General features: G+C 41.2%; 3 protein-coding genes across 7 annotated transcripts; 2 read left to right on the forward strand and 1 right to left on the reverse strand.

Annotated features, from left to right (window-relative positions):
* The first annotated feature begins 10,592 nt into the window (after positions 1-10,592).
* SLC7A6 (solute carrier family 7 member 6) lies at positions 10,593-72,977 on the forward strand. 3 transcript variants are annotated; one of them, XM_032230410.1, is made up of 11 exons: positions 10,593-10,675; positions 25,745-25,843; positions 31,602-32,172; positions 40,789-40,914; positions 50,163-50,307; positions 56,024-56,147; positions 64,215-64,318; positions 65,022-65,118; positions 66,197-66,346; positions 68,344-68,527; positions 71,067-72,977. In XM_032230410.1, exons 3-11 carry the CDS (start codon positions 31,644-31,646, stop codon positions 71,156-71,158), a joined length of 1,551 nt encoding a protein of 516 aa, XP_032086301.1. In that variant the 5' UTR covers positions 10,593-10,675; positions 25,745-25,843; positions 31,602-31,643; the 3' UTR covers positions 71,159-72,977. The 3 variants fall into 3 exon arrangements, with proteins under 3 accessions (XP_032086301.1, XP_032086300.1, XP_032086302.1); XM_032230409.1 differs by lacking the exon at positions 10,593-10,675 and adding an exon at positions 11,994-12,192; XM_032230411.1 differs by lacking the exon at positions 10,593-10,675 and adding an exon at positions 11,994-12,192 and having other exon boundaries at positions 25,745-25,818.
* On the reverse strand, positions 70,765-85,539 carry SLC7A6OS (solute carrier family 7 member 6 opposite strand). Of its 3 annotated transcripts, XR_004256464.1 has the most exons (7): positions 83,056-83,609; positions 80,489-80,842; positions 77,342-77,542; positions 76,650-76,764; positions 75,058-75,417; positions 73,378-73,517; positions 70,765-71,123 (listed from the first exon to the last, which is right to left on the reverse strand). XR_004256464.1 is itself a non-coding variant. In XM_032230413.1 (6 exons), exons 2-6 carry the CDS (start codon positions 83,344-83,346, stop codon positions 75,287-75,289), a joined length of 1,092 nt encoding a protein of 363 aa, XP_032086304.1. In that variant the 5' UTR covers positions 83,347-83,489; positions 85,467-85,539; the 3' UTR covers positions 74,768-75,286. The 3 variants fall into 3 exon arrangements, 2 of the variants coding, with proteins under 2 accessions (XP_032086304.1, XP_032086305.1); XM_032230413.1 differs by lacking the exons at positions 70,765-71,123; positions 73,378-73,517 and adding an exon at positions 85,467-85,539 and having other exon boundaries at positions 74,768-75,417; positions 83,056-83,489; XM_032230414.1 differs by lacking the exons at positions 70,765-71,123; positions 73,378-73,517 and having other exon boundaries at positions 74,768-75,417; positions 76,656-76,764; positions 83,056-83,571.
* PRMT7 (protein arginine methyltransferase 7) lies at positions 85,523-120,403 on the forward strand. Its single transcript, XM_032230408.1, has 18 exons — positions 85,523-85,604; positions 87,749-87,922; positions 90,259-90,295; positions 90,693-90,842; positions 95,477-95,585; positions 99,530-99,642; positions 101,332-101,573; positions 102,922-103,102; positions 103,540-103,667; positions 104,231-104,375; positions 105,916-105,999; positions 107,897-107,944; positions 108,309-108,398; positions 108,963-109,124; positions 109,801-109,875; positions 114,412-114,572; positions 119,162-119,258; positions 120,162-120,403. Exons 2-18 carry the CDS (start codon positions 87,759-87,761, stop codon positions 120,321-120,323), a joined length of 2,148 nt encoding a protein of 715 aa, XP_032086299.1. The 5' UTR covers positions 85,523-85,604; positions 87,749-87,758; the 3' UTR covers positions 120,324-120,403.
* The last annotated feature ends 23,776 nt before the right edge of the window (positions 120,404-144,179 follow it).

Genomic DNA, 144,179 nt, shown 5'->3' on the forward strand with positions numbered 1-144,179 from the left:
GTGTTCCAGCATAACTCCGGAATCCTGGGACACTGAAATGAAAACGACTGAATTATATCTATATATCAAGTCACAGTACTTTTGACTGTGATAGTGTGCATTTTAGATTCAAGTTCTGTTAAGATACAGCCTGTTGTGCCTTAAAATGACTTCTACTGTACAGCACGGTGGAGTTGCCACGGTAACGGCTTCGCAGTACTCCACAAGGAGTACTAATACAGGATTGGGATAAATACATACCCAGGCTATGCTGGGTTATCAGCTAGTTTCAAATAATTTTAAAAATATTTTAGTTTTGACATCGACATTTCATTTTGTCCTTTTGCATCCTTTCCAGGTTCCACTTATTCTATACCTGTGCATTTACTTTTTCTTGCCTATGTGAAGGGAGCTTACTTTTCTCATCACTGAATTGCATTGTTTCTCCAGCTTCGCTAGCACGAGTTTTGAAATTTGGAATTCATCATTGTAGATGACTGTGGTTTGAGTGCCTGGTCTATTTTACCTCAGACAAGGTGATGGCGTGTACTTTCTTTGCAATGTGTTTATGCATAGACTATGCAAAATGCATAGAGTATGAAGTCAATGCATTTTGTGAGTTCCAGCTTCAGAGCAAGTTAAATATGGTAGCAGTGATTCCCAGAACATCTCTGAGCTTGGAGACTGAGAGATACATCTTCTCGGTCGTGATAATTGTTGGGTTTTTGAGGACAAGATTGAGGAGGAGGAAAAGGCCATTCTTTTCAGAAGAATTGGATCTTTACAAAACCCAAAATATAGAACCTTCTCTTATCTAGAGTAATTGTGGATTTATGGGGAAACTAACAAAGCTACTCTTTTGTAATTTATATCCTATGGGATGGCATAAGAAAATTGATTTTAAAAGTTCAGGGGTTCACTTTTAAAGCTACTGTTTTGGTGTGGGTTAAGAAGACATAAATAACATTATCTCCAGCCCAAAGCAAACATATTTTTCCATTTCTCCATTTCCTTTCCCCTCCTCTGAAGTCGGTGCAACATGATACAAAGTTCATATCAGGATACAGTTGTTGTTGTTTTTTAAAATATTTCTTCCAACTCTTAAATTGGAAACCTCTTAATATGCTTACTTAGGTGAAGAGGATTTTTTTTCTTTTTCTTTGCAAACAATTGCCTTGCCAGTTTGCATTTATATCTCGAGCAAGATAAGAATGTTTGTTAAAAGACCTCATTTGAAATTCTTTTGACCTCTTCTTGAAATACAGTTATAGTTGCTCCAGCTTTTAAGAAGAGATTGGACAACTATTGGTCTGAAATGGTATGGGATCTCCTGCTTCAGCAAGAAAAAATGGTTGAAAAGTAATCAAAGAGAGAAACAACCTGGAATTAAGGAGAAACTTTCTAACAGTGAGGACAATTAACCAGTGCCACCAGAGGTTGTAGCTGCTCCATCACTGGAGGCTTTTAAGAAGAGACTGGGCTACCACTTGTCTGAAATGGTATAGGATCTCCAGCTTGGGGTTGGTCTAGAGGACCTCCAAGATCCTTTCCAGCTCCATTCTGATTGATATTTAGGACTCAACATCTCCTAGGTTTTCTTGATTGAGCAGGGGGCTGGACTAGAAGATCTCCAAGGTTCCTTCCAGACTTCTCTTCTCTTCTCTTCTACTCTAGTCTAGTCTAGTCTAGTCCAGTGTTTTTCAACCACTGTGCCGCGGCACACTAGTGTGCCGTGACATAGTGTAAGGTGTGCCGTGGGAAAAACACCTGCCAGGTGTTTTTGCCTCGGGACATCTCTGTGTGTGTCCCGAAAGTTGCTTTCGGGACACAGGGATGCCTCTATTAAGTCCCTGCGGCCCCACGTTTACTTTAAAAACGCAGGGACAGCCGGGAGGTAGCGCACGCAGGGACATCACTGACGTCCCATGCGTGCGCCCATAGCAACAATCGCGGAGGATTCAAGAGAATTACTTTATATATAGTCAATATAGGCACAGAGTTAAAATTTTTTAACATTTTCTAATGGTGGTGTGCCTCGTGATTTTTTTCATGAAAAAAGTGTGCCTTTGCACAAAAAAGGTTGAAAAACACTGGTCTAGTCTACTCTACTCTTAAGTGGGTTGGATTAGAAGACCTCCAAGGTACCTTCCAACTCTGTTATACTCTTATTCCATTTTGTGGGGGGAAATATTCAATCCCTTGTAGATTTTCTTTTTTAAATTTCTCTGTCACGGGCCATGATCAGAACTTTCTTAGTTTTGGGTGATGTATAAAAGCAGTCTATGAACCAACAGCTAGTTGCTATTAGACGCTGGTTTCCCTTAAATACGTCAACATATGACGTGCAAATTCAGTCCATCCAGTTCACAAGATCATTAAGGCCCATTAATTAAACAATCGGGGCATGCATATCTCTTTTGCTTCTTTTATTATACTAACATTCTCTCTAAGTAGATTCTACAAAAATGTCATTTCCTATTCAATTCCCCCCGCGCCGTCAAATAGTTGTTGGTGCCCATCCAGTTGGAAACTATTATAAAACTACATCTAAATCATTGGGAATGTATCACTCCAGAGATTTGAAATGGAAAAGATTTTGGAGAATATTGAATCTTGTGAACTGTAGCTATTATTGAAGGAAAAGTTTTAATATTCAATAAGATCAGGTGGGTTATTAGAGACTCTGGAAAGTCAACTTTTTTTAATTTAAGAAGATCTTTTCTGAGATTTAAATTTTGTTGGATGGATAGGTTTTTTTTATTCATTTCAGCTGTCTAAGCACATATAAATATTTGTACATGCATTCTGCTTGGATTCACTCTTCTTGCTGCTGAGCCATAATGTTTGTTCATTCTGTATTGAAGAAACCCATCAGCTGTATTTAGACACCAGAGTTAGTAAACTGCAATGATTCGGTGTACTGAATATATTAAGCCACTGTTTCTTAAAATATGGTCCAAGTCCCTCTGGGAATAACTGGAGAACTTCTCAGGGGTCTTCAAAATCAAAAAGATTTCCAGCCTATTAATAATACAAGATAAAAATCCCACCAAACAACCCTGAGATGTGACAGCAATTTTAATTTTCAATATGGTAAATACTGATATGCAAACAAAAGCTGTTTTGAGATCCTCAATATTTTTTTTAAAAAAGGAAGCAGTCCTGGGTGATTTTTTTTTTAAAGAAAAATGCATTAAAGCAGGGATGTCAAACTCAATTTCATTGAGGGACGCATCAGGGTTGTGTTTGAACTTGGGTGGGGTGGGCGTGGCCAGCTTTACATCACTCCTATCGGAGGCACCTGTGGTGGCCCAAGCACTTTGCCAGAGAAAATGTTCTTCCGAACTCTGTTTTCTCCCGACAGCGTCCTGCAACCCTCTGCCAGCAAAAGTGGAGCTCAGAAGGGCCACGTGTGCCCCCCCAACTCCAGGCACCACGGGCCACTCCTTTACTTTTTTCCAGGATGGCCCCATGGGCCAGATCTAAGCACCCCGTGAGCCAGATCCGGCCTCCAGGCCTAAAGTGACACCCCTGCATTTAAGCAATAGTGTATTACTTCAATACTAACCCAACGATAAACCATGTAGCAGGTTAGTAGTCTAGGTCCATGATGGCAAACCTATGGCATGCATGCCACAGGTGGTACACGGAGCCATATTTGCTGGTACGCGAGCCATCAGGTCCTGTGCACCAGCATGTGCCGGCCAGTTGATTTTCGGCCTTCTGGAGGTCTGGGGGTGGCCGTTTTCAGCCTCCCCAGGCTTCAGGAAAACCACCAGAGCCTGGAGATGGTGAAAAATGGCCTCAATGGACGAACCAGAAGTTCAGAAACAATTAGTTTCCAGCTTCCAGAGAGCCTCCATGGGACTCGGGGAGGCCATTTTCATTCTCCCCAGGCTTCAGGAAAACCACCAGAGCCTGGAGATGGTGAAAAATGGCCTCAATGGGCGAACCAGAAGTTCAGAAACAATTAGTTTCCAGCTTCCGGAGAGCCTCCATGGGACTCAGGGAGGCCATTTTCATTCTCCCCAGGCTTCAGGAAAACCACCAGAGCCTGGAGATGGTGAAAAATGGCCTCAATGGGCGAACCAGAAGTTCAGAAACAATTAGTTTCCAGCTTCCGGAGAGCCTCCATGGGACTCAGGGAGGCCATTTTCATTCTCCCCAGGCTTCAGGAAAGCCTCCAGAGCCTGGAGAGGGCGAAAACTCCCCCCTGGGTGGGGAGTGTGTGTGTCATGCCCACATGTGCGAGGCGGGGGTTTTGTGCCCATGCGCAGGTGGGCGGGTCCCATTGAATTGTGGGCACACACTTGCAATAGCACACAATTTTGGCACGCCTTTACAAAAAGGTTCGCCGTCATTAGACTAGGTGAAGCCAACACAACTAAATCGCTTTGTGAAAATAACCTTGGAATGAAAATGCAGGCAGTTCTCAACTTACCATTTAGTGACTAGTTACAACAGCGCTGAAAAAAGCGGCTTGCAACGAGTCCTCACCCTTATGTCTGTTGCAGCATTCCCCCTGGTGGCTTAATCAAGATTTGAGTGCTTGGCAACTGGCCTTATCTATGACGGTTGCAGCATCCCAAGGTCATTTGATGGCTATTTATGACCTTCCCAGGATGCAGGATGCATTTCACAATTGCGTAATTGACTTGATGCCCTCCCCCCCAAAAAAGTTTTGTCAAACCGGGCATGATTCGCTGAACGACTGCCTTACTTAGTGACAGGGATTCTGGGCCCAGTTTGTGGTCTTAAATCAAGGATTACCTTGCACAGGAGGTGAACGTGGAGTCAGCGTGAATCATGCTCTTTTTTTAAAGCATTGTTTCCCTGTCTTCAGGTATTTTTAGCAACTAAAACCGGTTTTAGGTATGGATTGATCTCATCATTTTCTTTCTTTGCTTTGCTCTCTTCCGTGTGACAAATATTTGCCAGGTTCATTCCTTTCTCCAACTTGGAGCCCTTCTGGAGGTTGTTTTCTCTGCCTGTGACTGTTATTGCTTCTTTTCTTTGGCCCTGACTCTTCGTATCTTTGGCCCTTCCTAAACATCCAAAGCTGGACATAATGTTCTAGATGAGATCTGACCGGTGACATTTCTTATTCATTTCAACATATGCCTTGATCAGGCTCCGTGCAAGTACAGTATTTTGTGTTCTTTTTGATCCCTTGGTATATTCATTCGTAGTCACTTTGTGCTTCGTAGGCGAGCCAATTTTAAGGATAATATGTAGATAAGCCACAAATGCTTGCTTTCACATCCTGTGCTAAGGTACCAACTATGGCTTACAAAGGCTGGGTTTAGAATAGAATAGAGCTGGAAGGGACCTTGGAGGTCTTCTAGTCCAGCCCCCTGCTCAAGCAGGAGACCCTATACCATCTCGGACAAGTGACTGCCCAGTCTCTTCTTAAAAGCCTCCAGTGATGAAGCACCTACAATTTCTGGAGGCAAGCTGTTCCACTAGTTAATTGTTCTCATTGTAAGGAGATTTCTCCTTAATTCCAGGTTGCTTCTTTCCATGATTAGTTTCTGTCCATTGCTTCTTAGCTTGCCTTCTGGTGCTTTGGAAAATAGGTGGACTCCCTCTTCTTTGTATAAAAGAACTAGGGGTGACATGATAGCAGAGTTCCAATATTTGAGGGGCTGCCACCAAGAAGAGGGGGTCCACTATTCTCCAAAGCACCAGAAGTCAGATCAAGAAGTAATGGATGGAAACTAATCAAGGAGAGAACCAACTGAGAAATTAGGAGGCATTTCCTGAGCAAACAGTTAATCAGTGGAATGCTTAGACGTTGCTCCATCACTGGAGGTTTTCAAGAAGAGACTGAACGGTATGGGAGTCTCCTGCTTGTGCAGGGGGTTGGACTAGAAGACCTCCAAGGTCCCTTCCAACTCTGTTGTTCTGTTTGGTTATAAAGTAGCTGAGCTGGAGGCCATCCCATCTGCAGCAAAGAATGTCTTCCTATTGTGAGAAGAGTTGTTTTTATCCCAGTGTGCAATGTTTCTTTTATCTAAGATTTCGAGAGTTCACAGCAGGGTCTAAAATAAAGGCGTCTCATTGAGAATGATTTAATACACAGACTTCTTAGGCAATTAAGCCAAACAAAGATCCCATCACATTCAATTTAGCCGACGTCTGGAAGCAAAAATTAAACAGCAAAGGAAAACAACAATATTGCGAATGCCAAGGAAGGACCAATGGTTATCAAAAGTCCTCCTCCCAATATTGCTGCAGTATTCAGGGCTATTAATTGCTCCCCAAAATACATCACACAGAGGAATTCAAAGGAATGTAAGCATCCAAGAGGGAAAATAACAGAACAACAAGTTGGAAGGGACCTTGGAGGTCTTCTAGTTCAACCCCCTGCTCAAGCAGGAGACTCTAGACTACTTCAGACAAATGGTTGTCAAGTCCCTACTTAAAAGCCCCTGGTGTTGGAGCATCACAACTTCTGAAGTCAAGCTGTTCCATGGGTTGGTTGTTCTTACTATCCGGAAATATCTCCTTAGTTCTCAGTTGCTTCTCTCTGTTCTGTTTTCAGCCATCGTTTCATCTCTTGCCTTCTGGTGCTTTGGGAAATAGGTGAATCTCCTCTTTTTTGTGGCAACCCCTCAGATATTGGAACATTGCTATCATGTCACCCCATAGTTCTTTTCACCTTTGGTCTTAAAGGTAAAGGTTCTCCTTGCACATAGGTGCTAGTTGTTCCTGACTCTAGGGGGTGGTGCTCATCTCATTTCAAAGCCGAAGAGCCAGCGCTGCCCGAAGACGTCTCCGTGGTCATGTGGCCGGCATGACTAAATGCCGAAGGTGCACGAAACGCTGTTGCCTTCCCACCAAAGGTGGTTCCTATTTTTCTACTTCATTTTTTACGTGCGTTCTAACTGCTAGATTGGCAGAAGTTGGGACAAGTAATGGGAGCTCCCTCTGTTACGTGGCGCTAGGGATTCAAACCACTGAACTGCCAACCTTTCTGATCGACAAGCTCAGCGTCTTAGCCACTGAGCCACCCTGTCCCCCCTTCACTAGACTAGACATACCCAATTTCTGCAAACCTTCATATGTTTTAGCCTTCAGCCCGCCAATCATCTTTTTCGCCTTTCTCTGCACTCTTGCCAGCATCATGATGGATAGGAAATTAAAAATAAAATACTTTGAGCATGCTGGGAAATTGTGAGCTGCACATGTGGAGGGTGTAATGAGAGAACGATTGTAGCATGGATGTTTTTTCCTTATGCAGAGGCTCTATGGCTTGATAAAATGCATGGATGGAGGTGGGCTTCTTTGCCAAGCAATAAGAATTCCCTCATTTTTTACTTCACCACAGAGAAAACAAGGAGAGCAGATCCAGAAATTACGGAGGGAAGACTTTATTAATTGTGGCTCAAAAGTCATTTGGCAGAATTCCAAGAGGATACAAGAGGAGAAAGGGGGAAAAATTAGAAAGTCCTTTAGGCAAAAAATATTTCAAATGCAAATATGAATGAAACTGGAAGCTTTTCTTTTCGGTATGATTGGCAAGACAATTTTATAACAATTTGGAGTGATATCTGTTTGCATGGTGATAGCTGTGGGGATTGTACTTGAAAAGAAAAAGGGATGCCGACTGGATTTTAAAATTGACAATTAGCAGAGATGAGAAAATTAAATGCTTTGATTAGAGATAATGGACTAGACAGCTTTATAAGATATTGGAAACCATTTGTGGACTTTCTGCAAGGTAAATACAATAACAGATGGTTAACAGAGGGATTTGAATATTAGTGTAATGTTTAGCTCAACCTGCTCAATTACATATAGTTGTTAGTTGCGAAGTCGTGTCTGACTCGTGTCCCCATGGACAACGTTCCTCCAGGCCTTCCTGTCCTCTACCATCCTCTCGAGTCCATTTAAGCTCATGGCGGCTGCTTCAGTGACTCCATCCAACCACCTCCTTCTCTGTCGTCCCCTTCTTCTTTTGCCCTCAATCTTTCCCAGCATTAGGCTTTTCTCCAGGGAGTCTTTCAGTGAGGAAATTCAATTTCTTTTACTACCAGTTTGGTGAGCATGGCAGGGGAAGGGTACTGGAAAACCCCTATTCCCACCCTACTCTGGGGCCATTATATTTGAGGGATACAAAATATTAGTCCTTGATGGTTTAGAAAAAATAGAATATAATTCTTTATTGGCCAAGTGTATTTGGACACACAAGGAATTTGTCTTTGGTGCATATGTTCTCATTGTACATAAAGAGAAATAAAATAGAATACATTCATCAAGAATCATAAGATACAACACAGTGATAGTCATAGGTTACTAATAAGCAATCAAATTATACTTGGAAACAAATAAAACAATATAAATGTTAAAAATACAAGCAACATGGTTATAGTCATAAGTGGGAGGAGATAGGTACTAGGAAGGATGAGAAGAATAATAGTAATACAGTCTTAATAAATAATTTGACAGTGTTGTGGGAATTAATTGTTAAGCAGAGTAATGGCATTCAGAAAAAAAACTGTACTTGTGTCTTGTTGTTCTGGTGTGCTGTGCCCTATGGCGTCCTTTTGAGTGTAGGAGTTGAAACAATTTATGTCCAGGATGTGAGGGGTCTGTAGATATTTTCACAGCCCTCTTTTTGACTCGTGCAGCGGACAGGTCCTCAATGGAAGGCAGGATGGCACCCATTGTTTTTTCTGTAGTTCTCTGAAGTCTGTTGGGTTGCAGAGCCAAACCAGACAGATATGGTGGTGCAGATGACATGAAGGCGATATTACAAATGACCCTGGAGGAATATTTCTCTCTCAACGAATCAGAATATATTTTATTTTCTGCATTGATAAGATTGTGGAATTCTGTTGCTGAGATCTGAGATCGAGCAACAAGAATTCAGGTACATAATTAAGAACATGAAACTATAGAAACATACATTAAAATGAAACATACCCCTAATGACAACATAGCAAGATCTGTAGATAGCAGATTAAATAACATGAATACTTTAGAATTTTATTTTTCCAAATTGCCTATTCTTATTTATGGTATAGGAAGGATAAATACAACAGCATTAGATGTATTGTAGTAAGGGCTATAAATAGTTAATCTCCTAATAAAAATAAAAATAATACCGTATATACTCGAGTATAGGCCGACCCGAATATAAGCCGAGGCACCTAATTTTACCACAAAAAACTGGAAAAGTTATTGACTCGAGTATAAGCCTAGGGTGGGAAATGCAGCAGCTACCGGTAAATTTCAAAAATAAAAATAGATACCAATAATGTTTTTGAATATTTATTTCAAAGAAAAACAGTAAACTAGCGGTGTATTCAATGAAATACTTCACTCACCTCATGATGCTGATGTCCCGCTGTGATGATGATGTCCCGTGCAGCTGCGGGAGCGATGTCCCGCCTCCTATGACACACGGCACAGTGATTCCTATCATTGGATCACTGTACCAGAGGAGGTGGGACATCGCTATGTGGCTGCTTGCCATAACAAGGAGGAGGTGGGACATCGTTGCAGAGCGGCAGGAGGGGGAGGAAGGGGAATCGTAAGACAGCCCTGCATTACATTAGAACGTGAGGAGGGGGGATGGTGCGGTGCGCGCTGCGCGGCAAACTGACACAGAGGGAGGGGAAACTCACAGGGGCACTGGGCCATTCACGAGTGTCACACAGCGGCATGGCCCCGCCCCTTTTTCTCCTCCATTTCGGGCAAATTTTTCACTGACTCGAGTATAAGCCGAGGCGGCTTTTTTCAGCCCAAAAAGTGGGCTGAAAAACTAGGCTTATACTCGAGTATATACAGTAATTGCACTGATGAAATTGGCTATCTTCCTAGATATTCCAGGATTTGTGTCAGCTAAGAGAATTTAAGTGAAGGGTGTCCAATTTTGGCAATTTTAAGACCTGTGAACTTCAATTCCCAGAATTTCCTTAGCCAACAATACTGAATGGGGAATTTGGGGAGCTGACGTCCACAGGTGCATGGGGAATTCCACATGCTGGATGGGGAATTTCTAGGAATTGAAGTCCACAGGTCTTAAAGTTGCCAAGGTTGGACTTAATGTTTGCTCCTGATCAGTTATAACACTTTAACTACCAAGTCTTTATCAAACCAGAAAGTGTGGCATCTGTTTCGTCTAAATTCTGAGATTCTTTCATTCTTTTCATTATCTCCTTAAATCTAACTACTTCCTCAACAGGGATTCAATGGAACAATCAAGTGTTTATTGCCTTGTTTTAAACCATCCTAGCTTGGAGTGATTTCCACTGACTGTATTTACTGCTACCCAGCATTGCAATTCTATCTGTTTTCTTCCCAGTTCCTTCCGACTGTCAAATGTCATGGAGGAGTCTGTGAAGTTAGCTGATTAATCCATGCTGGTTTGCTTTGTTGGTCAATGAGTAACTACACTGGTTCAGAAAGAGATGCCCCTTTGAAGGTGTCTAGCATCTAAGGCAGAAAGCAAACACAGAGCGGTAATCCTCACCAACAGACATACGACTAAAGGAGGAAGAAGGCCCATTACAAAATGTGACATGCAGTATTATGTAGCAAAGAGGGAATCATTCACCAGCTTAAGTTAATATTAATAGAAAATGGCTGGACCTGATGACCACAGTCACTCGTGGTCTGCTCCCTTCAATGACTGCTTGAAAATGTCAGTTAATTCCAGTAGCTATTACAACAGGTTGATTCCTTCCAGGTAAGTAGCATTTACTGCTTTGAGTGTTTTTCTGAGCAAGGATTTGTCCTAAGAGTCTATGTGGCCAGTGACATCAATACAATACAATACAATAGCAGAGTTGGAAGGGACCTTGGAGATCTTCCAGTCCAACCCCCTGCCTAGGCAGGAAACCCTACACCATTTCAGACATCATCATTGGAGGCTTCCCTCCAAAGCCTTTAAGAAAAAAAGAGAGGAGGTGACCATGAAAGGCAGTCCTCGATTTACATCCAGAATTGGGTGCAGAATTTCCATTGCTAGGCAAGCCACATTTACAAGGCTTTTTTACACATTTTATGACCATTGCAGCATTACATGACCAAAATTCGAATGCTTGGCAACTGACTCACATTTCTTTTGAGACTTTCTTGATCAGCAAAGTCAAGAGGCCTTTAAGGGGTGCGCATAAGCGCACCAGCATGCCTACCATCCCTGTCCTAATATTCCTTTTTTTATTCGTATCCATTTTATGTATCCAAAATCATGTTTATACTTATATCTGTTATCTAATTCATGCTGGATGAATAAATACATAAAAATGAAAGGAGGTTTATTATACCATTATTATAAACCCTTATTATAAATTAATGTTTATTGCCTAAACCAACCCCAAGGATGCATTTGCCTGGAATCCATCTATTCAGTATGGGACTTCTGGTATAATTGGCTAGAGGAAAGAGGAAAAAAAAATAGGAAAGTAATAAAGGGAAGAAAAAAAGAGCAAGAAACTACAAAATAAATACAAAACCACAGGATTAACAAGAGGATTGATTGTAGATTAAACATAGTACGGTAAAAGGAAATATAAGAAAATTGAATGTATATAAAAAGATGTAATGTATAGAAGGATTGTAATGTATTGAATTAGTGGAGGGAAAAAAAAGATGTAAAACTTATATAGATATAGACATATTGGATATATATGTACAGAGAAGAGAAACACAATGGATATATAAAAGATGTAGAAGTGCTGCAGAGATGACATAAATGTGTAAATAAAATAAAATAAAAAATAAAATAAACAAATAAATAAAACAATAAAATAAAATAATGAAATAAAATAATAAAATAATAAAAAATAAAATAAAATAAAATATCCCTTCCCTCCCGCTGCTGCCAGAAGGGTCTGAAGCCCGTCGGAGGCTTCAGCGCCCCACGCGGCTACAGTCCTCCATTCCCGGTCAGACGACTCGCGATCAGCGTCCGGCGGAGACAAAGCGCTTCCCCGCCGCAAGGAGGGACGGGGGCGGGGCTCAAGGGACACGCCCCTACAGGGGCGGAGTCAGCGGGTGTCCAGCTGCGGAGGGGGAAAAAAAGAAGCCAGCGGGCCTGGCCAGGCTGTTTTGCCGCCCGGAGTCGGTGGCGGCAGGTCGGAGGCGGATTAGCCGGCCGGCCGTCCTTGGAGGGCGGCTGGCTGGCTGGAGGGAGAAAGGAAGGAGCAGACGCCGCCGGAGCATCATCATCATCATCCCCCGGGAGGGGAGGGAACCGGCCAGGTGGGTGAATGGATGGCTAGATGGATGGATTCCGGGCTAAGGGTTGGCTTGGCCAACAAACCTAGCTTGCTTCTTTAAGCCCCGAATGATGGTTTCTGCCGCAGCCGGGTGCAACGCAGTTGCCTGCGCTTTGCAAAGAGACAACAGCCAAGGAGCCCTCGCGGCTCGCCTTCCTCGCTCCCAACCGGGCGGCTCAGCTCCGTCCCTGGCTCCAGAGAGGGGTGAGCCGGCCCGGCCTTGGGCAGGACGAGGGGCGAGCGGCCGGATGATTTGGGGGTCCGCTAAGCCAGCAGCCGGCGGTGGGCGGAACGCGGGGTGGTCTCTTGGGGCAAGGAGGGGCCTCCGGGGGTCGCCGGTCCTGCTGGAAGGGGATTCCAGCTTCTGCCTTTTGGGGGCTCTTCAGACAGTTGAAGCCCCCTCCCCCAGGTCTCTTTGAGTTGGGGATAGGGGTGCAAGAGAACCCTGACTGATTTTGGGGGTCCCCGCAGTCCAGAGCATCGCCTTGCAAAGGGGGAGCAGGTAAGGACTGCCCTGATTTTTCTCCCTCTCTCCGGAGGCCAAATTTTTTTTGCCTTCTCTTCCTGCTGGGATGCGGTGCTTATTTTTTTCTTTTTGCACCACAATGCCCATCCTCCCCTGCCCAGGCTCAGACTTCGCTCTTCCCCCTCCCCTTCACCTTGGAGAGGAAGGCTTGAGAGGTTTTTGAAGAGGTCCTCTCTTCTTGTTGAGGGAACGGCGTCCCGGCGTCCCTTGTTGTTTGTGATGGGGAAAAAACAAAGTTTGGGGATTTATTTTTTCCCCTCCCCAGACTGCCCTTTGAAATCATCTCTTGTGTTTTGATGGCTGTGACTTTTCATTTTGGAAAGGTGGTTTTATGGCTGTCTTAGGGCTGGGTTTTTTTGTTTTTTTTAAATTGTGCATTGCTTTGGCAACCTTATAAGTCGGTAGAAAATATTAGTAATAAATAAAAAGCTCTGAGAGAGTAGAAAGACAGGGTTATAGAATGGTCAGCCTTCGACTTTTAGTAGCTTTGTTTCCAGCTGAGGACTTGCCTTATAAAGGTAAAGGTAAAGGTTCCCCTTGCACATAAATGCTAGTCGTTCCTGACTCTAGGGGGCGGTGCTCATCTCCATTTCAAAGCCGAAGAGTCAGCGCTGTCCGAAGACGTCTCTGTAGTCATGTGGCCGGCATGACTAAATGCCAAAGGCGCACGGAACGCTGTTACTTTCCCACCAAAGGTGGTTCCTATTTTTCTACTTGCATTTTTTACATGCTTTCAAACTGCTAGGTTGGCAGAAGCTGGGACAAGTAATGGGAGCTCACTCTGTTACGCGGTGCTAGGGATTCAAAACACCGAACTGCCGACTTTTCTGATCAACAAGCTGAGGGTCTTAGCCACTGAGCCACTATCTCCCTTGAACTTGCGTTATACCTTTGACTATTTCCAGTGGATATGGGAAAAGTCTTTTGGGTGGGATGTGAAGTGGAAATTGATTCTCTTAGAGCAGTTTAGTCAAAACTGCTTGACACTTAGGAGTGTCAAACTTGATTTCATTGAGGGCCACATCAGGGTTGTGTTTGTCCTTGGGTGAGTGGGGTTGGCATGGCCAGGGTGGGCGTGATCAGCTCGATGTCACTCATGTTGGGGGTGCCAGTTGTGGCCTGAGCACTGCCAGTGAAAACAGGCTCCTAAGCTCCGTTTCCGGCTGCCACGTCCTCCTGCAACCCTCTGCCAGCGAAAACGGAGCTCAGGAGGGCTGCATGTGGCCATTTTCACCAGCAGGGACATGTGGGACAGTCCTTCGCTGTTCCAGGGAGGTCCCATAGGCCAGATCTAAGCCCCCCGTGGGCTGGATCTGACCCCTGGGCCTTGAGTTTGACACCCCTGGTCTAGTGGTTATAGCACCAGGCTATAAACCAGGATGTTGTGCGTTCTAGTCTTCCAGTATTTGACGAGCTGCCCCACAGAGAGGAAGGCGTTGACCTATTCTCTAAGGCACCAGAAGGCAGGAGAAGAAGTAATGGCTGGAAGATCATTAATGAGAGATCCAATCTAGAACTAAGGAGAAATTTCCTGATGGTGAGACAATTAATCCATGGAACAGCTTGCCTTCAGAAGTTGTGGATGCTCCAACACTCACAAGAAGAAGACTAGACACCCATTTGTCTTGAATGGTCTAGGATCTCCTGCTTGAGCAGGGGTTGGACTAGAAGACCTCTTAGGTCCTTTCCAACCCTCTTGGGCTAGTCATTCTCTCAGCCTTAGGAAGATGGTTACGGCAAAGTGCTTCTGAACTCTTGCCAAGAACTGGCAGTTGCCAGGAATTAACAATGACTCAAAGCCTCTAAAAAGTTGCCTTTTACTAAATCAGCATTTCAATCTCTCTTGCTTGGCTGTGTCATGCTTTGGGGAATGGCAGATGAGAATTTTCTCAGCTATTTAAAGGTCCTGGTATCCTTCATTTGCAAAATGTCTAGACCAGGTTTTTTTTTTGGGGGGGGAGGGTGTTTTAGAGACCTTGGCAGCTTTAAAATGGAAGGATGTCAACTCCCAGAATCCCCCTGCCAGCGTGAGTGGAACGGAAATTCTGGGCATTGAGGTCTACACCCCTCTTAATCAAGGCTAAGAATCACTGGCCTAAGTCGTGGTTTGCATCACCAGACTTGTTAACATAAAACCCAACTGGTTGGGTTCACACATAACCTATTAAAACAAACCTTGCTCAGAGTTTATTTATTTATGAAATATTTGGGCATATATATCTGCCCAACTCATTCCCAATGCCTCTGGACGGCTTTCAATTAATAAATGCCTTATTAAGCATCGTTAAGAATCACCTTATTAATTATTAATGGTTCAGCACACAGGCAGATGTTCAGATTTTTTTTTTATCCACCTCTCAAGTGCTTCCCAAGGAGTTGGGATAGGCAGATGTTGATTTGGTATGGTGTTGGAGGTAGTGTTGGGAGAGGTAAGCTAGGGGTGTCAAACTCATCACGGTGTCGTCACGTGACATATCAGGAATTTCGCTAACCTGGGCATGGGCCGGGAATTTGACAGCCCGGTTGTAAGCTGTTCTGAATAAAGCTTAGCTTTTTGCAATAATATGAAGGGAATTCTGGGAGTTGAAGTCCGCACTTCGACTTTATCAGTCTTTGAGATTTAAACCTTGCCAAGTTTGAGAAGCACGGATGGTCTCAAGTCTTTCTCGCTCTTTTCAGAACAAGTATAGCATTGCTGGGTGCCCGTAGGTGCCCTTTTCAATTCAGCTGCATGAATTTGTCGGGAATTCTGGGAGTTGAAGTTCCATAGCCCTTAAAGCTGCTAAGTTTAAGATTGGTCTAGATTGGCTGTAGCTAATGCTGATCTTAGTCTCTTTGTAACTGAGTTTTAGAACAGTGGCCCGATGGCTCAGTGGCTAAGACTCTGAATTTGTTGATCAGAAGGTCGGCAGTTCAGCGGTTCGAATCCCTAGCGCTGCATAATGGACGGAGCTCCTGTTACTTGTCCCAGCTTCTGACAGCCTAGCTGTTTGAAAGCATGTAAAAATGCTAGTAGAAAAAATAGGGACCACTTTGGTGGGAAGGTAATAGAACTCTGTGCCCCTTCGCCGTTTAGTCATGTCGGCCACATGACCATGGAGACGTCTTCGGACAGCACTGGCTCTTCGGCTTTGAAATGGAGATGAGCACTGCCCCCTAGAGTCGGGAACAAGCACCGCCCCCTAGAGTCAGGAACAACTAGCACATATGTGCAAGAGTAACCTTTACCTTTAATGCTTATATTAGTCTCTTTGTAACTAACTTTTAGAACAGGTTAACCAAGCTTGCTGAGGAAAAAGATGATTTGGATCCGATGGGATGTGTTTTGAGTTCTTGGAAGAGGAAGCTGTGTGTGTGATGTCATAATCGCTCTTAATGCAGGTAGTTCTCGACTTATGACCCCAATAGAGCCCAAAATGTCTGTCTTTAAGTGAAAGATTTGTTGTGAGTTTTGCCCCATTTTACGACTTTTCTTGCCAAAGTTAAACCAATCACTGCAGCCGCTAAGTTAGTGTTTCTCAACCTTGTCAACTTGAAGATGTCTGGACTTCAACTCCCAGAATTCCCCAGCCAGCGAATGCTATATGAGTTAGTCATTCGGTTGTTAAGTGAACCTGGCTTCCTCCTTGACTTTGCTTGTTAGGAGGTCGCAAAAGGGGATCACGTAACCCCCGGGACGCTGCAACCATCGTAAGTATGAAGCAGTTGCCAAGCATCTGAATTTCGATCATCTGATCGCGGGGGATACTGCAACCGTCATAAGTGTGAAAAACGATCATAAGCTTTTTTTTCAATGCTGTCGTCACTTTGAATGGTCATTAAATGAACTGAGGCCCTGTTTCTTTAAACCTCACCTAGGATCCTTATTTTCAGGTTTTGCTCCTGTTATCTCTTAACTCTCTCCTGGCCTATTTTTCTTTTAAATATTTTTTTAAAAAAGGAATATGAGAATTCCTGTAATTCTGGTCCTTTGCAAAAAGTTATATGGATTGGTAGAGGACGAAGGCTAAGTAATCAGCTGAGCTCTGGTTACTTAAAAGACAAACATTTCCTTAAAAAAGCAAATACTTTCTTACCCTCCAGCATTTCCTTTTGCATGACTGGTATAAAAAAAGAAGGAACAATGCGGTGTTAACTTATTTGTCTGGAACTGCTGTTTGTTATTGTTAACAAAGCCATTTTTTTTTTAAAACAAGCAGTCAAAAACAATTTTTTTTAAGCTACGCCCAGAAAAAGAGCTTTAAGTTGTTTCCAATTTGTTGCAAAATTTCTGGGAAACTGAAGAACTGAAGTTTATAGAATGCACTTAAAATTAAACACCGTGTATAGGTAATTTTTGATTTACCACAGTTCAGTTAGTTGACTGTTCTGACGTTATGACGGCACTGAAAACTGTGACTTATGACTGTTTTTCATAGTTACGACCTTTGCTGCATCCCCGTGATCATGTGATCAAAATTCAGATGCTAGGCAACAGGTTCATAGCTATGAACTTTTTCTGTGTGCTGGGGTCTCGTGATCCCCTTTTGCGACCTTCTGACAAGCAAAGTCAGTGGGGGAAACCGGATTCACTTAACAACCAGGCTACTGACTTATTAATTGCAGTGATTCACAACAACTGAGGTGAGAAAATGGGGCCAAACTCATTTAACAAATGACTCAAGTGAACAACAGAAATTTCGGGCTCCATCATGGTCGTAACTCAAGGACTATCTTGGTTGTAATAAAGGAAAGATAAACAGTGAACTAGCAACTGACTTCGTTGTTGTTGTTAGTTGCGAAGTCGTGTCCGACCCATCGTGACCCCATGGACAATGTTCCTCCAGGCTTTCCTGTCTTCTACCATCCTCTGGAGTTCATTCAAGCTCATGCCGACTGCTTTGGTGACTCCATCCAGCCACCTCCTTCTCTGCCATCTCCTTCTTTTTTTGCCCTCCATCGTTCCCAGCATGAGGCTCTTCTCCAGTGAGTCCTTCCTTCTCATTAGGTGGCCAAAGGACTTGAGTTTCCTCTTCAGGATCTGGCCCTCTAAAGAGCAGTCAGAGTTGATCTCCTCTAGGACTGACCAGTTGGATCGCCTTGCAGTCCAAGGGACTCACAACTGACTTCATCAGGGCTTAAAAACCAGATCCTCCGCCTCTCCCCCGATTAGGTTAAGAACCGATTTGATTCTTGAAGCAACTGCCAGCCTGAGATGCTACAGGTTGTCCCAGCACAACAAACCGACATTTAATGGCCATTCAAAATTACAATGGACCTCCCAGAAATACTTACGAACAGTTTTTCAAGTTCCCACAGACACCTCCCCGCCCTTTCCAGTTGTGTGATCACATTTTGGGACCTTGTAAACCAGCTTCACATTCATCATGGCTGTTTGAAGCATCCCATGGTCCCGTGACCACAATTTTAAGTGGTGGGTTTTTTTTTTGTTTTTTTTTTGGCTGCTTTCTGGCATTTTACTGCCATTGTCCAGCAAAACAAAAAACAAGAACAAATGCCCATTGGGTATAAAGGATTCCCTTAATGACCGCTGCAGTCACTTAACAATTGCCACAGTCACTCAACATCCACGGTAAAAAGATCATTAAATTGGGTACACTCGCAGGGTGACCCGTTTAATGATCACGACTTGCAACCATTACTCTGGGCTGAAATATGGTTGTACGTCAAGGACTTCTTTTAACATTGGTTACTGCCCTGCTTCCTAACCACAGGACCCCTTTTTAAAATAAGGGATAGTTCTCATTTTATGGTTGGGATGGAGTTGTGTCATGTTGTGTTCCAGGGGAGGGAAACCCCCATAAGATTTTATGAATGTTGATTGAAGTTGAGTCCTAAATATCAATCAGAACAGAGCTGGAAGGGACCTTGGTGGTCTTCTAGTCCAGCCCCCTGTTCTGGCAAGAGACCCTATATCATTTCAGACAATGGATTGTCCAGTCTCTTCTTAAAAACCTCCAGCGATGGAGCACCCACAACTTCTAAAGGCAACTTCTCTTCCACTTCATTGTCCTCACTGTTAGGAAATTTCTCCTTAATTCCAGGTTGCTTAATTTCCATCCATTGTTTCTTGTCCTGTCTTCTGGTACTTTGGAAAATAAGTTGACTTCCTCTTCTTTGTGGCAGCCCCTCAAATACTGGAATAATGCTATCATATCATATCATATCATATCATATCATAAAACATTGCATCTGGTGTAATAAACAAGCCATTTTCTCTTGTATTCCCCAATAATTTTCTTTTCCGTAAAATAATTTCCTCTTCCCTAGGCCTTTCTACTTAAGTGGAACTATTGTGAGGTTTTGCAAAGTTCTCTTACTAGTGTTGGAAGAAATATCCATTTGGGTTCCGTTGCAAGTGGGGAGAAAGATGCTGGAAACATGGAGGCTGGAAAGATAGTTTTAATGGTGGACAGGATCGCGTGCCTTGAAGATCTTGGGTGAAGAAAAAAAAAGGAGAGAGATGCTGAGAGTGCTTGGGTTTTATACCCTCTCTCGGTTTTTGAATTTGTGCTTGTATTCTGATTGGTTGTCAGACTCCTATGGGGCCATGCAGTGTGCTTGATACTGAGTCCCAGGCTTGGTTGACTCTTGCTGAGTGATGATGTAATGAAAGGGCTTTGGGATTCCTATTATGGCTCTGCCTGAAGGAGGTAGATCTTTGTTATGTACCCTATTTCTCCTAAAATAAGACCCTCTGGATAATAAGCTCAATCGGACTTTTGAGTACATGTGCTAAAATAAGACCTCCTCTGAAAATAAGCCCTCCCCTAAAATAATCCCTCCCCTGAAAATAAGCCCTCCCTGAAAATAAGCCCTCTCGGAAAATATTGCAACACAGCAGCAGCCATGAAGTGACCATGCTCACCGCCTCCTTCACCTCAAAAATAATAAGACCTCCCCGAAAATAAGGCCAAACACTTATTTGAGGGGGGGAATAAGACCCTGTCTTATTTTTGAGGAAACACGGTAGAATAGACTGGCTCAGGCCTTAATGGCCCATTGAAAAAGGTGGAGGTGAGTTTCTGCCTCCCTTTTAGGGGAAATATTCTGTCCTTTTTATATTTCCTAAAAAGATCTCATTTTCCAAGGAGAGGGGTGAGTGCTAACTTCTGACACCAGGGACAGGAGATCTATGTGTATTGTGCAAGAGCCACAGGTGTCCTGTCCTATTCAATCTAGCTCTTCACACACTTGGTTCCTTGGCACTCACAAATCCCGTCTGATCTATCCGTGATGAGGATTGTCTTGATACGGCGGTACCAAGCTTGCCGGCGTGGTTTTGCACATCAACAGTTATGATTGGCTTCGGGGGGAGGAGCCTGCCGCCGTCGGGAGCTCAACGAAGCTCCTGTCAGGATTCTGGTTCGTATATCTTATAAGATCTATAGATATCTCCCCTTTCTGGCAGAAAGGGGCAGGGAGAAGGTCAGTCGTTAGGATCTCTTTGTAATTCATAGCTTTTTTTTGCTGTGAATGGAGAAGAGGTTCAACATTAGCTGAGCCTTTACTCCGGCCAGTTTTCCGCGCTGCCTTTTTTGCAGCCCCAGGCAGATTGCCCCCCCCCCCCAGGACAAAGCTAAGCTATTTAAAAGTCAATCCGGGCGGGGACCATTCCTGAGGAATTTCTTCTATTACTATCTAAAATACCAGCTTCAATTTCGCAAAAGGCTCCCTTTCTTTTTTAGCTGCGTCACAAGATGGCGATCTCGTAGCTTTTGTGTTTGATGTGACGTACTTAGTCAGCCCTACCCTCCTGAAGGCTTCTCCGTACTAATTGCTAAAAGATTAACTGAGGGGAGCAGAGACTTTGATTTTTGGCTCGCTTGATTGCTTGTCTTTTATTTTTACTCTGGAATGGCTCCCAAATCTAAACAGAAGCGCTTCCTTAATAACATATTTCCAAAAACTGCTATGAAGCCGCTACCCTTGCCTCCTACACCCTCCACGGGAGATTTGTTAACACAAGAATTTCTTCTCAAAACGCTTAATGATTTCAGACAGGAAATTAATCAACTGATATCGGATTTATATGATCAATTTGATGCTAAAATTGCTCAGGCAAAGAAGGATATGATCGGAGTAATGACAGACATGACAGATTATATTGCTGAAACGGAGGACAAATTGGAACTTTTGGAAGAAACTAATCTTAATTTGATATCCAAAATTCAAACGTTACAACAGGAAATTGAAAATGCTCAAAAACAACTTGTCATGATAAATTATAATAAGACTGCCTTTGCAATAAGAGTTAGAGGATTGCGTGAAAACCAACAGGAGAATTTGAAACAGATCTTCTTTGAGGCTTTCAGCCGCTTGGTGGGAAGTCCGGGATTTAACTTTGATTGGCAGATTCAAAGAATTTACCGCCAGAATTCGTGGGTAGCAAAACAGCGACAGCTTCCGAGGGACATAATTATATACTTTACCACAAGGGAATCCAGAAATGAGATAATACAGAGGCTTTACAGCAAGAGGTTGAGAATTGATGGACAGGACTTGATTGTTTTTAAAGAGATACCATCTCAAATATTAAGAACAAGGAGAGAGTACGCTTTCTTAACCGAAGAACTCAGAAATTCTCAGATTCCATACAAATGGGAAGTCCCAGCTGGTATTACAGTTACATTTGGCAACCAAAAACACCGCATTAATTCTGTCTGTGAAGCCCGAGAATTTTACTACGAGACCCTGAAGGCGGGACTTCCTGATTCATCCGGACCTGGAGAGAGACAAGGAGAAGGAGAAGACAAACAGCGAGACACGTGGCTACAAGGCGGAGGGTGTTGCTTTCCTCTTCCGGAAGGGCAGAAGACTAAAGAATAAAGACTTAGCGATGTTCTTAAAGCTTTATGATTTCCGTCTGGGATAAAATGGAAAAGTTGTATATCGATGATGAGACATGGAGACTGAAAGAAGCGTTGCTGATTGTGGACACATATTGTATATAAGATTTGTCTGAACTCTAACTCAAATTGCGCATGAATTATTTTCCTAGGCGAGGAGAGCGGAGATTGCGATCTTTTTGAGTTGTGGTCTGGGACGAACGGAGTTGGGAGGCGCGTGGGAGAGGGAAGGGTAGCGAAAGCTTAATTAGATTACCTGGGGCTAGAATGCAAGCTGATGTTTGTTTGAGTTGCTATTTCAATATAAGGTCAAGAAAGATTGGTCGGAGAGTCTTCAGGAAAGTGGAGTAAATATGGGAGGAGCAATGGATGCGGATAAAATATATATGTGGATATGGATAAAGGCAGGGTGGAAGGTAAAAAAATTTACATGTGGAGGTGGGTAAGGATAGAAAGGGAGGTGTTGGAAATGAAAAATGAAAGAAGTACTTGAGTTTAATGGTTTTATAGAAAGGTTTGGATATTCGGATAAAAAAGAGATAAATTAAAGGTCTGAATAGATAGACAAAGCAATGAGACTTTTAGTTGGGGAATCCTAATTGATCAACTTACCTGGCTCTAATACAGTTTGAAACCCTGCAAGTAGTAAAATAACCGAAATTTGGAATGAGCTACATTGTTTAAGATTTACAGATAATGGGAAGCTGTGTTAACGTAGTGGGTTTATTGACCCTTCTTGTTTCTCCTTTCTTTTTGTGTGTGTGTGTGTGTTTTTTTATTTTGTATTTTTTACTATTCTCTTTTTTTTTCTTTGGCTTTACTTTTATTTTATTTTTTTAATTTTAAAGTTAGCTGGCCTTATTATACTCAAATGCTTGTTAAAGAATTATGCCGGGTATGGGACCTGCGAAGCCGTAAGGGGGTTAGGGAGGGGGGATTATAGGGGGGAGGGGGGAGGGTGGAATTACAGTTTCAATTCTTAGAACAATAAGAATTCACTTGTATACTGCGGCTCGTTTTTCTTTTTTCTTTTTCTCCTTTTTTTTTTTTTTTTAAAAAAAAACAAACAAACTGAAATGTATGGATACACCAAAGCGAGGAGAAGAGGGAAAGAGGAGGGAGAAGTAAAGAGGGAGTGAGAGGGAATGTAAGGAGGGTGAGATGGAGGGAGGGGGAGATGTCTGAGGGGGAAGGGAAGTAGAAGAGGGGAATGCTGGAGGGGTGAAATGAAAGTTGGAGGGGGAGAAGAGAGGGTGTATGGGGGAATGAAGTGTCATGTTGGGTTTTTTTTTTCTCTTTTTTTTTACGCACAGTATATAAGTGATTGTATAAAATGAAAATGAAAATGAAATAAATAAAATGTATTTAAAAAAAAAAAAACAGTTATGATTCATGCAGTGGACTTAGCCAGCTGTATTCCAAAATTACGACCAAGTAAATCCCAGCTTAGCATGATATTTTGGCAAGCAGTTGCCTCCCTGGAGATTAAGTGAGAGTTGATTATTTCCTACTGTTTAAGAAAAGGGCCAAACCGCAATGGGATCCCAACCAATAGCTGCCCAATTGCTTGTCCAGAAAAATAAAAATAATAACTTCTGTTGTTGCTAACTGTGTAGGTATTGTTGACACTTTGGGACATGATTTGGGGATCTCTAGATGTGTTGGATTAAAACAGTGTCATCCTTCCTAACCTCTTTGCCCAGTGGAAGTTTTACACCAGGGTCGCCAAACTTGACAACTTTAAGATTTGTGGAATTCAATTCCCAAAATTGGGAGCTGGACTGGCTGAGGAATTCTGGGAGCTGAATTCCACAAGTCTGACAAGTTTGGAGATTGCTTTTTCACACCGAGACATCCCCAGATCAAAGTAGGCAATGATAGAGTTTGCTACACCATGACCACTGCAAAATCTGCTTGCACTAAAATAAACTGATTTTTGTTTATTGTATCCATACACAGCATTTGCTGAATATGAGTTATTCTCTCTGTTGGCATCTTTGAACCTAACAGTATCTCCTCTGTGTTTTTGACAAATCGTGCTTTAGGGCTCAATTATGCTTGACTGCATCTGCAGACATTAAACTGTAAACTATGTTTACAAGATACAGCATTTATGTAATACAAAAAAGCCGGAGATTTTGTGGTTTGTGATTTATGGGATGTGTATGACTTCAGTCAACAATGTTATGAAGCTAAATTCAGGATTGCTTTCGCTCTCTTTTTAAACTTAAGTAGAAGGCTGACCCATTTCCAAGAAACTCAAGATGCTATAAATGGAATATTGTGTTTTTCTTGTAGTTTTACTTATATAATAACACTGTGTAGGTTAAGACGAGGGACACGGTGGCTCGGTGGCTCAGATGCTGAGCTTGTCGATCAGAAAGGTCGGCAGTTTGGGGGTTTGAATCCCTAGCGCTGCATAACAGAGTTCCTGTTACATGTCCCAACTTCTGCCAACCTAGCAGTTCGAAAGCATGTAAAAATGCGAGTAGAAAAATAGGAACCACCTTTAGTGGGAAGATAACAACGTTCCGTCCGCCTTCGGCATTTAGTCATGCAGGTCACATGACCACGGAAATGTCTTCAGACAGCGCTGGCTCTTTGGCTTTGAAACGGAGTTTGAGCAGCGCCCCCTAGAGTCAGGAACAAGCGCCACCCCCTAGAGTCAGGAACAACTAGCACATATGTGCAAGGGGAACCTTTACCCTTTAGGTAAAGGCGGAGAGTGAACTGCTTGTTCAAAATCATGTGATCAGTTTCACTGCAAGGTGCAGGCAGTGGAAAAGTTCTCAAGAAAAAGGCTGGCATTAAATAATTGATGTACAATACATGAAGTTCCACTGAGATAGGTTGGTGCTTCTGGGAATGGACGGGGAGTCCCAAGTGTTCTGAGAAATCAGCCTTAAAATATTCCTGTAAAGAAAAAAAACACGTTTGAGCACTGAATAGTTTTGGCTTAGGCTTGAAGTTTTGCAAAACACAAAATATTTGGCTATAAAACAGTGAAAACCCTTGGAAAAACACGGACAACATAAATTTTAGATTTGCTGAGTGATCATTCAGGATAAAGCTGTATTTGAAAATAGTTCTGACTTCTTCTATGTTTAATAATCTAATGATTCTTTCAATCAGTATGATTATTTGGCTCCCAAAGGAAGTACAGATTTTAATATAGATATTTGTCTTCCCTCCCCCAGTTTCTGAGCCTTGGATGCTGTAGGTTTACTCCTACAGCCATTAAAAGACCTCATGGCTAAAGTCTGAAAAATAAGAAGGAAGCCAGAAGTAAAAGAAACTGTAACAAGAAACAGATGGATTGTCAATTACTATTACTTAGTATTGGGGAGTGGGTTATTTATTTATATTCAGCAGAGGGTTTAACCCCTATTATTACTGCTATATTTTAAACAAGCTTAATTAAATTGTTCCTAGTGAAGACGTTTTTTGCTATTTAATAACAGAATAACAGAGTTGGAAGGGAGCTTGGAGGTCTTCTAGTCCAGCCCTCTGCCCAAGCAGGAAACCCTACACCAGTGATGGGTAACCTTTTTGGTGCTAAGTGCCCAAAGTGTGTGTGCGTGTGTGCATGCCCCAATCCCCAAAATGCAGTGCGATCACCCCCTCCGCACATGCGCCCTGGCCTCTCCATGCCTTTTTTTGGTTTTCAGGTTGGTGTGGGTGGCAAAAATGGAGGAGAAAGGTAGGGAGCACTGGCGGGGGGGGGGACATCTCTGGAGATCGGGGAAGGCCTCGCCCACTACACATGTGCGGGAGAGACCTGAAGACCAGCTGGCCGGCGGGAGGCATGCATGGTAGAACTGGGCTGGGGCAACGGCCGGAGTGCCCGCAGAGAGGGCACTGTGTGCCACAGCCCTATACCATTCCCTATACCATCCCCTCCTCCGTGCCTTGCGTTTTGGGCTACATTTGGAGTATAAGACACACCCAAATTTTTCACCCTCTTTTAGAAAAAGTGTGTCTCATACTCCAAAAAATACGGTAAATAGTAAAGTTTGAAGTGCCAACTGGGCTAAAGGTAAAGATAAATACACCCTTGGGGTTAAGTTTGTGACTGCATGCCTGGATTTATGCAAGTTCCTTGGCAGCATGGGAGGCATGAGCTATTGTTTTTAACTTTGATTTCCTTGTTTACTCTTTAGGCTGAGCTTACCTGCTCCTGTTCCTGTTCAAACCTGGCACTGCTTAGCTTTGCAACACAACTAAACTCACCCAGGTATTGTTTCCTGTTGGAGACCTAGGTAAACCTCTTGCTCTAATGAACTTGTTTTTGTTGCAATAGAAATATCCATGGCCACCACCCCATGGTGACAGGTTATCAATCTGCAGAATTTATTGTGTTTGTAGACAGCAGAGCTTTGGTTGTCTGGAATGTAGCAAGAAGGAAAATAACAAGGTAGGTATTCTTGCCCTGACTATTTACTGTAGAGTCCTTGGTGCTCTCTGAGCTTTGTCGATTGCTTGCAGACATTTTATGACCCAACTAGGGAACGTCATCAGTGCAAATGAGTGGAAGTAGAGGACTGTGAAAATATTTACCGACCCCTCGCATCAAGGACATAAATTGTTTCAATTCCTACCCTCAAAACGATGCTATAAAGCACTGTACCCCAGAACAACTAGACACAAGAACAGTTTCCCTCCTGAAAGCTATCACTCTGCTAAACAAATAATTCCCTCAACACTGTCAAACTATTTACCAAGTCTGCATTACTATTACTATTAATCTTCTCATCGTTCCTGTCTCTTCCCACTTATGACTGTATGACTGTAACTTTCCTGCTTGTACCCTTAGGATTTATATTGGTTGTTTCCTAGTATGATTTGATGCTTATTTGTACCCTATGACTATCATTAAGTGTTGTACCTTATGATTCTTGAAGAATGTATCTTGTCTTTTTATATACACTGAGAGCATAGGCACCAAAGATGCACAAATTTCTTGTGTGTCAAGTCACACTTGGCCAATAAAGGATTCTATTCTATTCTATTCTATTCTATTCTATTCTATTCTATTCTATAGAATGTATCTTGTCTTTTTATATACGCTGAAAGCATAGGCACCAAAGATGCACAAATTCCTTGTGTGTCCAGTCACATTTGGCCAATAAAGGATTCTATTCTGTTCTATTCTATTCTGTTCTATTCTATTCTATTCTATTCTATTTCTCAATGTATGACTGTAATTGAACCTAGAATTACAGTTGTAGGTTGTGCTGGTTATTAAACAGTTTATCTTTTGACCGACCCAATTTTACAACATTTTTTTTTTGCAGCAATTGTTAAGTAAATCAAGTGAGCCCATTGCCCATAATGGGTGTTTCTGCCAGAAAGAGGAAGTAAATGCCATTTTCCAGCAAAAAATAAATAAATAAATCATAAATTGCAGTCCTATGATTGCTGGACTCTGCACACAGTTTTAAATGTGAACCAGTTTCTGAGTCCTCAAAAAGCAATTACACAGCTGTGTGGGCATTGTTGGAACTTCAAATCTGGGTCATATAAGAATCTTTTTTCCGGTCCGTTGTAACTTTGAATTGTTACTAACCAACCGGTCACAAGTCAAGGACTTATCAACCCTGCCAGTGTTGGTGGGTGTATGGTTTTCTCCTTCTCTTTATTTAATGTAGCCTGAAATGAATAGAGATTGCAAAAGAACTTACGTTTTAGTCAGGGCTGTCAAACTGCAAAGGAACATTCTTAAAATCTGTGAAATATAATTAAATAGGTTGTTCGATATGCTTTTTTTCCCCTGCTGCCTTTTGCTACTCCACAACATAGCAACTGTGCAGATATGACCAGATAAATTAATTCCTCCCCTGTTGTTTTGTGCATGCATGCTACTAAATGTTTTTTTTTCTTAAATGACAATATTGGCAATGACATCCCCCCCCCTTCCCGGAGATGATGACTAAGTCAGAAGGAGTTATGTAGTTGCTACTGTTAACATGATGTTCATAGGTTTTTTACGTCCCATTAATGTCTGTTCTGATTAGCAATGACTTTACATGTTGCTGGGTTATAAATCTTGACATTCATTAACAAAGCATCTCTGAATGAAACTAGTACAGGAATTAAATTCAAATAGCAGCTTTCTAACTAACTAACTAACTAACTAACTAATTAACTAACTAACTAACATCAGCTGTGGTCTTGGCCAAGTCTTACCTTGAAGCAAGCTTTTGCTTAATATACACGTTACTCTACTAAAACAATTTATTCAGTTCAATCATGTCCAATTCTCAGAGACTACCTGGAAAAATCCCTGCAGTTTTCTTGGCAAGGCTTTTCAGAAGTGATTTGTCATTGCCTTCTTCCTAGGGCTGAGAGAAAGTGACTGGCTCAAGGTCACCCAGCTGGCTTTGTGCTGTGGGAATCCTCCCCCCGCCCCCCAAGAATGAAATACTTTGGGAAATATTAAAAATAGTCAGGATAAAATGTTTCCCCTAAAGGAGAAATGAAAAAAAAATTGTTAAGGGAGGCAGCAACCAGCCCCGGTTTCCCTGCCCCAAGCAGAAACTGAGGAGGCCAGTTTTCAAAAATGCAGATTTGGTAATCCATTCAGAAAGACTGGGTCAAACAGAAACTCCAGACAAGTAACACAATTAGGCAAAGGAAAGGTTAACAAGATTAGTTCAGACAAACACCTAGGATTTGCATTTCCTCCTTTTCTATAAAGCCAGCTATGATCCCAACTTATCCCCTACATGACCCACATAGGAATCCAGAAGGTATAAAAACCCACCCACGCTAAACTCCATTTTGTGAGCGGCACCAAACCACAAACCTTGGTGGTTCTATTCATCAATAAATAGACCTTTCTTTCCAATCAGCTTTCAGCCTCTATTTTGTTTCCAGCACCTTTCTCCGAGCTTGGAACTGAACCAGATGGATTTTCCTTCTAACAGTTCCTTAGGTGGGACTAGAACTCACAGTCTCCCAGTTTCTAGTCAGATATCTTCACTTCCATACTAAAGCTGGCTCTTCTACTAAGATGGACTATGACTTCTTGTAATTATATTATTTTTCTAATACAAAATTGTACTTATTTTTCCAAAACGTAAACGCTCACAAAATACAGTAATACATCATTAATATATAGGGGTCAGACCCTGAGTAACACCTAAGGATTTTTGGAAATATTCCCAAATCCATCCGCTTATCAACATACATTCCAAAGAAACAACATGCATACATAAGATCCATTCAATCTGCTGGAGATTATCTATGGAGGTTTTCAGTCATCCAGGTCATGGTTGTCCCAAAGGTGCTTTTTCAAGAGGCAAGTGGACTTTCTGGTTTTTTTTTCTTTCTTTGAAGATGTTTAGCTTCTGATCCAAGAAGCTTCTTCAGCTCTGACTGGATGGTGTGGAATGGAAGAGCTGAAGACGTTTCTTGGATCAGAAGCAATACTGAGGTACTAATACCACTCTATAAAGCCTTATTAAGACCACACCTAGAGTACTGCATCCAGGTTTGGTCACCACACTATAAAAAAGATATTGAGACTCTAGAAAAAGTTTAGAGAAGAGCAACCAGGATAATTAGGAGACTGGGGGCTAAAACATATGAAGAACGGTTACAGAAACTGGGCATGGCTAATCTAGTGAAGAGAAGGGCCAGGGAAGACATGATAGCAATGTTCCAATATTTGTGGGGCTGCCACAGAGAGGAAGAGGTCAAGCTATTTTCCAAAGCACCTGAAGACCGGACAAGGAATAATGGATGAAAACTGACCAAGGAGAGATTCAACCTAGGAATAAGGAGACATTTTCTGACAGTGAGAACGATCAACCAGTGGAACAGAAGTTGCCTTCGGAAGTTGTGGGAGCTTCATCACTGGAGGCTTTCAAGAAGAAAATGGACTGGCATTTGTCAGAAATAGTGTAGGGTCTCCTGCTTAGGTGAGGGGTTGGACTAGATGACCTACAAAGTCGCTTCCAACTCTTGTTAATCTATTTCTATTTCTAAAGAAGAACTAAAAAGTCCAGGTGCAAAGTCTTTGAAAAGCACCTTTGGGTCAACCATGACCTGGATGACCGAGAATCTCCATAGATACTCTCCACCACCATAATTTTAAGTCAAAAACTTTATTTCAGTCCTTACTGGAAACTATAGATGAACACACACACATGTGAGGTTCCTAGCTTACTTGCCCATGCTTCTTAACTATGTCATATTAGAGCTTTATAGCTCTATCTCTGCACTAGCTGAGTTCGCACATTATACAAAGTCATAATGGGATAAGTGAGCCCATTGCTTGCAGAACTGTTTGTATGAACACAGCTGATCATGCCTTACTTCACAAACTGGGGCTTTCAACTTGTTTAGTGTGATAAGAGACCCTATTCTGCATGCCTTGTAATAAGCTTGGATCCTGACATCAAGTAATCTCTGTGTAGAGACGATCCATTTTAATTCTGGACGCCTCCATGCCAACCAGATTCTCAGAATGTTCTACACTATAAGTGGGAAATCAAAGGAAAAGTTATTAACATGTATTTAAATCAGAGCTCACTAGCCAGATCCCACTCATGTATTTATTATTAACTTTAATCCAGGAATAGATCTATTGAAATGTTTTTTTTTTTCCCAGCAGAGAAATCTTTAAGTACCACCTTCATAAAAACTCATAAAAATTGAACAGCTTTAAGGCTCCCTTAACATTTATGTATCTTTTAGATAAAAGGTAAAGGTTCCCCTCGTACATATGTGCTAGTCGTTCCTGACTCTAGGGGCCGGTGCTCATGTCCGTTTCAAAGCCAAAGAGACAGCGCTGTCCAAAGAAGTCTCCGTGGTAATGTGGCCGGCATGACTAAATGCCAAAGGCACACGGAATGCTGTTACCTTCCCACCAAAGGTGGTTCCTATTTTTCTACTTGCATTTTTACATGTTTTCGAACGGCTAGGTTAGCAGAAGCTGGGACAAGTAACGGGAACTCAGTCCTTTACGTGACGCTAGGGATTTGAACCACTGACAAGCTCAGCATCTTAGCCACTGAGCCACCGCATTCCCTATGTAGCTTTTAGACATCTTGAAAATTGATGCAACCTTTGGTGTGAAGATTTCCTAAATAACTACAAGAGTTAATGCACACAATAATTATTCCATTTTGTTCCATTTCTTACGTTTAAAATATCATAGGAAAAATTAGTGACCCTCTAATTCAATATTTGTTAACTTTGGCAGCTTTAAGATGTATAGTTTTCAACTCCCTGAATGAGTTATGCTAACTGGAAAATTCTGGGAGTTGAAATCCACATGAGAAACATGGCTGTCAATACTTCATTGGAATACTTGGCCAATGTTTTAGTCACAGCTGAATTTCACCTTTAGGAACCTGTGGGCTGAAAGGAGGAGTCAAGCAGGGAATTAGCCTTGACTCCTTGCGCAGCCATGAGAGATGACTTCAGCTCTGCCACCCCCAAGATCCATGAACATTTATCTGCTTACTCCCTGGAGAAGGAAAGCGGTCTTGGGAGATTCTTATAGTACAGGAAGAGGTCAATAAAGTTGCTGATTCAAGCTATTCCCGAGAGGCTCTAGTTCAGGAGTGTTAAACTTAAGGCCTGTGGGCCAAATCTAGCCTGCAGGGTGCTTAGATCTGGCTCACCCTGGTAACAGTGAGGGAGTGGCCCATGGTGCCTCTGCCAGTGAAAATGGGCTCCCGAGCTCCGTTTCCAGCTGCAACAGCCTCCTGCAACAGTATGCCAGCAAAAATGGACTCCTGAGCTCTGTTTCCTGCTGCAACGGCCTCCTGCAACCCTCTGCCAGCAAAAATAGAGCTCGGGAGGGCCCATTTTTGCTGATAGAGCACTTGGGCTGCCACAGGAGCCCCCGAAAGGAGTGACATCAAGCAGGCCACACCCACTCTGCCCCCCTGAGGTCAAACACAACCCTGGTGGCATCCTCAGTGAAATCAAGTTTGACACCTCTGCTCTAGTTGCTCGAACTTGACATCGTATCCCTTCTTAATCCTGCTTTCTTTTTGACTTTAGTTGGGTATCGGCATTGGCAGAGGGCACCTTGTGAATGTCACCATGGAGAAGAAGGAGAACTTTCCAGCTCTTAATTCCCTGAACGAGTACCAGCCGATTGGGACAGCGGATAAAATTAACCAGAGTGGCAACACTCAAAGGAATGGTGGAAACCAAAGAACCATGCAACTGAAAAAGGAAATCTCTCTCCTTAACGGCATCTGCCTTATTGTAGGGAATATGATTGGGTCCGGGATATTTGTTTCTCCCAAAGGAGTGCTGAACTATAGTTTGTCCTATGGATTATCCCTAGTCATCTGGGCCCTGGGAGGCATGTTCTCCGTGATCGGAGCGCTCTGCTACGCTGAACTGGGCACCACGATCACCAAGTCGGGAGCCAGTTATGCATATATCTTGGAGGCCTTTGGAGGCTTCATTGCCTTTATACGTCTGTGGACATCGCTGTTGATCATTGAGCCCACCAGCCAGGCCATCATCGCAATAACCTTCGCCAACTATATCGTGCAGCCAGTCTTCCCTTCTTGTCAGCCTCCGTACATTGCTTGTCGTCTTATCGCTGCGGCTTGTGTATGTGAGTATTCCCCACAGGTCTTCGGGCCTGAATTTGCTTCCTCCAGAGGTGGGGGTAGGTGGGAAAGGAGGGCCAGAAGCAGTGGTGGGTTCCTAACGAGTTTACTACCGGTTCACTGAGATGGCATTTTGCACGCACGCTGCTCATTTCCCTCACTTGTATGCCCACTGCGCATTACGCAGTTGACTGAAAACTGTTCTCCACATGCACAGAAACATGCCGGCGACGTTAGAAGAGACCAGGGAACCGGTTCAGGGGCGTGGCAGGCCTGGGTTGCTGCTGGTTCCAGCGACCCAGGCCGCCATATCACTCCCAGTTCAGCTGAACCAGTCCAAACCGCTGGTCAGAAGTGGACCTGCTGTGTTGTGGTCTGCCGTGCCTTTAAAAATGGGATTTGCTTAGATAGTGCAAAAGCAGAGTTCAAATGGTGGCGATACAAGAGATACCCTTCTTTTTGCGCAGAAAAAGGTGAAAAGCTAGTGTGCACTATGGGTCTAGTGAACTGAGGGACAAGTCAATCCTTCAGAAGCTTAAGGTGGCATCCATAGCGGCCCCTGACCTTCTGGAGTAAACTCAAACCAGGGTCAACCAGAAAGTTCCAAGATTGATTATGGACTTCAACTTGGGCCTCCTAAGTGCTTGTCCAATGCCTTGAACCAACACACCAACGTTGCCTCTCTAAGATTCAGTTGTTATGGCTTGAAAAGACCAATTTAACATGAATTCTGTTTTGTTTTTCTGGAGAAGCATGCTCACAGATAGCTGTCTACACAGTGTAAATGCACAGATAGTCCTTGGCTTATGACCGTAATTGAAACCAACATTTCTGTTGCTAAGCGAGATATTAGTTAAGTGAATTTCACCCCATTTTACGATCTTTCTGGCCACAGCTGCTAAGTGAATAACTGCCGTTGTTAAGCTAGTCACACGGTTGTTAAGTGAATCTGACTTTCCCATTGATTTTGTTTGTCAGAAGGTTTCACAAAAGGAGATCACGTGATTGTGGGACACTGCAATGGTCATAAATATGATGTCAGGCTTCCCAAAATAGCATCCAAAAGTAAATCAGAGTCCAAGGCAAAGTATTGCTCAAAGTTCCAATTTATGAAGAGAGCCATATTGGCACATCTGGGAAAACCCGAATCTGAAAGCTTCCCGGTTTTCCCCACCCAGTTGAAAGTTCAAGATCTTGCCCCCACACCCACAAGTCCATCACATGGTCCAATCTCCCACTGCCATGCTTGCAGGTGCACCCATCCAGTTCCGGTCAGGTACAGAGGTGCCAAGACAAAGGATGACCTTGGCTTTCTAGAAAGAATGTTGTTATGGCTACATAGTATGTGACTCCTCACAATCCCCTTTCCCATTTTCATAGTAGAATAATAGAAAGTGTGGCAGGCCAAAGATCCAAAATGAACCAGTTGTCAAGTGACCAAACTTTGATCATGTGACCATGGGATGCTGCCATGGTCATAAGTATGGAAAAAAATCAGTGCTGTTGTAACTTCAAACAGTCACTAAAGAAAGGTTGTAAATTGAGGACTTTCTTGTGTAACAGTGTATGGCTTAATAGAGGATTTTGGAGCACAGAAGATAAATGGACACTCTGGGTGTTTTGTTTGAGAATGCCTTGATGTTTCCACTTTCTATCCATCCTTGGAAAAGATGCAGGACGAAAAGGTGTCACAGACATGGAATTGCACACTCCAAAGCTTCAAGATTAAAAAGAAGGCATCATGGAGCCCTAGTCCATTTCCTGTTGTTACAAACTTGACGGAACACAGGATAATCGGAAGTAGCCAAAGGCTACATATCCAGACTGATAAGATTCATCTGGTGGCCATCCAATAGAAGCCTTTCTCTGCGACAGTATTTCTCAACCTTAGCTACTTGGAAATGTGTGAACTTCAAATACCAGAGGGTTACGATAAAGGGACCACATATTTAGTTTTACGTATACTGATGGCACCAAGGAGTATTTGCCAAATACTGGAAAAATGAAAACACTCTGCCAGATGAAGTAATTCTGAAAATTTTAGAATGTGCTGAAACAGATAGGTTTACTTTTCAAATTAAGGATAAAGAAGATTCAGAATATTACCTGACATGGAACAGTTTCTGTGAGTGGCTAGAGACAATGGGTAGGAATTAGAGGAAAAAAAGATTATGAATGTTTGTATTAAAATAGAGATGGTTTTCAACTATAAATATGATAATCTATAAAATGTAAATAGGCCAAGATATAAGAAAACCTAGTTTAAACTATTTGGTTATACGATTATATTTAATACAAGTGTCATCATATTATAGTTACTGTTATGAGTTCATGTGTTAATATGTACCAAGATTTTTTTATTATTATTCTGGTCTTTGTGTAACTATATCTCTCACTATATCTATATCTCTCTACATCTATCTATCTATCTATCTATCTATCTATCTATCTATCTATCTATCTATCTATCTATCTATCTATCTATCTCTGTCTGTCTCTATCTATCTATGATCTATCTATCTATCTATCTATCTATCTATCTATCTATCTATCTCTGTCTCTATCTATCTATGATCTATCTATCTATCTATCTATCTATCTATCTATCTATCTATCTATCTATCTATCTATCTATCGTCTATCTCTATCTCTATCTGTTTATCTATCCTATCCTATCTGTCAATCTGTCTGTCTGTCTGTCTGTCTGTCTGTCTGTCTGTCTGTCTCTCTCTCTCTCTCTCTCTATCTATCTATCTATCATCTATCTATCTATCTATCTATCTATCTATCTATCTATCTATCTATCTATCTATCTATCTATATCTGTTTTTCTGTCTGTCTGTCTCTCTCTCTAACTCTCTCTCTCTCTCTCTCTCTATCTATCTATCTATCTATCTATCTATCTATCTATCTATAACAAAACTCAGTGTCCTCTCTCTCTCTCTCTCTCCCTCCCTCTCCCTCCCTCTCCCTCTCCTCCCCCGAACCGAGAATGTGTCACTGTTTTGATTTATTGTTTCCATGATTGCATTGGAATAGCTGTTGTTTTTATTCAACATTTCGCAATTCAACTATATGGGAATCATATGGAAATGTATTAATGAAGCTGGTGCTTCTCAGTAGGGATCAAAGGAAGAGAGAGACTTATTAATTGGAAACTTAAGAAAAAATTATTGAGACATTCTAGAGAGAGGGTGAAGCTTATTTATGACTGTGTCAAGCCAAGAGATCTGCTTCTCATAGATGGGTACAGCAATATGCCAGAGTATTAATCATCATGGGTGGATACTCTTAGGGTGTGTAAAGGACCTTTTCTTTCAGGGTAATGAGTGATCTCAAATCTCAGCTTGGGTTACAGCTGTGATAGATGGAAACTTTGCGCAACAGCCACCAGACAAAATACCCTGTGAAGTCTACACAGGAGAAGGGATTCCGTCACATTTCTGTTTACCGAGCAGTTTCATAAACTATTTGGCCTCTTCTGACAAGATACTGAGTTGAGTTGGGCAAGTTGAATTGCCCTTGGCGGAAGAGAAGCGACTTCTGCATGATGGAAGGGTCATCATTAAGTCGCTTTTGAAAAGGTTACTAAGTTGGGCTGCCCTTTGAAAGGGTTGAAAAGCAAACTGGAAAGCATGCCGGGGTGGTGGTGGTGTCAAATTATTCTCCAAAGTACCAGAGGGTGGGACAAGAAACAATAACCAAAGAGAGAAGCAACCTGGAATTAAGGAGAAACTTCCTAACAGTGAGGACAATAGCAATAGCACAATACGTCCTCATTAAATCTCATCCTAGACCTGTAAAATATATCTAACCTCTACCAGTTTCCTTCTAATGCCTCATCTTTTATTAACATCCAGGAGATCACATTTAGCTTCCATAAATGTGTGTATCTTTTAACTGCTTCCCAATGTATTACAGCAATAGCACTTATACATTACAGCTCTCTCTAAGCGGTTTACAGAGTCAGCATTTTGCCCCCAACAATCTGGGTCCTCATTTTACCCACCTCTGAAGAATGGAAGGCTGAGTCAACCTTGAGCCTGGTGAGATTTGAACTGCTGAACTGCAGCTAGCAGTTGGCTGAAGTAGCCTGCAGTACTGCACTCTAACCACTGTACCACTTCAGTGACCACAACAATGAACCAGTGGAATGGCTGCCTCTGGAAGTTGTGGGTGCCCCATCACTGGAGGTTTTCAAGAAGAAACTGGACAGATATTTGTCTGAAATGGTAAATGTTCTCCTGCTTGAGCAGGGGGCTGGACTAGAAGACCTCCAAGGTCCCTTCCAGCTCTATTCTATTCTAAATTCTACACATGGAGGAGAGGAAGACACAGAGCCTGGGTGCGGAGTCAAGAGAGGAATCAGTATGGAGTCATTATGTTCCCACAAGTGATCCCAAATCCAGCCTCTCCCCACATGAAGTCAAGGATGCCAAACTCGTAATGACACATCATCATGTAACGTATCACAATTTTTCCCGCTTCACTAAAATGGGTGGGCGTGGCCAGTGCATGACATATCCAGCCCATGTGCACGAGTTTGACACCCCTGCATTCAGTCTTATTTGGTGCCAATCTAGTTCTGAGCTTTAGTTGACTAGATGCTTGTGCATAGGATTGAGAAATACATCTTCTTAACTGGAACTTAAGGGACGCAGTGGCTCAGTGGCTAAGACACTGAGCTTGTCAATCAGAAAGGTTGGCAGTTCAGCTGTTTGATTTCCTAGCGCCGTGTAATGGAGTGCGCTCCCGTTACTTGTCTCAGCTTCTGCCAATCTAGCAGTTTGAAAGCACGTAAAAAATGCAAGTAGAAAAATAGGAACCACCTTTGGTGGGAAGGTAACAGCGATCTGTGCGCCTTCGGTGTTTAGTCATGCCAGCCACATGACCACAGAGACATCTTCGGACAGCGCTGGCTCTTTGGCTTTGAAACAGAGATGAACACCGCCCCCTAGAGCTGGAAACAACTAGCACCCATGTCCAGGGGAACCTTTACTTTTATTTTTAACTGTAACTTAACATCTCCTGATTCCTCGTGTCTGACAATAAACTACTAAGTCTTATTCCCATAACCTTTAACTGAGCAAAACAGTGCATCACAGGAAAACAATTCTTGAAACCATATGCATCAAATGGACTAACTTACGGAATGTGTCCCAAATCCAGGATCCCTGATTCCATGGAGTTGACATTTGGCAAGTTTTCATAAAACATTTTACGAGATAAACATTACCATAACACACTTCATGACGCAATACATAATGCCTCCTGTGCTGTTGTTTGACTACTATGCTATACAATTCAATATGGGCTGTTTTTAAGGCAGAGACTTGGTTTCCAAGTGAGGTCAGGATAGCAGAAGTGCTGGCATTGTTGAAGGCTTTGAGGAATCTGGTAAAGAAATACCTTTCAACAGGGTATCGGTGGTCTAGTACTAAGAACTAAGTATTTGTTCTGACTGAGGCTTCCCAAGAGCACCAAGCAAACTCCTTGTCACAACAAAAACCCCTCTTCTTAATTGAGTGTGAATTCTGCTCATTCACATCCAGCAAAGTCTTTCAAGGGAGCCACTCCCCTTTTGCTCCTCTTTTATTTCCTCTGGGAGGGGCCATTCATCATCCACCTGTGGCTTTATTCCCAAGTTGACCCTTGTTCTTTAGCTGTTCCCTTCGTCTGGCAACTCTGTGCATGCACACACTGGGAACAGACTCCAGTTGTTCATCTGCCTCACTTATGTCTGACTCTGAAGGCAGCTGAAAACTGGCATACGGCCCTGGCCCCCTCTCTGCCTCCGACACAGAGCCCTCATCAGAGCCTTCCCCAGACTCCAGGACTCCTGGCCCATGTTCCTCCCCAACCTCCTCGCTGTCCGAATCTGCTGCCAGCTCCGCTGGTGAGCCACAACAGTACTAAGAACTAAAACTAAGGAGAAATTTCCAGACAGTGAGAACAATTAATCAGTGGAAGAGCTTGCCTTCAGAAGTTGTGGGTGCTCCAATCGCTGGAGGCTTTCAAGAAGAGACTGGACAGCCATTTCTCTGAAAAGGTGTAGACTCTCCTGCTTGAGCAGTGGGTTAGATGAGATGATCTTCAAGGTCCCTTCTGACTTTGTTATTCCAACACACTGTATCTTAAAGTTACTAAGGTTGAGAAACACTGAATGACAGCATGAAGAAATCAGAAAAAAGAAGAGAAAACGAAGATATATTCAGAAGGAGCTAGGAGCACATTTCCCAACCAGCAAATTTTATAAAAAGGCACGAGTTTTCATGAGCTACAAACCATTTCATCAAAGCCATCAGTTTGTTGGTCAGAAAAGATGCTCCTAGATTCCTTCTGATTTTTGGCTATCACAGACTAACATGGCTGCCCTTCTATAATGCCAGAAATAGTCCTGATTTTTCACACAGGTAGTCCTTGACTAACAACAGTTCATTTAGTGACCGTCCAAATTTACAACGGCACTGAAAAAGTGACTGGACCATTTTTTCCCCCAGTTATGACCTTTTCACTATGGTCACATGATCAAAATTTGGACGCTTGGCAACCAGTTCATCCTGATGATGGTTGAGTGTCCCAAGGTCATGTGATCACTTTTTGCAACTTTCTGACTAGCAAAATCAATGGGGAAGCCAGATTCACTGAATAACCGGGTTACTAACTTAACAGCAGTGATTCACGTAAAGACCGTGGCAAGAAAGGTTATAAAATGGCACAAAAATCACTTAAATGTCTTAGCAACAGAAATTTTGGGCTCAATTGTGGTTGTAGGTTGAGTACTGCCTGTAATGTTGTTCAGGCCCAAACACCAAAAAAATAAATAAATCACACTTTGCTTGATTTTGGCCTAAAGTGATGCATGAATCTACTCATTGTTATCTCCGAATCATGTTTTATTGCATAAAGATATGACAAAGGCTACTATGATACTTAGCAACCTATGGATTTTGCACTGCAGGTTTTTATAAGTGTGTGTGTATGTGTATGTGTATGTGTATACATATACATACATACATACATACATACATACATACATACATACATACATATACACACACACACATATATATGTATGTATGTATAATATATATATATATGTATAATATATATATGTATGTATGTATGTATGTATGTATATGTATATGTATGTGTATGTGTATGTGTATATATATAAAGAAACAGATATTGTGATCTCCAGAACTTTAAAATATATTGCTCACTAAGCTTTTGTTAACCACTGCTAACATCGTCAGAGTGGAAAAGCCATTAAAGAGATACCTGCCTTTATACAATGTTAATCAATCTGGCCATTGCACACATGATAGGCCCATCCACCCGCCTCCCACCTGTAATTAGCTTTGTTGTTTTTACACCAGGCATGTTAATAGATGCTCCTATTCCTTCTTCCCTTATCAAACTCAGCTCAGGCTGTTCCTAAGGGTGGGTAAGGGAAGAAGGAATAGGAGCATCGATTAACATGCCTGATGTAAAAACAACAAAGCTAATTATAGGTGGGAGGTGGGTGGATGGGCCTATCACGCGCGACAATCTCAATCTTACACGGGAAAAGACCGAATACAACAAGACCAGCATATATAGATGGTAGAGCTGAGCACCTTTGAAAATTATTTGGTAACATTTAGAATATCACTCTCTGATTATGTATTATTTCTGTAGAAATTAGTTCCACATAAAATGCTTATGGAGATTCTCAGTCATCCAGGTCATGGTTGTCCAAAGGTGCTTTTTTCAGGAGGCAACTGGACTTTCTTGTTTTTTTTCTTTGAAGACGTTTCGCTTCTCATCCAAGAAGCTTCTTCAGCTCTAACGGATGGTGAGAAAGGGAAAGATTCATTCATCCAGTCAGAGCTGCAGAAGCTTCTTGGATGAGAAGCGAAACCTCTTCAAAGAAAAATCAGTTGCCTCTTGAGAAAGCACCTTTAGGTTTTACCTAAAAGTCGTTGTTTAGTAGGAAGCTTCAATAACTGAAATCAACTTTTTTTTTAAAAAAAAATATTACTACTGTATGTTTTTTAAAGTGAGCCATGCATCTAATTGTAACTTTGCTTTCAAAATCAACCCTACAGCTGTGGAAACAAGAAAAAGAAATAGTCCCCGTCAAAACGATTCAGAAATACGTTGGAACTAATTCTATTTTTTCTTGTCCTTCAGATACCACAATTTTCTTTAAAATTAAAACCCTCCAAGTGTTTTCATTGCCAAGTGACAGCCTTGAGGTGGCATTTCCTATTTCCAACAAGAATTTGTTAGTTAAAAAGAAACTGTTAGTAAGATGTGGATTGCAAACCAGAATCCGAAAACGAACGATTATTTTTCCCGTTTTTCGGTACTCTTGCCATAATGTTTGCCTAATGAAGTCCTTCCTGTTTTGCCAGTGGAAGTGTTAAAGAGCAACCAAATTGTCTGTCTGCCCCCTTTTTAAACCTCGTGGTTCTCTTTTAACACAACCTTCTTTAGCTTGTTTACTAATATGCCGTTTTGACGGTTAACTCTGACATGGAAAAGAACTTCACCCCAGGGCTGGCTTTAAAACAACCAACGTTACCATCGCTTTCTAATGCCTTCCTTTGCTTCCCCCCTTGTTTTTTGTCTTGTAGGTCTTCTAACGTTTATAAATTGTGCCTATGTTAAGTGGGGAACAAGGGTGCAGGATGCATTCACCTATGCCAAAGTCATTGCTCTAATTGTCATCATCGTTACAGGAATTGTTAAACTATGCCAGGGTAAGACGAATAGCTGATCATATGGAGGTTTGTATCGATTGTTTTGCATTGAGGGACAGATGGGTGGTAGTGGTTAAAGGCACGAGGTCTGGGAGTTCTAGTACTGTCTTGGGCAGGAGGGTGACCTTGTGCCAGTATTTCTTTCTCAGCCTTGGGAAGAAGAAGAAAGGGGGAACCAACCACTTCCAACCTTATAGCAACTTATCTATGTAGTCCACCAGGAGTCAAGAGAATTACTTTTGATTGTGAGCCGCCTGAGTCCCCGCAGGGAAAAGGGCGGCATACAAATAAACACAAATTCAAATTCAAATACTAAATAAGAGAATAACTAAAATAAGGGAATTAGTTTGATGTAGCGATGAAGGAATCAGGACAGAAACCAGGAGACCGGGAATTGTAGTCTTGCCTTAGATGGAAAGCCAGGTGAGCAATGGTGGGATTCATTTTTTTTTACTACTGGTTCTATGGGTGTGGCTTGATGGCCTGGCGTGGCTTGGTGAGCTTAGCAGGGAAAGGATACTGTAAAATCTCCATTCTCACCCCACTCCAGGGGAAGATTACTGCAAAATCCCCATTCCCTCCCGATCAGCTGGGACTCGGGAGGCAGAGAATAGTTGGGGGCGTGGCCAGCCAGAGGTGGTATTTACTGGTTCTCTGAACTACTCAAATTTTTCACTACCGGTTCTCCAGAACTGGTCAGAACCTGTTGAATACCAACTCTTCAGGTGAGTGACCTTGGGCTACTGGTCCTTCTCTCTCAGCCCTAAGAAGCTGACAATGGCAGACCATTCTGAAAATCCTTGCCAAGAAAACTGCAGGCGTTAGTCTAGGCAAACACCAGGAGTCAACACCGCACGAAGCACAAAGCAATAAAGATTAAAAAATGAGCAACACAATCATATGTTGAGCAAGCACCTATTTGGGTTACTTTTCATCAGAAGGTATAAAACACATTGGTCCCCTTAGTAGCTAGGCTGACCCAAGAGGATATGTCAAAGCAGTGGTCCCAGGGGGGGACTGCTACGGGTTCGCCCGAGTTTGGGAGAACCTGTAGCTAACATTATGGCCAGTTTGGAGAACCTCCAAATCCCACCTCTGGCTGGCCCCACCCTCCCTTCCCAGGAGTCTCCACGTGGCCCGTTTTGGATGCGGGGTAAGTTCACGGCCCACGTGGAGGCTCAGGAAGGGGAAAAATGGGTCTCCCGGAAGTTCCGGAAGCGAACCCGTTTCTACCTCCGGAGTACGGCAGAGGCAGTTTTCACCCTCCCAGAAACTTGACAAAAGCCCCCCTGCCATGACACAGAAGCCTGGGGAAGGTGAAAATGCCCCCTGCCATGGTGCAGGAGGCCAACTAGGCCACACCGACCAAGGCCATGCCTACCTAGCAACTGGACAGAGAACCCGTTGCTGACATTTTTGAAGCCCACCCCTGAATGTTTCCCATACCTTGGTGGCCCTGCGGGGTGGGGGGGAGGGAAATCGGCCTGCGGGAATGTCAGGCCGATGTGCACACACATACGCAACTCAATTTGCACAAGTTGAACTTTGTGCGCATTCGTGCCAGCGCAATGCTCGTGTGAGTTGAGTGACATGGCCCAGGTTACAAAAAGGCCAGGCCCAGTAGTGGGTCGCGGCCCAGAGATTGGAGACCCCGTGTTAAGGTGTTCCCTAATGCGAACACTTTCTCTTTATGAAAAATAGATCTTTTCATCTGAATGAATTTCTAGGTAGGTGTGAATGAGAAATTGTGATATAAGCTGAACTGGAACTAAAAAGGTCTAACTATATTTTCAATAGATTTAGCGGAGAGAAAAGCTCTGACTGAATTAAGCTCTGATAGCATTAATCCATTTAGCAATGCATGGATTTATGCTATACCCAACAAATATTTTAAGAACGTTCAGTACTTAGCACTGCCAAGCTCTTCCAGAATTCATTTTCCTCTTATCCCCTTTTTAAACATTGTTGTAGTTGCGTGTATCCTGTTCTTTTGGGGAAATGCTCCCTGCACCTGTAATCCACAAAATCTTACAGTATTCCATAGTAAATTGGTTACCTTTAACCCTTGATTGATGACCATAATGGAACCCAGAATAGCTGTCATGTGTAAGTCAGTGCACCTGTTAGCCTCTGCTTCACTTGCTTACTATCGGCTGCCATAGAAACGGGGAGGGTGGGAGCATAGTATTGCTTAAGGGAATTATATGGAACTGGAGGAGTTATATAGGAGGCAGTTTTGTTCTCATCATCTTCTGCGCATTCTGATGGCTGATGTTTGGACTTGGTCAAGGCCAACAATCTCGCATACCAACCTGATGAGGCCTTTTGAAGATGCACCCCACATGACACCTTAGGGCAGCGATGGCGAACCCTTTTTGGCTTATGTGCCATAAGTGGGGGGAGCGCAGGGGGGTTTGTGTACAGGCGTGCTGCACCCGTAATGCAATGCACAATCCCCCCCAGTATGCATGCGTGCACTACAGGTGCGACCCCCCCCCCCATTTTTGCATGCTTTTTTCACCCTCCCTAGGCTCCAGAGGCTTTATAGGAGCCTGGGGAGGGCGAAAACAGCCTCCCTGCCCCCGGAAGTCCCCCAGAGGCTTCAGGGACCTTCAGGAGGCTTCCCTGAAGCCTCCAAAGCAGTCAAAACGACCCCCTGAGCAAACCGGAAGTTCATTCCCGAACTTCCGGTTTGCTCATAGGACCGATTTTTTGTGCTCCGAAGGCTTCAGGGAAGCTCATGAAGCCTCTGGAGGGCCTGGGGTGGGGGAGGCTCTTTTCGCTCTCCCCAGGCTCCGATAAAGCCTCTGGAGCCTGGGGAGGGAGAAAAATGGCTTTAAAAAGGGTGAACTCAGCTGGCAGTGCACGCATGTGTGTTGGCCAGCTGACAGGGCAGCGCCTTGCGTGCCTGACAAATGGCTCTGTGTGCCAGCTGTGGCACGCATGCCATAGGTTCGCCATCGCTGCCTTAGGGAGTTGCAGATTGGACACTGGGCTGGGGTAATTGGAGGGCGGGGACTGGGCAATCATTTGATACGTACTTGGTTGCACCTTTTTGGCTCAGATCTTGCTTTCCTTTTTGCTGCTTTCAATTCATATCTAGTAAAAGTACTTTATTCAAATGGAGGTGAGGTTTTTCTTTCTTGGCTATTGAAGGAGTCATGCCTGACATTAAGCAAGATCTGAGCCAAATAGGCACGAACAAGTACATATCAACCCATGTTACAGATCCAATTTTATGATATTATTTTGTGGTGGTCTTAAAAGACGCTGCAGTCATTAAGCAAACCTCATAGACTGCAATGGCTTTTTTTTGGCCAGGAACTGGAAGTAAACGATGGTCCCTTGCCAAAACAAAATCACAAAAAATGGTCATTTGGCTATAGAACGCTGCAAACAGCTGTAAAGCCAGTCTGTTCCCAAACACCTCAAATTCACTCATGTGGCAAGGAGGGTAGCTGTCAGAATTTTGAATCGGGGTTGTTTGGGGGAGGTCCGTCACAACTTTGGATGGTTGCTAAGCAACCAGTCCTAAATCAAAGAATACCTGCACAACTTTGTCTTCCTGCACAGAATATGTTTAGTTTAGTTTAGTTTAGCTTATTGTCATTGCATCTCGTACAACGAAATTAAATGCCATCTTCAGTGTACGTTATAACTATAAAAATAAAACACAAACACACATCCTTCACATGCTATACAATTGAATTGAAAACCCCTGATATTAAGATTGCACTACACCGTAGAATTCAATATAATTACTGCTCTGGGATAGAAACTGTTTTTCAGGCTATTTGCCCTTGTTTTTATTGCCCTGTACCCTCTGCCAGATGGTAATAATTTAAAAAAAAGGGGTGCCCAGGATGAGATGGATCTTTAAAAATGTTTTGAACTTTCTCAAGGCATTGGGAGCTATAAAGCTCTTCCAAAGAGGGGAGAGGGCAACCCATGATCCTTTGGGCAATGGCGTTGACCCTCTGGAGCGCTCTCCTATCTGCCACTGTGTAATTGGCAAACCATACACAGGTGCAGTAAGTTAAAATACCCTCTATGGTGCAGCAGTAGAAGGTCACTAGCAGTTTTTCATTCAGTTGTTGTTTCAGGTAGTATCATCTCTGCTGGGCCCTTTAAACCAGGGCAGCAATGTTAGTGCCCCAGGTCAGCTCCTCTTTTAGGACAACACCCAGAAACGTAAAGCTGGCCCCTTGCTCCACCCGGTCTCCATTGATAAACAAGGGCTGGATGTCTGATCTCTTCCTTCTAAAGTCCACAGGGCTTGTTAGTTTACAACCTTACTTGAATCTGTGAAGAAAGTATATGTTGTCACTAACGTCTAGATGCATTTATTTAAAAAAAAAAAAACCTTGTGAAAGTGTCATCTTGAGATCAACTTTTCTGGGGGGGAGGGGGAAATAAGGCTTTCTGAGGGACCAGTTTAACTTGGGGGGATTAGCCCACCCCACCCATGCGGCAGAAGGGGCCTTATGTAGACTCTTTAAATTTAAGATCTTTATAGTTTTAATGTTTTATACTGCATTTTATTTAATGTCTGTAAACTAGATAATCCCTTCCTTCCTTCCTTCCTTCCTTCCTTCCTTCCTTCCTTCCTTCCCTGTCCTTTCCTCCCTCTCTCCACCTCTTCCTTCTTTGCTTCCTTCTTTGCTTCCTTCCCCTTCCCTCCCTCTCTCCACTTCTTCCTTCCTTCCTTCCTTCCCTGTCCTTTGCTCCCTCTCTCCACCCCTTCCTTCCTTCCCCTTTCCTCCCTCTCTTTCTTCCTTCCTTCTTTCCTTCCCTGTCCTTTGCTCCCTCTCTCCACCCCTTCCTTCCCCTTTCCTCCCTCTCTTTCTTCCTTCCTTCCCTGTCCTTTCCTCCCTCTCTGCACTTCTTCCTTCCTTCTCTCCCTCCTTCCTTTTTTCCTTCTTCCCTCCCTCCCTCTTTCCTTCCTTCCTTCCTTCCTTCCTTCCTCCCCTCTCACTATGAAGCAGCTCTGAGCGATTATTACATTTCTCAGAGTCTAAATGAAGGCTTCACATCTATCTGGATCAGCAAATCAGTTTCCTTCAAGTTTGGGAAGAAAGCCGTGACTTCCACCTTGTGTTTCAAACCTTGTAGAGTCACTTATGGATTTACTTTAATATATACGGTAGATTGTATCTTGTTCAAAATTGTCTGCAATAGGTGAGAGGATGTTATTAACTCATCCACATTTAATTTGATCCAGAAATTTGTAATGCACTTAAATGATATTACTGTTTGAACACATTTTGGTATATAAACCAGTAATGGGAATGACCATAAAAAAGCTGTTTTGCTAACCTTTGTATGCATATTGCTGACAAGATGGTTTTTATTTTGAAGCCAAGCTCTCCAAGTCTCTTTCCTTTAGTCATACTTGTGTTTTCCCTTTGTTATTTGTCTATTGTTCAGTTTCAGCCACCTGGGCTTGCTAATCTGTTTTTCTTATGAGATGCAGTATCTGAGCTGTGGTAGGTTTATCACGGCCCTCTTTTTAAAAAATACATTTCTTTATTCCTGTTTGGCTTGTAAATTTCAATCACATGCTAGGACGAGAAAATAGGAAGTCGGTACTTCCGTTGTGCTGAAAATGCGTTTATACCTTCAGTATATTGTTTATACACCAGTGGGGCCTATGAAGAATCATGCATTAGCATAGTAAGGCACGTGTATCCTTTCTCACATTACGTTAGCCACTATCCTTTCTTCCTTAAGAGGCAAGAAATTGTGGAAATGGTTTTAAGGTGATTTACATTGTTTTGAATTCATCCCGTTAAATATTGCAGAGAATTCTAGACAGAATCCTAGGAAGCAACTTCACAGTTTGTTTTCTAAGTTGAATAAAAACAACTACTGGTTGTAATTTGATTTTTTTTTTAAAAAAAAAATACATTTTATCCACTGTTCAAAAAAGAAAAAACAACAATCAAAAACCACAACCCAGCAACTTGGAAAAAGGGTGTGTGTGTGCTGAAACATGAAGAATGGGCATAGGCTAAGTAAAATGACTCTCCTTGCAGCATACCTGAAATTAAAGCTGGATTTACAGTTCTAACATCAAGCCAGTGTCCCTTTCTTTATTCAACATCCAACTGGATGAAACTTCAAGAGCAGTGATGGCTAACCTTTTTCTAAAGGTGTGTCAAAACCTGTGACCACCCCCATTGCGCATGCGCAAGCGACCTCAGTATCTGTCACACTATGATTATGAAAAGACTTCCGGAGGACCAGGATAGGCCGTTCTTTCAACCTCCCCAGGCTTCAGGAAAGCCTCTGGAGTCTGGGGAGGTTGAAAAACAGGTCCAATGGGCCAATCAGAAGTTTGGTTGGCCATTGGCCCTGTTTTTTGTCCTCTCTAGTCTCCGGAGTCTTTCCTGAAGTCTGGGGAGGGTAAAAATGGCCTCCCTCAGCCCTCTGGAAGGCCGAAAATCAGCTGGCCGGCACGTGCATGCGTGCCGGAGATGAGGGCTGCTGAGGGTACTGCCATGGAAGCAAATATGCTCCACTTTCCACCTGTGGCATGCATGCCATAGGTTCACCATCATGGTTCAAGAGAGATTTTAAGTCAGTATTTAAGTGTTTTGCTGAACAATTGAGGGAACACAGTATGTCCAGTCTAACAAAGAGACGTACTAGGGGCAGTGGTGGGTTGCAGGCAGAGAAGTACTAGGGGCAGTGGTGGGCGTACCGGAGCCTGCCCGGAGCACCGGGTACCGTTCCAGTACGGTGCTCTGGATTCCCCCCCCCCCGCCCTACCGAGCTCCTTACCTGTATTTGAGCTCTTTGGTGCTTAAGCACACAGAGTGCACGGCGCCTACGCGATGCTCCGCTGAGCAGCTGGGGCATCACGGAGGCTCACAGAAGCGTCACAAGAGGTAAGGACGCATGCACACGCTGTGCACTTGTGTGCATGTGCTACATGCGTGCATGTGGTGGATCCGGAAACCACCACTGACTAGGGGTTATATGATAGCAGTCTTCCAGTAGTTGAAGGGCTGCCACAAAGAAGAGGGAGTCAACCTGTTCTCCAAAGCACCTGAAGGCAGGACAAAACGAATAATAATGGGTGATTGCTAAAGAGAGATCTGAGCTAGATCTAATGAGAAATTTCCTGACAGTGAGGACAATTAACCAGTGGAACAGCTTGTGGGTACTCCCATCACTGGAGGTTTTTAAGAAAAGGTTGGACAACTATTTGCCCAGAATGGTGTAGTACAGTGATGGCGAACCTATGACACGCGTGTCAGTGCTGACACGCGTAGCCATTTGGGGTGACACGCACAGGATTTCATGCGATTCATCCTCGGCTCCTGCACGGCCGCCGAGGATGAAAGAATCTGTGCTGGAGGAACGGGGGGGCGGGACGTGTGATCTCCCCCGCCCACACTCACTTACTGTATCGCCGCCACCCCTTTCTGAGCGCAGGGGCTGCTGGTAAGGCGTGCGTGCCGTGCGCACACATGTCATCAGCGCGGCGAGGGAGGACCCGCAGGAGAGGAGCACGGGAACAGTGCGCGCCTCTCTCCAGTCAGGCCGGCACAGAGAGTCTACTCCTGGGACTGTCGGTTACGACCGCACCACACTTATCTCAGTTCACGGCAGGGCTGTGGAGTCTGCTGCTTCCAGCTCCACGTCCTCATCAACATGCCGCTCCGGCCCGCCCCCGCTATGAATATTCATATTCTTCGCCCTTGCGTCACTAGGAATATTCATAGCAGGGGCGGGCTGGAGCAGCATGTTGATGACGACGTGGAGCTGGAAGCAGCCGACTCCACAGCCCTGGTTCACGGCACCCCAAACAAGTTCAATAATATCAAGGGCAACATACGAAATCGACTGATGAACAAAGAAGTTACTAAGCAGATATGTTAAATAATTTGTTTTTGGTTTATTAAATAAAATTATATATTGCAATTATACATTTTTGTAGTTTAAACTATAAATTGCGCAAAATTATGTTTTTGTCGAAGTGACACACAACGCGAGTTATGCTCGATTTTTTGCCGATTTTTGACACACCACGCCAAAAAGGTTGCCCATCACTGGTGTAGTAGGTTCTCCTGCTTGAGCAGGGACTTCTTGGACTAGAAGATCTCCAAAGTCCATTCCAATCTGTATTCTATCTTCTAAATGTATTGCCCAACTATGAATTGGGAATGTTTACCATTCATTATCATCTAATAAGGCGAAAACAGTGATAGCTGCTCTAGTAAGGGGCATTTTGATCTCATTGGAGTAGCTTCAGAATTATTTCCCATGGGCTGAGGCTAAATAAGGAAATAAGAGTAAACCTTGATATCCACATGTGCTTCTTCCCTAAATGGTGTCTATTGAGTGAGTGGTTTAATATGTGCTTGATCTAAAAAGTTAGATTATTTCAGGAGAGACCCCAAATAAGGGAATTAGCATCTGAAGGAAGAAGACATCTACAATCCTAGCATTGATAGGGACGTTTAAAACATGGATCTGAAATTAAGACATTACTCCAAACTCCCCTGCACCAAATTAAAGCAAAAAGAGTTTTTTTTTGCATCCCCCCCCCCCCCGCAAAAAGATGAATTTTTTAAAAAATGGGTGTTTAAACAATGGGCATATTGAATTTCTTGGGATTGCTCAGAGCATAGATATCTTTGAGTTGACATTTTATGGAATCAAGTTTTGACAGCAATCAGTTTTTGCTTATTGCTATTATAGTATAAATCTTTATTATTATGATCAAAGACCAGCAATACACATTACTTTTTACAATATATTTAAAAAAGTATTGACATTAAAATATATTTAAAAAGTATTGACATCAAAAGTGGATAATAACATACATGTTCTCAAACTGTTTGGCTCACTCTCTGGTTTACGTGGGTGAAAAGCCGATAAGTATGGGAATAAATACAATGGTCCAGAAATTATGTCCAAAGAATTGGTACAAGATGACAACTATAATTCTGTAACCAATTTTTTTCTTGTGGACATTGGAGCAACACAGAATTTTGCCACTGCGTACGTGGTAGCTGGGTTTGTGTCCTGGTGGAGAAAGCCTACATAAAAATTGTCTATTATTTAATATGGAATCTTGCTACATTTCTGGTGGGATTATACCTCACCTATCCTATAACAGATATCAGAGGTTCTGTACAGTGGATGTTTTTCTTACTAAGGTATTCTAAAAAAACCAATCACTTTGTTTTGTATGTTCCAAGGTTGCATTTATTTCTGCGTTTTTCTTTCATATCCAGGATACTCAGAACATTTTCAGGACTCTTTTGAGGGGTCATCTTGGAACCTCGGAGGAATTTCTCTTGCACTTTATTCTGCCTTGTTCTCATACTCAGGTTGGGACACCCTGAATTTTGTAACTGAAGAAATTAAAAATCCAGAAAGGTAAGAGAACTTCTTGGAGCTTTTCTTTTTAACAGCAAATAAAAAAACCTCACAAAGTTTAAAGACCTTCACCTAGTTTTCAACTGACGTTAGTTAGCAGCATCTTGATGTTCTTGACATAGATGATGCAAACTATTTTGGGACTGGATCATACCCAGAGCACCCCAAACTTCCAGTCAATAGGAGTAAAGCATGAGGAAGCACTGGTTTGAACCAATGTAAGTCTGGAGGAGAGATGGAATGTTCTAAAATTCTGAGAAGTTCCATTTCTTTAAATAGTTGCGGTCTGGACCTCCCTAGTAGACGTCAGTTTGAGTTTCATGCTTTGGAACTATAGAATCATGGATTTGGAAAGGGGTCATTGGAGGCTATGTAATCAACTCCCTACTCAGAGCAGGATCTACTAGAACATTTCTGACAGATGAGCCTCCATCTGCTGAAGATGTCTAAGAGAAGGAAAGCTCATTACTTCATGAGCTGATAGCTCATACAATACAAGAGTTTCTCCTGGATCGGGGTGAAATCCAGCAGGTTCTGACAGATTCTGGAGAATCGGTAGTGGAAATTTTGAGTAGTTCAGAGAACTGGCAAATGCCACCTCTGGCTGGCCCCAGAGAGGGGTGGGAATGGAGATTTTGCAGTATCTTTTCCCTGCCATGGCCATCAAGCCACACAATGCCCACCAAACCATGCCCACAGAACTGGTAGTAAAAAAAATTGAATTTCACCACTGTCCTGGATGGAGTTGGACAATTTGGACAGAAAAACAAGGAAGCTTATGACAATGAATCATGCTTTGCACCCTAAAAGTGATCTTGACCGATTATATCTACCAAGAGCAGAGGGTGGTCGAGGACTCTTACAAGTAAAACAGATTGTGGAAGAAGAAAAACATAGCTTGAATGATTACATTCAGAAAAGTGAAGAACCAATGATTAAGGAAGTAAATAAAGGAGGCTTGAAAAGTATTGAAGGCAAAGCTGACCAAAAGCTAACTTGGAACTGGTTAAGATCAGGAGCACTGAAAAAAGAAACAGAAGGCTTTATTTTGGCAGCTCAAGAACAAGCCTTAGCAACAAACCACATGAAGGCAAAAATTCAACATGTTACCACCAACAGCAAATGTCGCCTCTGTAATGAGAAAGATGAGACAGTCGACCACTTGATCAGTGGGTGCAGCAAAATTTCACAAACTGACTACTTACAATGCCATGACCATGTTGCTAAGATCATTCACTGGAAATTGTGCCAAAAGTTTGGATTTGTGTACAGCAAAAACCACTGGGAACATCAGATTCAGAAGGCTTTAGAGAATGAGAAAGTCAAGATCTTGTGGGACTTCAGAATTCAGACTAACGGGCACCTGGCCCACAACACACCTGACATAACAATAGTTGAAAAGAAAAAAAGTATGGTTCATTGACATTGCAATACCTGGAGATGCACGAATTGAAGATAAACAGCAAGAAAAAATCACAAAGTACCAGAACTTGCAAATTGAAGTTGAGCGACTGTGGAAAAAGAAATTGTGTGTTGTCCCGATTGTAATTGGAGCCCTTGGAGCAATACCTAAAGGTCTACCTCGCTATTTGGAAATTTTAAATTTATCAGACTTGAACATTCTGATTCTACAAAAAACCACTCTACTTGGAACAGCTTATATCCTCCGATGTTACCTTAACAGTTCCTAGGTCCTTGGTTAGGACTCAAGCTGTTGAGCTACCAACCAGCCCCAAAGGCTGTGAATCTCACCAAAGATTAACCAGATAATAATAATAATAATAATAATAATAATAATAATAACAACAACAACAACAACAACAACAACAACAACAACAACTCTGCCGTAGCCGGTCCCAAGCCCGGATGAGAAAGGAGGAGGGTTGGGGTCAGGTTGGCATCTGGTCCCGTAAAAAAAAAACCCGCCAACCCATACAATATGGTGAAAAAAACAAATAAGAATTCCATACCGCATCGGTCGTCGCGCGGGTTAACAAGGGCCGCGGCGGATGTTGGGGTTCCTGGATATCCGTCGACAAGTGGGCTACAAGTGGGCCAGCCAACAAAACGACAAAAATATAGTGCAGATGAAAACCGTGCCATAATGTCCCGTTACTACAACTCAGAGCCAGAAAAAAGAGGCTATTTAAAGCGAATGTATGAATTATGGAAACAACAATATCCAGATTCAAATGTTAGTGAACAACAACTAGCAGATCAAAGGCGATTTATTATACAGAATAAAGTGTTTAGTGAAGTTGAACATGAGGAAATTCAGGCAAATTGCAAAACCCAAAAAACAATATCACAAGCGGAAATAACTGATATTCAAGACACAACTAAAGACATTATAGTAGAACTCCCAGAAGAAGCTCTCGGGGAGGAAATAACATCACCACCACTAGAACCAGTTATCACTGAACCAACTGATGAACTAACCCAAAAACAAAAAGAATTGAAGGATAAGATCATGGAGCATTTTCTGCTTAATGAGGAAAGGCAACGTTTACCATCACTAAAAACTGCGCCTAAGAAAATTTTGGCCCCTATCTTGAAAATGGTTAATGCAGTGTTTTCAACATTTGAACCGGGATCCATCTGGGAAACAAACCAGTTAATGTACAGCGCAGCTGTAATAGTCACTAATGAACTAGGCATTAAAATTAAAGTACCTAGTCACACAACAGAAAAAGCATCAAAGCCAAAGTGGAAAATCCGTTTAGAACAAAAAATCAAAAAATTAACAGCAGATGCTAGTAACTTAAAGAACATGCATGAGCAACGGCTTAAAAACAACAAAATCATAGATCGGCTGATCAGAAGATATAGATTGGATACAAGAAACATCAATGAAGCTGTACAGATTGTAAAACAGCAGATAACAGCAACAGCTAGAAAAATTGAAAGATATGAGGCACGAATCATCCAATATAAACAAAATCAGCAATTTCGATCAGACCAATGGCGTTTTTATCAAAGTCTTAATGTGAATGGTGACACCAAAAGTGAAAAACCAGAAAAAACAGGCCACAGTTGAATTCTGGAAAGAATTGTGGGAAAATGCAAAGGACTACAACAAGGAAGCAAAGTGGATACATGACTTTGAGAAAAGCATTGGCAACAAACAAGTGCAAGCATTAGAAATAACAACTGAGATGGTCAAAAATCGAGTTTAAAAGGTAAAGAATTGGACATCACCTGGGAAGGACCAATTACATGGTTTCTGGCTCAAATATCTGACCAGTTTACATGCAATATTGGCCAGGCAACTGAATGAAATTTTACAAAAGGGCCAAATTGATGAATGGTTGACAACTGGAAAAACATACTTGATTCAGAAAGATGCAACTAAAGGAACAACACCTGAAAACTACAGACCAATAACATGCTTGCCAACAACCTTCAAATTACTCACAGGCATTATTGCAGATAACATGATGGATTATTTGGAAACAAACAACATCTTGCCAGTAGAGCAAAAAGGCAACAAAAGAAGGAGCAGGGGCACAAAAGATCAGCTTCTAATTGATAAAATGATATTAGAAAATTGTAAGAACAGAAAAACGAACTTGAATATGGTCTGGATTGATTACAAAAAGGCATTTGACTCACTGCCACATAGTTGGATCATAAAATGCTTAGAAACAACTGGCATTAGCAAAAATATTACATCCTTTACTGAAAAGGCGATGAAACAATGGAGAACTGAGTTGGCAGTAGGGAATGAGATCTACGGAATGGTTAATATCAAGCGAGGAATTTTCCAGGGTGATTCACTTTCACCTCTTCTCTTCATCATTGCAATGATCCCACTATCAGTAATCTTTAAAAAAATGAAATTAGGCTACCAAACAGCCAAAGAAGCTGAAAAAATTTCACATTTACTATATATGGATGATTTGAAACTCTATGGAAAGTCAGAAATAGAAATCCAATCATTGACAAACACAGTCCGAGTATTCAGCACCGATATTTCAATGCAGTTTGGCATGGAAAAATGCGCCACTGTATCCATAAAAAGGGGCAAAATCACTGCGTGTGAGGGAATTGAAATGCCCAATGGCCAATTAATTAAATGCAAAGAAAATGAAGCCTACAAATACTTAGGCATTCTGCAGTTGGATAACATCAAGCATGGAGAAGTAAAAACTATTGTCAGGCGAGAGTACACCAACAGAGTTAGGAAAATTTTGAAATCTAAATTGAATGGTGGAAATACAATCAAGGCCATAAATACCTGGGCAATACCAGTTATAAGATACACAGCTGGTATAGTTAACTGGACACAAACTGATTTGGACCTTTTGGACCGAAAAACCAGGAAACTAATGACAATGCACTACAGTTTACATCCACGTGGTGATACTGATAGACTGTACCTGCCCCAAAAATCAGGTGGCAGAGGATTATTACAAGTGAAGCAAACAGTTGAAGAAGAAAAACATGGACTGGCTGATTATTTAAAAGAAAGTCAAGAACATCTATTAATCGAAGTAAAGAACAAAAATCTACTGAAGGCCCAACAGACGAAACAAGAATACAGAAAAGATGTGATAAAAGCAAGAATGGAGAGTTGGCAGAACAAAGCACTGCATGGCCAATTTCTGGAAAAAATAAAAGATAAAGTGGACAGTGAACAAACTTGGTTATGGTTAACAACAGGTACATTAAAGAAAGAAACAGAGTCACTAATCCTGGCTGCGCAAGAACAAGCTATCCGCACAAATGCCATTAAGGCCAAAATCGAAAAATCCTCTGGTGATGCCAAATGCAGACTTTGCAAAGAAGCTGATGAAACTGTTGATCACATACTCAGCTGCTGTAAAAAAATCACGCAGACTGATTATAAATTGCGGCACAATTCAGTAGCACAAATGATCCATTGGAATTTGTGCAAAAATTATAATATTAAAACAGCAACAAACTGGTGGGAACATCAGCCTGAAAAAGTCACCGAAAATCAGATGGTCAAGATCTTGTGGGATTTCCGTATACAAGCCGACAAAATACTGGCACATAATACACCAGACATCACACTGGTTGAGAAAAATAAGGTCACAATCATAGATATTGCAATACCAGGTGATAGCAGGGTCGCCGAGAAGGAACATAAAAAAATCACAAGATACCAGGACTTAAAAATCGAAATTCAACGACTATGGCACAAACCAGCAGTGATAATTCCAGTGGTAATTGGCACACTGGGTGCTATTCCAAAAGCACTGGAATTACATTTAAAACAGTTAAAAATTGACAAAATCACCATCAGTCAAATGCAAAAGGCCGCACTGCTTGGAACTGCACGCATATTACGAAAATACGTTACGACGTCCTAGGCCCCTGGGTGGGGCCCGACTAGTAACCAATGCCAAATCCGGCGAAACAACTGGCCGCTGTGATACAATTGAATAATAATAATAATAATAATAATAATAATAATAATAATAATAATAATAATAGAATGTGAGTTTCTGATCTGATCCTCCCATCATGTGAGTCTCTGGTGTCCTGTAATCAGTACACATTTACAATCTCTGGAACAGATGGGGTACCAGGATAATGTAAATAAAGCACTTTTTTGAAAAACCTAATGTGTTTTCATGCATTTATCACTGCAAATATGAACAGACGATATTCCAGGTTTCAAACAGGTGATTGTCAGGGGAAAATAAGGTGACTCATACTGAAGTATTTTCTTTTCGTTTGATTTGACCAGGAATTTGCCTCTCGCTATTGCGATTTCTATGCCGATCGTGACGATTATCTACATCTTGACCAATATAGCTTACTATACAGTGCTTGATATTAATGCTATCCTTTCTAGTGATGCTGTTGCCGTGGTAAGTCTGGCCTTACTATTTTATCTTATTTATTTATTGTTAGATTGGGCTCTCGAGTCCCTGCTTCTGCCTGAAAAATTTCCGTATTGGAGTATAGCACTTAGACTTACATGGTTGCAATGACCTCATTTCTATTTTTCCTCCCAGTTCTTAATAGCTCGATAACTGTTTAACTTTTCCGCTTGAAAGAAAAGAGAAAGCCGAGTTAGGCCTTTTATCCCCAAGTGATTGGCAGCCGTTCAGGTTTAGAAATATTGTTGGAGCTTCATGTACCTGGTGACTAATCGGCAAAATTGCATTTCCTCTGGATTTGATGTTAATCAGGAGGCTGAGTTGAAATTTGTACTAAACTAAATGAAGATTGATTGGATTAAATCCTCAGTTATCCTTAGCTGTGATTTTAATATAAAGCCATTTTGATTTCAAAAGGAGGGAAATGCAATTAATGTACTTTGGATGTTATCCTCCCCACAGGTGATTCCGCTGGAGAGGCTGGTGAACTGGTCCTAACTTTCCTAACACCTCAGGGTAGCTTAGCTATGCGAGGAGGTTAAAATGTGACTAAAATTGCAGTGAAATGAGGAATATTTCTGCCTTTAGCAGTTTGGAAGTTATCTCTGTGGGTTTGTTGTTGTTGGGCGCTTGTACGGAGAAAAACGAACATTTCATGTTTCCTCTTGGACTCATGGGGCTAGAAAGGACCCTGGAGGTCTTCTAGCCTGACCCCATGATTGAGATTGGGCGCTTGTACGGAGAAAAATGAACATTTCATGTTTCCTCTTGGACTCATGGGGCTAGAAAGGACCCTGGAGGTCTTCTAGCCTGACCCCATGATTGAGCACAAAGTAAAGCAGTACATAATAACAATTACAGGTAGACTTCACTTAGCAACCATTTTAAAGTGATGTTGAATGCCAAAAGGGGACATGACCCAATTTTGAAATTCTGATGGCTGACATTTGCTTGGGTACACACACACCCACAGAGAGAGAGAGAGAGAGAAAGGGAGGGAGGGAGGGAGAGAGAGAGAGAGAGATGTGATTGCATTTGGGTGCTTGGCAACTGGGTGACCTTTACAGCCACTTAAGGACCGAAATGATTTACAACGGCAATTCCCAGCTGAGTTACCGTTGTAAAGCAAGGACTACCTGTAAAACAAGGGTATCGCACACGCTTGTTAAAAGCTGGAGACAGTTCAAGAGAAATTTAGTGAGGATCTTTAGAATAAACTGCAATGTCTCATTTTCTACTTTGGCTGCATTATTTTTCACACTCACACATTAACAGAGTTAGAAGGGACCTTGTAGGTCATCTAGCCCAAGCACGAGACCCTACACCGGTGATGGTGAACCTTTTCGGCACCGAGTGCCATAAAGGTCATGCGGAAATGTCACTTGGGCGCTTGTCGGGGCCACGGTCCAGAAAAGCCAAACTTCTGAGTTCTGGAACACATGCACATCTGACAATCAGGTTTCAGCACTGCTGCGTGCACAAAGGACAGCTGATTGTCGTGTCCGAATGCGTGCCAGAAACCCGGAAGACATACAGGCAAGGCCATGTGTGCCGGGCGACATGGCTTCGTGTGCCACAGGTTTGCCATCATAGCCATTTCTGACATACAGGGCACTCATTCCACCAGTGGACTATCCTTTTCCTGTTCTTATTTTGACTTCTGAATTTCTTCTGTTTTTAAAGATAAAACTCTGTAGAAGCCGGCTTGTTTTTGTCTGTTCAAAAATATGTAAATAAAGATTATTTTTATTGTGCTGTTAAATTACAAGCTGAAACTGGAAATGAGATGAGCAAGATTCCACTTGTTTACATTGTGTTTATTTGGCTGAGAAACCTTACCCAAGCTTAGAGCAGAAACAAATAAGCCAAGCAATTTCAGTGTATAAGTTACAATCTGATAAACAATTGCTTAATCATGTAAGTTTGCTTCACTAGGCAAGCCTGTAGTTGTGATATATTAATACATGTAAGATTCTGCAATAACAGTTCTGTTTAATCTGTTTCTTAATGTCGTGGCTTCCTCTGAGCTACACCTTTAAATTCCAGTTGAGGTATTAATGTACTGAGACGTATTCATTTCTATTTTGAGTGCCCCATTTTTTTCTTCTGGTCAAGAGCAGAGAGGCTTTGGTAAAAGTCAAAAATTAGAATTTGTATTTCAATAAGATAGGAAGAATATATAAATTTCTTCTTAAGTATAAAATGGAAGAAGAAATTGTGAAGGAACAAATGGTAAAATGGGCACAGAACTTTGGCTACAATATTGAATTAGATAAATGGGAAAAATTTGGGGGGACAAATTTAAAAATGACATTATCGGTTGCATACAAGGAAAATCAGTATAAATTTTTTTTTCAGATGGCACCTTGTACCAGCAAGGTTAGCAAAAATCTCAGCAAATATTTCACCAAAATGTTGGCAATGTGAAATAGCACATGGAACATATTATCACTATGGTGGACGTGTAAGGAAGCCAAAAAGTATTGGAAAAAGATTAAAAATTGGCTAGAATCAGTAACAGGAGTCAAAATTGATTGGAAACCAGAAGTATTTTTACTAGGAATAATGACAACGAAATATAAAAAAGAGATTCAGTATTTAATTCTACACATAATTATGGTGGCGAGGATTGCCTTCACTCAGAAATGGAAAAATAAATTGATGTGAAGATGAAATATTAAGAAAGATTATGGACTGTGCCAAAATGGACAAATTAACAAAAAAAAATTCAAGGAAAAGAAGAGACAGAATATTATTAGATATGGGAAAAATGGTATAGGTGGATGGAGGAAAGAAACAAGTAGAGAAGCCAGTAAAACCCCGAAATAGAATTTAAGAAGAATTAACATATATATACTGGAAGACCCCTTAGTCCTTCTCTTCATTAGACTAGACATTCCCAGTTCCTGCAACCGTTCATCCTAGGGTTTAGCCTCTAATCACCACCATGAAAATGTGAATAGCAATAGCACTTGGACTTATATACTGCTTTACAGTGTTTTACAGCCCTCTCTAAGCAGTTTACAGAGTCAGCCTATCGCCCCCAACAATCTTGGTCTTCATTTTACCCACCTCAAAAGGATGGAATCAACTTTGAGCCAGTCAGAATTGAACTACTGGCAGTTGGCAGAATTAGTCTGCAATACTGCATTCTAACAGGAAGGAAGGAAAGAAAGAAGGAAGGAAGGGTAATAGCACTTACAATTATATACCGCTTCACAGTGTATTACAGCACTCTCTAAGTGGTTTACAGTCAGCATCTTGCCTCCAACAGTCTGGGTCCTCATTTTACCCACCTCGGAAGGACGGGAGGCTGAGTCAAGCTTGAGCCTGCTGAGAATCGAACTGCCAGATTGCAAGCAGCCGGCAGTCAGCAGAAGTAGCCTGCAGTACTGCATTCTAACCACAGATCCTACAGATAAGGAGACCCATCTGTCATACTGCCAACGGATAGGCCTGTGATTGGCACCAACGTATTATTTACCGCACCCAGGAATTCTTCACGGGTTAATCAGTGATTCATCTATCTGCAGGGAAGAAAATAAAATAAAGACTGTGTGGGTGGACCATCTGTGGGAGAGATGGCCAGGTGTTTATCATGAGCTCAGAAAGGTTTAGATCATGGATGGTAGCCTTCATCTCCTCCCTTTGGCAGCTCCTAGTTCTGAACTTTGTTCTGCGAATGTAATGATTTCAGCAGTTCTTGACTTCTGACTAGAATTGAGCCTAGCAATTATGGTTGTAAGCCGTGACGATTTTAAAGCATGTACCCAGACCTGATTTTATGTGTTGTTGTTGTTTTACAGCAGTCATTAAGTGAATGCTGCAGTGAAGCGAACCCACAGTTGTTAAGTGAACCCATTGCTTGCTACAGGCTGGGGTTTTGCTGGAAACCTGCTCACCAAAGGCTGATTTCTGACAAAAACATCATAAATCGTGGTCACATGACCACAAATGGCTGCAAATAGTCACATGATAGCATGTGGGGGGGGGGAGATGACCTTGGGAATTTTGAAATCAGGTTATAAATTCCATTTGTAGGATCCATTGTAACTTCAAACAGATATTTACCAATGTAGTAGGACTGAATTACTATTATCCTTCTCAGCTTTCCTAAAACTAAGGAGAAATTTCCTGTCATTGTCAACAATGAATCAGTGGAATGACTTGCCTCAAGAAGTTGTGCTCCAACACTGGAGGCTTTTAAGAAGAGACTGGATAGCCAGTTGCCTGAAATGGTATAGGGTATAGGTAGATGTCCTGCCCAAACAGGAGGTTGGGCTAGATGACCTCCAAGATCCTTTCCAACTCTGTCATTCTGTTTTTCTGTTTGCCTACTACCTTCTTCTATTGGTATCTTATGATTATATTGCTTCGTTGTTTGTATATACACTGAGCGCTTATGACCAGAGACAAATTCCTTGTGTATTTAATCACATTTGGCCAATAAAGAATTCTAATTCTATTCTATTCTCATTCCATTATTCTATTCTACTCTATTCTATCTTCTAATTCTGTTCCAGTTCTATTTCTGTTCTATTTCTATTCTATTCTAAATTCTATTCTTATTCTAATTCATTCCTCATTCTCATTCTTTCTCATTCTCATTCTTATTCTTTCTCATTCTCATTCTATTCTATTCTATTCTATTCTATATTCTAATTCTGTTGTGTTCTGTTCCAGTTCTATTTCTGTTCTATTTCTATTCTATTCTAAATTCTATTCTTATTCTAATTCATTCCTCATTCTCATTCTTTCTCATTCTCATTCTTATTCTTTCTCATTCTCATTCTATTCTACTCTATTCTATTCTATTCTACTCTACTCTATTCTATTCTATTCTATATTCTAATTCTGTTGTGTTCTGTTCCAGTTCTATTTCTGTTCTATTTCTATTCTATTCTAAATTCTATTCTTATTCTAATTCATTCCTTATTCTAATTCATTCCTCATTCTCATTCTTTCTCATTCTCATTCTTATTCTTTCTCATTCTCATTCTATTCTACTCTATTCTATTCTACTCTATTCTATTCTATTCTATATTCTAATTCTGTTGTGTTCTGTTCCAGTTCTATTTCTGTTCTATTTCTATTCTATTCTAAATTCTATTCTTATTCTAATTCATTCTCATTCTCTTCTCTTCTCTTCTCTTCTCATTCCATTATCCTATCCTATCCTATCCTATCCTATCCTATCCTATCCTATCCTATCCTATCCTATCCTATCCTATCCTATCCTATCCTATCCTATCCTATCCTATCTTCTAATTCTGCTGTGTTCTGTTCCAGTTCTGTTTCTATTCTATTTTAAATTCTATTCTTATTCTAATTCATTCTCATTCTCTTCTCTTATGAGTCCTTATCTCCTGCTGTGAAAAGCAGGTTTATTTGCCAAAACTTTGCCAGGTTTGTTGACATACTAAAGTTACAGTTAGTCCCATTTATCATTTGTGCTCTATTCTGTTTTAAAGAGTGAGCAGGTTTAAGCAATTGAAGGCAATTAACTTTGGCAATCCTCCCCATGCTGTAAGCATTTTAAGTTTTTCAGCGTCCCTCCCCCCCATAACTGCACCTTGCGTGCCAGCTAAATTAAGTGAAATTAATCACTCTGCAAGGGTGATTTCCACCTTTGAAGGGTGGTTGAACTACTCTTTTTTCCAAAGTTCCGGAAACCAGATCTTTCATCTGTGCAACATTGGGACATGACACTTTTAGCTTTCTTTCTTGACATACCTTCTTTCTCATGTGGCAATAATCAGATGGATGTTTGCAATTTACTTTTTCTTACCGTGTTTTCCCCAAAATAAGACAGGGTCTTATTTTCTTTTGACCCCCGAAATAAGCACTTGGCCTTATTTTCGGGGAGGTCCTATTATTTTTGAGGTGTAGGAGGCAGTGAGCATGGTCACCTCATGGCTGCTGCTGTGCTGCAATATTTTCAGGGAGGGCTTATTTTCAGGGGGAGGACTTACTTTAGCGCATGCACTTAAAAGCCTGATTGGGCTTATTATCTGGGGAGGTCTTATTTTCAGGGAACAGGGTAATTTTGATATACCTTCATTTTTGGTGTTTTGCACAGCAAACCCCGAATCTTACTCTCAAATACCTAAAATTACAAAATCTCTAAGGGAAAATTCTTAGTTCTTCTAATTCTGGGGGGTTCTGGAGATTGCAGAAAGCAAAGTTATTGGGCATGAGTTGTTTGTGTAGTTTGCTAGTCTTTGCATTATGGATAAGGTGTATACGTTGGATGGTAATCATGGGATGACAATATATTTGCATAAATTGGAATTTAAAGTCTGTTAGGTCTAGGAGAGACATAAAAAAAATCAGACCTGCAGTCATAGATACCAAATACTGCTGCTATAGTAAAGGCATGCATTTGTGAGAGACTGGGAACAGTCTACTTTTCAGCTGATCATGATGGGGAAAACTTTCAAGATATGTTTTGAGTAGGGTTAAGAAAGATAGAACAAAATAAGAAAGAGGATTAGGAAAGCATAATATGTCTGTCTGTCTGTCTATATCTCTATCACTGTCTATCTCTATTTCTATTGCTCATCTCTGTCTGTCTGTCTATTTTATATCTATCTGTCTACATTTATCACTGTCTATCTTGGTCACTGTCTATATTTCTGTCTCTATCTCTGTCGCTAATCTCTGTCTGTCTATCTATCTATCTATCTATCTATCTATCTATCTATCTATCTTCTACCTACCTACCTATCTATCTATCTATCTATCTATCTATCTATCTATCTATCTATCTATCTATCTATCTTATATCTATCAGTCTCTATCACTAATCTCTCTCTCTTTCTCTCTTACGTCTATCACTAATCAATCTCTCTCTCTGTATATCTATCTATCTCTATCTATCTAATATCTATCTGTAACTATCATTAATCTCTCTCTCTCTATCTTATGTCTATCTATCACTAATCAATCAATCTCTCTCTCTCTGTCTGCCTATCTATCTATCTATCTATCTATCTATCTATCTATCTATCTAATATCTATCTGTCTCTATCACTAATCTCTCTATCTCTATCTTATGTCTATCTATCACTAATCAATCAATCTCTCTGTATATCTATGTATCTATGTATCTGTCTGTCTATCTATCTATCTATCTATCTATCTATCTATCTATCTATCTATCTATCATCGTCTATATCTATATATATTATACAGAGTACTGTATATCATAGTGTGGTAGTCTAGGGATGAAGGTGCTCACCTCCCACTCCGAAGCTGGAGAGTTCGATCCTACTGGTAGATTCAGTAGAACCTCTGTTCACAAACACTTCTGACCAAATCGGGTTCCGACCAAAAAAAAAATCACATGGGGGGTTTTTTGCGGCTGATTTCCCTTTCCACACCATTTTTTGGGGGTAAGCGCCAAATTTCCAAAATTAGGTTCGAGTCATCACCAAATTGGTTTGTGACCAAAGTTGTGGAACACATTGTGGTTATGACCAGAGGTTCTATTGTATTTCTCTCCTAGGGCATAATAATAAAATCTGCTATGAACTTCACATGGCATCAGGAAGGGTATCCGGGCAGTAAAGGCTCAGCTCCATCCAGTCGCTCCGACTCTACCATGATTTAAGAGATTACATGACAGGGTTGTAAAAAGAGAGTAAATCTATCTGAAAAAGATTAACTGTTCTCTCTCTCTCTCCAAGCAAAGAAAATTATTCTATATATTATTTAACTTAGTGTGTTTCGAGGGCAAATGGATAGTTTAAAATATTGCTAAAGAACAAAGGGAAGTTGAATAGTATAGCAATCTAATCTGCCCAGGATGGGTGCAATGATTTTATGCATCAGGCGTTCCCAACAATAAATTCAGATTGAAATTCGCTTCTGAAGTTGTTTAACCGCAGCTGAACTTCAGTGCCAGACATACCCAGACAAGAGAAACATTCGATATTTGTTTACCTGCAGAGACTGGCTGTGAACTTCCTGAACTTTTAACATTTTGAAATCACTGTTCTAGTGCATGTTAAATGCCTTCTAATTTTCCCACTCTTTTCTCTTCTATCTTGTTAGACGTTTGCTGACCAAGTATTTGGGGTTTTCAGCTGGACCATTCCAATAGCTGTCGCCTTGTCCTGCTTTGGGGGGCTGAATGCCTCCATTTTAGCATCATCCAGGTAAAAGAACAGCAATTAATTTTGCTTTATCGTACTTAAAAGCTGTGTATCCCTAACCACAAGAATGTTCTATGTCTAAGCTTATTGAAGAGATGATTTAATTTAAAATTTGATTTCTGTTTATAGGAAAGCACCATTTCTGTTTATATGAAAAGGGAAATAAGATTAAGATAAGATAAGTTACAAGATAAGATAACCATTATTGCCACTTTTTTTCTGTAAACACACTGGCATATATTAAACAAAATGCAATTCTGATGCCCTCTCTCAAAAGTATATATGTATCTCATACACACACACTGGTTTTTTTCTTCTGTCAGAGCAGCTGGTCTACCCAAATATGGGAGGGAGCATACTGCTTCCCTTTTGCCTTTCAGACCCACTTCAGGAGCCTTCTAGGCCGTCTCTTGCACGGCAAATCATTTTGTGTTACATTTTTGCTGATAAATAAATGAAGGGAGACTAGTACAGATCTATTTCAAGCTATTTAGCTCTCATCAGCTAGCCACACCCTCACTGGGATTCGAACCTGGCTGCTTACATATTGTGTTCACCTCTAAGCCACAAGTTCTCCCTTTATCAGCTGAGCCAGGGGAGTGATTAAGTTTGTAAGATTACTTAATCACTCCCTTGGCTCAAATGTAATATACGTTCTTAGATTTATACTGCCTGGGGTATTAAGTGTGCTTTCTCTTTTATTCAGGCTCTTCTTTGTAGGATCTCGGGAAGGTCATCTGCCTGACCTCTTATCCATGATCCACATTGGAAGGTTTACACCCGTCCCAGCTCTTCTCTTCAATGTAAGCCAATTTACTGTGATTGTTCAGGTAGAGATCTCACTTCACAATCAGGAGGCTGTGAGTTCGATCCTAGGCAGTGGCAGATATTTATCTCTGGGTGCAATGAGTTCTTGTCTGCTGCAAACTCCTCATAGGCTTCAGGAAGGGCATCCGGCAGTAAATGCTGCTGCTCTGTTCAGTCACCCCGGCTCCATCCCGATGCATGGGACTACAAGGTTGTTAAAAGAACAAAAAATTCAGTCTGTTATGCTCATTCTGCCCTGCAGATCTATCCACTGAGAAGAGACATAGACTTTTAAGCAATAAAGTTTGATCCCAGAAAACTACTAAAGCTTGTTTTCTCTGCAGTCATCGAACCCCTTTTGTGTGGATAATGGACAGAGTTGGTAGGGATTTTCTAAACCTGGGGAAAGCATGGCAGAGGCCGTTGCAAAGTTTTTCAACCTAACCCTTCTGAAACGTGATGGGGAGATCATTATTGTGTCCCGCCAGTGGCTTGTTGCTGTTATTTTCTCCATTACAGATAGTCCTTGACTTACACCAGTTCATTTAGTGACCGTTCAAAGTCACAACGGCACTGAAAAAAGTGAATTATAACCCTTTTTCACACTTACGGTTTTTGTAGCATCCCTACAATTGTGGTCAAAATTCAAATGCTTGGTGATTGGTTCATACATATGATCGTTGCGGTGTCCGTGTGTATGTGTGTGTGTGTGTGTGTGTGTGTGTGTGTGTGATGCGATTACCTTTTGCAACCATCTGGCAAGCAAAGCCAATGGGGAAATGAAATTCACTTAACAATCCCGTTTACTAACTTATCAACTGCAATGACTCACTTAACCATTGTGGCATAAAATGGGACAAAGCTCATTTAACAAATGTCTCACGGAACAACAGACATTTTGGGCTCAATTGTGGTCATAAGTCAAGGACTACCTGTACAGATGATATTTCAGCATCAAAGTGACCCAACTTGCCAAGAGAGTAAGTTAGTCAAAGTGTTGCTGTTATATACCATAGAATTCAGAAAATGCTGTGCTTGGGATTTTTCATGCCTTTGTCTTATCTTCTTTAACAGTGTACTATGAGCCTCATCTACTTGACTGTGGAAGATGTCTTTCTCCTTATTAACTACTTCAGTTTCAGCTATTGGTTCTTTGTCGGGTTGTCCATTGCTGGACAGCTCTACCTCCGCTGGAAACAACCAGATCGGCATCGACCACTCAAGGTCAGAATGTATATTGTATTCTACCAGAGAAATATGCTAAAGAAGACTCATATCTCATTGTACAAATAATAACAGCAGCTAGAATTGTATTTGCACAAAACTGGAAAGCGGACAAAATCCCATCGGAAGGGGAGGTAATAAAGAAGATATTAGACTGTGCAGAAATGAATAGGTTGACATTCAGAATAAAGGACAAGGAGGAATCGGTGTACTACAGGACATGGGGGCAATTTTATGCTTGGCTTGAAAAAAGATACAAATAGAAAAACAAAGCACAAAAAATAACTCAGATGATACACATTATTAAATCAGGGGGAGGGGAAATAAGAAAGTATGAAAATGTAAATATACAGGCGGAAAAATGATATGAATTAACAAATGTTAAATAACAATTATAAGAATGTATATTTAAAAATGAATTTGAAAGCAAAAATAAAAAACTTTTTTTAAAAAGGTAGGAATGTATATAAGATTAAACCCATCATTTATATACAAGCAATCATTGGTACAGTGGTACTTCGATACTCATCATTAATTGGTTCTGAGAGATGCATCGAGTACCAAAAATGTTGAGTATCAAACAAACTGGAAAGGGCAGCGAGCCACGAAGCAGCCGGCGCTAACAAGTTGTAGCTTGTGCATTGAGTACCAAACAACAAGTACCGGGACAAAATTTCTGCAATCAAATGCGTCGAGTACCAAATTCAATGACGTTCAAAGCAGACAGGAAAAACCAAAAGGACACATACAGACTGGGTGAAACCAGGCTTGATAGCAGTAACTATGAAAGGGGTCTTGGAGTCTTAGTGGACAACCAGTTAAATATGAGCCAGCAGTGTGTGAATGGCAGCCAAAAAAACCAATGCAATCCTAAATTGTATTAACAGAGGGATACAATCAAGATCAAGCGAGATACTAATACCACTCTATAAAGCCTCAGTAAGACCACACCTAGAATACTGGATCCACACTATAAAAAAGATGTTGAGACTCTAGAAAGAGTGCAGAGAAGAGCAACTAGGATGATTAGTGAACTGGAGGCTAAAACATATGATGAACGTTTACAGGAACTGGGCATGGCTAGTCTAGTAAAGAGAAGGACCAGGGGAGACACGATAGCAGTCTTCCAATATTTGAGGGGCTGCCACAGAGAATAAGGGGTCAAGGCCAGACGAATAATGGATGGAGACTGATCAAGGAGAGATTCCTTGAACCTGGAAATAAGCAGGAATTTTCTGACAGTGAGAACAATCAACCATGGAACAGAAATTGCCTTCGGAGGTTGTGGGAGCTTCATCATTGGAAGCTTTCAAGAAGAGACTGAACTTCCATCCGTTAGAAATGGTGTAGGGTCTCCTGCTTGGGTGGGGGGTTGGACTAGATGATCTACAAGGTCCCTTCCATCTCTGTTAATCTGTTAAACAGTCGAGTACTAAGATTCCACTGTACTTTGGTGTGTTACGGATCATCCTGGTGTTTTCTGTGGATCTATTTACAATTTCTGGGTGGATGAAAGGTAGTTTCTGGTGACATAACAGCTAGTCCTTGACTTACAACCACAACCTGTGACCAGAATTTCTATTCCTAAACAAGATTATTGTTAAGTGAGTCAGGACTGATTTTATTACCTTTTTGGGTGCAGTTGTTAAGTAGATCATTGCAGTTGTTAAGTGAATCATGTGATCATTAAGCAAAATCTGGCTTCCCCTATTGGCTTTTTTGTTGGAAGCTGGCTAGGAAGCTTGCAAATGGCAATCACATGTCCTTGGGAAGCTGCAACCTTCATAAACGTTTGATCCCATGACTACGGGGATGTTTCAATGGTTGTAAATGCAAGGACCACTTTTTTCAGTGCCATTGCAACTTCAAGTGGTTGCACCATGAACTGTTGTACACCGGGGGACTATCTCGGATGACTATGGGAAAAAAATGTGAATTGGAACATGACTTCATCCTCTTCCTCCTCCTTATTCAGTGCTGTATTTTCTGTTTTCCAGCTGAGCCTGTTTTTCCCCATCGTCTTCTGTATGTGCTCAATTTTTTTAGTGGTTGTGCCACTCTACAGTGACACCGTTAATTCTCTGATTGGCATTGGAATTGCACTCTCTGGGATTCCAGTCTACTTCATGGGGGTCTACTTGCCTGTATCCAAAAGGCCACCTTTGGTCAGCAAAGTCTTAGGTAAGGATCGTTTTCATAAGAGCTTAGAATAATTGGCTGGAAGGGACCTTGGAGGTCTTCTATTTCAACCCCATGCTGGAGTAGTACCATAAAATGATATATCAATGGAAAGATAATTTAATCAAGAATGTAATGCAATAACTTTTATGAAGGATTTGCTATTAGAATAGCAGTTATAAAGAAGAAAAGTGAAATGAGATATACAAAAATTATCACCATGTCAGTTAATACTTAGTTGGCTAACGTTTAGCATGAATTACAGCCTTAAAACCTCTTCCCATTGAGTGAACCAAGTCTTTTAGTACTGCTGCTGTTACAATGTGAAACCAAGATTGAATGTTTGCTTCTATTAACAGGGTTTTATTGCTGGCTATATTTGGCTTTAACTTTTCATAGGATACAGATACTTGAACAAACTATGTTGTGCAACATTCTTGATTAAATTATCTCTCCATTGATATATAATTTTATGGTGGTACTACAAAAAAATGTGGTGTTATTAGTCACCAACCTCAAAAATACACTTTCCTCAAAAGGTTTCCACAATTTTGGCCGCTACTGTATGTTACAAGAATCTTCCCCAGGTTACTTGCCTAACCCTGGGAATGACCAGATCCCTTCATGGAACTTGTGGGAGGTCAAGCTTATTACACTTGCAACTGTATCACAATTCAAAGCTACTGTATTTTTCAGACTATAAGACGCACCAAGGTTTTGAAGAGGCAGATTTAAAAAAAGTAGGTAGGTAGAGGGATAGAGAGGGAGAGAAAGAGAAATACAGTAGATAGGGGGAGAGAGAGAATAGTTAGGTAGGTAGGTAGATAAAGGGATAGAGAGAGAAATAGAGAGAGAGGGAGAGAAATACAGTAGATAGATAGGTAGGGAGAGAGAGAGTAGGTAGGTTGGTAGGTAGCGGGATAGAGAAGGAATCAGAGAGAGAGGGAGAGAAATACAGTAGATAGGTAGGGAGAGAGAGTAGGTAGATTGGTAGGTAGAGGGAGAGAGAGAGAGAGAGAGAGAGAGAGAGAAATACAGTAGATATGTAGAGAGAGAGGGTAGGTAGGTAGGTAGATAGAGGGGGAGGAGAGAGAGAATAGGTAGGTAGGTAGCTAGCTAGCTAGCTAGCTAGCTAGCTAGAGGGATAGAGAGACAGAGAGACAGAGAAATACAATAGGGAGGGAGGGAGAGAGAGTAGGTAGGTAGGTAGATGTTTCCAGATGCATTTATCCATGTGCTGGAGAAGGAAATTGCTGACAATCTGCAGCACCTTAGACTTTGTTTTCTGCTGGCACAGCACTTGATCAATGTAATTCTCATCTATCAGTTAAAGAGCTTTCCAAAAGGAAAAAAAAGTTTTTGCACTGCAAACCTCCCCAAAATGATCCATTTTTTGCAAAAATGCCCCCCCCATTTAAAAAGGCATGAATAGCCTTGGGGGGTGGGTGGGCTTGCAGAATGCTCCTGGAGCGGGGTGGGGGGGCAAAAATGAGCAAAAAATGACCTGTTCTCGCGAAAACAGGCCCGTTTTTTGTCAAAAAAAGTGCATGCATAGCCTTATGGAGGCTTATAGAGTGCTGCTGGGGGCTGGCGGGGGCAAAAAGGCTCATTTTTTGCTTATTACTGCCCTCCCCAGTCCCTAGCAGCTCTCTGAAAGCCTCCATAAGGGTATGCACAGTCATTTTGGTGAAGGGGATGGTGCTTCGGGAGGCAAAAAAATCTGTATTTGGTGTATAAAACGCACCCAGATTTTCAGCCTCTTTTTGAGGGAAAAATGTGCGTCATATGCTCCGACAAATACGGTAGTTCCTGGCTTGAGCCTTTCTTCCAGAGTAACTGGCAGTTTCCCAAATCTTAATCTGGGTAAAATGGGATGCTCTGCATTTTAATTGTCATGGAAATGCTACATTAGAAGATTAGACCTTGACTTCCCCTGCATTTTGAGAAAGAGAAGTAAATAAGAAGCAGTATCGTTGGGTCCATAGGTTTTTGTGCAGATGGAAACATCATGTCCACTGTTAAATTTAGTGTCAGCGGAGGAAGGAATAATGTTCATCTCAGGAAAAACTTGTGTTGGTGGAGGATTACAGAGAAATCCTGCCCTTTTTGCAAGTTAGTATAGTATAGTATAGCCTTTATTGTCATTGTATATCACGTATACAACGAAATTGGTTTTAGACTCACTGGTGCAATCCATGACAATTAATACAAACATAAATAGTATAAAGAATAATCCCTATCCAAGTAATTAGGAAAAAAAGAAAAGAAAAAGAAAAACTAGTCATATGTTTCTGTCTGTGCATGGAGTGATTGTGGCTATTGTAATATCTGCTCAACAGATTGTTACTAAAGGAAAAAAATTGCAGCATCCACAATTTATGTAAAAATTAAACTGGATGATTGGATTTGCAGCAAATGCATAAAAACAGAAGCATCCTCTGTTCTGAGGCATACGATGCCCATCTTGGTTTAGCAAGCAACTCGGTTTTGAAGTAATCGTTCATAATTCCATGGCTGAATCTCCAATCTGCTCCTTCTCCAGGTGCTGTCACTCGATCCACTCAGTTACTTTGTGATTGTGTTCTGACGGAAATGGATGCTGTTGAAGAAAAAGAAGAAAGCAAATCTAATTAAACATGGGGAAAAAAGAGTAGTTCAACCAGCTGCTCGGATGAAAGTCTGGACATGACAGTGCAGCCCAGATCTTCTTTCTGGATTTGGAGATTTTACCCGGTTGATATAATTTGGTTGCCTTTTTGCTTGTTAGTTTTGTAAAAATGAGAACGCTCACCAAGATTCTCAGGCATAAATCACTACGTTTTTTTTTAATCCGATGTTTTTAAGCAGCAAAATCAAAGGTCTTTAAGGAAAGTGCCCGAAGATGGACATTAGACAATTAGTCTAACAAAAAAGAAAATCTTGTCCAATTTACTAAAATTGGAAAGTTTCATCAGGTCTACCAAGCAATCAGTTGTTTAATCCTGCACTAATGATTGTGACCAGCTATTCCTCCCAAGTGATTGAATATGCTAAGAAGGTTTATCTGCCTTCTTGATCTTTAGAAGTAGTCTAACTCCATTCTTCATCCTTCATATCCTCAAGATATTCAGAAGGTGCTGGTCATCTCTTCCTGACTTCAATTGCTTTGATCAAATTAGAGGTTTAGATGGAAGTGTATTTGGAGTCAATCAAATTGGAATCAACTCAACACAGTAGGGTACGAAGTCTAGGGCTTGGAAGCCAACATTTTTAACCAGGATAATAAGCACCACAACTGTTCATTTGGCTCTCTCCCAACATTGGGCATTGAACATGTCAAATTCATGCTGCTTCAGCTCCCTGATATTTTTAAGGATTTTATACAGAACCATTCTTAATGTAAAAGTTGGACTTGGCTTGAGGAGCTATCAAAACTTTTATTACTGAGTTAATAGGGTTCATAGTTTTAAAAAATGCACATTTTTAAGGCACTTTCTTTAATGCAAGTAGAAAAAAGTTTGTGTAAAGTGGTACAGGGAGAAACTGTGAAGCTATTTTGGGGGCAAAGACAGTTTCTCACTTGATTATGCTAGTTTTTAGTCTAAACAAGAGAAAGGTTAAGAACAGGGATTCAGGCCCAATGTAGTCCGACAGTCCACTTGATTTTATCAACGTCTTGATTGTCCAGTTATATCTTCTCACTCTGGGATCACGTTTCCACCCTTATCAGCTGCAAATCAATATCAATGATTTTATTTTATTAGAAAAGGTTGCTTGGACCTCATTAGGAAAAGCACCCTCAATTCTGAACATGCATTTTGTTAGTTTCCCAAGCAGACTCTCTCTTCAAAAATGTGTCATGTTGTGTCTTTCTGTGTCTCTTGGTTGTTTCTAGAGGCACAGAAGCAAAAAGGTAGAAATATCTCTCCGCCCCTCTGCTTCTCCTTTGTATGCAATTGGATAAACTGATGGGTGCTAAAGAATAAAAGTTTAAGTACTCTCACAATGGATTACACCTGAGAAGAGGCTCCTTGATCAGTTGTGAGCTTTGCTCACTTTTAATTATGTGCATGTGTAAATTTCCACAGCTTAATTGTCAAAATCATTGGTACTGTGTTCTTAAGTACTTATTATAAATGGAAGGTAGTTAAAAAAACAGCAACCGATCTATACATGTAATTATTCATTTTTTTAATTCAAACAAAAATTGGATTTGCTTTCAGATTTGAATCCAGTTATAATCAACTCTAATAAGAGGAGTGCTATTTATTGTATTGCTGAAGAACCCAGAAAGGAACAGTTTTTGAAGCTTTGTCTCTCAGTTCTTATGAAAACCAAATGATTTGAATCGACCGCATTAGATCAAAAATGTCTTTGAAAATGTACTACATCCATTTATCTTGGTGCTTTTTAATTAGGTTTCAGTCTCATAGTGCAATAGAAATGTGGCCAATAAACGTTTTATTTAGTTTAACAGGATGGCATTAAAATTTTAAACTATACCCGGGATTGTTTTTATACTCCATTCTGCTGTTAAAATGCATTTTATTGTTTTATAGAAAGACTGAACTGTTTTATCTCCTGACCAGATCAGTTAGTTGTCACAACAGCAAATTTTGTAGTTCCTGTATGTACAAGAACTTTGGAGAGGGGGAAATTAAAATTCCACCATGTGGAAATAAAAAAAAAAGAGCACATGAATCAGCTTGTGAAGGAAAACTTGTTTTTCATTAATGTGTGAGACTCTTGACCTTATTTGGAAGCTAAGCCAGACACCTCATCGAAGCAGTCTTGTAAGAAAATTGCGCAGATGTATCCAGGTCACCCAAGGTAAACTCAAATTGAAAGAGAGTAGAGCATCCGTACTGCTTTACCTGCAATAATTGCAGAGTCCAAGTACCATTCTATGAGAGACATTGTAGAGTTTGGACCCATAATTCTGTGATGGTAAAGCCAACGAGGGGCTGGCACAGATCAGCTTCTCTAGTTTGCTTCTGCCAAAATGCCAGTTAAACTGTTGAAGCAAAGATGATAGTTACAGCTAGTTCTTGGATTACAAGGTCATGTGATTGCATAGCGTAGCTACAACCATCTCTGCAGTCCCAGTTGTGACTCCGAGACAGTAAGAAGGGGCGAGAGTAAGAACACGGGAATGGGGTAAGGCCCTAGGTCCAGATCAGTGGTCAGCAACCCACGGCTCTGGAGCCGCATGCGGCTCTTTCATCCCTCTGCTGTGGCTCCCTGTTGTTGGTCAGCTCCACAACTGATAGGGCTTTTGGTTAGGATAGGTAGAGGAAAAAGAATGCCGCACTAGGAGGAGACTCTATGGTGGGGGGGGACAGGACTTCCGATCAGCAAAGGATGCTGCGCTAGGAGGAGACTCTGATGGGGGAACCAGACTTCCGGGCAACTCCAGAATTGAACAGTTAGGATCTTTGTGGCTCTTTGGGTGTTTAAGGCTACTGACCCCTGGTCCAGTTCATTACAATTAGGTAAACAACAATCCAATGAAGGAACTATCAAGACCATGCCCACCAACATTGACAGGGCAATGAGAGCAAACCCCACTTCCTATTAGCATTGATGATGTTACCTAGTTGGGCAATGAAAGGTCTGCAAGAAAACAATCAAGCTTGGAGAATACCAAAGATCCCACAATTAGGTTTTGCAAAATAAGGGATGGAGATAATATTCTATGCTTGATAGTTTATATTAAAAAAATTGTTACGTGAAGGTACTATTTTGTTGGCATTGTCCTTTCCCGTATAATGGAGCAAAAGCTATGGTTTTCTATTTTCTCCCCATATAGGATTAGTACAAGGGGTGGACTAGAGATGTTTATCTATGAACTGTAAGCACTTCACTCAGAACTAATTGTCTACATTGATAAACTAATAGATTATAGAAAAATAGGGTTGGAGATCTTGGAGGTCTTCTAGTCCAACCCCCTGCTCAAGCAAGAAACACTATATCATTCCAAATAAATGTTTATCTGGTCTCTTCTTGAAAACCTTCAATGATGGAGCACCGCAATAAACACCTAAGGAATACAAGAAAGCATCAACTAAATAATAATGACTAAAAAAAGAATATTTTCCTTCAGAAGACTTCTACAGGGAAAACAAGGTCAGGCAAACTTCAAATTCTATACATTTTAACAACTACATTTGTAAACGATGCAAAGAGAAACAAGAATTATCATATATCACTAACTCCTAAAAGGACACGTCAAGGCTGATATCTTAATGAAGGTATACAACAATAAAAAGGGATAAATTACTCTTTTTAATATGTAATCAACTATATATACGCGGCAACTAGGAATATTAAGGTGCAGAAATTTCCAATCTGAACAATCATTTTCAAGTACTAATCTCTCTACAGGCAGTGATCCAATAAGACTTGCAAAAGAAAAAACTATTTACTTCAATAAGGTAACAGCAACATTTCCAATCTTGTAGTAAAAGTGATCTTTTTAAAATACTTTTTTTGTGGAAACTTCAGCCTTTCATGCCAAAGGGATTTGTCAGGCATCCCAAAATGGCAGAATCTACCTGTCAATTTCAGGCTTTTCTTGCACCATGCCATGGTTGAGGTCCAAAAATAGCAAACGTCACTTGGATCACTTCATTTTAGAAGATGCTGCGCACTAAGGCAATCTGCTCTCTCTTGACTTGAAGATGCTCTGGCCAAAAACAGGGTGACAAGTTAGGGCTGTGGTGCCACGATTTGCTAAGGCCACATCGTACATGGGGGTTTCACAAATACGAAAGATCCTGCAAGCTACTCGGAATCCAGTTCTTTGACTCCATCGTAGTCAAACTCCTGCAGGACTTCAGATTCATACTCCTCCCATGATCGTCTGATGTATCCACAGTCTTCATCACTGGTGTCCCCACTCTTTTTTTCTGATTCTGGAAGAAAACACAAAACCAAATTGATGCCAGATGCCAGAATGATTTTGGAGGCATTTTTCCCCCCTGGTTATTTGTTGACATCTCTTTAACATGGTTTCTCAAACCCTTTCTTCTACTTGCTCCAAAAGATTCTTACTTTTTCATTCATTTTAAGGATCTTTGTTTAACCTTTCCATAGAATGATTTATGGCAGAAATTAAAACTGGGAAATATTCTGTGCTCTTAACAGATTTTATTGGATCGATTTACCGTATTTTTCAGAGTGTAAGTTGAACCAAGATTTTGAAGAGGCAAATTAAAAAAAAAGTTTTTGCACTCTGCAGACCTCCCAAAAGGAGTTTTTTGTGAAAACAGGCCTGTTTGTTTGTCAAAAAAAGGGCATGAATAGCCTTTAGGAGGCTTATAGAGTGCTCCTGGGGGCTGGGGAGGGCAGAAATGAGCAAAAAACAGGCCGGTTTTTGCTCAATTTTGCCCCCCCCCCCAGCCGCTCTCTGAAAGCCTCCTAAAAGCTATGCAAGGCCATTTTGGTGAAGGGGGTGGAGTTTCTGGAGGCCAAAAATGCTGTATTCAGTGTATAAGACCCCCCCAGATTTTCAGCCTCTCTTTTGAGGGAAAAAGGTGCGTCTTACATTCCAAAAAATACAGTAAGTTTTTCCTACTTTTGAGTGGTGCAGTGGCCTACAGGTGGAGCTGTTGCCTCACAATCAGGAGGCTGTGAGTTCAATACTGAGTAGAGGCAGATATTTCTCTTTCTGGGCACAATGAGAATATATCTGCTGAAATAAACTCCACATTGGCGACAGGAAGGGCATCCAGCCAGTAAGCACTCCATTCGGTTGCCCAGACTCCACCCCGCAAGGGATTATGAGGTCGTTAAGAGAGGAGGAGGAGGATTCAAGTTTTTCCTACTGATTGTTCTCTAGGTAAAACACCACTGAGATAAAACTGGGCCATATATGACCACTTCTGGCATGTTGCAAAAGGAATTTTCCTCATTAAAATTTCCTTACCGGAAGCTAGAAATGACATGACAAAGATGCTACAATCTTCATTGGTTGGCAAGCACACAAATTTTGTTAACATGTCTGGAGATGATGCAGTAGTTTTAAGAGTGAGGACTGGTTGTAAGTCATTTGTTTCAGTGCAGTTGTAACTTTGAATTGACACTAAACGAATGGTTCTAAGTCAAGGACTACCTGTGTACGAATATGATCATCAACAAATAGCACCTTCACCTTCATCAAAAAACTCATCTTCATCTGGATAGTCATTACGCCAGTTGTTCTCGTTATTCTCATCATCTTCATCGTCATAGGTTTCTTCAGTGAAGTGCTCTTCATCCATCTGCATGTCAACACACAATACTACTGTCATTTAAGAAGAAATGCACTACAGGGGAAAGCAATTAGCAATAGTAATCTTGAAGGCAGAGGCATAAGAGTGTAAGCTTGTAAGGCAATGAGATACACAAACCACTTGTATTTTATAGGTTGAATCACTTCTAAGTTACGAAATACAGCATGTTGTACAAGGAGGAAAGAAACAAGCCTCACTATATTTTATATTCTCTTAGAACAGGGGTCAGTAACCTTAAACACTCAAAGAGTCACAAAGGTCCTAACCAGAAGCCCCCTGTTCAATCCTGGAGCTCCACTGGATGGGGGACGTCCAGTTCCCCTTTCATAGTCTCCAGCGCGGTGTCCTTTTTCCTCTGCTGATTGGAAGTCCGGTCCCGCCACCATAGTGTCTCCTCCTAGTGCGGCATCCTTTTTCCTCTACCTGTCCTAACCGAAAGCCCTTTCAATTGTGGAGCCGACCAGCGACAGGGAGCCACAGCAGAGGGATGAAAGAGCCACATGCGGCTCCAGAGCTGTGGGTTGCTGACCCCTGCCTTAGAAGATGCTGTTTTTGATTTACTTACCAAGTCAAACTCTTGAGTGTAAGGTTGTACAGAGAGAATGTTCTCAATCCACCCCGGTGTAGCTGTTTCCGTACAGTAGATATCATAAACGTATTCTTCTTTATTTAAGCAATCCTCTGCTTCTTTACTGTTGTCAGATACTGTTAAACGTTCACGAATCATCTCTACGGCATTGCAAAGGATGACATCCGGATCTGATTTCTGTTAAGATTTACATATTTTTTTTAGCCAATAGAGAACTTTTTTAAAAAAAGAGAGAGAACTTACTTATTATTAGAATGTTATCTTGCCTTTATTTTTGGTCAACTCTAAAGAACATGCATATCTTATCCAATATCTCAGCCTGTTAACTCCCACTCCCCCCTCTCTCTACCTCTCTCTTTCTATCATATAAACACAATGTATATGGAATCATATATACAACATCAATCTTGTTAATACAAGCTTTCCAAATTATTAAATCCTTCTCTCTAAATTAGCCTTTTCACACTTAATTGCAGAAAAGTGTGTTTAAATATTTAATGTTTAAAGTACACTATATTTCTTGACTTAAAAGTAAGTTGGACAAAACATTAAAAGTAAACTATTTGTTTCTTTCCCTATTTATGAGCAAATATTTAATAGAACACTGTTTAATTGGGCAACACAGTTTCTTTCTTGTTATTGAATCTCGTAACAAAAAGTTACAAAGTTCAATGTTCTTGTGAGTTCTCAAGAATTCACTTGTTACCATTTTGTGTTAAGTGAAGCCAATTTTGATAAAAGGACCGGAGAGAACACAATGCTTCATTTTTAATGTTAGATTTAATGCCAATGTAGGTACAGTTTGCAATTCACAAGAATTGGAGATGAGGGGAAGGGACAGAGGAACTTGGGGTACCAAAAGCTCCAATCCTTGTATTACTTGATCTTTCAATCTCATATTTATTATATTTTTGTCATCTCCAGATATGAGCTTGCCAAGAAGGAGCCTTTTTATAACATTTCTTCGCTCTATTTGACTGCTATTATTTAGTGATATTTAAGGGACACGGTGGCTGAGTGGCTAAGGTGTTGAGCTTCTCAATCAGAAGGTCGGCAGTTCAAATCCAAAGCGCTGCGTAACGGAGTGAGCCCCCGTTACTTAGCCCAGCTTCTGCCAACCTAGCAGTTTGAAAGCACATAAAAAATGCAAGTAGAAAAATAGGAACCACCTTTGGTGGGAAGGGAACAGCGCTCCATGTGCCTTTGGCGTTGAGCCATGCCGGCCATATGACCACAGAGACATCTTTGGCTTTTCGGCTTAGAAATTGAGATGAACACTGCCCCCTAGAGCTGGAAAACAATTAGCACACACGTTCGGGGGAACCTTTACCTTTAAAGGTAGAAATGCATAATTTTAAGGGCCAACAATCAGATGTCCACTAACTACAGTATTTGATCTTTCAATAACACCAGAAGCTCCGAAAAATGCCCTTTTAAAAAACGGAACACAGAGATATTTTGAGTCACTGATCAATGAAACGTTTCCGTATCTTGTCCAGATTACCAGGCATATTGTGGTCCAACTCTATGGTTTAGAAAGTTTAAATACCAGGGTTTGGGGATTACATCTAAATTAATGTCACAATTATAACAGCTTCTTTCTCCTTGAGGTCACTGCATGAACAGAAATGAGTCCACAGATGCTGTAGAGTTGTAGCCGGGTTTTTCCTGTGTTGATGCGCTCTAGATAATGTGGAACTGTCCCTTTGCTTGCTTTCCAAGTTGCTGAAGAGGCTATTGTGGCTAGAGGTGGCATAATGTCAGAAGGTATTTTAGCCCAGGGCTATCTGAACTCAAAGGGCAGTAGACGGTTGCAACACAACCACTGCCTGGTTCACACATTGCACTTTGTTCTGAGTTACTCTTGCTGTTTTTAGAACTTGCTTCTAAACCATAAAGTCTGACCTTGTTGTGAAAATGTGGACAATCTATGGAAACTTCTTTCGTCGATCAGTTACTGGAAATATTAGCTGTGACTTTTGTAATAGCTGGATTCACAATGGAGCCCAAACCAAACAAACCATATTATTCATTGATAATATTTGTATAGTGTCCACTCCCTTAAACAGCTCAGGAAAGCTTATTAAATGCAGTTAAAATAGAATGCAATTAAACCAACACTTAAAATATTATTAATACATGAATCATATTTTTAACTAATGGAATTAAAAAAAAACCCATAAATAAACAGGAAAAAAAAGAAAGGAATAGAATACATACATGGATATATAAAACAACGGAATCCCTAATACGGTTTTGTTATTTATAATTAATGTTATTGCTAGCACAAAGGTTTTACACAGAGGTTAGGGTTGAAGTAAAAAAATTAAAAATGAGATTTTATTTGGTGATAGAAATAAAGGACAAAATAAAACAAAAAAGTAAAAAAAAAAATCAAATATCCCTTTTTTCTTCCCTTTCTTCCCAACTGCTACTGAAATATTTTACATTATACTTTAATTTTCTGCAATTATTCTCCATTTCTGTTTAAATTATTTTTTAATGTTTTTAAAAAATTGTATTTTTCAAAATACAATTAAAACATTAATGCAATGAAAACCATTAAAACAGGGGTTCCCAACCTTTTTTTGGCCATGCCCCACCTGAGTATCTCTAAAATCCTGATGCCCCCCCGGGGCATATAATTCTTACTTTACTCAAAAAGTGAACTCTACTCAAGCAGAGGAAGCCTAAAAGGCCATTAACTTGGTTTAAACAAGGTTCAAATTGCCCCCATTAAAAATCAAATTGCCCCCCTGTGGGGAACTATTGCATTAAAAGGAGTGTTTGAAGAATATTTTGAATCTCATCCTCCACTGTAATGAGAAAATTGGCTTCAACTCTTTATGGCAAATATTCCAGAATCTGAGTCCCGCTATAAAAACAGGTGTGACCACATAATGTCCATGCATTTACAGTAGGACTCACAAACAAACTCCAAAAACAATCTAAGTTTATGAGATGAAACTGTACAGGAGTAAGAGGCCCTAGTGAAAAACATTATTCTAAACCTAAGATACATTATGGGCCAGCTTGTAGTTGCGATGGCATCAATGTGTTTGCATCAGTGGCTCTTATCCCATTTTAATTTAGGTTTTTGGTGGTCCCTGACTTAGTACTAACCTGTAAATGGGAAGCAGATGTATCATTTTCCACCTGCTCCTCCTGTATAATATCAAAGAACTGAAAGTCTCTATAGCAGCCAGACGTGCTGTCATTTTTTTCTTTCTCAGACACGGAAGACTGTTTCTTTTCATCAGATTCTTTCTCATTTGCTCCAAGAGCAGCATTTGCTCCATTGCTGATATTTGGACGGAGGCTAGTGATCAGGCGGTAGCGGCTTTCCTGCCTTTTGGCGTGCTTTGAAGAACGAAGATCCTGAATTATTCTTTGAGCACTCCCTAGAGCAGGTCGCAGGATCTGGCCTCCTTTCTGATGGGTAAAAGCTTCTTGTACATATTTGTCAACAGGTTCGGCCTAAAAGACATTTTAAAGAAGTTCAGTTAGCAGTTGGGATTAGAGCAGTGTTTCTCAACCTTGGCAATTTATAGGTGTGTGGACTTCAACTCCCAGAATTCCCTACTCAGTATAATGTCTTATGGAGATTCTCAGTCATCCAGGTCATGGTTGTCTCAAAGGTGCTTTTTCAAGAGATAACTGGACATTCCTGGTTTTTCTTTGAAGGTGTTTTACTTCTCATCCAGGAGGCTTCTTCAGCTCACGTCTTCAAAGCTGAAGAAGCTTCTTGGATGAGAAGCGAAACATCTTCAAAGAAAAACCAGGAATGTCCAATTGCCTCTTGAAAAAAGCACCCTTGGGATATGCAGAATAATCTCTCCTCTCTCACCCCTATGGGGTTTTTCAATAGAAAAAGACATCTATTCAAGATTAAAAATATATATTAAATCTTGATACATAATTCCTGGGTGTGTAAAATAGGTGCATTTGGAACGGGGCAGGTGTCCCAGGGCAAGATCCCTGCAGGGGGACAACATTCTGAAGCTGAATGTTCTACAATTTATTATTTGTTATATCAAACTTACTTTCAACTTCCACCCTAAAACAAAGAAGGATGTTTAAAGGCAGTCCAAGATACTGTAATGACCTCCCCCCTCCCCATTTGGGACAGGATACAGGCCAATTTGGTCCAGCCTTGTGTAAAATCAGCATAGAACATAGAATAATAGGGTTAGAGGGGACCTTGGAGGTCTTCTAGTCCAACCCCCTGCCCAAGCAGGAAACTCTGTAACATTTCAGGCAAATGGTTGTCCAATCTCTCCTTATAAACTTCCATAACTTCTAGAGGCAAGACGTTCTATTGATTGTCCTCCTTGATTGTCAGGAAGTTTCTCCTTAGTTCTAGGTTGGATCTCTCTTTGATGATCTTCCACCCGTTACTTCTTATCGTGCCCTCAGGTGCAGAAATACATTCAGCAATATTTCTCCATGATCTTTAAGGATGTCAGAGCTTCTGATGTCCTCCTTTCATTGGAAAAGTTGAGATACAGAGATGTTAATCTTCCTTGGAAGTAGCTTGTGTTGAATCATATGTTGCAGTCAAACAACAGCACAGGAGATCTTTTATGACATTTTGTATAATGTCACACCCTGCTTTATGGTAATGTTTACGTCATACACTGTTTCATACTAGGGAGAGGCAGTTATTTCTCTCTCTGGGCACACAGAGAATATATCTGCTAGAAAAAAAAACCCTCCAAATTGGCAACAGGAAGGGCATCCGACCCTTCAGTTCCATTCAGTTGCCCAAACTCCACCCCACAAGGGATCATGGCATTCTTAAAAAAGGATGATGATACACTGTTTTATACAATTTACAACATGTCAATTCCATCTGAGTCATAGGTCCCAGATTTTGGACACATTTTGTAAGTTCACCCATCTGAAGTCCCTCGGTTCAAAGATTGTTACCCTTTGATGTACCATTTTGCCCAGTGAAAGATTACAAGAATCAAAAATTGTTCATAGTACAAGATAGTCCTCGACTTATGACCACAGTCGAGCCCACAATTGATGCCGCTGAGAAATTTGTGAAGTGAGCTTTGTCCCATTGAACCACCTTTCTTGCCACCTTGGTGAAGCGAATCGCTGCAGTTGTTGGAATTAGTAACAGCGTTGTTAAGTGAACCTGGCTTCCCCCTTGACTTTGCTTGTCAGAAGGACGCAAAAGGGGATCATATGACCACAGGGACGCTGCAACTGTCATAAATATGACAATTTTGATCACGTGACCACGGGGATGCTGCAAACGGCTGTAAGTGTGAAAAACGGTCGTAAATCACTTTTTTCCAGTGCCGTGGAAACTTCGAATGGTCACTAAATGAACTGTTGTAAATCGAGGACCATTACCTGTGTTTAGATCAGTGTCACATCAACCTTTGCCCTTTGAAGACGATAGACACTGAGCTTGTCGATCAGAAAGGTTGGCAGTTCGGCGGTTTGAATCCCTACTACAGGTCCCCTGCGTGAGCAGGGAGGTCGGACTAGATGACCTTCAAGGTCCCTTCCAACTCAGTTACTGTGTACTGTTTTAAGACGTGTGGACTTCAACTCCCAGAATCCCGCAGCCAGCCGCGCTTAAACACACCGCGTATTAACTAACGGTATCTAAATAATAGACATTCAATTCTCCTGGCTGACGATCCCAGCCAAAACACGCGAAGAAGCCTCACCTCCGAGCTTACAGTGGCTACCAACTTGAAGAGAGTCTTCTCCACCTCGCCCTCTCCGGGCGAGGAGGCGGCCTCGGCGGCAGCCCCAGCCTCACTGCGGAAGCGCTTGCTGGCAAGGACCAGCGCTTCGGCCGGCAAAGACCCTCCGCGCTTTCTCTTCACGCGCAGTACGGCGGCTGTCTCCATGGCAACCGGACCAGGCCGCTCTGAGAGGGACGATGGGAACTTCTGTCGTCTGGCCTGCCGTCGCGGCCAGTCCATCGGCGTATTCGCAGCTGATATCGGCCCCATTTGATGACGCCATCGCCGTTTCCTCGAAGGGGCCGAGGTCTAAATGATTCCTTAGCACGATATCCGGTTCTTCCAGGGAGCAGTAGTTTTTAAATGTTATTCATTTCAATGGGGCGGCTTTTTCGCCCTGCCTTCTTGGAGGACTTCGACGCAGTTAACAAAAAAATAAAATAATAATAACCCTCATTAGTTACTTACGAAGAAACAACAACAACAACAACAAAAACCAGTTGGCCCGCTTTGTCTACACTTGGAAGTCAAAAGAAGTTATCTAAAGCAGTGGTCTCCAACCTTGGCAACTTTAAGACCTGTGGACTTCAACTCCCAGAGTTCCTCAGCCAGCTCAGCCAGCTTGCTGGCTGAGGAACTCTGGGAGTTGAAGTCCACAGGTCTTAAAAGTTGCCAAAGTTGGAGACCACTGATCGAAAGTATAGAAAATGTATTAATAGTCAATATAACGAATAGAATCAAACAAATTACAATGGGATTGTTATAATATTAGATGCTTATGGTATTGGAAATTAAACTGAGATTAAATTATGAATAAGGTTGTATATTTTAATGCTGGCACAAAATATTTATACCCAGATGCTACACTGATCAATGGAAAATGGATTGTTTCTATAAAAATAAAATACAAAAAATACATTTTTTTAAAAAAAAAAGCAGGGTCAGTCCTAGTTAGCAAAAGCAGAAAATCCCAGGGCTAAAGACTGGAAGGAAAAGCTGAAAAGCATTCCAGAAGAAGGCGATGAACTCTTGGGGGGCTGCCACAAAGAAGAGGGGGTCCACCTATTCTCCAAAGCAGGGCAAGAAGCAATGGATGGAAACTAATCAAGGAGAGAAACAACTTACAACCAAGGAGAAATTTCATGGTAGTGAGAATAGTCAATCAGTGGGACAGATGGCTCTAGAAGTTGATGCTCCAACACTGGAGGTCATTAGGAAGAGATGGGATAACTATTTGCCTGAAGTGGTTTAGGGCTTCCTGCCTGAGTTGGACTAGAAGATCTTCAAGGTTCCTTCCAACTATTCATCTACTCTATTCTATTCTGTAATTCTATTCTATTCTGTAATTCTATTCTATTCTGTAATTCTATTCTAATTCTATTCTATTCTGTAATTCTATTCTGTAATTCCATTCTGTAATTCTATTCTACTCTGTAATTTTATTCTATTCTGTAATTCTATTCTATTCTGTAATTCTATTCTATTCTGTAATTCTATTCTAATTCTATTCTATTCTGTAATTCTATTCTGTAATTCCATTCTGTAATTCTATTCTACTCTGTAATTTTATTCTATTCTGTAATTCTATTCCATTCTGTAATTCTATTCTATTCTGTAATTCTATTCTATTCTGTAATTCTATTCTGTAATTCCATTCTGTAATTCTATTCTACTCTGTAATTTTATTCTATTCTGTAATTCTATTCTATTCTGTAATTCTATTCTATTCTGTAATTCTATTCTATTCTGTAATTCTATTCTGTAATTCCATTCTGTAATTCTATTCTACTCTGTAATTTTATTCTATTCTGTAATTCTATTCCATTCTGTAATTCTATTCTATTCTGTAATTCTATTCTATTCTGTAATTCTATTCTGTAATTCCATTCTGTAATTCTATTCTACTCTGTAATTTTATTCTATTCTGTAATTCTATTCTATTCTGTAATTCTATTCTATTCTGTAATTCTATTCTATTCTGTAATTCTATTCTGTAATTCCATTCTGTAATTCTATTCTACTCTGTAATTTTATTCTATTCTGTAATTCTATTCCATTCTGTAATTCTATTCTATTCTGTAATTCCATTCTGTAATTCTATTCTACTCTGTAATTTTATTCTATTCTGTAATTCTATTCCATTCTGTAATTCCATTCTGTAATTCTATTCTACTCCTATTTCTACTCTACTCTAAAGGGGGTTGGACTAGAAGACTTCCAATATCCCTTCCAATTCTGTCATTCTATTATTCTTTGCACCAGACTAGGGCTCCTATACTTCATCTCCGGCTTTAGTGCTGACAATCACTTTCCCCTCCAGAGCACCAGCCACAGGAAGGCAACTGTGCCACGATTTCCACCCCTCTTGCCCCGCTTGGACAAAGGCTCACCTCTAACTGGAAGTGTGATGGAACCGGCGTCGTTATACCTCTTGGGGTCTTACAACTCTCCAGCTTCGGCGAGGAGATTCGTTTCCCAACCGGAAAGGAAACTCCGCGCGTTGCATCCTGGGAAGATGGCGGCGGCCGGTGAGTGAAACGCGGCCGGTTGAGCGAGTGGGTCGGGCGAGTGGAGGGGGGGGGGGTCTCCCGTGGGAAATGTTACGCCCCCATTTGTCTTCCCCCCATCCCGTCCTGGGCAGGGCAGTTACGATTTCGGTTCACCAGGGGAAGAGAAGGAAGCTCGGTACGCCTGTCCCATTTCTGCTAGCCCTCGTGCCTCTGAGCATGTGTGGAGTTCATGCCTCAAGTTTCCTGACCTAGAAAAGCAAGGTTCGTAGGCATGGGCAGAATTCCTCACCCTCAAAGGAGTTTAAATGAAAGTACTGAATGGGCAAAGTTTAGTCTCTCTGTCTCTGTCTCTCCTTCCCCCCTCCCCCCTCCCCACCTACCTACCTAAATGTAAAGAGAAACTAAACTTTACAGATTCAGTACTTTCATTTAAGCTTGTTTGAGGGTATGTGTGTTTATCAACAAAATAAAATACAAAGCAGAAAACGAAAAAGGCATCCTAATAATAACAACAATAGTGACATATGACCGTTTTTCATACTTATGACCGTTGCAGTATCCCCATGGTCAACAACAACAATAACAAAAAAGCTTGGTGTAGAGAAAAGGCGGCAGCATGACCCATGTATCAAATAAATTTAACATTAAACATAAACATTAAGCATAAATATTAAACATGAAACGTAAAAAAACTTTAAACATAAACATACGATAAAAAATAAACAAACATTAAGCATAAACATTAAGCATAAACATTAAGCATAAACATTAAACATAAACATTAAACATAAACATTAAACTTAAACATAAACATTAAACATAAACACTAAACATAAACACTAAACATAAACACTAAACATAAACACTAAACAAACAAACATAAACATTAAACTTAAACATAAACTTAAACATTAAACATCAACATTAAGCATAAACATTAAACATCAACATTGAACATAAACATTAAACATCAACATTGAACATAAACATTAAACATCAGCATTAAACATAAACATCAAACATCAACATTAAATAAACATTAAATAAATATAAACATTAAATATAAACATTAAACATAAACATTAAACTTAAACATTAAACATAAGCATTAAACATAAACATCAAACAAACATTAAATAAACATTAAACAAACATTAAATAAACAAACATTAAACATAAACATTAAGCATAAACATTAAACAAACATTAAACATAAACATTAAACATAAATATTAAACATAAACATTAAACATGAATACTGCAGCTGGAGCTAAAAAAAAAGATCGATAAATTCTCTGCTTTACACAGAGGGTCTACCAATAGGTATAAGCTTTCCCATCCCTACTTAATAAGAATACAATATTAAATAAACAAATACAGGTTGTCCTTGACTTACAACAGTTCATTTAGTGACCATTGGAAGTTATAACATCACTGAAAAAAGTGATTTTATGACAATTTGTCACACTTATGACCATTGCAGCATCCTCATGGTCATGTGACCAAGATTTGATACTTGGCAACTAGTTGATAGTTATGACGGTTGCAGAATCCCCCGGGGAACAACCTTTTGACAAGCAAAGTCAATGGGGAAGCCAGATTCACTTAACAACTGGCTTATCCATTTAACAACTGCAATGATTCACTTAACTGTAGCAAGAAAAGTCATAAAGTGGGGCAAAACTCAACAAATGTCTCATTTAGCAACAAAAAATTGGACTCAATTACAGTCATAAGCTGAGGGCTACCTGTATTCCAGGGGAGGGGATTTCTGTCTGATAATGAAATTGACCCAAGTTTTGGTTTTCTTTTTTATTCATTTATCAAATTGAGATAGCTGCCCATTTCATAGGTTTTAGATGCAATGTTCTGGATCATGTAATCATGGGGTTGCTGCAGTGGTTGTAAGTGTGAAAAAATGGTCATATGTCACTTTTTCTACTGCTGTTATAACTTCCAATGGTCACTAACGAACTGTTGTAAGCTGAGGACTACCTGTAAAAGGCAGCCACACCCTATATGTGTATGTGTGGTTACCAGGCCATTCTTTTCAGTTCTTGGAGTAAATCTCAGAAGATTGCAAGGCTTTGTTGTGACGTCACAGTGGCATTACAGTTGTACACATCATTTCCTAAACTGCAATTTCTTTTCTGTTGCAATAGGTTTTAGCTTATGTATCCAAAGATAGGATTTTTGTTAAACAGAACTTTCCTCACAAATAACAAAACAAGACAGACGGGGATGAAGGTTTTCTGTGGAAGAGCCAATCCGACTACTGGAGCCATGGAGTGGTTAGAGGAAGATGAGAATTATGATTACCACCAGGAAATAGCAAGGTCTGTTGGGATATATATATATATTAAAACAATCTCTCTCTACCTAAAAATGTGTCTGTGTTTGTTCCAGCATAACTCTGGAACACCTCGAGCAATGTCAAACAAAGTTGATACACAGATGACTTACTCTCTGGGAAAAAAGACTGTGGTGGTAAGACACCTCTAACACTGTTCTGTTAAGCTGCAGCCTTTCGTGCCTTAAAATGGCTTCTACTGTACAAGTGCAGTGGAGTTGCCATGGTAACGGCTTCACAGTACTCCACAAGGGGGCTCCCTCTATAAGGGGGAAAATCCAACATTAGAAATTACGTTTGGTCTGCATGTTTCCCCCCTATAAATACATAAATACCCGGGCAACGTTACTATATAAAATGTTACTATATATATAACAATGTTACTATATATATAACAATGTTACTATATAAAATCAACATAGCACAGTTGCATCTTTGTTTCAGGCCAGGATATAACAGAGAAACAGTGGTGAACTTCTTGACAACTTTTGGAGAGACAGATTTGACAATACATAATTTTACTAGTCCTCCTGGACTTCTCAACAACTTCTGATACCTTCATTCATTGTATTCTTCTAGTTCAGAGTGTCCAGCCTTGGCAATTTAAAGACTTGTGGAATTCAATTGCCAGAATTCCCCAGTCAGCGTGACCTGGGAATCTTCCAAGTTGCCAAGGTTTTTGCACAAATTGCAACCATTCCTGAATAAACAATGTTTTACTGATGATCATTGAAGACTTGACTTATCTCTCGTCTGGACTTCTGTAATACAGTTTATACACACTGCTCTTGAAAACCATTCAGATGCAAATTGAGGTGGTATAAGGCAAGGCCTCTCCTCCTTATTCAAGAAAGTAAAGACTCTTGATATCAAGGGTAAAATCAAAGCAGGCTCTGAGGGCCTCAGGCCATACAATTAGAATAAAAGGAATTAGAAACCCAACAATCCAGTGTGGGTTCAGGCAGTCCGCAGGTATGAAGATCTTATTGTACCGGCCACACTGAGAAAATGATAAGGGAACTGATAAGGTCATCCTCTGCTGGATTTCGAGTGATACAACCAGTGGTTGGATTCACCGATCCGCACCTATTCGGGAGAACCGGTTGTTAACTTTCTAAGCAGTTGGGAGAACCGGTTGTTGGAAGAAATCTCATTTTGTTTTTTTCCATTTTACAAGGCTAATCCTGTAAGGAAGGCAGGAAGGAAACATTGTTGTTTCTAGCCTAATCTTTATTGCCCTGCTTACAGAAACTGCCTCTCCGGTTAACCCCCTGTTACATTGTCACAGCTAAGGCGAAACACCCATCCACATGAGTGACATTGTGTTGGCCACGCCTACCCAGTCACATGACCACCGAGCCCCGCCTACCCAGGTGGTCATTAGGGCACAGAACCAGTTGTTAAATTATTTGAATCCCACCACTGGATACAAAAAACATGGCCCTCCCTTCCCTTACATTCCCCCAAAGCTGAGAAAATGCCTAGGCATCAGGCTAAGGTTATAAATCAATGGTTACAGGATGCAGGATATATAGGAGAGAGAGTAATAAAATATAAAAGTATATAAAGTACAATAAAGATGCATAATGAATCAGGGTCCCCCCACTTCCCCTGAAGAATGGCAGATTCATGGATCTGATGGATGGTTTAGAAAATGGTGAGTACATCTAGATAATAGTGGGTGACCTGTTTTTGGAACTGTATGAGTCACTAGTTTTCTTGTCGGTGCAATTCAGGGTGCTTGTTGAGGCTCTATAGAGCTTTGAACCAAGTTATCTCAAGGATACATCCACTCCCACTCTTGATTTCGATCCAATTTTGCTTTCTTTTTGAGCATGAGTCCCATTTCCTGTGCGTTACTGCACAGGTTTCTGTGCATAAATGTGATATTTTCTTTCTGTCATTTTATAAGCAGCAGTGCAATCATTGTGCGTTCATGTTTGGTGCGTTCATATACTTTGTTTCCCTGAAAATAAGACCTCCCTGGATAATAAGCCCAATTGGGCTTTTGAGCGCATGTGCTGAAATAAGCACCCCCCCCAAATAAGCCCTTCCCGAAAGTATTGCAACACAGCAGCAGCCATGAAGTGACCACGCTCGCCACCTCCTGCACCACAAAAATAATAAGACCTCCCTGAAAATAAGGCTAGGAGCTTATTTCGGGGGTCAAAAGAAAATAAGACTCTGTCTTATTTTCGGGGAAACATGGTATAATGTCATAATAGGAATTGTTCATCCCGTCTGTTTTCTGATAATGTTGGCACTCCTTGGCAGCTTTCTGAATCTATTGTGTTTGATCTGAAAACTGAATTTTCTTTACAGGTCCTGCTATGCAGACATGTTGAATGACAAGGACCGAGTAAGTTATTTATTTATTTTAGCTGTGTTTTATTAGGTGTTGAAATTCCTTATGTGGCTCCATGAACTTCCATTCTGTTGTGCCTTAAATTGTGAGGCAGACACCAAAACATTGATAATTTCTAATGAAAAAGTATTGAGTATTATTGCCTTCTTATTTTCAGATTGTCTGTATGCAATTATTCAAACTGAATTTTAGATGCTTAGGGTAGTTTTTCTCCTGTAGAACTGGTAAGGTCACATCTGGAATTATATAGAACATCTTTCAGAAAGTTTATCTTTTAATTCATTGTTTTGCAAATGATCACAGGTCCCCAAACTCTCGCGGTAGGGTGCATTTGTCCAGTCCTAAGAAATAGGAACACAGTGGAATAATGGGTCCTTCTTTCTTTTAACAGAACACGAAGTATTTTCAAGGTATTCGTGCTGCAGTTAGAAGAGTGAAAGAGAGAGGGGAAAAAGCCATTGTCCTGGACATTGGGACTGGCACTGGACTCTTGTCCATGATGGCAGTGACAGCAGGGGCTGACTTCTGCTATGGCATTGAGGTGAGCATCTTTCTCCCTTGTCTGTGCGTAATGCATGTGGATCAATTGAGTGGGAGACAGTTCTTGACTCTGAATGAAAAATAAAAGTTCTGTCCTGTTCAGAAAGCTCAAAAAGGTTCTTTTCTCTGGTGATTTCATATTCTTGAATGTTTCTTGAAATATGGGTGTTAACAAGGTTTACATCCCTGCTTTATTGTTGCTAGTATAGTGCTTGAGAACCTTTTGCCATGTTCCCACTTTGAGCAAAACCGCTGCAAATTCTGAGCATATTGAACTCTTTAGTTCTAATTCAAAGGAAGCCATCAGTATTCTCTCTTTTTTGCCATTCAAACCTTAGATTGTAGCCTTCTTATTAATTGATAGTCATAAATTGAGATATCTGTATAGGAATATCATTTTCTCAGTCTGAACTATTCAGAAGACAACTCTCCTATAGAGGCCTTCCTCAATTTATGACCATTTAACGATATTTTTCTAGTCCAAATGTAGTACAAATGTATGTATAAATATATATATAAAAATGTAGGACTAAGCTAAAAGCATCTACTGTTCCTGCCAGCCTTCTAAAAACCCAGCTGGTTCCAAAAAATGCTGAAATACCCTTTTTAATTGGGAGACTACCCAATCAATAACTTCCTCTAGTGAGCTCTCCAAGGTCCTGAAGATGCTTTCTTAATGCTCTCTTTTTCCAGAGTATTTTTTGTGAATCCCAGCGTTTAATTTATTTTCTTGAGGTCCTTGACTAGGACAGTCTCACTTCAGATGTGAATTGATTTTCAAACTTGAAAGGCAGAATGTTAATGGATGTGTACCAGCTTTTGAAGAATCACATTGCAGTCTGAAAAATGTGATTCATCAGATATGCTACCCTTGTAAACAGTAAAGAGGACACAATGTTGGAGATACTTTCTGTAGTAGATGAGTTCAGGAGCTCTGGCCAATCAGGATATAAAAGAAATATGTGGGATAGTGAAAGCTGCTGTAGCTTCTAATTTCTTTGTCATTGCAGTCTTTCTCATCCAGTAAATCAAACTGACATTTTAATATATAGATACACATTTAAAAAATAAACATTTTTTTCCTGGGTCCAAGGCCACAATCTAACTGTATGCTGGGGATTATGCTGAAAAGTAGTGAGTGGGACCAGGTTACAAACTCAACTTGTTTTGATTTGGTTTACATATAAATGTTGTTAAAATTAAATATGGCTGGTATGATTATTTTCTAGTCATGTAATAATAATTCCTTATTCTTTAAAAATAATAATCTGGTTGTTCCATTGGCTGGCTAAGCCCCAGGTTTTTGAAGGCCTCATTCTGCTTTGCTTACTGCTCCTATTTTAAAATAATAGCAATAGCCCAAAGACCTATATATTGCTTCATAGTGCTTTACAGCCCTTTCTAAGCAGTTTTGCAGAGTAAGCCTCTTGCCCCCAACAATCTGGATCCTCCTTTTACAGACCTTAGAAGACTGAGTCAACCTTGAGCTGGTGAACATCGAACTGCTGAACTGCTGGCAGTCAGCAGAAGTAGCCTGCACTACTGAATTCTAACCACTGCACCACTACAGCTGAATTTGATGTTTTCTGCTGTCCTAACCAAACTCTGCACAGCCTTCCTGTCCAAAATTGTATTACTTCCAAACCACACAGTAATAGTAGAGGGGGGGTGTAGAAGTGCACTAATGTGCCTATCGTCCCTGTCATTGTATTTTTATTCTCTTATTCTTGTTCTCGAGTCAGAGTCAGCCTATTGCCCCCAACAATCTAGGTCCTCATTTTACCGACTTTGGAAGGCTGGAAGGCTGAGTCAACCTTGAGCCGGTCAGGATCGAACTGCTGGCAGGGGACAGAGTCGGCCTGCAAAACTGCATTCTAACCCCTGTGCCACCAATAGTTTTGGTGATTTTATTTTTGAGGAGTTGATTTAAGCACTTCACCTAACTTGCATCCCTTGCCATTGCCCAGAGGGAAGATGTTGCATAAGGATCCATTTTAAGCAGGAGATTAGTTAAGGAGTTTAGTTCCTTAACTAAGAACATAGATGGGTTAAAAATAGAAAGCACTTCTCTCCTTCCCAATATTTTCTTGAGCAATCTTTATCCATGATGGCGAACCTATGGTACGTATTCCAGAGGTGGCACGCAGGGCCCTCTTGGCTGGCATGTATGCCATTGCCCCAGCTCAGCTCTCCGTGGCATTTCTTTCGTGAGCTCCTGTTTCCCTGAAAACGACGAAACAAAGGCTCACAAAAGAAAAAGCTCTCACCTCTGGCAGAGCTGCCGGTATTGGGATGCCCTGCCTCCTGCTGTCCAGCTGGTCTTCATGTCTCCGCTGCACATGTGTGCATGTTTGCACATGCATGTGCCTTGCAGTTTGGGCACATGCAGAGTTTGGGCGCTCGGTGCATAAAAGGTTTGCCATCACTGGTATAGAATTTTTTTTTTTTTTACAAAATCCATGCCAGGGTTTTTATGCCTGAGTTTGCACAATGGGATCAGAGAATATCTAAATTAAGACTTCTTGTGTATGAACTTCAGTATCTCAAAGATCTTCTGTTTTTGCAGCTGATAATTGCATGTATTTAGCTGAATCTCCTATGTAGAGCCTGCTTTGTCTTATGGTTAACAAAGATATTACACATGCAAGAAATCTGTATTTGCATCCAGCAGAATGGATTGTAAACTTTATGATAGATGTTTGTTGTAAAACACCAGCTTTTTCCTCCTTCATGTAAAAATGTAAAAAAAAAAGGTTTTATAGAGTTTCAAAAAGTGGATTTGTCTACAGATGCCTGAAACTGTACAAATTGTTTTCCCACTTTAGAGTCTGCTTATTAGCATGCAGACACTTAATTTTCACTTGGGTAGCTTCCAATAAAACCTCTGTGTTTTGATGATTCTGAAATAATAATAATAATAATAATAATAATAATAATAATAATAATAATAATAATAATGCTCTGATTAGATAGGAAATTTTGTATTTTGAGGAGATAGGTTTGGTTAGTTTTTATATTAAACCATTGACAAATTAAAGACTTTTTGGCCAGCAGTGGTCTGTAACCATCTGTGCTTTTCCTCAACTTTTAGTCTCACATTTACATTTTGGCAGGAAAGAAAAGCATTTTTGACAGCTTGCAATGTGGCAGGCATTTTATTTTTGTCAGGATTCATTAATTAATTAGATGCATGTTTTAATATAAACAGAAGCTCTGCAGCCGTGAGAACACAAAGTCGGAACACTTTGCTAAATTGTTATAATTTGCCTTGTTTGGACTGCCCAGGTCAGTGCAAAAATTTAACCCAGCTTTTGCCAGTTGGCAAAGAGGAATAAGTGGTCAACCCTTTCCAATGTAAAAAAGAACTGGAATGATTTGTTTTTAAGGTGGCATCAAGTTAATTTGAAAAAGCTGGCTCTTTATTGAAAGTTGTACAGCAGATACACTGTTTGTGCTTAGCTACGGTGCATTGTGATAACTGATGTTCAAAACTGGCTGTAGTAATTTTTTGGTGGTATTTTGAACCCAGAAAGTAGATCTTATTGATTTCTTTTTTCGGGGGAGAGTTTGGTATAGTGCAGGGGTCTCTCTATAAGACTTGTAGACCTCAACTCCCAGAATTCCCCAGCCAGGATGGCTGACGGAAGAATTCTGGGAGTTGAAATCTACAAGTCTTAAAGTTGCTAAGTTTGGAGACATTGGTATGATGACATGAGTATATAATGGGAACTGTTTCAAAGAAGATTCTGGTTCCATTCTGAGCAGTGGATTTGTAAGATGTTCTTAAAAGCAGAAACTCGCCCTTTTTTTTTTTAAGTTAACCTAGATCCTGTTCTGCTCAATGAAGGTTCTTCTGTAATAAGAAACGTAACAAAAGAAATCATAGACTTTCTACTATGATCAAAATTTATAGTCTTAAGACCAATCAAATGCAGTTTCCCGTGTCTCCTTCCTCTTTGGCTACCCCAAGAATGAAAGTAATGAAAACACTGTAAGACCTCTAAGTTTTGGGGCTAGATAGGCAACTTCCTGTTCATCCAGCTCAGCCTTTTCCAACTGGATGCCCTCCAGATTTATTGGACCTCTGTGCAGCTCTCAAATCCTCATCTAGCTTGGTCTTTAGTGGTCTGGTGGGAATTTGGGAGTTGTAGTCTGAGTCAGGAATGAGAAAGGCTGAAGTGAAGCTCAGGAGCTACAAATGAAAAGCAATTGCATTAGAACTGGGTTCTTCAAACTTGGCAACTGTTTAAGGGTTGTGGACTTCAACTCCCAGAATTCCTGAAGTCCACAAGTCTTAAAGTTGCCAAATTTGGAGACCCCTGCATTACAGCAACGAACTTCGAAGGTGTTCAGAGGAAAGCAAGCAGCAAAATCCCGTCCTTGTCTAAAAACTTGAGGATTTGCATGATAAAAACTACTTCCTCCTGCCCTCGATTTTTGTCATGGACAATTCAACTCCAAGTGACAGGTCTACACTGGAGAGCTTTTAAAAATTAATGAGGTAATATAGATGGCATATTTAAATGTATTCTGGATGCCCAGAGTCTACTGAAGCAGGCGGCCTTGACAAATTTAAATAATTGTTTTGAATTGTTGAAATGCACTGTACAAATACCAAGGATGATTACGTTGCAGGTCTTTAAACCAATGGCCAATACAGCTGTGGAGATAGTGGAAAAGAATGGCTTTGGTGACAAAATAAAGATAATTAACAAGCATTCCACCGAAGTTACTGTGGGACCAGGTAAGGTTTCTCCCTTGATTTACAGAGAACGGAATATTTTTTATGTACAGGTAATCCTCAACTCATAACCACAATTAAGCCAAAAAATTTCCTTGCTAAACAAGGCAGTTGATAAGTGAGTTTTTGGTCCATTTTACAACATTTCTCGCCACAAATGTTAACTGAGTCACTGCAGTTGTTAGGATTGTAACATGGTTGTTGAGTGAATCTGGGTTCCCCATTGACTTTGCTTGTCAGAAAGTCACAAAACTGGGATCACATGACCCCCATGATGGCAACCATCATAAGCGTGAGTCAGTTAGCAAACATCTGAACCATGGCAATGCTGCAATGTTCATACGTTACCCCCCCCCCCCTCAAGTGTTGCAACTTTGTAATGGTCACTTTATGGATGGTTGCAAGGCAAGAACTACTTCTTCTCTTTTTAAAAAGAAAGGATGTGTATAAAGCAGAATGTAATTATACAAATGTCGACTACAATCCAAGAAAATATTTTTTAAAAACGCAAGTAAATTAGAGGATTACTTAATTGAAATGTTCAGGGAGAAGATAAATCTCCCATCCTAGCAGTAATAAGATTGCTGTGTTGGCACTGTGCACCTCAGTGGAGTGCCATACCTAAGAAATATTTCACTTTCTCTCTCTCTCTGATTGCCATTTGCTGATAGACAGAATTGCATCTTTTCTTTCTGGGCCTTCTGCTGCAAAAATGCACAACATTATGTTATATCTGCATTTTAGCTCATAATCTGGTAGCTGTGAAGGAAACTTTTTAAATTTGTCTAAAGGAGAGGAAGTTACAGGATTATAGTTTAGCATTTCATAGCCTTTTTTCAAGGAAAGCATTTTCTGCTTAGGAAACTTCTCAACAAAGTTAATCAAGTTTTGGTTTATTCATTGCTGTGTGCTCCAAAACCTGTTGTGTGTTTCTCTCCATCCATGCATGCATGCATCCATCCATCCATCCATCCATCTATCTATCATCTATCTAGAAAAAATTTTATTCTGATGTTTTCAAACATCCCATGCAAAAACAATTTTATTAACCATGGTTTACTTGAGGTGTGTGAAATTTTGTTGTAAGTGCATAGAATATTCACAGTTCTGCTTAGTTTCACCTTTGCTCTTGCTCATTTGTAATAAATTTAGCTGTTTTTTTAGCTCTGCATCAGTATTCTAGCTTAAGGTATGCTGAAAACTAGCATTTAGTGATATACATAGAACAGCTGTTCCCTTTTTGAAATGTATCCCAGTGTATTTTGGGGGATAGGAATATTATTTTCCCGTACCAGTCTATTTTTTCCTCCTGAGCCTTCCAGGAACAAGAAGACAACTTCTTGTAAAATTGCAAATTCTGTGAAAAACGAATAGGTTCATTGGAAAAAGGTTATTTTAGAGCGCCTCAGTTCCAACAGGGAGAATTATTACCATGCTTATATTATACCCGCCCTGTGTTGTAACATTTAGGCTAGGATCACATACCATTGCTCATTTCACCATGGTTTGTTGAAGATGCTAAAATTGGCTAGATTCAGACTTAACCACATCACAGTGTAACAGATGGTGCAGGTCCAGCCTCTGTTTACTCTTTGGAGAGAGTGCACAATATGTTGGAAAAACTGGGTCTTTCTTTCTCCCAAACCCAATATTGAGGTTTTGGGGTGTTCTGTATGTGCAGTGAGAACATCATGAGACTCTGGTCTTAGTCATACAATAACAGAGTTGGAAGGGAGTTTGGAAGTCCTCTAGTCCCCTTCTCTAGCAGGAGACCCTATAGCACGTCAGACAAATGATTGTCCAGCCTCTTCTTAAAAGCCTCCAGTGATGGAGCACCCACAACCTCTGAAGGCAAGTTGTTCCATTGGTTGATTGTTCTCACTGTCAGGAAATTCGTTCTTAGTTCTAAATTCTTAGTACGTAGTAAGTAGTGACAGATTTTATTTTCCTGGGCGCCAAGATCACTGCAGATGGGGATTGCAACCAAGAAATTAAAAGATGTTTGTTCCTGGGGAGGAAAGCTCTGGCAAATTTAGACAGCATACTAAAAAGCTGAGACATCAGCCTGCCAACAAAAGGGTGTATAGTCAAGGTTATGGTTTTCCCAGTTGCAATGAATGGCTGTGCAAAGGAAGGCTGAGGGCCAAAGAATTGAGGCCTTTGAACGATGGTGCTAGAGAAGGCTCCTGCAAGTCCCTTGGACTGCAAGGCAATCAAACCAGTCAATCCTAGAGGAGAGCAACACTGACTGATCTTTAGAAGGCCAGATCCTGAAGAGGAAACTTAAATATTTTGACCAAGGAAGGACTCACTGGAGAAAAGCCTAATGCTTAGAAAGATGGAGGGCAAAAGAAGAACGGGACGACAGAGAATGAGGTGGCTGGATGGAATCACTGAAGCAGTCGGCGTGAGCTTAAATGGACTCTAGGGGATGGTAGAGGACAGGAAGGCCTGGAGGAACGTTGTCCATGGGGTCGCGATGGGTCGGACACGACTTCACTACTAACAGCAACAAAGTTCTTAGTACTAGACAACCCATGATCTCTTGAAAGATTTTGCTTTACCAGATTCCTCAAGGCCTTCAACAATGCCAGGGCTTCTATTGTTCTGCCTTCACTTGGAAAGTTGGGATACATTTGAAGATGTCTCTGCCTTGTAAATAACCCATAATCAAACAACAGCACATGAGAAGTTTTGTGACATTTTGTATTGTTTGTATTAGTTCTAAGTTGTCTTTGATTAGTTTCCATCCATTATGTCTTATCTTGCCTTCTGGTGCTTTGGAGAATAGCTTGGCTCCCTCTTCTTTGCGGCAGCCCCTGAGATATTGGAAGACTGCCATCATCTCTCCCCTATTCCTTCTTTTCACTAGACTAGATCCACCTAATTTCCTGCAACCATTTTGTTCTTTCCTTTGGATTTAACAGAAACTAGTGGCCAGAGTTGAAAGATCTGTGAGAGGAGGGAAATGGAAAAGGAACAGGAGACAGTTTCATGAAAGATAAAATAAATAATTGTCATTGCATCTCCTTCTCCTAGCCCTATTTCCTATGATTCAGTGGCAGCGGGACTGTTCTATCTCTTAAAAAGAAGATGCTGCCCATATGGGTAGTCCTTAACTTACAACTATAATTGAGCCACAACTGTGACTGATTTTACAACCTCCCCCCCCCCCCCCAGCAGTTAATGCTGCAGTTGTTAAGCAAACCCATTGTTTGCTATGAGGTGGTTGTTGACAGAAACTGGAAGTAAGCACCAATTTCCAGGAAAAAATGTTGTAAATGTCAATTGCATGACTATAGGATGTTGCAAACAGCTGTAAATTGATTAGGGGAGGCTAAAACATACGATGAATGGTTGCAGGAACTGGGCATGGCCAGTCTAGTGAAGGGCCAGGGGAGACATGATAGCAGTCTTCCAATATTTGAGGATAGGGTCAAGCTATTTTCCAAAGCCCCTGAAGGCCAGACAAGGAGTAATGGATGGAAACTGATCAAGGAGAGATTCAACCTGGAAATGAGGAGGAATTTTCTGACAGTGAGAACAATCAACCCATGGAACAGAAGTTGCCTTCAGAAGTTGTGGGAGCTTCATCACTGGAGGCTTTCAAGAAGAGACTGGACTGCCATCTGACAGAAATGGTGTAGGGTCTCCTGCTTGGGTGGGGGGGGGTTGGGCTAGAAAACTTACAAGGTCCCTTCCAACTCTATTAATCTGTTAAATCTGTAAATGTGGGCCAGGTTCCGAGTGGCCAAAATGGGGGACAAATTTCAAAACTTGAAATCTTGGCCTCAACGAGTACCATTTTTTCAGGGTCTGTCTTTAAATGGTTGCTAATCAACTGTATGCTTTGAGATCAAACAAATTTAGTAGAAAAGTCTAAATAAAACAGGTTTATTTGGGAACATTCCAAGCAGAATTCCAGAGTTTTGTATGATGCTTTCCAGACGGAGACATGGAATCTCGTGCAAACATCCTGATCACGGAGCTGTTTGACACTGAACTGATTGGGGAAGGGGCCTTGCCATCTTACGAACATGCTCACAAGCATCTTGTACAGGTAAGAAGTGAACTATGTCAGAGAAGACAAATTCACCTGTGCTTTATGTTGGGTAGAAAGACAGTCAACTTCCAAATTTCTCACGAAGAAAGATTTTCCAATTCCTAGCTGATCAGTTTTCTTCACTAGCTTACAACTTTCAAAATGATGAAATGAATAGGTGGGTGAAATGAGGACCCAGATTGTTGGGGGCAAGAGGCTGACTCTGTAAACTCCTTAGAGAGGGCTGGAAAGCACTACCAAGCGGTATATAAGTCTAAGTGCTATTGCTATTATCCTCTCTCCCTCCCTTCCTTTCCTTCCTTCCTTCCCAGTGGTTAGAATGTTGGGGGAAAGAAGGAAGGAAGGAAGGGTGGGTAATAGCAATAGCGTTTAGACTTCTGTACCGCTTCACAGTACTTTTACAGCCCTCTAAGTGGTTTACTGAGTCAACCTATTTGCCCCCAAACATTCTGGGTCCTCATTTTACAAACCTCGAAAGCATGGAAGGCTGAGTCAACCTACTGTGAAGCAGTATAGAAGTCTAAGCGCTATTGCTATTACCCTTCCTTCCTTCCTTCCTTCCTTCCTTCCTTCCTTCCTTCCTCCCACCCTCCCACCCTCCCTCCCTCCCTCCCTCCCTCCTTCCTTCCTTCCTTCCTTCCTTCTTTCCCAGTGGTTAGAATGCAGTATTTCAGGCTATCTCTGCCCACAGCCAGCAATTCAATCCTGACCAGCACATGGTTGACTCAGCGTCCTGTACTTCCATGGTGAGTAAAATGAGGACCCAGATTGTTGGGGGCAAATAGGCTGACTCGGTAAACTGCTTAGGAGAGGGCTATAAAAGCACTATGAAGCAGTATATAAGTCTTAAGTGCTATTACTATTATTTCCATTTGCAAAAATGGAGGTAATGTTGAAAAAACAGTGGTGGATAACATTTGTCATGCTCAGTTATTTCCGCATGGATTGTCCTGTGGTGAGTTGGTAGCAGCAAGATGGCCACGGGAAAATGTCTGTGCTGGGTTGGCCATGGCAGGATGCTTGGGGCGAGTTGGCCGCAGTGAGATTGTCATGGCGAGGTAGCCACAGCGAATTGTCCTAGACCTGATTCTGAAATCCCTGAAAGTACGTTTTTTGCCTAGCTGTTATTTTAAAGATAGAGCCATGGTGGCCCAGTGGTTAGAATGCAGGACTGCAGGCTACTTCTGCTGACTGCCAGCTGTCTGCAATTTGGCAGTTCAAATCTCACCAGGCTCGAGGTTGACTCAGCCTTCCATCCTTCCCAAGGTGGGTAAAATGAGGACCCAGATTGTTGGGGTGATAGGCTGACTCTGTAAATCGCTTAGAGAGGACTGTCTCTATGTCTGTCTATTTATTATCTATCCATCCATCCACCCATCCAATCTTTATATTTAAGAGCTGTGGTGGCACAGTAGTTAAGAATGCAGTACTGCAGGGCTAACTCACTGCTCACTCCAGGAGTTCGATCCCCATTGGCTCATGGTTGACTCAGCCTTCCATCCTTCTGAGGTGGGTAAAATGAGGACCCAGATTGTTGGAGGCAATAGGCTGACTCTGTAAAACCTTAGAGAGGACTGTAAAGTGGTATATAAATCTTAAGTGCTATTGCATGTCATTGTTCTTTTCCCCCTCCCAAAGCACATGAAGCGTGTTTGATTTCTTTCCTATTCATCCTTCAATGAACAGGAGGGATGTGAGGCAGTGCCTCATAGAGCCACCGTTTATGCCCAGTTGGTGGAGTCCAAACGCATGTGGTCGTGGAACAAGCTGTCTCCAATTCATATCCAAGCAGAAGGTGTCCAGAAGACCATTATCTTCCCACCAGAAATGGACGTTTGCCCTGGAGCGCCTTCCGTCTATGACATCCAATTGAATCAGGTGCCCACCCATGACTTTGTGCCTCTCAGTGAAGTCGTCCCTATGTTCAGGTGAGTGCTATCCTGTGGTGCTTCTTTTTAGGGATGTGTCTCAGGCCTGTAGCCATCTTTTCTTTTGGGTCTTTGCCTGCCATACTTTCTATTATTCTGCTATGCATTTTCTCTTGTGGGAAAACGGGAGAGGGGATTGTATGGAGGTAGATGATATGTAGCCATAACCAAATTCTTTCGAGAAAGCCAAGGTCATCCTTTGTCTTGGCATCTCTGTACCTGACCGGAACAGGGTGGGTGCAACTGCGAGCATGGCAGTGGGAGATTGGACCATGTGCTGGACTTGTGGGTGTGGGGGAAAGATCTTGAACTTTCAACTGGGTGGGGAAAACCGGGAAACTTTCAGATCCAGGTTTTCCCAGATGGGCCAACGTGGCTCTCTTAATAAATTGGAACTTTGAGCAATACTTTGCCTTGGACTCTCATTTACTTTTGGATGCTATTTTGGGAACCCTGACAATGTGTGTATTTTTCCTGATGCAGGTAATCTGCGACTTACGACCACAGTTGGGTCCAAAATTTATTGTTGCTAAGAGAGAAATTTGTTAACCTAAGCTTTGCCCCAATTTATGACTTTCCTTGCCACGTTTGTTAAACGAATGGCTGCAGTTGTTAAATTAATAACCCAGTTGTTAAGTGAATCTGGATTCTCCATTGACTTTCCTTGTCAGAAGGTTGCAAAAAGGTGACCATGTAACCCTGCAACTGTCATAAATATGAAGCAGTTGTCAGGCATCTGAATGTAAATCACATGACCATGGGATGCTGAAATGGTCATCTGCGTGAAAAAGGGTCATAATTCACTTTTTCAGTGCTGATCTAACTTTGAATGGTCACTAAATGAATGGTTGTAAGTTGAGGACCATCTGTATATCTTGTAAGTTTATGTGTCTGCATACATAAATGCAGACAGGGACGTGGTGGCTCAGTGGCTAAGACACTGAGTTTGCCAATCAAAAAGGTTGGCAGTTCAGCAGTTCGAATCCCTAGCACCACGTAACGGAGTGAGCTCCCATTATTTGTCCCAGCTTCTGCCAACCTAGCAGTTTAAAAGCATGTAAAAATGCAAGTAGAAAAATAGGGACCACCTTTGATGGGAAGGAAACAGCATTCTGTCCGCCTTTGGCATTGAGTCATGCTGGCCACATGACCACAGAGACGTCTTTGGACAGCGCTGGCTCTTTGGCTTTGAAACGGAGATGAGCACTGTCTTCTAGAGTTGGGAACGACTAGCACATATGTGTGAGGGGAGCCTTTACCTTATACATAAATGCTGCTTAACACTTAACCACCCAGGTGAAAAGCTGCCATTTAAAAGGAGCTGATTTCACTTCGCTGTTTTCCACAGTATAGATTTCAGTAAGCCTGTCAGCAGAGCTTCTGCGTCCTACACAGTGAAACTGAAACCCGTCAAGTCTGGCAAAGCTCAAGTGGTCCTTTCCTGGTGGGAGATTGACATGGACCCTGGTGGGTCCATCAAATGCTCGTTGGCCCCGTATTGGGTACAAAGCACTTTTGAAGAGAACCCGGTAAGCTTTCTAACACTTTGTTGCCTCACCAAGTATTTCATGGTAATAAGGATACCTTACGTGAAACCAATGAGTGAGATCATCTGCCTGTTTTGGTTCTGATATCATCAATATGCTGATGAAAGACAACTCATGTCCTTCGACTCTGGGCCAGCAGGCTAAAGCTTTGAGCTTCTGTCCTAGTCCCTGGAGGCTGTATGGATTTGGATGGGGGAGATCTGCCACAATGGCACTTCTGTAGCAAATGCAAAATGGCAACTGGAAAACGAATGCTAAAGCAGTGGTCTTGCCAACCAAGAGTAATCTTGCTGTTTGCTGCTGGAGTCCATGTTTTCTGCTCAATTCCCCAACGAAAGCTGCCTGCGACATTGCAGAAGTAATTGGCAATTCATTCGCTCTGCTTTTTTCAAACGACTCTTTTCTCCCATTGTTTTCAGTGGAGGGACCACTGGATGCAGTGTGTATATTTCCTTCCAAATGAGGAAGCTGTGACCCAAGGCCGGAGCGTCGACTTGACGGCTTTTCATGATGATTATTCTGTGTGGTTTAAGCTTCAAAAAAGCAGGTAACTCAAGGTGGGGAGTAGAAAGAGGAGCCGTTGATCAAATGAAGTGTGTCAGACTGGAAAAGCTTACTTTTCTTGACCTCTGAAAGTTGAGAGATTGTTAGGGAACATCAGACAACGGTCTAGAAATTCTGAGCGTCCTGTAAAACATCCCTTTGTTCCATAATTTTGGCTCGAGTAAGAGCTGATTTAAGGGACATGATGGTTCAGTGGCTAAGACACTGAGTTTGGCAATCCAAAAGGTCGGTTTGAATCCCTAGCACCATGTAATGGAGTGAGCACCTGTGCCTTGTCTCAGCTTCTGCCAACCTAACAGTTCGAAAGCACGTAAAAAATGCAAGTAGAAAAATAGGAACCACCTTTGGTGGGAAGGGAACAGCGTTCTGTGCACCTTCAGGGTTTAGTCATGCCGGCCACATGACCACAGAGATGGCTTTGAAACGGAGATGAGCACCGCCCCCTAATGTCAGCAACAACTAGCACATATGTGCGAGGGGAATCTTTATCTTAAGAGCTGATGTGAGAGGTAGGGGTCATTTTGCTAATAATAGCCAATCCTGCAGTTTTAGAAATGAAGGATCAAAGACTTCTAAACACATCGAGAGGCCAGTGTGTGTGTGTCAAGCCCACCTGTTGTGGAACCGGCCACGTTTCGGAGAACTAGGTGACGGGGACCGCACATCGTGCTATTTTCAAGCTCTGAAGAAGGTAAGATTTAGAGAATCACCTGTGATGACTTCCTGGCTTGATGTCTGGGTTGCTTTGTTCACTGGGGGAATTATCCCTATAACTCTTATTTAGCTTTCCATTGCGAACAATACTAGTATTTCCTTTTTCTTTGTCTCTGCAAAGCATTGTTTCCCAAGCTGGCATCTTTCAAATGTGTTAAGACTGCAAGTCTTCCGAATCTTCAGCTCATACGACAGATCCTAAAAGCCTTTGACGTACAGTAGAATAAAAATTAAGAAATGAAAGGTTATGAATCTACATGCTTATTACAACAATTAGAGTTTTGCAAACCACTAACCTTATTAAACATGTATTTAAATACTGTATGATTGTTAAGTTTAGTCTGAACCAAAACAGTAACTTCTATAATGTTGACAAGCTAGATTAAATTCTCTGATTGAATTCTGTAACGCTAATTCCGTGGAACACTTTTTACTAAGGAACTGTAATCAGATTTGTCTTGTCTTTAGACCTGTGCCCCCTAACTTCTGAGATTTAAGTAAAGCTTACTCAGATATTTCTGAGACTACATTATTTCTGAATTTCTAAGGTCTGAACTTTGGTGATTCATTAATGCAACTCCATAGTCATACTACTCAGCCGTATTTATTGTTGTGATTTTGCACATTACCTTGCTAAGACAATAAGCTATTATTCATGCAGATATGAAAATAGAAAGGAGATCTCATATTTTTATGACAAAATGTTTCTTGTATGACACCAGAGGTAGAAGCAAAGAAATTTGAAAGTTTATTCATTGAAAATTGATCCTAATTTGTCAAGCAACAAGCATCATATGAAGAAAAATATCATAAGAACTTACTGGATACAGTTTTCCTTGTTAGGGTATCCTGAAAGGATTCCCCAGAAATAGAAGAAAGACTAGATATTTTTTAAAGAAATCTTTTAATTTTTGTGCCTTTGAGTCAGGATTGACTCCCGGAGATTGCCTAAAATGGTCCTTGCAAATTTCTTGGCAAGATTTCAGAAGTGGTTTCCCATTGCCACCTTCCTAGGGCTGAGAGAGAGTGACTGGCCCAAGGTTAGGCTTTGTGCCTAAGGCAGGACTAGAACTCATGGTCTCCCAATTTCTAGCTTGATGCCAATCTGCTGCTGCTTCTAAGAAATCTACCATCTTATTTACTTGGGAGGGGCAATTGTTTGAATGAATGGCCATATTGTCAATCAAATCTTATTTTGCAAAAAGTTAATGGGTTAAATCCTCAAGCAAAAAAAAAAAGTTTCTGAAGAAAACTATGATTTTGCTGCAGAAAATCATAGTGAGCTGGATATTTTCTCAGGAGCTGATCACTTGAAGATATGGATTTCTTTTGCAGGTCGTTGCCTGCTTACTGTAAGTTATGTATTTGTTTGTTTCCTTGAAATACGTTAAGTGCTGCTTGATTGATGAGAGTTTCAGACAGCCATCAAATAGGAGCCACCTGTGGTCTTTACAAATCAATGCTGCAGTCTTTTCCTTGTGTTGAAACTACTAAGATGTTTTCTGTTTTCTTGGAAGGTTCTTAAGCCGAACAGCGTCTGCTTGAGCATGAGTGACGGTAGCCTTCTCCCGGTCTTAGCTCATCACCTTGGAGCAGAAAAGGTACCAAGTTGTCCCGTTTAATTTTTTCTTTTTACAGTATCAATATAGTATACAGGTAGTCCTCGACTTACAACAGTTCTTTTAGTGACTCCTAGATGTTACAATGGCACTGAAAAAAGTGAGTTAGGACTGTTTTTCGTGACAGGTATAGATGGATATAGGTATAGATAGATAGGATAGATGATAGATAGATAGATAGATAGATAGATAGATAGATAGATAGATAGATAGATAGATAGATATTATCTATCTCGATAGATAGATAGATATGTGGATGGATGGATGGATGGATGGATGGATGGATGGATGGATGGATGGATGTAGAGAGATAGATACACATACATATCTTAGATAGATAGATAGACAGATAGAGGTATAGATATAGATCATTGATAGATAAATAGATAGATAGTTAGACAGACAGACATATCATAGATAGATAGAAAGATAGACAGACAGATAGAGGTATAGATATAGATCATTGATAGATAAATAGATAGACAGATATATCATAGATAGATAGATAGAGAGAGAGAGAGAGAGAGATAGATATGTGGATGGATGGATGGATGGATGTAGAGAGATAGATACACATACATATCTTAGATAGATAGACAGACAGACAGATAGAGGTATAGATATAGATCATTGATAGATAGATAAATAGATAGATAGTTAGACAGACAGACATATCATAGATAGAGAGATAGACAGACAGACAGATAGAGGTATAGATGTAGATCATTGATAGATAAATAGATAGATAGTTAGACAGACAGACATATCATAGATAGATAAATAGATAGATAGATAGATAGATAGATAGATAGATATAGTGATAAAGATAGATAGATAGATGTAGATATACACACACACGACTCTATACATATTATTTATGTGTGCGTGCGTGCATGCATGCCAACCATGACACACAAAGTCACAGCTATCCAGAGAGCATCTTTCTCTACGTTCTCAGTCTGAATGCAGGGACACAGTCTTACTGGTTTAATGAATCAGCTCCTGTGAAGCAGATGCCTGTGCCTGAACGGGGCGAGCTCACAGCTGGTGTTCTTTTGTGAGGTTTCTCAGAGGACATGGCAATCTTGGAAAATGTGTCCCAGCCCACAAACAGCCGTTTTGCTCTACGCAAGACTCAGAATGTCCCGAAAGATGTTCTCTGGGGAGCTGTGACTTTGTGTGTCACGGTTGGTTCCCAACCTGAGAACAGTTGAGGGCACTGTTCTTTGCAAGCAGTGAAAAGACTTGTTGGAACACGGGAAACCTCTAGGAAGAATATCAGAATGGCTCCAACATAATGTAGAAGGGAATAAATCGTTTCTGTTCTGTTCATTTGCGGTCACCCTGTGTTTTTTCAAACTTGGCAACTTTAAGATGTGTGGACTTCAACTCCCAGAATTCCCTAGCCAGCATGGTGGGCTTTAATCCCACCCCAGGCCTTCTAAACTGGTTTAGAATAATGAAGCCAACCAGTGGAGGGATTCAAAAATGTTTTACTGCTGGTTTTGTCGGTGTGGCTTGGTGGGCATGGCAGGGGAAAGATTCTGCAAAATCCCCATTCCCTCTGTACTCCAGAGGAAGGATACTACAAAATCCCCATTCCCTCTCCACTCCAGGGAAAGGATACTGCAAAATCCTCATTCCCTCCCCACCCCACTAACCTGCTTTCCAGCTCCGTTCTTTTGTGCAGGGCAACAAAAAAGACCCAGCCAATCAGCTGGGATTCGGGAGGCAGTGAATAGATGGGGGCAGGGCCAACCAGACGTGGTATTTGCCGGTTTTCTGTACGACTCAAAATTTCCGCTACCAGTTCGCCTGAACTGGTCAGAAACGGCTGAATACCACCTGTGAAGCCAATCTCACATTCTTCTTCTTTTAGGTGTTTACGCTGGAGTGTTCTTCGCTTTCTCGCTCACTCATGCAGAAAGTAAGTAATAAGTATTTTTTGTCAAGATTTTGCAAACATAAAGCATTGTTTTTCAAAGTCACTGTGTCTTCAGTGTAGTCTTCTCTCCCAGGTGAACTCCCATAGACTCATTATTTCCCCACCATGGCTTGGTTATGAAACATTAGCAGCCTATACTTATCTTACATGCTGGGCTTTATCTATATAGATATGTATATTTTATAAAAATCAAAAGTAAGTGTCTGAGAGCATGGTGGGCGGTATCAACATTTGATATGTGTCCATATTTATTGTGAATGCTTTTCCGGCCCCAACTATTTTTAAAAAAATTATTCAAAGGAGCATTCACAGTTTTTCTTTCATTTTTCTTCCCTTTCCCCTAAAGATTTTTATGGCCAACCGTTTGGAAGATAAAATTACAATCCTAGAGAAACCCCCGGAATTGTTAACCCCCTCTGATTTTGAAGACAGAAAGGTAAGGCATCTGAACAGGCAACTCCAGTTGGGTGATGGATGTGCTACTGACATGCTTTCCCTCCACTTGAAGCTGGGGTGGTGAAGCCACGGATGTGAAGAGGAACCAGGGTGGGAGAGGATCCTTTCAATCTTCAGCCAGTCTTGCCCAGCAATTTAGGGGATTTTCCTAAATTTGGATTTCCCAGACTTGGAAAATGTGAGCCAAGAAGGCTTTCTGGGAGAATTGGTTAAAATCTCGCTCTCCGGTTGCATTTCCTTCCCCTGAAGATCATTTCTGCGTTCTGCAAGAAATGATTGCAGGGGCCATTAATTCAATTCAAGACAATGAGTGAAATGAAAGAGTAAATTAATGAATGAATGAATGAACAAGACTGCAGCCATACCTCTCCTTTTAGCCACAAGGAGAATATAATTGTGCTGCTTTGCAGGATAGGAAGAGATTGACCAAGTAGTAGTTGAAAGATTGTTGGGGTTGTTGATGAAATTTTTTTCTGGGATTTCTACCCACATAGGCCTGGTTCAAATATTCATGTCCTCCCCCACCCCCTTCTCTTTCCCTGAGATATCCCTTTTGATCGCTGAACCCTTTTTCTCTACGAGCCTGCTGCCATGGCATAATCTATTTTTCTGGTATGCCCGGACGGCATTGGAGAGTCATCTCAGCAGTGATGTGACTGTCCTTCCCCAATCGGCTTCTCTCCACCTGATGACTGTGGAATTCAAGGTAAGGATATGTAATAATTTGTTTTAGTTTCAAAGTTCTTTTGTCTAAAATAAGTTATTTTATACCTTTATACCTTCCATTTCTGTGTGTAGAGTAGTCTTGGTGTCGCCAACATGTATAACATCAAAGTTCCAATTTTTTCCCCAAATCTTTTTCCATCAAAACCAAAAGAAAAGTCTCTGGTTTTCTTTCTATAATCAAACAGGGTTGTGTTTGACCTTGAGGGGTGAGGTGGGTGGGCAGAGCCAGCTTGACATCACTCATGTTGGAGGTACCTGTATGGCCAAGTGCTAAGGCAGGACTTCCCTCAGACCCACCCTTCCTTCCTTCCTTCCTTCCTTCCTTCCTTCCTTCCTTCCTTCCTTCCTTCACCAGCTTACTAGAAGTTTTCCCTAAATAAATTGCCTCGTCTTGAAGTATCCGAAGTCATTTCATCACAGTCTTCTTCACTCTGTTTACATGTGTTCTATAATTATAGAGATCTTTGAATGTCTATGCAAACCTATTCTCTTCCTCAGTTATATAATTAGCCACACTGTGGCCAAGAACTTCTGCCAAATATAAAGTTTCTAGTATACAATTTGACACTGCAGACTTCTAATACTGTGAACCAATTTTTGCATTTTAATAGAATTTACAATGCTGAGAAAAGCTATTTGTTTTTTTCCTCCACCAGGATTTGTGGCGAATCCGAAGCCCTTGTGGTACCTGTGAAGGTTTTGATATGCGCATTATGGATGATATGATAAAGGTGAGTTATCACCCGGTGAAAGGCCAAATGAATCATGACATGGTGAGATTAGTCTTTTACATAGTAGTAGCTAGAATGTGCATGAAATATTAAATTGTTGTTGTTGTTAGTTGCAAAGTCATCTCCAACCCATTTGCGACCCCAAGGACCCCATTCTTCCAGGACTTCCAGTCCTCTACCATTCTGTGGAGTCCATTGAAGCTCATGCCGACTGCTTCGGTGATTCCATCCAGCCACCTCATTCTCTGTCGTCCCCTTCTTCTTTTGCCCTCAATCGTTCCCAGCACGACACTCTTCTCCAGGGAGTCCTTCCTTCTCATTAGGTGGTCAAAGTATTTGAGTTTCCTCTTCAGGATCTGGCCTTCTAAAGAGCAGTCAGGATTGATCTCCTCTAGGACTGACCGGTTGGATTCGCAGGAGTCTTCTCCAGCACCAGAGTTCAAAGGCCTCAATTCTTTTATGCTCAGCCTTTCTTATTGTCCAACTTTCACAGCCATCCATTACAACTGGGAAAACCAGAGCCTTGACTATACACCCTTTAGTTGGCAGGGTGATGTCTCTGCTTTTTAGTATGCTGTCTAGATTTGCCATAGCTTTCCTCCCCATTTGCGGTGATCTTGGAGCCCAGCAAAATAAAAGCTGTCACTAAGGAGAGTGCAAAAGTTGCTTGAAACTCAACATTAAGAAAACTAAGATCATGGCATCCGGCCCTCCCAATTTCTAGCAATAAGATGGGAAAACATTAAATACATGTATTTTAAATGAAATCCATGATGTAAAACTTGATGAATTTTGATTACAATAATAAAATCTAATACAAACTAAACTTTAAAAAGGAAAAAGAGGTAAAAAGTGCAAGGAAAAAGGAAAAAAGAGAAAGAGAAAAATAATACAGAAAGAGAAATGTGTAAATGACTTCCAACCTTCCACATAACAAATATAAACAAGTTTAGTAACTCTCCATCCCCCTGGCAAAGTGTCTATAAAGGTTTTTTGTTTTTTAAAGTCATCACATAAACCTCCTTTTACTTTTAAAAGTCTTAATCTTTAATTCATTCAAATATTGCTATATAATTTGATTTATCTTCATCTCTTCTGGGTCCCGTTCTCATTGCAGAGTCTTCCTCAAGCCTATTTTTTAAAAAATCCAATAAGAAAGAATTATATAGGGTACTTTCATAGTTTATCACTTGTATTTTCCCTGTTGATTTTTAAAACATCAGCCATTTCTTTTGGTATATCCAGTGAGACATTTTTTTGCAAGTCAATCCAATTAAACAAGGCATACCCAGTTCTAGCAACCATTCATCATATGTTTTAGCCGCCAGTCCCCTAATCATCTTTGTTGCTCTTCTCTGTACGCTTTCTAGAGTCTCAACCACAATAAAACACAAAAAGCCTAATAATGTAAGAACAGCAACACTCCCATGCCTTTAAAAATAGTGCTACCATATTTTTGGAGTATAAGACGCACTTTTTTCCCTAAAAAAAAAAGGGTGAAAATCTGGGTGTGTCTTATACACTGAATACAACATTTTTTGTCTCACGAAAACCCGCCCCCTTCACCAAAATAGCTGTGCATAGCCTTTGGGAGGCTTCCGGAGTGCTCCTGGGGGCTGGGGAGGGCAGAAATGAGTGAAAAACGGGCCATTTTTTGCTCAAATTTGCCCCCCCAACCCCCAGAAACACTCTATAAGCCTCCTAAAGGCTATGCATGTCCTTTTTTGGCAAAAAGGGGGCCATTTTTGTGAAAAATGGGCCGTTTTGGGGAGGTCTGCAGAGTGCAAAAACTATTTTTAAAAAAATGTGCCTCCCCCAAATCTTGGTGCGTGTTATACTCTGAAAAATATGGTAATCCATTAAAAATAATTACAAAACTGCAGTGGGGCAATTGTGTAACAATCCTAAGCAAACAATACAAAACAGTCGTGGTGATCAAAATCTTCGCCGCAGCCAAAACTCTAAGCCGAGAAACGAAAGTTCAATGATGTTGCTTAAAATACCGAGTTCCTCCCACGAGGACCTTTGTGCCACATCCTTTTCGCGATAATAAGGGGTTTGCAGGTCCTCAACCCTCATTGTCGGAGAGCGTAGGACCAATTAACTTAATTGCAAAAATGTGTAGTTATTGGAAAGTACTACTTAGAAATGTCTGGGATGATGGCTTTAATGAGTCACATTAGCAGCTGTGAGGTTGCAGCAAAATCTGCTGTGAAAAGGGCACAAACACGGAGCCCTTCCCCAATTAAGGAAGACAAATCCTCTCCCGGTTTTCTCGTCATGCCTTCTGCTTTGGACCTGTGCATATGCCACAGGTTCACTTGGGTTGCACATTAGGTCAAACCTGGGTTGTACGTTTTTGTTAAGGTTGCATTCGACCAAAATGAAACAAACCACAGGATCCCTGAGGACTGACGCAATGTGTCAACCCAGACATGATGGGTTATTTTTGTCTTCCTGGCTTTAGAGGAGCAGCAGGTAATGTAAACCTGTCCTGTTGGCATTCACCGCAAAAGAATAAAGTAGAATAGAATAAGAATTGAGAAAGAATAAGAATAGAGACAGAATAGAATAAGAAGAGCAAAAGAATAAGAAGAGCAATAGAATAGAACAGAACAGAATAGAATAGAAAATAGTATAGAATAGAATAAAATAGAATAGAGAATAGAATAGAGAACAGAAAGAATAGAATAATAATAATAGAATAGAGAATAGAAAGAATAGAATAATAATAATAGAATAGAATAGAGAACAGAAAGAATAGAATAATAATAGAATAGAAAATCAAAGAGAAGAGACCTTGGAGGTCTTCTAGTCCAACCCCTTGCCTAGGCAGGAAACCCTATACCACTTCAGACAAATGGTTATCCAATCTCTTCTTAAAACCTTCAGTGTTGGAGCATTCATAAGTTCTGGACGCAAGTTGTTCCACTGGTTAAATGTTCTCACTTTCAGGAAATTTCTCCTTAGTTCTAGGTTTGTTTTCTCCTTGATTCGTTTCCACCCATTGCTTCTTGCCCTGCCCTGAGAACAAGAAACTCCTGGGACATTTTTATTACCAAGAGTAAAACTTAATGACAGATCCATACAGGCACCAAAGAAGCAAAGCCAGTTTTGAGGTTTTTGTCGCAAGCACATTATGACAAAACCCCTTTTTCCTTTTCCCAGGCCGCCCAGTGTGCATTGTCCACCAATCCAGATGAAGCATTTTATTTTTGGGAAAACAGTCTGCATCTTTTGAAAGCCTTCAGCTCTTGAACTGGGGGGAGGGGGTTGCAAGATTTTCTCAAGCTGCAAACGGCTTCCGTGTGTCTTTGGCGTTTAGTCATGCCAGCCACATGACCATGGAGGCATTTTTGGACAGCGCTGAATTTGAAACGGAGATGAGCACCGCCCCCTAGAGTTAGGAATGACTAGAACATATGTGCAAGGGGAACCTTCACCTTATTTCTCTCTTCGTTTAGTTTCCATCCATGGCTTCTTCTCTTACCTTCTGGTGCTTTGGAGAATAGGTTGCCCTCCTTTCCTTTGTGGCAACCCATTGCTATCATGTCACCCCTAGTCCTTCCTTTCACCAGACTAGCCACTCCCAATTCCTGCAACCGTTCTTCTTGTTTTCTTGCATGTTCTTTGACTTTCCTGTCCAGCCTAGAGGTGTGGGATCTCTTAGTGGTCTCCTATCCATGTAGTAGCCAATAAAAGCTGCTTAGCCATTTTACATCGACCCAGGAAGAGGCTCTTGCTTTCCTGTTCTGGTGGACATCTGACTGATTACTATGGGTACTGGGTTTCTCAACCTTGAAAACTTCAAAATCTGTGGATTTCAACTCCTAGAATTCCCCAGCCAGCATGGGCTGATGCAAGAGAGATGGAAACTAAACTTACAAATACTGTAGCCTTTTTGCTTTTGAATAGGGCTGGTATTTTGCATATATTTTATAGGTTGGAAAGGACCACTTAATGGCTAGATCTACATTTTAAGTATATATCTGTTGTTTTATGTGCTATCATTTCAAAATGATTGCAAACTAGTAAAGATAAAAGTAAAGGTTCCCCTCATACATATGTGCTAGTCGTTCCCGACTCTGGGGGGGGTGGGGTGCTAATGGGAGCTCACTCCATTACACGGCGCTAGGGATTCAAACCACAGAACTGCCGACCTTTCTGATCGACAAGCTCAGCACCTGAGCCACCACGTCCCTATTGCAAGGTTGTAGAACATTCAATAATGATGGTCAGGCCACTTGAAGTCTCACATTGTCCAAACTAGAATGGTTCCCTTCGTGGCTTTTTAAGAGTGATTTGGGGTTTACTGTAACCAATCCATAAATTCAGAATCTGAAACAAAAACTTTAGAATCTGAAACTATTCTCATTCTTTCTGTTTTATAAAAAACGTTTCGCAGTCTTGAGTCATTAATCGTTCACCTTAGTAAGCCACCTATTGGTCTACTCCCTCAATACTGTGCAATTTCAAAGGAGTTCTTCTTTCTAAATTCTGCGGCGCTGACCCAGTTTTCCTTGCCATGTCCTTTAGAATTCCTTAGACTTCCGAGAATCGCGGGAAGCCGAGCCCCATCCGCTTTGGGAATACCCTTGTAGATCCACCTCGGATCCCCTCACGGTTCTGACATTTGACTTCCAACAAGCTATACCACAACATCCTCTCACAGAAGAAGGCATCCTAAACCTGTCAAGGTCAGTATCCGGGGGAGGGGGAGGGGGAACTAAACTGCAATATTGAATGTTTTATAGGACGCTCCAAGACACTGTTTCCGAACTGGGAGGACTTCCACCAATGCGGACTTCAACTTTTGGAGTTTCTCGCTCAGGGTGGCCTTTGCTGAGAATTCTGGGAGCTGAAGTCCAGCCAGCTGGGATTTTCATAGTCCGGGAAACCCTGCTCTAAGTTGTATCCCAAGTTTATAGCCCTGTCTTTTATTAGCCGTTCGTTCCTTGTATCTGTCATTGATTATAGTAAGCTTATCGTAACATAGAATAACTGGTTTGGAAAGGACCTGGAAGATCTTCTAGTCCACAATCCCCATTCCCCCCCCCCCCGCCCCTGCTCAAGCAGGAAACCTTATTCCAGATAAATGGTTGTCCAGTCTATTATTGAAAACCTTCATTGATGGACCTCCAAGTTCCCTTCCAACTCTGTTACTCTACTCTATTCTACTCTACTACTCTACTCTATTCTATTCTATTTTACTCTACTCTATTCTATTCTACTCTACTCTACTCTATTCTATTTTACTCTACTCTATTCTACTCTATTCTATTCTACTCTATTCTATTCTACTCTATTCTATTTTACTCTATTCTATTCTACTCTATTCTATTCTATTTTATTCTATTCTTTGTTTGCCCTTTGTTTTAAAACAGATTTTTATGTACATTTGAGTTACAAATACTTCTTGACTTATAACAGTTCATTTAGTGACCGTTTGAAGTTACAATGGCACTGTAAAAAAAGTGACTTAGGACCCTTTGTCACATTTACGGTCGTTGCAGCATCCCCGTGGTCACGTGATCAAAATTCAGACGCTTGGCAGCTGCCTCATCTTCGTGTCCCGGGGTCATGTGATCCCTTCTGCACACTTCCAATAAGCAAAGTCAATGGGGAAGTCAGATTCACTTAACAACCGTGTTATTAGCCTGACGACTACCGTGGTTCACTTAGCAACTAAGTGAACCAGCAACTAAGTCAGGAAAGGTCGTAAAATGGGAGAAAACTCACCTAACAACGCTCTCGCTTAGTAACAAGAAATTTTGGGCTCCATTGTGGTAGTAAGTTGAAAGCTACCTGTAATAATCTTTTTCTGTATCCTGCTAAGTACGGTACCTACTAGGTCCATGATGGTGAACCTGTGGCATGCGTGCCATCACCAGCTGCTTTTCTGCTTTAAAAAACAGGCCGTTTTTCGGGTCCTTTTCAGGCTGTTTTATAGGCCATTTTTGAGCCAAAAAAGAGTCTGAAAATGGCCCAGAAACAACAGCCTGAAAACAGTCCCAAAATGTTCTGTAAAATGGCCCCCAAAACAGCCATGTGCGCACTGGAAAGCTGATCTTTGGATTTCTAGTGCTCCGGCATGTATGTGCGTGCATACGCATTCCTCCTTGAGCACTCTGTGTCGAAAAGGTTCGCCATCACTTACTAGGTAGAGGACACAATGTTTGGGAACTGAAATAAAAGGGACTTTGATCCTTTAGAAGGAACTCTTCCTTAAAAGTAAGCTCCTTTTGCAGTGTCATAGCTTAATAAAAACAATCTCTCACATATGAGGTAACATATTGTTCTGAATGAATAATGTATAAATTATCTGGAACCATATGAATGGTTTGATTTATAACGATGTTTATTTCTCCTTTCCAAATACGAGCCATCTGTTGCCTGGCTGAACATGCCTTTCTGAAACTTATACAGAGTCTGGGGCTATCATTGCACCCAATTATGGTGTTATTGCTGCACCAGCTGTAAAATGCTGGAATATGCCGTAAAAATCAATATTTGTCTGCAGCGTGATCCTTATTTAAACATCCAATGTAGTTTTCTGAGAAAATATCGTGTGATTCATCGTGGCAAGAAGTTGGGAGTTTTAATATTCTTTTTGAGATTCTTTTCCCTGAAATCAAATGAGTAATTAAACCACTTTATCTGGAAATAACCAAGCATTTAATGCAAACTAGACAGAGTCTAAATGTCTCTGGAGATTCTCAGTCATCCAGGTCATGGTTTTCCTAAACGTTCTTTTCCAAAAAGCATTTGGACTTTCTTGGGATTGGTTTGTTTGTTTTGCGACAAGGAATGTCAATGTTTTAGAATATCCCAAATTATCCTAACGCTACTAAAACCAGAAACAACAAAATGTCTTATGGAGATTCTCAGTTATCCAGGTCATGGTTATCCCAAAGGTACTCTTTTCAAGAAGCAACTGGACTTTCTTTGTTTTTTCCTTGAAGACTTTTCACTTCTCATCCAAGAAGCTTCTTCAGTTCTGACTGAAGGAACCATTCAATCAGAATTGAAGAAGCTGCTTGGATGAGAAGTGAAATGTCTTCAAGGGAAAACAAAGATCAGTTGTCTTTTAGTAAAAAAAAAAAAAAAATATTTGGGAAAGTACTTTTGATTTCTTTCACAAAACCAAAAGGAAGAAGGAGGAACCATTTCCTTTTGAAAAATATTCCAGTCCTTGTATTTTGGGAGGGAATGTGCCAGGTAGCATGTGCCAAACTTACAGTTTAAACATTGTTAATGCAAAGATCTGGATTTTCTTTTTTCCTGGATCTGCCTATTGACGCGAGGTGGACCGGTTCCTTTCGTGGTGTGGAGACCATAACTTGGTCCTTAACACCAATACGACCAAGGAGCTTATAGTGAACTTTAGAAGGAAGCGATCAGACATCCAGCCCTTGTTTATCAATGGAGACCGAGTGGAGCAAGTAGCCAGTTTTAAGTTTCTGGGTGTTGTCCTAAAAGAGGAGCTGACCTGGGCACTAACATTGCTGCCCTGGTCTAAAGGGCTCAGCAGAAATGATACTACCTGAAACAACAATTGAATGAAAAACTGCACCATATAGAATATTTTAACTTACTGCACCTGTGTATGGTTTGCCAATTGCACAGTGGCAGATAGGAGAGTGCTCCAGAGGGTCAATGCCATTGCCAAGAGGATCATGGGTTCCCCTCTTTGGAAGAGCTTTATAGCTCCTGATGCCTTGAGAAAGTTCAAAACATTCTTAAAAATCCATCTCATCCTGGGCACCATTTCTTTTTGAACTATTACCATCTGGCAGACGGTACAGGGAAATAAAAACAAGGGCAAATAGCCTGAAAAACAGTTTCTATCCCAGAGCACTAACTATATTGCTGCAATATCAGTGCAATATTACTGCAATATCAGGGGGTTTTCAATTGAAGGATTTGTGTTTGTGTTTTATTTTTATAGTTATAACATACACTGAAAATGGCATTTAATTTCATTGTATGAGGTACAATGACAATAAAGTAAACTACTAACTACACTATATTCATCCTCAAATTCCTTGACTTTTAGCTTGCTGAAATGCCTTATTCTTAGTTATTTTGCATCATCTAATAACCCTTAAACTTTTCAGTCCCTAGATGGTGCACCTGGTTTTTTGTTTTTTGTTTTTTAAATCATCACATTGTAGTGTGATTGCAGTATCTTCCCAATGTTACGAAAGCCTTTGGACACTATTTTAGGATGCAATGAGTGCCCGACTATGGAGAAGTGTCACTTTGCTAAGTCTGGGAAATGGATAGCTTTTGCTGTTGAAGGGTCTGTAATGTAAAATGTGTACTTGTACTGTCTGTCTTGTCTGTCTGTCTGTCTGTCTGTCTATCTATCTATCTATCTATCTATCTATCTATCTATCTATCTATCTATCTATCTGGACAAATAGAAGATGTAATGAAAACGTTGCATTCCAAGAACTGGCAGAAAACATGCTTTTAAGCAAGGAGAATATGGACTTACAATCAGTCTTCTTGGTAACACCTCCTGAAGGCATTATGAAGTCAAACTTTGAAGCAATAATTTGAATTTTCTCTCTCTCTTCAAACGTATATTCTGAAAATATGAAACAGACATATGAAAGCTCTGATACCTTTGCAATTTTTAAGAAAAGTAACGAAGAAGACGCAATATATATTAGTTTCTGGGGCTGGCTGATAGATTATTTTCTATTCTTTCCTCCTGAGCTGTTGTTTTCCAGCAATACTTCATTTTCCAAAAAGCTATTATTTACGGTAGATCGGATTGTCCTGAAGTATTAACAGAAACAGCATTGTTTTGAGAACTATATTCCTATCCATCCCGGGGAACAGAACTTGCTAATGTTAATTATCCTTGCCTTGTTCCTTTCCATGCTTTTTTTTCTACCTGATTATTTTAAACCCCCTGTATCAAGATTTCTCTGGAACTTTCTCTTCAATTCTGAAAAATAGACAGTTTTTTTGGCAGACAGTGCTTGATCTTGATTAAGACTTAGGTTTTAACATAATGGGAAAGTAAACCATCAGTCCTTTTAAATAATTCTTTTAGCATAAGTTTGCCCTCAAAATAGGCTCATCTTTGTCCTTTTAACTAGATTTCTGATAAAGGAAAATACTGTTCATATTTCAAAAGGAGTTTGTACACTGCATAATGCATGCGTTGGTCTATCGGTGTTCTTCAGCGTTTGCAGGAAATCGATATTTAAGGAGATATATATATATATATATATGCGTGTGTATATATATATATATGTATATATATTTGCAGGTGTGCGAAGAGTCACGGAGCTGTTCTGTGGATGGAATACCATCTGGCACCTAACATTTCCATCAGCACAGGACTTGTGCAGGATTCCAATGAAAAGGTTGGTTATGTTTTATTTCAACTCTGCTGCACAAGGAGTTGGGACAGCCATCATATTAAATTGCTCTATAGAAAAGAAAAGAAAAGACCATCAATTCTACTCCGTTCCAGTGAGTAATTTTGAGCACATTTGGAACGAATTCAATTGTAGTAGTTGGCGGAAATAACGCAGGAGACAGATTAATGGTGGTGAATCTGCCGTTGTAATTAAACAGAGTGTGTGTGATTGGAAGCTTCTGCAGAGCGTATTGTGCAGCGTGGTTAGGATGGACAGGCTTACTAAGGACCTACAACAGAGAACAGGATTTACTACAGATGTAGATTGGAGTTGATGGAACGTAAAGTTGAATTGGGACTCATTTCGATCGAGATGCTTGGAGGCTTCAGGAGCAGTTGTGGGGTTTAGAGTGAACTAAAAATACCTTTGTGTTGTAAAACATAGTAAGTTGCAATACAATCATGGCATTTAAAATATAATGCAAAGAAAAAAGCTGAATTAATACTATAGTAGACAAAAAAAAACTGATAATATGAGTAGATTTTTAATTACAAATATAATTACAAATACAACCGGAATTTTGGTTGTAAGCCGTTGCAGTCAACAAGCCTTGTCATAATGTCTTCAACCTACAATCATTCACTTGGCCATCGTTCAATGAATGATAGCACTGAACAAACTTTTCTAGTCTGTTCAATTCTATTCTATTTTATTCCATATTATCCTATTCCATATTTTCTTTTCTTTTCTATCCTATTCTATTTATTCTTTATTCCAATATTTATTCTGTTCTTTTCTGTTCTGTTCTATTCTTTATTCCAATATTCTAAGAAAAATGACATCTGTGGATGTTTGGCACCTTCACTTATTTTCCCACCTGATTGTTCTTGGTTCTTTTCTACACAGGATTATTGTCAATGGACTCCTCACTGCAAGCAGGCCGTCTATTTCTTCAACGCGGCTCTTGAACCAAATTCTCCTGTCAGTGCTGCCTCAGCAGTTGCATACGCTGTGAGCTTCAATCCAGCAACAGGGGAGGTTAACATGGACTTTAAACTTTTAGTTTAATATAGTAGCCCTTTTGGGGGGGATATGAAAAACCATTTGTTTCCCTTTTAGCTTGATCAATAAATATATCCACAGATAGATTTAATAAATCAGCAGCTTTGTGAAGGGATGGGCTCCAGGGGTCAGTGGTGGGATTCAAATAATTCAACAACCGGTTCTCTGCCCTAAGGACCAGCTGGGTAGGCGTGGCTCGGTGGTCATTTGACTGAGTGGGCGTGGCCAACTCAACATCACTCAGATCGATGGCCGCTTAGCTGTTACAATGGAATAAGGATTAACCGGAGAGGGAGTTTCTGTTAGGGCAGTAAAGATTAGGTTAAAAACAACACCAGAATGTTCCCTTCCTGCCTTCCTTACAGGATTTAGCCCTGTAAAGTGGAAAAACACAAAAGAAGATTTCTTCCAACAACCAGTTCTTCGAACTGCTTAGAAAGTTAACTGGTTCTCCCAAATAGGTACGAACTGGCTGAATCCCACCACTGCCAGGAGTATACTTAGTCTCAGGAAGTGAGCCACCATTGAGTTAGTCGACTCGAGCCCCTTCAGAGTTTTAGATTGAAACTTCCCAAACTCCTTTGCTCATCAGCCATTTAGTTTAAAGGTCAGTCAGAATTGATTTAAGGCATTCGACACACCAGTCTTGTTGGAAATGATCTCACTAGGCTCTGCCGGATGCCAGTGTAAGAGAAATCAGACCAACTAAGCCGCCCAATTTCAGAACCAGAGACAAAGAAAAGATAGGCATACTCCATCAGACTTATGGGTTTATTTCATACATTTCAAGCACACTTGGTGAAGACAATTATTTAACAACATTAGTTTGTCCCAAACCTGAAAGATTCTGGGTGGCAGAAAACAAATAGTGCATGGAGTCATAAATAGCAATAGCACTTAGACTTATACTATTTCACAGTGCTTTTACAGCCTTCTCTGAGCAGTTTACAGAGTCAGCCTCTTGCCCCCAACAATCTGGGTCCCCATTTTACCCACCTCGGAAGGATGGAAGGCTGAATCAACCTTGAGCCTGCTGAGATTCGAACTATTGGCAGTGGGTAGAGTTAGCCTGCAATACTGCATTCTAATCATTGTGCAGAGGAAGGGAAGCAGGGAGGGAGGAAGGAAAATAGCAATATCACTTAGATGGAAGGCTGAGTCAACCTTGATCCTGGTGAGATTTGAATGCCTGGCTGTGGGCAGAGTTAGCATGCAGTATTGCATTCTAATAGGAAGGAAGTAAAGGAAGGGCAATAGCACTTAGACTTATATACTGCTTCACAGTATTTATAGCCCTCTCTAAGCGGTTTACAGAGTCAGCCTCTTGCCCCCAACAATCTGGATCCTCATTTTACCGACCTTGGAAGGATGGAAGGCGGAGTCATCCTTGAACCTGATGAGATTCGAACTGCCAAATTGCAGGTAGCCGGCAGTCAGAAGTAGCCTACTGCATTCTAACCACTGCGCCCCCGAGGCTCATTTTCAAAAGAAGGTCATTTTCAAAATTCCTGGGATGGTTCCTAAGAATCAATCAACCAGAGCTAAGATGCTGGAATCCTTCCCATTTATTGTGTACCGAACACAAGGAAGATTGTGTTTGAATTGCCTCAAGGTGGAAGGTGTTACAAAGAGAGGGTGCCACTACTGAGAAGGTTTATCATCAGGTCTACACTCCATGTATCTCTTGAGGGAGGAAAACTCTTCAACACCCACCCACCCCTCTGGTAATCAGGAATGGAAAGCTGGACTGAAGGTTGCTACTCATCACAAAAACATCCATTTATTAGAAGGCAAACTTGGGATATGGTTCACCATCCTTGTTTATTAGCAATAGCACTCAGAACTGAAGAAGCTTCATGGATGAGAAGCGAAACGTCTTCAAGGAAAAACAAAGAAGATCCAAAAGTCGCTTCGGGACAATAGCACTTAGACTTATATACCGCTTCACAGTGCTTTACATCCCTCTCTAAACAGCTTACAAAATCAGCCAACAATCTGGGTCCTCATTTTACCAACTTGTGGAAGAATGAGAGGCTGAGTCAGCCCATCAGGATCAAACTCCAGGCTGTGGACAGAGTTAGCCTGCAATGCTGCATCCCAACCACTGTGCTACCAGGACTAGTAGATTTTTTTTTAAAGAATTTCCAGCTCAGCAGAATGTTTGAAAGAAATTACATAAAGGGGCTTAGGGCTCTTATCTGTCTGTCTTTTCACATCATCAGATATGAATAACTCTCCAAAATCTGAAAGGGATGAAATCTGACCCAGTGAGAATAGCCAGCAAAAGAAAAATTGAATTGGTTCAGAAAAAGAGAGAGAAGTCAACTACCAATGGGACCTAGGTTCATATCTGCTTCATTCCAGGTTTGTGACCCTTTTGGTGATAGGAATTATAGCTCTCCCCCAATATTTCAATATGTGTTGTGGCCCGCCAGCGGATCTGGCAGCAGATTCAGAGAGTGAGGAGGTTGGGGAGGAACATGGGCCAGTCCTGGAGTCTGGGGAAGGTTCTGATGAGGGCTCAGTGTCAGAGGCAGAGAGAGGGACAGAGCAGTCTGGCAGTTATCAGCTGCCTTTGGAGTTGGATATCAGTAAGGCAGAAGAACAGCTGGAGCCTGTTCCCAGTATGCACATGCACAGAACTGCCAGATGAAGGGAAGAGCTAAAGAACACAGGAGGGGAGTTTGCAGGAGACAATGAGTTCAATTCATTAGGGTGAAGATCTGTTCCTGACTTCTTGCCAAGTAATTGCCGCTACAGCATGGCATTTGGAAGATATCAGCCTGGCAGCTCTCCAAGCCTGATAAAGGTCTGTAGCTGTGAAATCTCTTGAAAGACTGTTGGCCTGGACTTTGCTGGAGAGGAATTCCCTTGAAACTAAATAAAAGGGGTTTTATCTGGATGAGGAACCTGCTTCATGCTTTTGGGAAGCCTAGGTCAGAACAATATGCTTCTTATCCCAAAAGGCTTACCCGTCCCTAATAAAGAAAGAATCCTTTTCTACCCTTCCAGTATTGGTTTACAAAGTGTATGACAATACAGCATCTGGCAAACATCCTGCTTTTGCCTTCACACAGCCCCAAACTATGTCCTTAGCATGTTCAGGGGACATGGACGCATGTTACAAGAAGTGAAGACTCCCTGCAAGCAGAGAGATATTGGGATGGTTGAAACGCAATAGGAGACCAAGGAATGCAAAACTTCCTTGGAGGTTCCTCTTGCAGAAAGAGATAATATAGGATGATAGGTTTATTTTCCCCAAGATGCCTGAGAAATCATTAGCTAGGCTGAGACTGGAACCATACATGACAGCAGCTAAGAGACGAGAGTGTTGAGCTGGAAAATCCACAAGGGGGTACTGAAGTTTTTTTTCCCCTCCTTGGCATTTCAGCAATTTTGTAATCAGCTGGCTAAGAAATGCCCAAGAGGCAGTTTGGGGCAACTTTCTGCATAGAAACACAAGCATGTCATTTTGCCCCGTCTGCTAAGAACGAATGCATTTTCTGAGCATCTTCCTGCATCCCCAGCGTACATTGCCAAATTACACGGATCACCAGATTTTGGCAGAACACATTATTAGTTTAAGCATGCAGGTAGTCCTCGACTTGTGACCGCAATTGAGCCCAAAATGTCTGTTGCTGAGAGAGATTCGTTAAGTGAATTTTGCCCCATTTTACGACCTTCATTGCCCACAGTGTTAAGCAAATCATTGCAGTTGTTAAGTTAGTGGTGCAGTTGTTAAGTGGATTTGGCTTCCCCACTGACTGCTTGTCAGAAGGTTGCAAAAGGGGATCACGTCACCCTGGGACACCAGCAACCGTCATAAATACGAACCGTTGCCAAGTGTCATAGGGATGCTACAAGTGTGGAATATGGTCATCAGCCACTTTTTCAGTACTGTTGTAACTTTGAATGGTCACTAATGAATGTAAGAGGAGGACTACCTGTAATTGATGCCTACAGCTGGGGAAACCTGAACAATTCTTTAGTGATTTTAGATATTTTACTTGTGATAGGTCCCATCTTGAATAGAATACAATAGATACAGTAGAATACAATAGAAATGAAAATATGGAATAGAATAGAATAGGAATAGGAAATAATAGAAAAATATGGAATGGAATGGAACAGAACGCAATAGAATAGAATAGAATAGAATAGGAATAGAAAACAATAGAAAAATATGGAATAGAATAGAATAGAAAACAAAAGAAAATATAGAATAGAATAGAGTAGAATTCTTGTTGCCCCAGTGTGTCTTTAATGCATAAAATAATAACTTGGCAATTTATGAAGTTTGAACAGGCAGACTTTCGAAAAATGCAGCTGTCTGCATTGATCATCACTTCCAAAAGTTACTAACGCCTTGGTCAATTCAATATGTTCAAACTGCAAGTGTCAAAATCCACAGTGCATTTCTGTGTGAGCTTTTATTGAATGACATACATTTGGTCATTGTTTGAGGATGATTGGATCGCTGCTGGCAAGCCGGCATTGTGCAGCTGGGGGGCGGGAGGGAGGGGGACATCTACCGGACGAAGATAGAAGCCAATAATCCCATAGCAGAGAACGTGATGAAATGACCTCACAAAACCCAAAGCAACATTAAATTGCAACATCTATGTAAATTTCTACGGTACCACATTTTTTGGTTTCAGACCAAAAGGAAGGTTTGAAATGGAGGTGATGGAAATCTTCAATATCTCAAAAGTTCAAAGCTGGTGCTCTTTGACTTCCAGACAGTTTTGGGGGTCATCTTCCCAGCATGCCAAATCCTTAAGTGTTTGTGGATAGCTGTGGACAGTGACAACTCGGCTTTGAAACGGAGATGAGCACCACCCCTAGAGTAGGGAACGACTAGAAGATATGTGCAAGGGAAGCTTTACCTTAACATCTTCCTGAATGAGTGATACAATGGCCGTCTTCCAATGATTGATGGGTTGTCACAGAGAAGATGGGATTAACCCTATTCTTAAAGCACCTAAGGTATGTCTAGTTTAATGAAAAGAAGGATTAGGGGAAACATGATAGCATGGTCCAATATCTAAAGGGCTGCCACAAAGAAGCGGTGGTGGAGGGCAACCTATTCTCCAAAGCACCCCAAGGCAGAACAAGAAGCAATGGATGTAAACTAATCAAGAAGAGAATCAACCTAGAAGTAAGGAGGAATTTCCTAACAGGACAATTAACCAGTGGAACAGCTTGACATTAGAAGTTGTGGGTGCTCCATCATTGGAGATTTTTTAAGAAGAGATTGGCCATCCGTTAATCTGAAATGGTATAGCATTTTCTGCTAGGAAGGGGGTTGGACTAGAAGACCTCCAGGGTCTCTTCCAACTCTGTTATTCTGTAATGCTGGTTTAGCCTACATCGTAACTGTTTTAGAACCACTTTATTGCCGAATGACAAAAACAACAGGATGAGACTTCAGAAGGCTACAATCCAACACTCGCTTTAGAGAGTACACCATGTTGAACTCCGTAGTAGGACATACAGAGCAAAGAGAGCTAAGATTGCATGTCAGTCTCCATACATCAAAACCAATACTTTGAAATAAAACACATTTTCCAAGAAATTGGTAAGCTGTTTGTGCTGCCTTGCTAAACAGTTTCCAAGCCAATGTCCCCAGGAGTCATGAATGCTTGAGAGGAATGGAACAGAACTGTTCAGAACAGTACCATTGTCTTTCTCATTATTTGAAACAACAAGAGATGCTGCCCAGCCTGTGCCGTATGTGTGACCTTGTCCCTTGGCTAGTCATGCACAAGTTCCAAATTCCTGCAACAAATGCTAGCTAGGTTTTAATATGTATATCTATGCCAGAAACCCAATTCCATTTCAGTGGACAAGAAAAAAGTGCTTAAGACATCACCATTAGCTATGTTGACTGCTCTTTAGAAGGCCAGATCCTGAAGAGGAAACTCAAAATACTTTGGCCACCTGATGAGAAGGAAGGACTCCCTGGAGAAGAGCCTCATGCTGGGAAAGACGGAGGGCAAAAGAAGAATGGGATGGACAGAGACTGGGGTAGTGGATGAAGTCACCAAAGAAGTCGGCATGGACTCCGGAGTTCCAGTATACAGAATTCTTCTTTGTTGCATCTGTTTGCCAGTTTCCTTGCTTCTCTTACTGTGTTTACTTTTGGAGGAATCGTTTGAAGTTCTCAAATGAATAATTTAACTCCTTCCATTTGAAGTTCTTTTTTTCCCCTAATTACAGCATATACCCCTTCCTGCTCCCTTCTAACATTGCCCTGGGCACTCATTTGAGCCAAACTACTGTATATTCAATAGCACCGTATCTCTGAATGTGTAATCACTGATGTGGAGCCTTGACCCTCGTATCACAGCCTTATAAGCATCCCAAACTGTCGTCTGATTGGTTCCCTTATCTAAATATATAAATGGCTCTGTGTGTGTGTTCCAACATAACTCTGGAACGCCTCGAACAATTTCAGCCAAACTTGGTACACAGGTGACTTACTCTCTTGAAATACCCCTGTGTTCTGTTAAGATACAGCCTGTTGTGCCTTAAAATAGCTTCTGGCTTCTACTGTACAGCCAGTAGTGTGTTCCTACTGGTTCAGGCTGGTTCTGCTGAACCGGTGGTAGCTTGGCAGCCTGGGTTGCTGGAACCAGCAGCGACCCAGGCCTGCCACAACCCGAACCGGTTCTCCGATGGCGCTGTAGATACCGCAATCTTGTTTTTGCTTCTGTGTACGCGCTGAGCAGTTTTAATTCTTCTGCGCATGCGCGCACGGCACTCCCCTGAGCAAACCAGCAGTAGTCTGCCACAACCCACCTCTGTACAATGCAGTGGAGTTGCCATGGTAATGGCTTCACAGTACTCCACAAGGGGGCTCCCTCTGGTAAGGGAGAAAATCCAACATTAGAAATTATGCTTGGTCCAGACATTTCCCCCCTATCAATAAATACCTGGGCAATGCTGTCTTATCAGCTAGTTATTATTAAATAGTATTAAAGTACCTGTTTTAAATTCTTTAACCATCTGTGGTCCCTGCAAAAGAGACTCATTTAATCTCCATTTAAAAGACTTGAGGACCAAATTTAAGATGTGAAGATACTGGATTGTGATCAGAAAAAAAAAGTTTTTGGAAGAATAATACTAGATGCGCTAAATACAGTAACGAGTGGTTAACAGAGGGATTTGAAGATTAGAGTAATGGGCGAGGGGGAAATGTATTGGTTTTTTTTTTCTTTTTTCAGCACCCAGCACTGTGGCTTCCTGTGTGTTAAATATTAAATTTATTTGATTTCTTTTTCCTCTTTTTTTGTACACATTCCCCCCCCCCTTTTTTTGTTGTTGTTGCTGGTGTTGAATGCATGTTTTTGTTTTGTTTCCTTTGGTTGTTTTTCTGTTTTTTTATTTACTTTTATTGATCAAACTAATATTTTAAAAAGGTGGAGCCTTGACCCTTTGGTATAACAGACAACTTCCCCAGAAAAGACAAAACAAAAAATCTGCATCTGGCCCCCATTCTTGTTTCATATTTTAATTCCACCATTCAATACAAGACACGATCATTAATCGCTCCACTCTGTTTTATTTTAAGGTTTTCGTTTTTTTTTCTGGTCTGTGATCAGAATAAAAGATTGAGTTTTGAATCTTACATGCAAACCATTTTAAAAGGGCTTCCATCCCACCGTTGGCCTCCTTTGTGATTTTCATGAGTGTCTCACCCCCACCCCAAATGTCCCTGTTTGCACCCCATCAGAATGCACAATAATATGTCTGCCCATCATTTCCAATCATGCAAGAACCGTAATTGTGAGTATAATTGACAACTTTTATGTAGTGGCCTGCCATTGGAGTAGCAGCTGATTCAGACAGTGAGGAGGTTGGGGGAGGAACTGGGCCAGTCCTGGAATCTGGGAAGGCTCTGATGAGGGCTCTGTGTCGGAGACAGAGATGGAGCCACAGCCGTCTGATAGTTATCAGCAACCTTCAGAGTCAAGACATCAGTGAGGCAGAGGAACAGCTGGAGCCTGTTCCCAGTGTGTGCATGCACAGAGTTGCCAGACAAAGGGGAACAGCTAAAGAACCGGTTTGACTTGGGAGTAAGCCACAGATGGATGGTGAGTGGCCCCTCCCAGAGGGAATAAAAGAGGAGCGAAAGTGGAGTGGAGTTTGCAGGAGACAATTAGTTTGATTAATTGGTTTGTGACCTTCCAAGACTCCCTGCCAAGTTTTGCAGATATCGGCCTGGCAGCTCTCTATGCCAGATAAGGTGTGTGACACTAAATCCTCCCTTGAAGACTTTGCTGGATGTGAATGAGCAGAATTCACAGGAAGTTAAGAAAAGGAGTTTTTAGTCTGGACAATGAGTTTGCTTCGTGCTCTTGGGAAGCCTCAGTCAGAATATTTTAAGAGTCTGTACCCTGTGTGAGCTCATTAAAAGTAAACTAGATTTTTTTTTTTTATTTCCTTGGTTCAATTAGCCAGCGTTGTATTGATTTCTTCCTCATTTTAAAGAATCGGGGGTTGAGAGGATGTTGGGTCAACCTATTTCCAAGGCTTCGTATTGGCGGCCTGTGAAAAATACAGCCATAGGGAGAGAACTGTGAAACAGAATCGTTGGTTTGGGTAGCTGTTTTGCCATTGATCAAAGCGGCCTGCCTGCCAGCTTTCGGGAGATTCGATTATTCTCAACAGTCTCGGCCGCTTGCAGCTCTTCTGAATCTATGCTAACTTGTTCAAGAGTTGACCTCTAAACCACAGAGCAGTCAGACTTTCATCTATTAAGGAAGAAATGTCAGCTTAATGAGATTTTGCTGCAACAATTAGCCTCGAAAAGAGGGGTGAAGAAGTGTCTTGGAAGGTCCCAGTGGACCTTGGCTGTGCGATTGATTCTTATTCGTTCCAGCAGAAAGTTAGATAAAATCCGCATCTCTGGGATGCATCTCAAGAAGAGGGCCATTGAATTGTTTCTCTGCCTTTTATTTCAAAGACCGCATCAGGGTTCGCCTCAAGAGCAGGGATAGACAACTGCAGCAGTTTTACAACCTGTGGACTTCAAGTCCCAGAATTCCTGAGTTGACCATGTTGGCCTAGCAAGAGAATATAGAACAGTGATGGTTAACCTTTTGGCACCGAGTGCCAAAACTGGAGCATGTGCGCATGCATGCATGCACATGGTCCCAGAGCACCGGAACCCAGAAGAGAGCAGCTAGCCGGTATGCATACAACCCGGGAAGAACAGCTGGCAATGGTGCATGTGACGACAGAGATGCCACCTCTGGCATGCGTGCCATAGGTCTCCATCACAGATATAAACATATTTGTAATATAGATTACCAGCCAGAATTATTTTTGTTTGCCTTAAGACCAGGAAAAAAAACATGATAAGGAAACGTATATTGATATTGAATGTTTTGACAGCGGCAAGAATCGTACTTACACAATACTGGAAAAACAAGGAAAACACCTACAGAAGATGGTGTAATTTAAAACAAAAATTAGACTGTGCAGAAATGGGCAGATTAACATTGAGGATAAAAGAAAAAAGGAAAGACAAAGTATTTTCGAACCTGGGATTTGTTTTATCAATGGTTGGATAACAGAGGTAGAAACTAGAGTGTTAAAAAGTATTAGTATGTAAGCCAATTGACTCAGACAGTATGCTAGTCACCAAGCACTTATTGTATGTAAAGAGAAAGTATATAAATAACTGGAAAAAGAGAGAGAGAATATAGAATATAGAATAATAGGGTTGGAAGGGACCTTGGAGGTCTTCTAGTCCAATCCCCTGCTCAGGAAGCAGACCCTATACCATTCCAGTCAAATGGTGATCCAAACTCTTCTTGAAAGCCTCCAGTGATAAGAGCATCCACAACCTCCAGAGGCAAGGCATTCCATTGATTAAATGTTCTCACTGTTGGAAAATTTCTTCTTGAAATACCTGCTTGTAAATCTAGGATGGACTTCTCATGATGATATATTATAGATCTGAAGTGGGAACAAGTTTTGTTTTTAAATAGCTACTGTATATTGGTCTACGAAAATAATATTGGTTAATATCCAGACAAATGGCTGTCCAATGTCTTCTTAAAGACCTCCAGTGTTGGAGCTCCCACAACGTCTGGAGGCAAGGCATTTCATTGATTAAATGTTCTCCCTGTCAGGAAATTTCTCCTTAGTTCTAGGTTGCTTCTGTCCATGATTACTTTCCACCCGATGCTTCTTGTCCTGCCTTCAGGTGCTTTGCAGAGTAGGTTGACTCTCTCTTCTCTTTGACAGACCCTTAAGTACTGCAAGACTGCTGCCATATCACCCCTGGTCCTTCTCTTTGTTAGACTAGCCATACCACTTATATAGAAAGACTATAGAGCCATGGTGGGCGCAGTGGTTAGAATGCAGGACTGCAGGCTATTTCTGCTGACTGCTGGCTGCCTGCAATTTTGTAGATCGAATCTCATCAGGCTCAAGGTTGACTCAGCCTTCCGTCCTTCTGAGGTGGGTGAAATGAAGATCCAGATTGTTGGGGGCAAATAGGTTGGCTCTGTAAACCACTTAGACAGGGCTGTAAAAGCACTATGAAGCAGTATATAAGTAAGTGCTATTGCTATTGCTATAGGCTTCGGATAAACATTTTCTAGCAGCTGAAACTGCCAATTGGCTTAGTGAACGACCTATTTTAAATTGTTGACTGTCAATCAAAATTCAGATGCTTGGCAAATGATTCATATTTATGAAGGTTGCAGTGTCCCAGGGTTTTGTTTATGACTACCGACAAGCAAAGTTAATGGGGAAGCCAGATTCGTTTAACGACTGTGTTACTAACTAATCAGTGCAATGATTCACTTACCGTAACAACTGGTAAGAAAGGTTATCAAATGGGGGAAAACTACTTAACTTCTCACTTAGCACAGAAAATTGGGGCTCAATTGTGGTCATAAGTCAAGGACTACTGTACTGTTTGTCAAGTGCCTTGGTTTTTTTTGCAGAAAATGGGAAATCATGGATTTGATGATTGTTAAATTTTTTAAATTATTTTTTAAAAATTTCTTTTGGGGGGGAAATGGACACTATATTATAGTGTTAAATTAAGAGATGAATATCAGTATTTCTCACATCCTTGGAAGAAGAGATCAGAATTTGTGGTTTTGAATATCTTTTTGTTTTTCTTTTAAAAAATATTTTTCTGCACATCTCTATTTTTTTATCTTTCTACTGTTAGTTTCCTCTAGTTTTCATTTGTATGATTTATAAAGTAATAAAATCATTAATGTGGCCAATTCCTTGTTCTTCCTTGTCATTGGAAGATCTGCAGGTTGCATTCCTTTCAAGACCCACAAAGAAACGGATGAAACTTTTTTTTTTCATTTGGCTTTCTTTAATATAGATATAATAATAATAATATAAATATTAATAATAACCAAAATGCCAGAAGGTTTGTATGTGCTTACCATATAAAAACATTAATTTTTCAGAAGGATACAATACAGAAAAATCATTGAAATTAAAAAAAAAGTTTTTTTAGGCTTTCTAAACCTATCAATACAATAGTTTAAAAGACAAAGATTTTTAGTTAAAATATGTGCAGGTTATGGATGGAGGAATATGAGTTCTTCAGTAATACCAGTTTTATTTTATCTGTGTTATCAATGAGAACAATTAATGTGGGCATTTTATATTACATGCTTGAAGTCTACATAATCTCCCTCCCTGAATGGAAACCAGTTGCATGCTCGAACTTAAAACCTGGGCTGAGATGGGTCATCTTTGTTGGAATGAATAAACCCAGGCTAAACCCAGATCAACATGTCCTAACCAAACATAGCTTGAAAACTATGTTTCAAGCCACCAGAGAGACTGGGTTAATATGACCATGGAGAGAGGGGCAGATAAAAAGAATAGAAGATTGCATTGTCTAATAAAAAATAAATGGCATATCTCTAAGGTAGCCGAGGAGAAAGAGGAGTTGATTTCAGGAGAGCATCTTCTAAAAATGGTGGAATTATCTAAACAAAGATAATCTCTAAACTCTGCCTTCCAATCTCAGAAATAAAGTTTCATCTCATTAGACTTCCCCCCCCCCCCAAAATCAGATGATCTGGGTAACTTACATACAGGCATGAAATAATCACCCTCACCAAACTGGCTTGCGCTGACATTTGGACTACCTCAAAGTAGGATGAGGTATGAAGGGATTGTGGCTAGTCACTGCTACCTAGATCATCACTGAGAATTTCTTGAGATAATAATCGTTCAGGTTTTTTAGAATGGATGTACTCGTAGTTGGAGTTCTTTGGGCTTAGAAAGATCAATACCAAGGCAGAGGTCACATTTATTTTATTTTTGCAGATGGTTGGATATTTAATTTTCAGAGAAATTTCCTCAGCACAACAGTTGGGATCACGTTGTGGTATTCATACTTTATATGTGCTTTGACATTTGAATTTGCCTTCAATGGTGGAATCTGAAATCTTTGGGATCGGTTGATAATGGGAAAGGGGTTTTGGGGGGAAATCTTAGTTGAGTGTTGGCTGAGAATGGTGCTACCTCTATTTTGATTGGCCAGGCTCATATAAATCCTGCCAAGTGATCTAAACTTTTGCACTGGAAAAAGTCTTATTGGAACACAAAGCACTGGCAAACATCTGCAAAAAACACAATTTTACTTAGCATTGACCTATCTAAACCCAGAATAACCAATTAAAAGATTGTCTAATTTCCGAGACTCCTTCTAAAACAGCTCCTTCAGGCTTCACAACCTTCTGATTAGCTGGACTTCAGTCGCAGAATCACTTGCTATGAAGGATCTTCGGTTGAGAGAAAGATTTGGGTTAGATGATGCCAGCACAATTTGGCTATATGATAATCTCAGTCTGGTAAACCATGGTTTGCCTCTGCGCCAATGAGAGTAAGGTTGTGCCATAAGCCTCTTTTTCTTATTCTCATCTGCTTCAAAGCACCCCACTCTGACTTGATGTTCCCCAGTTATGTCGGCCCATTGTAATCCTCACTGGCATGGCTGGGTTGAGTTAGAAATTTGGGAGAATTGACATCCAGGCAACCTGCCAATAAACTTATACTGGTACACCTTTTAAACCTGCTGGATACATACAAACCTAGACTTTAGAGCAGGGTCGGCAGCCCATGGCTCTGCAGCCGCATGTGGCCTCTTTCATCCCTCTGCTGCGGCTCCCTGTCACCGGTCGGCTCCACAATTGATAGGACTTTCGGTAGGACAGGTAGAGGAAAAAGGACGCCGCGCTAGGAGGAGACTCTATGGTAGAATCAGATTTCTGGTCAGCTCCAGAATTGAATGGGGGCTTCTGGTTAGGACCTTTGTGGCTCTTTGAGTGTTTAGGTTGCCGATCCCTGATCTAAAGTGTAGCCCCCTGGGAAATTTGTCATTCTACAACAGTCTACAACAGCAGTTCTCAACCTGTGGGTCGGGACCCTTTGGAGGTCGAACGATCCTTTCACAGAGGTTGCCTAAGGCCATTGGAAAACACATATTTTCGATGGTCTTAGGAACAGAGACACCAATTTTATGGGTGGGTGTCACCACAACATGAGGACTGCATTAAAGGGCCGCGGCATTGGGAAGTTGAGAACCACTGGTCTACAAAGTCTTTCAATTTTACTACTTGTCATTAACGTTTTGTAAGATATGCACTAAAAGTCTTTGGGGGAGATACCAAGAAAAAAAAATTCTAGAAGTCAGCTAAGAATTGAGGCTGTTGGGGGGGGGAAATGTAGAGATCTACAGAAGAAATCTAGTAGTTTTGCTATTGTGGAGCTATTTCCTTTAGCTGGCAGAAACTTGCGGGTTAAAAAAAAATGGTCCAATTAGGATTTGAATAAACGCGGCATGAATTAGGCAGTAAGAATAAGTGCCCTTTTCGGTAACTATACGGATGTTTTTTCTTGGGAATGTTTAGCGGATCCAAAACATAGATAAATGTAGTTAAGGGGAGATGGAAAAATCCACCACCCTCCAGTGAGTTGTTCTGTTAACAAATGTTTCATTTACATCTGAAAACAAGCTGTGATTAAGAATTGACTGCAAAGAGAATTGTAATGCATGACCATGATTAAAATGTATAAATCAAGCAAATCGTTCTTAAATCACTGCCTCCCCAGTGTAAATCAAATCCAGACTGGCTCAAACAGCCAATGTACCATTAAGGTATGTGCAAGGGGGACGGATAACATTTTTTGTTTTCATTTCATTAAGGTTACACGGTCTGGACTGGAGAATCCAGATAACTCTTAATATCTAGGCCTAGCCCAGAGTTTTCAGCCTAGAGGTAAATTTTCAGTCTGGTAAATCCTTGCTTTTCAACGCTGCTCGTTACACTCAAATCGAGTCAATTCTCCTTTTGGTCCTGCAACTTAGAGTAGATTTTGGACATTCACCGTAAACACACAGTGAGACTTTTCTGTCTCTCTCTTTCTCGTCTCACTTTTTGAGCACGGCATCTTACATAATCTTACCACAATGTCATTCTGCTGTGTGTTTTCCTACCATGTCATCTCGCAATTGTTGCCCTGTTGCTGGACAAGCAATGCAGTTTTGTTCACAGATTTTTGGGGTGGGGTGGGCAGGGAAGAGAAGAAGAAAAGATAAAGGAGGGGATACCCTTTGATGCTTCTTCTTAGAATAAGAGACTTTGGAGGCCGCCTAGTCTAAGCCCCTGCTCAAGCAGGAAACCCTCTACCATTTCAGGCCACTGGTTGTCCAATCTCTTCTTTAAAAACGTCCAGTTTTTGGAGTGCCCACAACTTCTGGTTAATTTAAAGGCTGGCTGTTCCATATGAAAGGAAATTAAGATGCAGATCAACCTCTTTTCTTCAAAAGAGGTCTCCATGTGATATGGAGCCCCAGTGGCGCAGTGGTTAGAGTGCAGTACTGCAGGCTACTTCTGCTGACTGCCAGCTGCCAGCAAATTGGCAGGCTCAAGATTGACTCAGCCTTCCATCCTTCCGAGGTGGGTAAAATGAGGACCTGGATTGTTGGGGCAAAAAGCCGACTCTGTAAACCACTTAAGAGAGGGCTGTAAAGCACTGTGAAGTAGTATATAAGTGCTATTGCCCTTCCTTCCTTTCCTTCCTTCCTATTAGAATGCAGTACTGCAATTTGGCAGTGTCGATCTCAGCAGGCTCAAGGTTGACTCAGCCTTCCATCCTTCCGAGGTGGGTAAAATGAGGACCTGGATTGTTGGGGGCAAGAAGCCGACTCTGTAAACCACTTAAGAAAGGGCTGTAAAGCACTGTGAAGTAGTATATAAGTGCTATTGCCCTTCCTTCCTTTCCTTCCTTCCTATTAGAATGCAGTACTGCAATTTGGCAGTTCGAATCTCAGCAGGCTCAAGGTTGACTCAGCCTTCCATGCTTCCGAGGTGGGGTAAAATGAGGACCCGAATTGTTGGGGCCAATATGCTAACCTCTTAAGCTGCTTAGAGAGGGCTGTTAAGCACTGTAAAGCGGTATATACTCTAAGTGCTATTGATATCTTTCCAACTTGTTACTTACTCTTCAAGTCAAACCCCTTAAACTGCCTTTCAAAAATCTCCAAAGTAAGACCCAGCATGAGTCCGGTGAAATAAAAAAGGCATTTGAGGGGTTCTCTCCATTTGGCACATTCCCACGTGTTGAAGCAAGAAGACATTTGGGGGCGGGTGGCGCTTCGTGAGAAAGGAGCCCAGATTCCTTCAACATCATTACGATATTGGGACGCCCTTCAGGTCACACAAGTCTATTGAGAAGCAGATGATGAGAGACATGGTAGCCTGCTTGAACCTGCAACATGGAATAGATTTAGGGATTTGATTGTTCTAAAAAAAATGGTTTGAAAAAGAAAGCCAAGTACAAGGAACATAGACTAGTTTCATATATTTTTAAAGCCAATTCCTCAATCCTGAATAGAAGAGAGAGATAATTAAAAGAATAAAAGAAAACCTTCATGGGCCAAATATCAATAAGTACCTTGAAATGAACTCATGGATTCATTGTTAGTTTTTCAAAGGTCCTGGAATCCTGTCCAACTGTCCTTCAGTGTCAACAACTGAAGGGACGCACCACACAACTCTTCAGTGGAATGCTTTGACGCAGAATTTTTGTCTCAGTGTGCATCATCAGGGCAAATAACAATTGGGAGAAGAACCGAATCTCCCTGGCATGGATGTTGAAGGGTAAAGCTTGACCTTAGGACATGGAAATAATGGAAATTTAGGGGGCCTAGAAAGTAGTAAGAAACTTGACTTTGATTCCTGTGAGAACATGCAGTAATGGAAAGATGGATGAAGGTTTATGCTATACTGTGTACAGTCTCTTCATTCAGCTACCCAGCTGTGCAAGTCTAGGAATTCAGGCGTCCGTCCTAGTGCATTACTTTAGGATTATTTCTACACAAATGCCTAAGGATTGCAGCCTGAGGGTCACGGAGGATCTCGTTGAAAACTTGAACAGGTTAACATCTGTGGAGATTCTCAGTCATCCAGGTCATACTTGTCTCAAAGGTGCTTCTCAAAGGCAGCTGAAATCTTTATTCTTGAGGGAGAAGAAGTTATTTTGCTCCTCATCCAACTGTTGTGGCTGGCAGCAGATTCAGATAGTGAGGAGGTTGGCGAGGAACATGGGCCAGTCCTGGAGTCTGGGGAAGGCTCTGATAATCCTCTGTGCAGAGGCAGGAGAGGGGGCCAGGGCCGTATGTCAGTTATCAGCTGCCTTCAGAGTCAGACATCATGAGGCAGATGAACAGCTGGAGCCTGTTCCCAGTTTGCTCATGCGCAGAGTTGCCAGACAAAGGGAACAGCTAAAGAACGGGTCAACTTGGGAGTAAGGCCACAGGTGGATGGTGAATGGCCCCTCCCATAGGAAATAAAGAGGAGCGAAAGGGGAGGGGAGTTTGCAGGAGACAATTAGTTCGCTTCATTGGTTCATGGCTCTCCGAGACTCTTTGCCAAGTTTTGCAGATATCGGCCTGGCAGCTCTCTATGCCAGATAAGGTCTGTGACTGTAAATCCTCCCTTGAAAGACTTTGCTGGATGTGAATGAGCAGAATTCACAGTCAATAAAAGGTTTTGTCAGGACAAGGAGTTTGCTTCCTGCTCTTGGGAAGCCTTGGCCAGAACACCAGAAGCTTCATCAGTTGTTACTGCAAATCAGTCACAACTGATGAAGCTCCTTGGTTGAGAAGCAAAACACCATCTGTTTCTTCCTCAAGGAAAAAAAAACCCTAGTCCAGTTGCCTTTTGAAGAAGCACCTCTGTTGTGTTTTCATTTAGTAGCCTATGAGGTGAGCAAACAGAAAGAAAGTGTGTCATTCCGTGACTGCTAACACTCCCTCCAATCTTTACGTTCTCTTGGAAATCCTGCCTTTTTAACCGTGGGAAAGATAGGACAATTTTCCTTTCCTACCTTCCTGCCTCACACCTTATATACAAGTTTCGCCTGGATCTTTGGATATCTAAATTTTAGGGAAGGAGCCTGCAACAGTTGATTCCAATAATAATGAAATAGACAAGGGAGGAAGAACGGGGAATGACAAAATTGAGTGGTACAAACTCTACTTTGTTGGGTGGCCTCTTTTCTAGTCATTCAAGTTGGGATACCAGCTCTACCTTTTCATAATATGTCCATTCCTTAACTTTCTCCTGATGTTTCTCCCGAGGACCACACACCAAACCCAGCTAAAAACCTCTGATCACATTAGATGGCAACTTTAACTAGCACTTTGCCTTAACAGAAATTGCTAGCAGGGCTACATATAGGATATCTATATTATTAAGAGGGACGCGGTGACTCAGTGGCTAAGATTCTGAGCTTGTTGATCAGAAGGTCAGCAGTTCAGCAGTTTGAATCCCTAGCACCGCGTAATGGAGTGAGCTTCCATTACTTGTCCCAGCTTCTGCCAACCTAGCCGTTTGAAAGCATGTAAAAATGCAAGTAGAAAAATAGGAACCACTTTGGTGGGAAGGTAACAGCGTTCCGGGCGCTTTCGGTGTTTAGTCATGCTGGCCACATGACCATGGAGACGTCTTCGGACAGCGCTGGCTCTTCGGCTTTGAAATGGAGATGAGCACCGCCCCCTAGAGTCAGGAACAACTAGCATATATGTGTGAGGGAAACCTTTACCTTATGTTTTTAAGAGAAGAACACGGCTCTGCTTATAGGTTACACACTCTACCATCCCACTAGCTGGGGCTAGATCTCCAATAGCTGTCAAGCAATGATTCTCAATGTGGTCCCTCGAAGATGTCTGGACTTCAAAATGTGGAATTCTGGGAGTTGACATTCAGACATCTTCAAGTCACCAAGGCTGAGAAACATCGCTGTGTAGAGTTTTCCCTGGCTTTGATTCACATATTACATGATGCAGGCATGACACCCTTGCTCTCATTCATTCAGAATGGCTTTGAGTGGATAATGATGGCTTTTAATTGCTTGGAAATTTAGTTGAGAAACATCTCATGGGGCTTATTCAAAAATGTCATTTTCATTGGGAAATGCAAGACTGAAGTCCGATTGATTTCCAGCTTCCATAGAAATAAATTGGGGGGCTTATACCTGAAACATCAATTTAATGAAACCGTTCCAAAACACAAGATACTTCTTCAAATGTCAACATTTTCATTTTCCTGGGTTTTCATGCCTTTCTTGTGAGAAAAGGTCACAAGCAACAATTGGGAGAGGAGGGTGGTGTGCCAAACACCAATCTATTCTGTCCTTCGTAACCAATTCCCAGTACAAAATACAGAAACAATAATAGTAAAATTACAGCCTTCTTCAGTCGCTCAAAAATCTGCATACCAAAGTGAGATGGGTGTCATTTGCTCTGTACCCCCAACCTCCCAATGGAATGAGGAAGTCAACCTTACAATTGCTTGTAACTAAAGGGCTTACAAAAGGGGCTATGTCTTCACTAGATGCAGGTCAGTCAAGCCAAGTGCAACTGGGAAGAATCAGATCCCTCCTTCACGAATCTTGAAGACCAAACTCCACTTCATACAAATGGGTCTCCCTTACATAAAGAACACTTTGTGTATGAGTTGATCGCTTATACATGGAGCAAAACGTGTTGCAGTTCCTCTTAAGTTGGCCATGCCCACCACAAGGCAACGGGCTACAGATTATCCATTGTCCTTCAACCATCACTTCTGCTGTAGGGCAAAGCCAAGTCATTGGCCCCCAACTGGACTCATCAGGACAACCGCCTCCATGTATTGGACCAATCACACATTCAGGTTGAATTGTCCACATTCCGGAAATGAGTGGTTGAATTATTATTATTTTAAAAAGTGTTCCTTGTTCACCATAATCTCATCAGAGAGTGACTGGCAAACGAGGAGAAACAAAGCTCTTTTCCAGAGATATTTGAAACAGCTTCTTCTGCTTGTCTTTTCCCCATAGAATGGAGTTGGCTAACGCTCCAAAATCAGGTGCCTTTCCAACTGGGCTTCCTTTAGCCTCCCAGAAATTAAAATTGGTCCCCGCGAAATGTACACGGTATGCATCGTACCACAGTTGTCAGAACAGAATGCAGATGTTGCCATTCAGGGAACGGATTGGATCCCCAGGGTTATTGTTAGCATTATTTTGGTCCTCTTCCTCAAACACCATTCTTTGAAGTGAGAAATATATATTCTTCCATTTGCCTTCTAATAGGATTTGGACTTTTTTTTTTTTTTTTTTTTTTTTTTTTGTTTTTTTTTTCCCCCATAGGATATCAAGGCATCAGAAGGCACGATGTCAGTACACTAAAAAGGCCAAAGGTCTCTATGTTTTCTAAAAGTCTGACCCACAAGACTATTCAGTGATAACAAACAACGTTAGTTATGGCTAATCCAAAAGTAATCAACATCTTTTTTTTTTTTTACAACTAGTTAGGTTTGTACAATTAAAAAGGGGAAATACAGTATCCATTGACTTATAAACTTCAAAACTGATACCCCACCGAATGTAAAAAGAGTTTCAGTTCATTTAAGTTGAGGGGGGGGAAACGTTCTTGTAAATTTTTAAGAGGAACAAATGCAGCCAAATGAGACTTATGGATGGTGATCGATTTTGCTTCTTTCCCTGCTTAGCTTTTTAACTGCAGCTAAACGCAGCATTTTGGCAAGATAACCATACAGTCTACCATACAGTATAATCTACCATACAGTATATTCAGCTACTCAGAGAATGTGTATAAAAGTCTTGCACACTGTTAAGGAAGCTATTAAAATACTGCATGTTGTGTTAGTATTAATACTAATGGCAGAAATTCTACATAGAGGTTGTGGATAACACACATTGTAATTTATACTTTTTTAAAAAAAGCAGTAAAATACCAGCGAGATAGAAAATAAAACAAGAAGCAATGATCAGAAAAGCCAAAATGTTAGCATTAACTTGGGCCTAAGAGCTAGTAAACTTTGCTTCACCTATGTAGAAGCAACATTGGCCTATATGGATAATTCGTAAATTTTGTCTCCTGTTCTCCGAGTTGCTTGTTTCCTGTTTCTAGGTGTCTGGTGGACGTCAGCGTACTTGACAAGCATTTTATTAGTCTCTCATTTTCCACAGGCTGGTGAGGTTATGTTTGCTGAGATTCAAGAGGAATCAAATCAAACATGAATAAGAGTCTCAAATCAGGAGATCTGGGACACATACACACAGACAGACAGACACAGAGTCACACATGAATGGCGGGATAAGAGTTAAAGTAGGGGAACAATTGATAGGATGGCTGTTTTTGAATCACCACCTTCTCTGAATAACACCAGCAGGCTCATGAGCCCACATGTGATTGTGATATATGGCAGAAATAATAGGCAAGGAAGGTTTAAACCAGGGGTGTCCAAACTTGGGAATTTTAAGACTTGTGGACTTCAACTCCAAGAATGCTGGCTGGGGAATTCTGGGAGTTGAAGTCCACAAGTCTTAAAGTTCCTAAGTTTGGACACCCTGATTTAAAAGGTGGTGGTGGGGAGAGAAGATATGTTGGGATCGTCTCAAGCCTTCCTTTCTCTTCCCTCAAATATATGGCCTACCATTTTTTTCCAACTGCAACAGAGATTTAACTCTTCCTGACGCTTCTTTTTCCCATAAGCAAGATTTATGAAGATATTGTGCATATCTCCATCATCCTAGCCATGGTTTCCTTTTTCTCAATAGGCAACTGGGTTTCTTTGTTTTCCCTCGAAGAGATTTCGCCCCTCATCCAAGCAGCTTCCTCAGTTCAGAACGCAGAAATGTTATCAAGGGAAACAAAGACAGTCCAGTTGCCTCTTTGGAAAAAGAAAAGCATCTTTGGGAGAAGATTTTATGGCGTTTATGAGGATGAGACTGCACCGAATCCATCAACCATTATGACAGTGTTTCTCAACCTTGGCAACTTGAAGATGTCCGGACTTCAACTCCCAGAATTCCCCAGCCAGCGAATACATCTTCAAGTTGCCAAGGTTGAGAAACACTGCATTATGAAATGGTAGCAGAATCCTAAAGAGTTTTATGCATCTTTCTTTGTTGACGTTTTAACAGATTTTTGCAGCCCTCATTTTATGATCCTCATTTATGCAGGCTGGCTGGGTTTTTTTTTTGTGCTTGGTGGCTTCTTGGTTGAAATCCTTCACCCAACAGAGTGGAAGAGTACCATCTGCAGAAAACTCTCACTTTTGATTTGGGTGATTTTCCAAGCACAGCCTGAATTGAGCTTCTATCTAACCTGTTTTCGTATATTCAATAAACAGAGTGGGGGAATGTCTGAGTTGCATTTCCTCATGTGAGACAGAGTGACAAGATCAGAAAGATCTGAGAAGGTTCTCAGTGCTGGAACAGCTCTTGAATTGCAAACTCTTTTTCTCTAGAAATGAGGAAAAAGCCCACTTATGGATCTTATATATTCTCAGTTTCAGCTTGCTTGAAGTCTGCAAAGCAACCCTATGTTATATCCACTTAAAACAGGGATCTCCAAACTTGGGAACTTTAAGACTTGTAAACAGTAAACAGAGTTGGAAGGTACCTTTGAGCTCATCTAGTCCAATCCCCTCCCCTGCTCACTCAGGAGACCTGTACTAAGTATTCGAACCGCCGAATTGCCGACCTTTCTGATTGACAAGCTCAGTGTCCTAGCCACTGAGCCACCTAGTTGGGCTTTCACATACCTGTGGACTTCAGCTCCCACAATGGGGAATTGTGGGAGTTGAAGTCCACAAGTCTTAAAATGTCCACATTTGGAGACTTCTCTGCTAGGGATTGACAACTATTTTGACACCCAATGGAAGATGTATACTTCCCAAATCTGCCAGGAAAGCACATCTGCAAAACATCCATTGACCAGAAGAAAACCAACCCTTCTCAGAAGCTACTAGTTGTGTATGTTTGTGCATGTGTGTGTGTGTGTGTGTTGTGTGTGTGTGCAAGCCCCTTCAAATCACTGTGGACTCTTGGCACCTGCCTGGACAATCCCTTGCAGTTTTCTTGTCAAGATTTCAAAAGTAGTTTGCCATTGTCTGCTTCCTAGGGTTGAGAGAGAGGGGCTGGCCCAAGGCCACCCAGCTGTCTTCATGCCTAAGGTGGGGCCAGAACTCTCAGTCACCCAGTTTCTAATTTGATGCCTTAACCACTACAGCGGTGTTTGCCAAGCTTGGATCTTTCTGGATTTGATCTTCCTCACCTAACACAGTAAAGGAGGTGTGGCGGAGCAAGTCAAACATGTTTCCTTACAGGTGTGTAGGCTGTGTCTAGGTAGATTCTTGGTGATCCAGGTCATTGATGCTTTCTTAGAAGATGCCTAGGGATTGTTTTCCCCTGAAGACACTTTGCTTCTCATCCAAAAAGGTTCTTCCATTCTGAGCTGAAGAAGCTTCTTGGACGAGAAGCAAAACATCCAGTTGCCTTTTGAAAATGCACCTTTGGGATATGCATAGGTTTACTCTCAAGGGAGAGGGCATTTGACGTTTTTGAAATCACATTCAGTTGTAAAGCTGCCCACAGTTATTCATACAGTGCCATTGACACCGAGATCTATCGAGACTGGTCACAATCCCAACCTTTGGACACCCCGTTTTAAGATCTGCAGGGGTCTCTTCCAATTTATACCTGAGCCTCGGTGGTGCAGTGGTTAGAATGCAGTACTGCAAGGCTATTTCGGCTGACTGCCGGCTGGCTGCAAATTTGGCAGTTCAAATCCCAGAAGGCTCAAGATTGACAGCCTTCCATCCTTCCAAGGTGGGTAAAATGAGGACCCAGATTGTTGTGGGTGATAGGCTGACTCTGTAAACCGAGAGGGCTAAAAGCACTGTGAAGCAGTATATAAGTCTAAGTGCTATTGCCCTTCCTTTCCTTCCTTCCTATTAGAATGCGTACTGCTGCTAACTCTACCCACAGCCAGGCATTCAAATCTCACCAGGCTCAAGGTTGACTCAGCCTTCTATCCTTCCCAGGTGGGTAAGATGAGGACCCAGATTGTTGGGGGCAAGAGGCTGACTCTGTAAACCGCTTAGAGAGGGCTATAAAAGCACTGTGAAGCGGAATATAAGTCTAAGGGCTATTGCTATTGCTATTCTTTTACCTGGCAGATTATTTCTTTCTTCTAAGGCACCCTTCCCCAACTGACTATCTTTCAGGTGCACTGGGCTATAACTCCCAATATTCCTACCCGGTGCCATTGTAACTCGGAATGGTCACTGAATGAACTGTTGTAAGTCTAGGACTTACCGTGAGAATATTTTTCCAATGGGAATATTTCACAATGATGTGATACAAATTAGCATTGCCCAGTGAAAAACAGACTCACAGGGGAGAACAATTCCTGTAACATCAGAAACTGTCGTGCTACCACTTTACTACACTGTAGGCTACCAATTACTTAATTAGTAGTCAGGGGTTTCTGCTCTGTGCTCTGCT

The sequence above is a fragment of the Thamnophis elegans genome, chromosome 14, assembly GCF_009769535.1.
Source record: "Thamnophis elegans isolate rThaEle1 chromosome 14, rThaEle1.pri, whole genome shotgun sequence".
NCBI classification, from domain to species: Eukaryota; Metazoa; Chordata; class Lepidosauria; order Squamata; family Colubridae; genus Thamnophis; species Thamnophis elegans.

What these genes read in the sequence shown, in the direction of transcription:
- SLC7A6 (XM_032230410.1), top strand. Translation starts at nt 31,644, where the DNA reads ATGGAGAAGAAGGAGAACTTTCCAGCTCTTAATTCCCTGAACGAGTAC. An exon ending in ATCGGCATCGACCACTCAAG is followed by an intron (nt 66,347 to 68,343) that starts GTCAGAATGTAT and finishes TCTGTTTTCCAG; the next exon opens with CTGAGCCTGTTTTTCCCCAT. An exon ending in TTTGGTCAGCAAAGTCTTAG is followed by an intron (nt 68,528 to 71,066) that starts GTAAGGATCGTT and finishes CTCCTTCTCCAG; the next exon opens with GTGCTGTCACTCGATCCACT.
- SLC7A6OS (XM_032230413.1), bottom strand. Translation starts at nt 83,346, where the DNA reads ATGGGGCCGATATCAGCTGCGAATACGCCGATGGACTGGCCGCGACGG. An exon ending in TAGCCACTGTAAGCTCGGAG is followed by an intron (nt 80,843 to 83,055) that starts GTGAGGCTTCTT and finishes AATGTCTTTTAG; the next exon opens with GCCGAACCTGTTGACAAATA. An exon ending in CATCTGCTTCCCATTTACAG is followed by an intron (nt 77,543 to 80,488) that starts GTTAGTACTAAG and finishes AAATCTTAACAG; the next exon opens with AAATCAGATCCGGATGTCAT.
- PRMT7 (XM_032230408.1), top strand. Translation starts at nt 87,759, where the DNA reads ATGTATCCAAAGATAGGATTTTTGTTAAACAGAACTTTCCTCACAAAT. An exon ending in GCACTTTTGAAGAGAACCCG is followed by an intron (nt 103,103 to 103,539) that starts GTAAGCTTTCTA and finishes CATTGTTTTCAG; the next exon opens with TGGAGGGACCACTGGATGCA. An exon ending in ATCACCTTGGAGCAGAAAAG is followed by an intron (nt 106,000 to 107,896) that starts GTACCAAGTTGT and finishes TTCTTCTTTTAG; the next exon opens with GTGTTTACGCTGGAGTGTTC.